The following is a 144,179-nucleotide window of genomic DNA, read 5'->3' on the forward strand; positions in this document are numbered from 1 at the left end:
TCGTCTCCCACCATTCTAAACTTGGTAATTTCACATTTACCATTCTCCTGTAGATCTCATCAGCTTCGGTACACTTTGAAAAATTGGGCTTGGTGAGGAACAAATGTTTTACCTCATGCTCAAGGAAAACAAAGTTCTCAAATGTGTTGTATAATACTTTGCTCGTTGGCAAGGATTTAATGGATGAGGAACTAGCTTGATCCTTAGCCAATTTTCTAAGTCTATCCCCATAGTCTGATTGTGTCATGAGTTTGTCATTAATGACCATAAGATTGGGCAAACCTTTCTCCCTCAAAATCTGAAATTTAGCCATGAACCTATCAATGGCTACCTGCATATTGTGGCACTTTTCTTCCAAATTAAGCATAAGGTTCCTTTTTGAAAGGACCTTTCTTATTTCTAAAATGGTGGCAGTTTTGTCTTCAATGTTCAGCTCCTGTAGCTCATATCTGTTTTTGCTATTGAGGAAATGGATGAGTCTATTTGCATCCTCAGGCTTATTTCCCAATTCCTCCTTCATTTTCTGGATAGCTTTAGTAGCTATATTTACTAGCTCTGTTTACTCAAAAATAACTTGGATTGATAGCCAAATATCATTAACAGAGTCAATGATATTGGCCCACAGCATTTCTTTTGTTTGTCCAAGTGGCTTCTCAAGTGTTAAATCCTTTTCTAGGATTTTGATCCTCTCACCCTTTCTTTGGGCCCTTTGTGTTTCTTCTTTTTGCTTTAGTTGGGCAAGTTTGCAGTTAGTTTCCAAACTTGCCACCTTTTCCTTCAATCTTTTCATCTTTGTAGCCTGGATAGACATATCTTCCATGGCTTTCACAAGTTCTGCTGCTTTGTCCCCTAGTGCTCCTACTGCTATAGTAGATTCTGTTGTTACTAGCAAGGTTGTTGCAAGTGCAACTGTAGGTGCTAGTGATGCTACCAGGATAGAAGAAACTATTGTGGATACTGTGGGGATGACAGTTCTGGAAGTTGTGGCCAAGTCACTTTGCTTTAATTGAATTAAAGTGTCCAACTCCTTCTTTGTCTTCTTGAGTTGATCATTTAGCTTCAGGACTAAGTCCATGAGTTCTTCATGTCTTTGTTGGGCTTCTAGAACCTCTATTGTTTATGGATGAAGTAGATGGGGTATCTTTAGCTATTTTTTCAATGCATCTATGTCATCATTCTTCTTTTTAATAAGCTGCTCTGCAGTTTTTATATCCTTGGGATCGTGTCCCAATTCAATTACTAAGTCCTCCAAGGACTTGATCTTGTTGTCCTTGGCCTGTGAGGAGGCATTCTCTAACTGGAATTGAGCTGAGATATTGTTCAAAGAGTTCTGTAGCTGGTGGGTGGCTATGGCCTTTCCATTCAAAGTGGAGTATATCATCTCCCCTATTTGCTTGTGTAGCTCAATCTGTGGGATGGATATCCCTTGCCAACACTTTGAAATCTACTTTCTTGAAATTTGAGGTTGTTCTTGCTTGTTGAGTTGTAGTCTTGATGAAAGTCATCTGCATTTTCCCCTCTTTGATATCAAAGGTTGACATTAGCCTTGTTTGATTTGTAGGGGTCATCTTCAGGTACTGGGCATAAGTTTGGACCTTAAGCTTTTCATTCCTTGCTTTTATTTCTCTGTATCTTTCCTTGATATCTTGGTCTTTGTCTACAGGCATTCTAAAGGAAGATACTTCCACACTAAATTTCCTTTCCAACATCTGTGTTTGTGAAGTGGAAGGCTCTTGTATGCCTCCATATGGAGTGGCAGACCTGCTTCTTTCAGTTTCTGTATTGGTGATCTCAGCTGAGCCTTCAGTGTATTCCTGCTCAGAGGGTGGATTTAGCCTTTGCCTCTTGTTTTATTCTTGCTGTAAATTAGAGGTGGCCATCCCTGAGGTGGAAGCTCCTTCTCTGTTTCTTTTTGGGGCCTTCTCCTCATTTTGAGGAGTCTGCATGACTAAAGGAGTGCTCATGGTAGTTTCTGGTCTTTCTAGTACCTACAGAAAAGAGTTGTCATCAAGCTGCTTTTCAAAATCAATAAGAGCATTCTCAATATCTACTCTGGTGATGTCCTGGTCTGCTAGGGTACCTTCCACCCATTCTGTTTGATTTGCATAAGCTTCTATCTCAAGTATGGGATGGTGAATGAAAGGTCCTAGGTTTACCTTTTGTCTTTTCTTCGTGATGAATTCCAAAGGATCGTATCTCCAAACAAAACTTCTTTGGAACTTCATCCTTTGTCATATTAAGTCTGCCTCTTGGCCAACCTCTCTGGAGTTGCATATGAAGGGGCCTAGTTGCTCTTTTATTTTGAAATTGGCCTTCTTCTTGGCATTGACAAAGTTTATTTCATCTGCATTTATAATTTGACTATAATATTCTAATGCAAACAACCTCATTGGGAGGTACCTTGGTAGCTTGTATGGTGCCAACATGCAACCATAAATCCTAATTTCTGTATCATTCTAGTAAATGTACCAATCACCAACTTTGGTCTGTTTAGATAATTGGAGGACTCTTTTTATTTCTGGACTAATCCTTGGAGGAGGGCTTCCAGTCAACATTGTCATGACTGGGTGTACAAATAAATCAATAAAATCGAAGTATGAGTATGGAGACTGGTACTGGTGGATCAATGGGGTCCAAAAAATGATTGACCTGGGCTGACCCTTGGTGTCCAACTTTTGAAGGGTGAATGGGAATTTCTTTGATTGATAATATAAAAACATGTGGTATAGAACTGAGGAGTACATGAAAACCCTTTCATTTCCCATTCTTGTGAACTTCTCATGCATTCTATCAGCTATGAATGTGGCAAAGTCATAAATAGTTGCAGGAGGTTTTCCTGGGGTATAGATGGACATGAAAGCCAGGATGATTTCATCAATGTAATCACTTGTGGAGTAACCCAAAACACAAGATATCATGGATACAACATTTCGTCCCCAAGGAGAAAATATAGTTGCTACATATGGAAGGGGGCCTTTGGGGTGTACTTCTCTTCTATGATGAAGGTTAGGATCAATTGGGCCAATCTTGTAGAGTTGAGTTTGGGATATAAGTCTAACAGGTCTCCAATTGAGAGGGGAGTTAGGTTTGGCCCTAGTTGGAGCTACAACATCTCATTGATGGACTCAGGAGAGATGGTGAAAAGGACTTCCTGGTCATGAGACATGATGGTTCTGTGACTGGGGATGTAGCAAGCATAGCACATATGTACAATTTCAAGAAAAATGTGGACTTAGGGTAACTGGTACTTGGGAAAATTTGACTCCCAAAGGCCAATTTCATCAGCATGGTTCGGGAACTTATCCCTACTATGGCAATGTATTTTGAGCATGAGATCTATAACAGTGGTATCTTTTATCTGGAAATCTTTATCAGCTAAGGGAAGGTGGTCCAAATCCAAATGGGGCATGGAGATGGGTCTCACATCCATAGCAATAGGGGCAGCCATTCTCAGTTCTTGTGGATTTGAGTAATGCGGGAGGGTAATTTGTAGTATTTAAGGAAACGGTGTTTCAGCAAGGTGTGCAGTTTTTAATTAATTTTTATCTTAACTAAAACACTCAGCAGCTGGTTACTTTCAAAATTAATAAGGTATTTGGTGAATTTTGGTTTAAATACCTGGAACTGGGGTGAATTGGTTCTAATCAGGGTGGTTGGTGACTGCAAGTGGTTGAATGGGCTTTGTATAGGTTGCAAGGCCGGCTGGGTTTTCTGCGACATCTTTGGAGCGAAATTTTATGTGGGTTGATGGCTTCGACATTTTCAAGTGTCATGCATGCGTACAGAGTCTTGGAGATGAAATGTCAGTGAAAACAAACAATTTGGGGCTTTTTGGCTTTTATACATAAAAATTTAGTTTTGGCGGGTATGGGGTGAACAATGGTTGATTTGTCGCATAGCGAGAGGGTGGTAACTGGTTTATATTGCAACACTTTTTGGCGCTCGATGGTATTCGAGAGGGGCCGCCCGATTCCATTCATCGGATGACACGTAGCACCAGGGGTGGGGGAATAAGCCAATTTATCGGGTGAGTAAAGGGCAGATGTTGGGTTGGCCCAATATGGATAAGGGTCATCGGATGAAGAGGGGGATGATCGCATGGTGATCGGGCGGGGAAACTGCACGGAGGCTAGTGGGGGGCCCAACGGGCACTTAATTATGGCGGTATGAGATTAATTTAGAGTTTAATCTCATCAGGGTGCTTTAATGCGGGATTAAGGGCTAAGGCGGGGTTATTTATTTTTGCGAGATATGGGTAGTAATATAGTTTATAATTAAACTAAGGGGTAGGGATAATTTATACACGGGGATTAAATTTACAGAAATTGGGTTTTTCGGGGATTTTGTATATATTAATAAAAGTTAGTAATTAATATGAAAAATGGGTGGAAAAGGGAAAAACACTAAGTACAATGCTTTTTTGTGAATTACATGTTTTTCACATATTTACATTAATACTTAGGGTAAAGAATTTTTGTGGGTTTATGGTATGAAAGTGCTTTATATGGGGAAAAGTGCTTTTCCTAGGCAAAAAGTGTTTTACCCTTAGGAAAAGGAGTTTTATTAGGAAAATGAATGAATTGATGGGGGGGATGAATTTTATGAGGGAAATCTAGTATTTGATATCCATAAGTCATTGAGCCGAGGGTCCGGTCCCTCCAAAAGTCAGAGAAATGCTCTGAGCCTCTTTGACTTAAAGGTTTTAAATACTTAGAACTTCATTATGGGAAATTAGTTAAGTACAGGGGTGAAATGAATGGGGGAAGTTAATTAATTGACTTTGAAATCCATTTACATGCTTGATTGTCCATTCATATTTGGAGCATATGATGAAAAATGATAAATATGCTTTTTGTTTAATCAATCACCATACTTCTGCAACCTTTCTTCTACTTACCCATCTACTCATTCTACCATTTTTTCTTCACTTTATTAGGGTGCATTTAAGCTAGAAAACCCTTATCAACATTTTCTTTTCTTTACATAGAAAACTATCTAAATCAAACCTTATTTCATCCAAGGGCTCAATTTACACATCTGAGCTCCTTTTATTTACTCTACCTATCTAATTATCTGCCAAGATTACACTGTTTGGTTAGATTTTATTCTCTATCTATAGACATGAAATTGAAAACATGAAATAGCCAAGTTTAAACATTTTGCCTATTCATGGATTATGGCATAAGTAACAAGCTGCACACAATCATTCATTAAGCATAAAAATTAAATGGTAGTGGCATTTTGACTTGCACACTTTCATGGTCTTTTTTTTTCTTGGGGTTCATATTTTTCATTTTTTTGTGACCTATTTTCATTCTTTTTGTCCTTCGATTATTTTTTTAGGACATACCCTCTTTATATTTTTTTATTTTTTAATATGGAAAACATTTGCAGAAATCAAAGTTATGTACAATATTACAAGGCTTAACCTTAGTCAATCCAAATTATGACTCCTATTGGTATAGGAACCTAACAGAAACCAAATATTCTCATATATCCAACCTCAGGCTTTCATTTAGTGAATGCTTCTTCAAGAGTCATATCTTCTAGAATTTGATGAGGACTTCTATTATGAGTGTATACAGTTGTAAATGATGCTTCGCCCCATAAGAACGTCAAAAAATCCTAGTCATGCATCGTAGCCTTTAAATATTCTTCAATGGACCTGTTCTTTCTTTCTTCCATGACATTCTATTGAGGATTATAGGGAACAATCAACTCACTCTTAATTCCAACTTTCCTACATAAATCAACAAGTTGTTTTGAGGTGTACTCTCTTCCATTATTAGATCTCAAAATCTTGATCTTCTTACTTGTGAAGTTTTCCACTTCAGCTTTGAATTCTTGAAACTTGGTGAAGACTTCATACTTGGTCTTCATGAGATAGATCCACATATTATGAGAGAAGTCATGAATAAATTTCAAATAGTATAATGAGCCTCCAAGTGATCTCATATGAATAGGACCACATACACCAAAATGAATCAAATCCAAAACTTCTTTATATCTTTTGTCATGGCTTGGAAATGGTTTCTTGATATTCTTTCTAAGCACACAACCTTTACAAACAACCTTAGGATATATTTGGAATTTAGGAACACCTAAAACCATTTGATTCAATTCAGGTAATGCTCTATAATGAAGGTGACCATATATCCTATGCCATAGTTCACTTGGATTGATTTCATCATGTACTAGGGCTAGAGTTGGTTGACCCACGAGTCTATACAATCTTCTTACCCAAATTCCAATAACTCTAACATCCTCTATATTAGATCCCTTGGGCCATAAAAGTACTTTTCCATCCATAAAATTTACTCTATGAAATAGAGACAAGTTTCTTTTTCAAACCTGGTACATATAGAACATTGTTGAGATAAACATTGTTATCGAATTCCAGTTCAATGGATGCCTTTCTAACTCTTTTGATTGCATATCTATAGTTATCTCCAAGCTCTACCCTTTGAGATAGTCTTGTTTTCATCATGCTAATGAGATTTCCATGATATCCTATCATACGTCTTGAAGTAACACTATCTACCAACCACATATCATCATCATCTACAACAGAACATGTTAGAGCATAAAAGTAACAAAAAATTTGTCACCTTTAGGCTTTTTTCGATGTTCATCTTCAATTTCAGCTAAGGAAGCATGTTGTTTTCCCTTCCCCTTTTTTTATTTGTCGTCTTATGATAGTCCCTTTTATAATGTAAAAATTTATAACAACCATAGCATTAAACTTTTGACATATCCTTCTTCCTCTAGGGAGGAGGTGATATTCTTCCTAACTTGTTATTTTGAAAGCCAGACTTTTTATTTCATCTATTCTTATTAAATCGAGTTGCAAATTCTTGAGAATATTCTTCCTTTATATCTCTTGATATAAGTCTTGATTCTTCATGAGCATAAGAGGTCCATAATTCTTCAAACAGAGGAGCTTCGTTCCTATTACTTATACCTGCTGCAAATGCATCCCATGATCTAGGTAGATCATTAAGTGTTGTAGTCACAAGTTCCTTTTCAAAGTTGGTTTCTTCAATTGCTTGAATTTGAACTCTTAATTGTGATATCCTTACAAAATACGAATCCATGGTGTCAACATTCATTATCCTTACATCACAAAGCTCATTCTTCAAACTCATAGTTTGACCAATGTTCTTGACAATAAATAGACTAGTTAGGGAATCATACATCTTCTTGGAAGTATCAAGCTTTGTAATATAGGGGATTAGATGATTTTTAATAAAATCCATAGTAAGACTCATGGCATTGATGTCATCCTGCTTGAACTTCTATTTTCTTGTAGTATCTAATGGTTCTACAACCTTCCCTGTTACAATATCCAAAAATTTGTTCTTTGCAAGAATAAGATCAATTCTAGTCTTCCAAGCTCTAAAGTTTGATGCCCCTTCTAACTTGTTATTTTATTTCATAGAAGAAGCCATGGATACAAATCACAAGAATTACTTCAACAATAGTGATATCAATGTAAGGTTTCTTTAAAGGTGATCTCAGTGTTCTTTTCTTTACCAAATCTCTAATACCATGTTGATTTTCAAATGCAATACTATTAGCACAATATTTCTGAAAATGGACAATTCCTTCTAATGATGTTGATCTTATTTTAACTATTCCAATATATCATTAAGCAATTGTACTTTAGAAATTCAATGATACAAGAACAATAGAATAGTAGAGATCACAATGCACAAACAGAGCACAATATTTACCCTAGGAAAACCCACCAAGGGGAAAACCGAACAACCTTTTCAATAGAGAAATTCTTTTGTTCAACAAGTTAAACACTAGACCTTCTAACCATCAACTACATAAAATTTGGTCAAACCCTTCAAATTCAAGCCTCGCAACTTATCCCACACTTCTCTCTACTGATCTACCCAGAATTTTGGCCCTCCTACAACTGCGAGAATCCTAGAATTTCTGCCCCTTGAAATGGCCTAGAAATTTTGTCCCCTACAACAGAAACTGCCCAGAAAAATAAGAACTACAAAGAGAGAAAGAGAGGTAATTTGTCCTTATTTTTTGTCCTCTTTGTCCTTCTTTTACTTCGATGTGATGCCCAAAAATATTCTTGCTTCAGAGAGTACAAACCAGTTCCTTGAGGAGGAGGTCAAGTTGCCTTTATATAGTGACCTGGTTGGGTCAAATGGGTGTGACTCTTGTTGGGCTGACTTGATTTCAAAGGAGACCAACTTGACAAAATTGGAGCGAAAAAATTCCCTTTTATAAATTAAAATGTTCTCCTTTAAAAATTCCAAATGAGACTTAACTCAAAATACAATTTTCTTTTGACTCTATCATTTAAAACATGATTTACAACAATCGATATAAATACACCAAGGGCCAAATACACACTATGAATACCGACCATAGTTAAAAAATTCAACACATGCATGACACATCTTTTCAAGAGCATGAAGGTGAAAAAAAATTGGGTTTTGAAAAGATAAGTAAGGGATTATGGCCATTGGGCCATTTGAATAGTGTATTAGGTATTGACTTTGTCATCGTAGTACTGATAGAAATATAAATTTGATAATTTTATGCTCTTACATTCCCTTTCTCTATGAACTTAAGAGAATTACTTAAAATGTTGATAAAAACATGAAGAATCCATATCTCATCTCCTATAATAGTCCTATGCACATTTTATTGCGCAGAAAGGGTAGTTTAAGGCTCTTATAAGTTCTAGTGGCCTCAAGCAAATTTTAGCTACATGAATGAGCTCTTGGAAGATAAGTATTATAGAATTCACGAAAAATCTATCAAGTTTCAGCCTTGAAAAGTCAAGTATCTCATCAATAATATTGGATATATTTTTTTTTCTTCTCTACATAATACCCATTGTGTATTTATAAAATTCATTGAGATTGGGGTCCACAAGTAAAGAACTAAAAATCCCAATTACCTACAATTGCATTCTCATCTTGTGTTTTATCATTGTAATTATATCCCTTTAGGAATTCATTGTGGATTCCACTTGGTCCTTGGAAACTTTTAGGGTAATAATTTGTTGTTTAAAGTCTTTTATGGTTTTTAGAAACTCCTCCATAATAATTGCATAAGAAATTTCAATAGTCACCTTGCCACTGCATCTTCAACTTTGTCGATTTCATGTTTGGCCTACTTAAGTTATTACTTCTTGGGGTGGGTGATCTAGAGAAGAGGTTGCTTATCTTTGTTCCTTTATTCAAATCCTAGCAGTTCTTCTTCTACCCCTACCATGTCATAATGATTCATATTCAAATTTTCAATTGTGAAGTAGTTGTCACAAAGAAAACCATAAATGGATGCATCACATTAACCTCTGATTTGGCCCACGAATTGCTTGAAAATATAACACACTAACCAAAATCCTAGATAATCACTTACATAATGGAGTCTACTAAAGCTATCGATATACCTATTGCAAAGATATTCCATGCATTCTCAAAATATAATTGGTTCATGTACATAGGAATGGATTAATCCCAAGTTTCCTTAACTTCCATTGCTTTGTGTATTTATATTGTTGATGGTTTGTCTTTGTAGAGCTTCATTGTCAAAGTGGATTGTCGATTCCATGTTATTGAATATTAGTTTCTTAAACTAGAAAATATTACGATATAGAAAACATTTTATGTTAACATCGAAGATGAGAATGTGTTTGTATGTGATAGGAGTGTATGATATGCATGTCGAAACCTCAACCTCCTCATTGAAGAAATGGAACCCTTGTTGGATGAAAAATATTTCTCATTTGATCCCCTATTATACTTGATGCTATACTTTTAATATGGTCTTAAAATAATCATCGATAAGAATTGTGGGCTACATTTTTCATCTCATTGTCCATTTTCCACTAAAATGTTTTTTTGTGCATTGATGATGTTACAAAACATGCAATTTACTCTTTTATTGGAGGCAATAACCAGTATTATGTCAAACCACCCATTCTTCCCAAATCACCAAAACAATTATTTGTGATAATCTATTGGAAACTTTTCCTTTTTTTTCTATATTGATGTTCCCTGTAATGTGAGAAATCTCATCCATAGGAAGAACACATACTCGATCCCTCTCTCGAGGTGAAATCCTAACATGAGCCCTGCCTTCATTTTTGATTCCTTGGTTGATGTTTTCACACACACATATTATTGTTTCCTTTTTTACAAAAATAGAAATTGAGTTTATGGAAAGTGTTTTTCCTCTGTTACTTAGTTATTCTTCCTCATTTTCTACTCTATTACTCCTAGTGGTCAATTATTAACCCACATCGTTAATTAGACTATATTTAAGGATCATAAAACCAATACGCAGTTGTGGATCCACATGGATGGGGATATTTACCTTTTTACCAATTGCATGTTTACCCCTACCAAATGATAAATTAGTATGATTGTAGAGATTACTCTACCTTTTTTACAAAATTACTACAATTTGTTTCTTCAAGCCTAATACAATCATGATTGAAGTGAAAGGGTCAATAAATAGAGTAGTGGAAAACCATAGTTTTACTAGGATTTAGGGATGGAATTAGATTTCCCTTATTATGAGAATTCACCTCTAACTCCACTTCACGTAACTCATCCTTAACATTTTGGTTAGTAGTTTCTATGTTTACTTCTAAGGACATATTGGGTTTGAAAACAAAATTACTAGCTTTATAAGGTCTAGTAAAAAAAATTATAAAGTCAATAAGTTTTTTTTACAAGGTTCGACCAAATGGTTTAAAAATTATATTTCCTAGTTGTTAAAAAAAGTTACATAGTTGGTAATACCATGGGCTAGGAGTGCCTTTGATACCACTTATAGGAAAAAAATTATACACACACACACACCCCACATGGATTTGTATTGATGGTGGATGGGTGTACTATTCAGGCAATCTGAGCAATAGGTGTGTGTGTGTGTGTGTGTATAATGGACACATCCACAGGGTTTTGGATTGATGGTGAATGGGTGTATTGTTAATGCACTCCTTGCAATAGGTCACAAATTCAAATCCCCCGAGTGTTAACCAACTAAAACTTCTATAGGCAGGGGGAGTTGCGTGTGCATGATATTTACAATTGCTACTAGAAATATTATATACTTTACTTAACATTGTATCTATATGCTAGTATATAAACCTAAGAGATTACAATAATTACTATATAATTATATCTGGTTTATTACATATAGACTCAAATATTATAAAGTTTAATGAAATAAATTAATTAATTAAATTACAAACAAAAGGGAGTGAGTAAAATATATTTAGAAAATAAACATTTTTAGGACAAAATTGGGAGCAAGGTTAGTCATAACTCGCAAAAATCCCCACCCCCAAATTTCCTTTTTTCCCCTAAGTTTACAATTTTAGGTCTTCAAAATTTATTTGAAAAATGGAGATGCCAACTCAACCCTCTTTTTTGTTAGTTGGGTTTAATTGAAGTGGTGGTGTGATGGAATGTTATTGATGTAGGAGCATCTGGACTTAGCTAGCAATGTGAAATTTTGTTCACAAGTTGTGGCTAAACAAGTTGAATTTCACTGAACTAAGTGGTCAAAAGTTAGTTTTTACCGAGAGAGTTGGATCTCTCAAGAAATGATCTGCATTTGATTATTGTAATAGTTAGAAATTGTCTTATTTTATATTCAAAGATAAGTTGTTAGCATATGTGTGTGATAGAGCTTGAAAATAGAGATTGACTGTTAGAATGTTTAAAAATAGAGATTGAGTTGTTAGGCAGGATTGGATTGATAAAAAGAAGAAAAATGTAATGTAGAAGGATTGGCAGGGATGAGAGAGGATTGAGTGAAGCAAGAGTCACGTAATAGAGTGAGGATTTCATATTGAAATAGGGGTCTTTTAAAGAAATGTAATTGAGCCAAAGGGTTGAGACTCTGTAACTGTTATTTTAATTATTAATTGATGTCGCGTGTGATTATATATCAAATCTATGGAAACTCTCATTTTTCCTTTGTTTCTTTGTATTCGGGACAGAGTCGAATATTTCTTTGTTTTATGATTTATGATATAAAACTCAGAGTTCAATGGAATCACAGACTTTAGTATTATTAATCGTGTTGAAGCTAGCTTAAAATCTCCATCGTTGATCCAAGTTTGAACCAACGGTGCGAAACCCCACCAACCATTCGATCACCCATATCGCATTGCAAAGATTTGTTACAAGGGGTGGACCTTAGGGCTTGAATAATAGCGATGTGTGATATTGCATCGCAAATAAACATTGGTACATGGTCGAACTGTAGGCCTTAATAAATTTTGAAGTGGGATCGCAAAATATTGCATACCAAGAAATCATGTGTATGTTATCGGACCCCTGCCGCAGAACAACATGATATGCGATGGAAGTGGGACCATTGACTATATCGCATCACAACACTCTGTATGTAAGTTCCGAGACATGAATGCTTACCTATAGCAATTTGAGATTGTGATATAATCTGGACCATTGGATCTAATGTGTTACGATCTACAGAGAATCGCGATCAATTCTATTTAAAAGGGTGGAAATCAGAGAGTCGCAGTAAAGGGGGACTGTAAAGGAGATAGAAAACACGGGGGCCAATAGTTGAGATTCCTTGAAACAATTGATTCTTGCATCATATGTGGTATTGGAGCAGAGATTAAGGTTGATTACAGTAAACATGCCGCTGAGGAGAGAAGCTGGCATTGTTCGAGGAAGAATGAAATCAAATGCAGTTCTGCTGGAGGAGATCTAAAGTCTGCATGCAAGGATGGAAACAATTGAGACTTCTCAGAGAAGAACACCTGATGAATGGGATGATAGTGCTAAAGAAGAATATTCTAAGGAAGAAGAAGAGGAGGAAAATCAAACTACCAGAGTTATTAAGATGTTGGTGAAATTAGGAGGAAAACCAAAGGTGGAAATTCCTACGTATGAAGGGAGTCTCAATGCAGAAGAGCTAATGGATTGGATCAGGTCATTAAACAAATATTTTTACTATGAAGAGGAAGATGACGACAAGAAGAAGGTGAAATTTTCAATTACCAAATTGAAGGGTCAAGCGGCTATTTAGTGGGATGAGCTACAAACATCCATAACAAGGAAAGGAAAGTCAAAGATCAAGCAATGGGACAAAATGGTGAGTAAGATGAAAGCCAAATTTATGCCTAAATATTATCAGTTAAATATTTTTAAACAGTTGCAAAATTTAAGGCAAAAAGGAATGTATTTTAAAGAATACACATAAGAGTTTTATAGATTGAGTATTAGAGTAGGAAATGCAGAAGATGACATGGAGAAGGTAGCTAGATATATCAATGGCTTACGATATGACATACAAGACGAGATCAGCTTGTTAAGTCTAAAGACTATTGAGGATGCCTATCAAGCAAGTTTGAAGGCAGAGGAGAAGATGTTGAGAAAACAGAATCAGAGAAATAGAGGAAGAAGCTTAGTAAGAGGTTGAGGAACTACCAAAACAAGGGGACAGCAACATCAGTGTGAAGCAGGCAGTTCAAGTAGCAGACCACCACAGAGAGGGGATTTTAATAGAGGAAGATTTGCGCCCAGAGGAAGGGGCAAAGGAAGAGATATCCGGTGCTACACATGTGGAGAATGGGGACATGTATCATGGGATTGTCCTCATAATAAACCAGTAAGTCAAAGGAATACGAATGTGGTTGAGGCAAAGCCAGAAACGCCTCTACTTATGGAAAAGGAAGAACCCCCTGAAGTAGGAGAATCCCTATTTTTGAGAAGGACATTGCTTAAGACAAAGAAAGAGATTGAAGAACCAGCACAGAGGAAGAATTTATTCAGAACTACCTGTAAATCAAAAGGTAAGTGTTGTAAAGTAATAATTGATAGTGGAAGCACTGATAACCTTGTTTCTATAGAGATGGTGGACAAACTCGGATTAGCAAAGATAATGCACCCTACTCCTTACAAAGTGTCATGGTTGCAGAAAGGAAATCAGATTATTGTGACAGGACAATGCAAGGTTGAAATACAGATTGGTACGTATAAGGATGTAATATTATGCGATGTAATGCCAATGGATGTATGCCATGTATTGTTGGGGAGACTGTGGCAGTTTTATCGGAAAGTTATTCATGATGGGAGAAAATACACTTATACTCTGGAGAAGGATGGAAATAAACATACATTGATGCCATTGAAGGATGACGCTGACAAAGGAGCACCTAGAAATAGTGTTATGCTGATAAGCGGAAAGGAGTTGTTGCAAGAGATTGGAAAACATGAAGAAATGCATTTTGTTGTCATAGGGAGACTGAAGGTAATTTTAACTTCCAAAAACTTAGATGATTTACCTGAAGAAATCAAAACTTTGTTAAATGATTTCGCTGATATTATTGTGGATGAGTTGCCAAATGCATTTCCACCGATCAGGAGTATTAGTCATCATATTGATCTAATACCAGGAGTGAGTTTTCCAAATAAAGCAGCGTACAGATTAACTCCTCAAGAGAATGTAGAAGTTGGAAGACAAGTGCAAGAATTGATGGATAAGGGACTAATCAGAGAGAGTCTTAGTCCATGTGTTGTACCAATAGTACTCAGTCCAAAGAAAGGAGGTGAATGGCGTATGTGCACAGATTCCAGAGCCATAAACAAGATCACAATCAGGTATAGATTTCCTTTGCCACGCATGGGTGATTTGATGGATTGTCTAAGTGGATCAAAGTATTTTACTAAAATAGATCTGAAGAGTGCATATCATCAAATACGAATTTGAGAAGGAGATGAATGGAAGACTGCATTTAAAACAAACAGTGGGTTGTATGAGTGGTTAGTGATGCCTTTTAGACTCACTAATGCACCTATCACGTTCATGAGATTGATGAACGAAGTCTTGAAAGAATATGCAGGCAAGTTTGTTATTGTTTATCTTGATGATATTCTAGTTTTCAGTAAAATTAAGGAAGAACATCTAGAGCATCTTAAATTGGTTTTAAGAACTCTGCAGAAAGAGAAACTACTGATAAATCTGAACAAATGTAGTTTCATGAAAGAAGAGTTAATTTACTTAGGATTTGTAGTTTCTAAAGAAGGATTGAAAATGGATCCAAAGAAATTCCAAGCAATTTGGAACTGGCCTATTCCCAGAAATATATTTGAGGCAAGAAGCTTCCATGGTCTTGCATGTTTTTACAGAAAGTTTATCAGAGGTTTTAGTCAGATTTGTGCACCAATTCTTGAAACAATTAATGAGACTAATCAGTCATTCAAGTGGACATAAGCAGCAGACGGGAATTTTAAATTACTGAAGAGGAAAATCACAGAGGAACCGATTTTAGCTTTGCCTAATTTTGAAAAAGTATTTCAAGTTGAAACAGATGCTAGCGGAGTTGCAGTTGGCACAGTTCTCTGAGTTAGGAATAAAGACCGATAGCATACTTCAGTGAGAAATTGAATGAAGCAAAGAAGAAGTGATCTTCTTACGATAAAGAGTTTTACACTATTGTACATGCCTTGAAAAAATGGAGACATTATTTCCTGCCAAAGGAAGTCATATTGTATTCGGACAATCATGCATTATAGTTCATAAATAACCAGCCAAAATTGAACCAAAAGCATGCCAAGTGGGTAGAATTTTTTCATAGCTTTACTTTTGTGATAAAGCACACAAGTGGTGAGTTGAATAAAGTCATTGATGTGTTAAGCAGGATAAGTTTTATTGTGCAAGAATTCAAAGTTGGTGTTGTAGGATTTGAAGAAATGATTGAAATGTACAAAGATGATGCAAATTTCAAAGATACCTATACAACAATTCAAAATCCAATAGTTCATAACAGAAGTTAGTGGTTAGATTATCTCATCCAAGGAGGCTTATTGTTTAAAGGCAACAAGTTGTGTATTCCAAAATGTTCTATGAGGGAAAACATAATAAAGGAGAAACATATTGGAGGATTATCTGGTCCCTTTGGACAAGATAAAACCTTTGGTCAGGTGAATGCTTTTTATTATTGGCCAAAAATGCAAACTAATTTAAGATATTTGTTGAGAAGTGCAGGATATGTCAGCATGATAAGGCGAGAAGTCAGAACACAAGATTGTATCAGCCATTGCCAATACCAGACCGACCATGGGATGCAGTTAGCATGGATTTTGTTTTAGGATTACCAAAAACTCAAAGAGGGAATGATTCCATTTATGTTGTGGTAGATAGATTTTCCAAGATGGCACATTTCATTGCTTGTAAGAAGACTAGTGATGCAACACATATAGCTAATCTATTTTTTTCAGAAATTGTAAGATTACATGGATTGCCTATAAGTATTGTGTCTGATAGAGATACAAAGTTTGTAGGACATTTCTGGAGAACTCTTTGGAAGAAACTAGGAGCTAACCTCAGTTTCAGTTCAGCATACCACCCTCAAATAGATGGACAGACCAAAGTAGTAAATAGGAGCTTGGGAAACATATTGAGAAGTTTAGTGTATCAAAATCCTAAGCAGTGGGATTTAGCACTAGCTCAGGCTGAATTTGCTTATAATGACACTCCAAACCAAAGTACTAGAATGAGTCCATTTCATATTGTTTTTGGAATGAATCCAAGAGGTGTGTATGAGCTCAGAAATTTGGGTAAAAAGGAGACAAGAAGTAAAAAATCTGAAGAGTTTGTGGAACAGATGCAAAGATTACAAGAAGATGTCAAAGGTAGATTGCAGGAAAGCAGTGGAAAATACAAACAGAGAGTAGATATGAAAAGAAGAGAGAAAGAATTCCAAGTGGGAGATTTAGTGATGGTATATTTGAGAAAAGAAAGATTCCCTACTAAGACTTACAATAAACTAAAGATGAAAAATATAGGACCATGTAGAATTGTAAGAAAGTTTTCAGCTAATTCATATGAAATTGAGTTGCCAGAAGGGATTGGAATATCACCTATCTTCAATATTGAAAATTTGTATCCATACAAAGGGAAAGAGGCAAAGCTACAGGAGGAAACTATAGAAGATGAAGTTCAAACTTTGAACTGGGAAGAAAAGTGCCAAAGACAGTTAAGAAAGAAGTGGAAGCTGTTTTAGAGAAAAGAGTATCCAAAAGAACCAGAGGACAGACTTATTTTCAGTATCTAGTCAAATGGAAAGGACAACCAGTGGGGGATGCTAGCTGGTTGACTACAGCAGAGTTGTAGAAGTATGGAGTAAGCCCTGAAATTCCGAAGGATGATTCTTTTCTTCCCCGGGAGTCTGATGCAAGAGCATCTGGACTTAGCCAGCAATGTGAAAGTCTGTTCATGTGTTGTGGCTAAACAAGTTGAATTTCACTGACTTGAGTGGTCAAAAGTCAGATTTACCGAGAGAGTTGGATCTCTCAAGTAATGATCTCCATTTCATTATTCTAATAGTTAGAAATTGTCTTATTTTAGATTCAAAGATAAGTTGTTAGCATAGGTGTGTGATAGAGCTTGAAAATAGATATTGACTATTAGAATGTTTAAAAATAGAGATTGAGTTGTTAGGCAGGATTGGATTGATAAAAAGAAGAAAAATTTAATGTAGAAGGATTTGGCAGTGATGAGGGAGGATTGAGTGAAGCAATAGTCACGTAATAGAGCGAGGATTTCATATTGAAACAAGGGTCTTTTAAAGAAATGTAATTGAGCTAAAGGGCTAAGACTTTGTAACTGTTATTGTAATGATTAATTGATGACACGTGTGATTATATATCAAATCTGTGGAAACTCTCGTTTTTCCTTTGTTTCTTTGTATTCGGGACAGAGTCGAATATTTCTCTGTTTTTATGATTTATGATATAAAACTCAGAGTTCAATGGAATCGCAGCCTTTAGTATTATTAATCATGTTGAAGCTCGCTTAAAATCTCCGTCGTTGATCCAAGTTCGAACCAACGGTGCGAAACCCCGCCAACCATTGGATCACCCATATCGCATCGCAGAGATTTGTTTACAAGGGGCAGACCTCAGGCCTTGAAGAATAGTGATGTGCGATATCGCATTGCAAATAAACATTGGTACATGGTTGGACCACAGGCCTTAAGAAATTGCGAAGTGTGATCGCGAAATATCACATCGCAAGAAATCCTGTGTATGTTACCGGACCTCGGCCGCGGAACAACGCGATATGCGATGGAAGTGGGACCATTGACTATATCACATCGCAACACTCTATATGTAAGGGCCGAGACCTGAATGCTTACCCATAGCGATTTGAGATTGCGATATAATCTGGACCGTTGGATCTAATGTGTTACGATCTATGGAGAATCGCGAGCAGTTCTATTTAAAAGGGTGGAAATCAGAGAGTCGCAGTAAAGGGGGACTATAAAGGAGATAGCAAACGCGGAGGCCGATTGTTGAGATTCCTTGAAACAATTGATTCCTGTGTTAGTTATCCTCCTCACCTAGGTTCTATTTTTATAAGTGACATGGCAAAGCTTCAAACTTTTATAAAATCTAATTGACCCTAGGCACCATCATCGAAATGAGAGGAAGTGCTCACCAATTTTCCAAAAACAATACATTACATGACTTGTTTTAATAATTTTTAATGATCAATTCTTAAACCAAAAAAAAAACTACATACCTCAAACCATAAAATAGATTTTAAAAATAGAATCCCAACTCATCTAAGTTCCATTAATATAAATAATGTTTAATACAATCCAAAAATTATATTAAATACAAGAGGAAACAAGATCAATAGTTTCGATGATGCATAGTCCTAGCCTCCACTACTAATTAATTGATTAAGGTAGTGTGGAGTACGTATTTCATCATTAATGTGGGGTCTGCATTTTCATTGTTATTCGAGAATTCTTTTTTCACTTGCAATATGTCATTATTCCCACCTTTGTACATGCACAGTGAAAGTTACTTCCACACATATTCATGTACCTACGCACAACTTCCTCCACACAGCTAGTCGTTTTGACATTCATTCACTACTAAACGCTAACTGTTTTACCTCTTGTTCATAATTATTACCTATTTTAATTAATATGGTAATATTTTTTTAAAAATAGGAAAAGGCCAAGATAAAATGTCATTAAAAACAAATAAAATTAAAGTTATGCATTACTAAATTAATAATAATTCATGATATAATGCAAAAGAAACTCATTGTGCAGAAGTGTGGAGAAGTACATAACATCTTTCCTTGCTAGTGTCGGGTCTACATTTCATCATTATTCAAGAATGCTTTCTACATTCGCAATATGTCGTCATTCCCACCTTCGTACACCACAACGAAAGCCACTTCCACACATTTCCTTTTCCTTCGCACAACTATTCATTTTGTCTTTCATTCTCTCATTTATAATTATTATCTGTTTTAATTAAGATGGTTAATATTTTGTTAAAATAGGAAAAGACCAAGATAAAACCTCATTAAAAACAAATAAAATTAAAATTGTGTATTGCTAAATTAATAATAATTCATGATACAATGTGGAAGAAGCTCATTGTGCGGTAGTGTGGATCCTTTGCACTTCTTTGCACCTTTTCACAATGAGCCATCCTCTGTATTGTTCACAGCTAGTTTTTTTTGTTTTGGAAAAAGTGTGGGAGTGTGGAGTTTCATTTGAGCTCTCACTCCACACAAAACACCACCAAAACACACAGCCAAAATTAATGAATAAAGTAACATAAATCTAAAGGTGATCATGATGAAGAAGAACACAGATTCTCCAGGCCACAAGTTGTGGCTCTCCTGCTACCGCTAATCGTTTTGATCATTATTATCTATTTAAATTAAGACAGTTAATATTTTCTTAAAATAGGAAAAGGCCAAGATAACACCTCATTAAAAAAAAATTAAATTAAATTTTTGCATTACTAAATTAATAATAATTCATGATACAATGAAAAATGATCTAATTGTGTAGAAATGCACAAAAGTGTGGAGCATGTGCACTTCTCCACAACTCCACACAATGAGCCATCCTCTGCACTGTTTTCATTTTTTAATACTAAAGACTTCACACTCTAGGTTTTTTTCAAAACAAATGTGGGAGTGCAAAGCTTCATTTGAGCTCTCATTCCACATAAAACATTGCCTAAACACACAGCCAAAATTAATGAACAAAGTAACATAAATTTAAAGGTGATCATGACAAAGAAGAATAGTTTTCCCTGTGGTCTTACACAGATTCTCTGGCCACAAGCTCTAGTTTTCCAGCTCCATTGAAATTTGACATGCAGAGGAGTAATTCCCATGGTCACAACTTCTCATGCATTTGCTTCAAGCAGGAGTTTGCAGCCTTCAATGGTGTTTCTTTGCATATCCTAGCCCCTATGGCAACATTTTCCTTGGGGCCATCACCTAATTCCAATCATTTGAGATGCCCATTGTAATGTTGGTTATAGTTCCACACACATATCTTCCACTAATTCTTATTCTTGGATCAATACAATGTTATGTTGGTCATGGGAGACAGTGGTTTCCAGAGAAGCATATTACTAGATGCACTTTCGATTATGCTCATTTAGATGGACAAAATACAATCGGGTTAAATTCTAACAAGGACAAAAGTTGGTTGTTCTATACATTTTTTTTCCTCAAAATTCAATCCAATAAAGGTTGCACGTAGTGCAGACAAAATTATTCGCAAAATTTCATTTCATTGAGCTAAATCTTTGTTTATGGTTATGTTTCTGAAATTAGGCAGATGTGTCAAAATGCGAAGAAAGTCCATTGTGTGGAGGAAGCTTTCAAGCTTGCATTGTGTGGTTGTCTACACCCTAAACTAAAGGTTTTTATTGTTAATATTTTAGTATTAAAACATAATCCATATTTGTTGCTCAAAATAACATTGTTTATGCTTATATTATTGATAATATTTTAAATGTAAATAATTCCAGCCATTGTTATTAATTGATTCTATTTTCATGAAGTTTTCTGCACAATGAAAGCTCTGGCCACTTCCACATCGACATTGGACATTGTTATTAATTGATAAATACATTCGGTTGACATATGCAATATTATTGGTAATATTTTAATTGTAACTAATTATTATCTTCATATTTCTGAAGATATGTTTGTTTAGATTCTTGTGTGAAAGTGCGCGGGAATACCATTGTGCGGAGAAAGTTTTTTTGTGCGAATCTCTGCACTTCGCACTGAAATATTTTATTGCTAATATTATTGGTAATATTTAAGTTATAAATAATGCATATCTCTATATTTTCTTTTGCTCGAAGACCCTTCAAAGATCTCAACATGCTTTTTTAATATATATTCAATTTTTATCAATGTGGGCCTTCTCAAAAGTATGCGTACATCCAACGAGTCAATTGACTAAAGTTTGTGAGTAGTGTAGAAAAAATTATGTACAAAACCACATTTCATTTAAAAAAAGCTTTGTTTATGATTATGTTTCTGAAATTGGGGAGATGTGCGGAAGTGTGGAAAAAGTTCACCATGTTACCTAATATAAGAAAATTTAGCTTTGTTGATTCCACACTAAAGGTTTCTATTTCTAATATTTTAGTATTAAATAATCCATGTTTGTTGTTGGCATGTCCAATTCTCGCATCATTGAACAGAAGATTTGTTTTTGCTTATGTTTATGAAGTTGGGGAAAGGAAGCTTCCAAGCTTTCATTTTGTGGATATTCGCACTTCACACCAAACACTTTGTTTGAGTGCAAAGCTTTGTTTGAGTGTAGATACCAAGTGCAGAAAAGTTCAAATTTAATATACAATACCGCACAAACACTTTATAGCCAATATACAATATCAATTTTCATTCATCAAATTTAATATCGCATTTTGAACTCGTTATTTGTGTTATTTAACATTACTGTTATATGCAAAAAACAGGTGTGAAAGGACAAGTGTGTTATATGCAAAAACTTTTTTGAGATGGTAATGTTTATGGAAATGCGAAAACTTTGAAATTTCATTTAGCATTAAATAGTTAATTAATGCAAACATTGAACTTATGTGATATTATTGGTAGTATTTTAGTCATAAATAATGCATATGTTCATATTGGCTTTTCTTGGAAGAGCACTCTTTATTAGTATGTCATAGTAATAATATAGAGGCATCGGTTGCTTATCAGATGCACCTTTTTTTGCATCATTGAGCATAAGCTTTGTTTATGCTTATGACCCTGAAATTAGGCACATGTGAAAAAGTGTGGAGAAATTACACATTATCAAATAATCGTTTTTACAATTGGGTAGAAAATCAGTTCTCTTATTTGGAAATGATAACATAACAGTTTCAAATATGTGCAGAATGATGGTGTGTGGAACAGAGAACATAAACATATGCAAGCACATACTTCCACAATTCAACATAGATCAATTGTTAAGATATCTATGTATCGGAATGAACATCAATTTGTTTAAGTAGGTTATTCCTTATGCAAATATTTCACTATGTAGAAGAAGCTTTCTCTGCACAATGAAACTTTTCATTCTAACCTCCACACAATGACAACTCTATAGAAGGAACTAAGCAGTGAATTCTTTGCTTACTAGTTGACTAAAAGTTTTAAATAACACAGAATTACCAAATGAAGGTCAACAATATAAAAAATATAATACCAAGAGTTATTTCGTTGTATGCACAAAGGGTATGTCAAAACATAATTAATTAATATGAATAGGTATAATTAAAGCAAGCTTTCATTGCGTACAATGTTGTAGTGTGGATCAACTACAATGAAAAGTTTCTCCATATTTTTGTAATTCGCGAAGTGATTGTACTAGTATTTTATTATTAATATATATGTCTAAAGATGAAAAACTATTGTCAAATGTTCAATTTCATTTAAAGCAAAAACATAACATTGAATATAATAGAAAAGATGAAATCATATCTTTGGATATTTATAGAAAACATTATGATAACATTGATACAGAGTCAAATTAAGTGAGAATTGTATTCAGAATAAAATGTCAATGATCATAGCCATAATTCAGATATGTACGAGATCATATTCAAAACATAGTCATAAAAGACAAAATTGTTGAACAAAGTCGGAATTTATTTATTTTTTCAGAAGAAAAAACACTGGAAATTTATATTAAAGTTTAAAAAATTAATACATATAACATCTCATCAAAAGTATAAACATGTTCAGAATAAGAAAATTAGAGCAGATATAAGGACTACAAAATGAATTAAAAAAGTGAAAATATGCCCTAGTCAGTATGCTCAAAACTAAATAAGATGTCATCTTTCTACTATGCATACCCGAAGCAAAACTCATAAATGAATAAATTTGTCAATGTATCCCAAATACATGCTCAATTGGAAAAGAAATAAAATACTAAATGGTGACCCCATATTGAATCTGTTGTGAATTAAGAGTCAAACGAGAGGGATATTTCCCTCCTCCAAAACCATTGAACCTGATATGAGATGAAATTGAAAAAAAATTGGAGTCGCCTGCAAGTCTTCCTTTGACAATGCTTCATCTACACAATTTTTTTCCCTGTAAACATGCTTAAAAGAGATACCAATAAAAGATTGAGATAACATATGTATCTGTGACAATCAATTTACCAAAGAGGTAGGTGAGAAATTGTACATACCATAAACCCCATCAATAATGGCCTTGGAATCACCATAAACTGAAATACAATCCAAATGATTCATCCTGGCCAAATATAACATCCCCCAAAGGGATAAATTTTATGCACCAGAATTTATGCCATCCCCTCCAAACCACAAGTAACGAAATTGCAACTGAGGAAAAATCAATCAAATTTCCCCGCAACCACACTTACCATAATGTAAGGAAAATTTTCAAGTAAATGCATTTTTTTTAGCAGAAATTGGGATTGTGCTTCCTTGAAAGGCACCTGCAACCATAAAACAACAGTTTGTATATAGTAATTAGCAAAGATTGGCATAAAATAATCAGCAAAGCTAAATTCTCTTATATTAGGTACCATAAAATTGAATGTTGAACAATTTGATAATACTCACACTATACACAATTGTGTTTCATGACAATGCTTCTATTAGATTTGTTATAAATTGATGACTCATTGAATAAATAAATTCACTGTATTTTTGATGTAATCCCTGTCGGGCACAACTGTAATATCCATTTTCACATTTTTAGTGAAAGTTTGTTTTTCAATTTTCCTAGCTTCATTTTACACCTTGGCAATTGACTCATAGTTTTGCTTATTGACTTTAGCAAAAGTAATTAGCCATGTGTCAATGTGTTATGCACTAAAATCAGTGATGTTATCAAAATTTGTTGCCGTCTCTTTTTTATCTACTCCAATTCAACTTGTAGCTTGTCATTTGAAATTAATTCATAACCTTACATGATGCGCAGACTGTCTAAGAATTTTATAATATATATTTCCCTAATATAGGCATCACCTCTCATATTGCATAGGTCACTACATTCAAAATTGATATTTTCAAGTGTATTGATTCTCTCTTCCCTTCCAACTTCTAATTGCTTCATTCGAACAACGTCTGGAAGTTGTTGGTTTTTATTTTCAATATCAAAGAGAAGTTATAACCTCTGGCTAAAAGTAGCTAACTCATTGTTAATGAAATTCATGTCTTCCTTGAGATTATTGTTCACCAAATTCATAAATGTCACCATTTTCTCTTGCAAATGTGTTAAATCAAAAATTTCTTTCCATGCATCATCAATAATTTCTAATCTAGATATATGACTTCACTGCATTATATAGATTTGTAGCCTTGTTAGATTTTTGTGGTGTTGCGGCAATAGAACTTGACAATGAAGGTGACCGTATTGCAAGTGGAGTCATTAACAGAGGAACTAGATTCGCAATGTCTTGTAGTTATTTTAATTTCCTTTTCAGTGTGAGATTTATGCAAGCACTTTGGTAATAGATTCAATAACTACATCATTGGTAGATTGATTCAATACCATGAGCCCCATTGTGTCAATGCTAGACAGGTCAATATCCACTTATTATTGATGAATAATATTTTTATTTTCAACTTTTACCTTTTCAATTCTCAATTTTTTATTGTCTTTGTGATATTTTGCAATGTCACGAGATGTTCATAAAAAATATTTTCCTCTTCTACGATTTGCTCCATTATCTTCTGATGTTTTGCTAAACGAGTAGTAACCCAGTTAGGTAGTAAATTGTTGTCACCTTCCACGTCTATAGCATGTTGAATGCTTGCTTTATTTAAGGCACTTTTAGACTTCATTGTTTGAACTATGTGTGTTTGGTCTAGAAATATTTTTTGAAGATTATCTTGCTCATCTCAATGACTTGTTGGCTCACCAATAAGAAATTTTCTAGAACCAGAATTTTTTCTCTTTCCTAGACTCATGGATGACGTTGCACCAGTAGGTGGTGTGGAAGCTGAAGATTGTTGTGTAACATTTAGGGGTTTATGTTTCTGTCTTGCTTCCCTATTAATGTTGGTTTCTTGAGCTACTCTTTGGGCATCCATTGTCGATATTTGGTATTTGATTGTCTACAAATTTTGTAAAATATGTGGTGTGTAAACATATTTTGAACTACGAAAAGAGTTAGAGACACTATTTTCTTGCACATTATGAGATGCAAAAATTGCATTGGTTCTTTGTTCGGATGCAATTTAGGTTATTAGGGAAAAGCAAATGCAAATAGTAGAAGCAAAAGAGAAAGCAATAATAAATTGATAAAATGGAATGTGTGTTTCATGTGATAGATTTGATAAGATGTAATGACTATTGCAGGTGTTGAAACTTTTGTTAGGGTTCCTATGTTCATATACTCCAAAAAGAGAAAATACAAATCCCTAAAAAATTGTGTAGAAAAAGAAATATGTTGTAGATAAAATCTTGAAAGAACTTGAGCAATTTACAAAACAAATTGTTGAATAACACTGAGTCTACCCAGTTGTGAGCCCAAGAAAGTATTCTTTATTGCAGACATCCGTGTTTCTCTTCTCTTCCATTGGCAGATTCAAATACTGTTTGGTTGATTATATAAGTGAAAATAGCATGTTTCATTTATCTATTACTTACATTCACTTCCATTGCATTGTAAGTTCACAATTCTCCACTCTAGTCCCAATTACCAGTTGTTCTTCTTCTTCGTTTGCAAACAACCACATATGACACTCTTAATAAATAGCAGTTGAAAATATCAAAGCCAATGTTTACAAAAAGTAATGGAAATAAATATCGATATTGTAAAACGATCTTGTTCACTTACTACTCATTTTTCTATTGATTTATTATCATTGGAATACATGTAATTACAAATAGAAATATGTGATACAACATAAGGTTTTTATCAATCTGTGCTAGGTTTTCAAACATTTTTTGGTGCATTTTTTAGTTTAAATTGTTCAAAATCAGGCGAGAATTTATTGGAATCCCAATTTTGGGTAGAAATTTTTGCACAAACTGACTGTCGAACAGGTTTTCGAAATGGCTAAGTTCATATATGAAATAATAAATATTATTTTAAATAACATAAATAAGATTTTGTGATTTTGACAATTATCTTTGAAACTATCAACAACAATTGTAAGCAATCATAAATAAATATTTTGCACATACATGATTTTCTACTTCTATCATGAATTGATTTAGTTACTAAATTGGTCCCCACCATTTAATCATTGACGATTCATTTTATTTTGATACAAAATTATGAAAAACTTTGAAAGAAACTTGATCTATGAACACTCCGATACATGATTTCAAAATCACGGTACAAAGCTAATTTCCATAACGCATTCTAGTTGGTTGCTTACACATTTTCTCATGATTTCAGACAATGGTTTTCATTTTCTAAATATATTAATCATGGCTTAATAGTTAAATTCCATTAGTTCTTACCACCATTTTTTCTTATTCGTTACCAGGTTTAGATCTGATTTATAGATTTATCGACACTTTTAACATTTCTAATAAATAGAAATTGAAAATACCAAAGCAAATGTTAATGGTAGGTGCTAAAATAAATCTCAAAAACTAAAAATGATTTCCTTTCTTACTTTTCTTGTAGGAATTTACAGGGTAAGTTCCTCAGATAGAACACCAAAGGACACCGGTCACAAACGGATCACAGATCAATACACCAATATTCTTGACGTGGTTAAAACCCTCAAAGAGGGAAACAGTCCATGATCTGAGCCAACATGGCCACTTCAGGAAATTTATTAATAAAAGAAATAAAATTTACATAAGCTTCTCTCATGAACGGTCACCTTACAAATGACCCTCCATGCTCTTTAAGTAGAGATCATGGACCAATTAGGTGTTAAGCCACAGGTAAAGTGTCCGTAATACCGAGGAGAGAATGAACCATCGGATCACTTCATGTGTAGAACATATCATGACTGTCAGATTGTAAGTTACAAAAGTACATAGTAAAGAAACACACTTTACCTAACTCTACACTAGACCAAGTTATACTTAACTATTTCCTATGTGTGGGAATATCCTAACATCACCCCTTAAGAACAACTTGGGATAGGATTGAAGGATGTAAAAATATGACACAATAGGAGAAGGAAGTATGAATTAAAGCCTATTCCCTATTAGTGACAACTTCCTGAATTCCAACCATAAATCGAAGTTTAGTAAACTTTGCCTCTATGAGAGCCTTTGTAAAGATGTCTGCAACTTGATCATCTGTTGAATAATGTTGCACTTCAAGAACATGGTCATGAATGAGCTTTCCAATTAAGTGCATGTGTAGTTCAATGTGTTTGATATGCTGATGTTGGACTAGATCTTTGCATAGTTGAATGGCACTTTGATTATCACAACAACATGTAGTCGGATTTTTTTTTGAAAGACAAACTCTGACAGGATCTGATGAAGCCACAGGGCTTCCTTACTAGCTTCTATAGTGGCACGATACTCTGCTTCTGCTGAATAAAGAGAAATGGCACTTTGTTTCTTGCAAGCCCATGTAATAGGTCCAGAACCAAGAGTGAAGACATAACCTGCAGTAGACTTCCAATCATCAGGGTCACCAGCCCAATCAGAATCAGTGAAACCAACCAATAGAGGAGATGCTTATGCACTGTAATGAATCCCAAACTAAATTGTACCTTGAACATAATGAAGTATTCTTTTAGCTATTTTCTAATGACTTTCATGTGGGTTTTTCATAAACCGAGCAATAAGGCCAAAAAAAAAGGAAAGGCCAGGATGAGTATGGGTCAAATACAAAAGTTTTCCTACAAGCTTACGGTATAAGGTAGCATCAACTTCAGGGGAAGTACAAGTGACTAAAATTTTGGCTCCATACTGAAAGGGAGAAGGAGTTGGGTTATAGTCTTCCATGTGAAAGTGGCATAGAATATCACAAGCATACCTGGACTGGGAAAGGGAAATACCTTCCTTGGATTGCAAGACTTGAAGACCAAGAAAATAATGCAAGTGTCCTAAGTCTGTCATTTCAAACTGCTTTTTAAGGCTGGACTTCACATGTTTTATAAGGTTGGGATCACTACCAGTAAGGATAATATGATTAGCATAAAGAACAAGAATGATAAGAGACTTACCCACTTTCTTTGTGTAGAAAGTATTGTCATAATGACACCTAGAAACACCAATATCTAAAGGAAAACTATCCATTTTGGCATACCAAGCCCAAGGGGCTTGCTTGAGACCATAAAGGGATTTCTTAAGCTGACATACAAGGTTGGAGTCTCTTTTTATAAAGTTAGGAGATTGTTCCATATAGATTTATTCATGCAAGTCCCCATGCAAGAAGGCAGATTTAACATCCATCTGATGGACTTCCCATCTGAAAGAGGCAGCAAGGGAAAGAACAAGGTAGATAGAGTTCATTTTTGCAACAGGGGAGAAGGTTTCAGTATAGTCAATGCCTTCAACTTGTGGATATCCCTTAGCAACAAGACAAGCTTTATGTTTATCAAATTTTCCATCTGGTCCAAACTTGGTTCTATAAATCCATTTACATCTAACAAGTTTTCTTCCCTTTAGAAGAGGAACAAGATCCCATGTATCATTTGCCAATAATGAACGATATTCTTCATTCATAGCTATGTCCCAATCTGGATGGCCTAAAGCTTCTGCAAAGGTGTCAGAATCATAATTCATTGAAGCTTGAGCCAGTAAATAAGAGGCTCTATTGAAATCAGAACGTGTACGTTGTTGATCTATAGGATCACCTGCAAGAGAACCTACTGCATCCCGAGTAACACGGACCCATTTTGGAAGCTGAGGAGTTGAAGGAGCATCCTGAGAAGGTGGGGGAGGATTTTCATCCTCATTTTCATCATTTGAAGAAGAAATTTTTTCAGAAGTAGAAGGGATAGAGAGAGGTGGCACATCCGTCGAACTAGGCTCGTAGGCCGATATATTTTCAGCAAAATTTACATCTCTTCTAATGATAACATTTTTGGATTTAGGTGAAAGAAGTCTATATCCTTTGACATCTTCAGGATATCTAACAAAAATACATTTTTCACTCTTAGGTTCTAAGGCTTTATGTTTCTCATTGGGAATATGGGCCCATGCTTCACTTCCAAAAAAACGAAAGTGACTTACATCTAGTTTAATTGAGCTCCATGCTTCTTCTGGAGTAATATTCTTTAAAACCTTAGTAGGAGTGTGATTTACTATGTAATTTGCACAATTAATTGCTTCTACCCAAAAATGAAGACTAAGTCCTTTAGATTGAAGCATACAATTAACCATTTCCTTTAAGGTGTGATTCTTCCTTTCAGCTACACCATTTTGTTGTGGAGTATATGGAAAAGTATGTTGCATTTGAATTCCATGCTCAGTGCAAAAGTTGATGAATTTTTTGTTAACATATTCTTTGCCATTATCAGATCTTAGCTTAAGAATTTGATGTGTAGATTGTTTCTCAACAAAGTCCTTAAAGGCCAAGAACATGTTAAATACTTCACTTTTGAGTTTTAAGAAGTATACCCAAGTGCATCTGGAGAAATCATCAATGAAAGTTAAGAAATACTTGTAGCTAGAGAATGAAACAATTGGAAGTGGACCACATAAATCACTATGCACAAGCTGTAAAGGGGCTGAGGCGTGCCAAGAGGCACATATTTCAAAACTATCCTGATGTTGTTTTTTGAGTACACATCTGGAACAAACACCATCTCTGCAAGATACCATAGGAAGACCTGACATCATATTTTCTTTAAATAGATTTTGAAGGGAGTGATAGTTTAAGTGACCAAATCGCTCATGCAAAAGTTTTTTCACTTCATCATTATGAGCAGCAAATACTGAGGGAAGAGTTGATGACCCAATGTTGTTAAACTTATACAACCTTGTAGAATCATCAGCAATGCCAGTAGCTAAAATCTATCTAGGATCTCTTAGGTCCTTAATTACAACATCATGAGGTGAAAATTCAATGATTTTACCTTCACCTGAATGAGTTATCTGATATACAAATAGAAGGTTGCAGGATAAGGTAGGAACACATAATACATCATTAAATTGACCATTTTGTAGATGAACAGTTCTAGTCCCTACAACATTAAGAGATCTATCATCACCAACATATATATTTTTGGTGTTACAATCATTTAAAGAAGAAAACATGGCTTTGCTTTTGGCCATGTGATAAGAAGTTCCAGAATCAATGAGCCACTCATGAGAATGAGAAGAAGAAGTTACATTTAGTGCATAACCAGACCGAGATGCTTGACAACCACATGCAGAAAGTGTTATTCCTAAAGATGAAGTTGAAGTTGAAGAGTGCTCCAAATGGATGTTATGCTTCTTAATTGTTGCTTCCAAAGCATCCATCTTCTTAAAGCATTTGGATTCTAAGTGGTCATCTCGATTACAAAAGTTGAAATGTCTATCAGTCTTCTTCCCTTTGTTTTTATTTGCCTTATCATTTTGTTGAATTGATTTTTCATTTTGAGGCTGAAATTTCTTAGGACCCTTGGTTTTCTTAGGACCATTCTTTTTAGGATGTTGCTTCTTAGGATTCTTTGAACATGGTTGTACTGGGCGGCTAAGGCTTTTTTAGAAGAGTTTCCAAGATTAAGAAGACCAAGATGTAAGAGTTTTTCTTGTTCTCTTATTAAATAATCACAAAAGGCATCAAAAGAGGGGGACTTGTAGGCTTGTCCTTGAGAAATAAAGGATTCTCTAGTAGAATGGAAGGTGGAAACAAACACATAGTAGGTTGGTCCTAACTTTGTAAGAATGGAATAGATAAGGCTACCATCTTCTTTCTTAACCTTAAAAACTTCCAAGAGAAGTCTAAGGGTCTTGTACTTGGACAAAAAATCTTCAGTGGAAGAAATTATTGGGGTCCAATGTAAGCAACTCAGTTTCGAGTTGATGGGATCTAATTTCATTTTTAATTCCAAAAACTTTATTGAGTTGTTTCATTGCTTCATCAGGGGTATCAAGTTCTGCAATATGGAATCTAAGGTGTGGAGAAATAGACATCCCTATCAACCCACTTGCTTGATCATGCCTATTTTCCCATTTGGCTACCTTATCTTCATCTTTAGGTTTAGATTCTTGGCTTGAGGCTATTCTATAAAATACCTTTACATCTAAGTAAATCCACAATGTAGGATAATCATTAGAAGTAGTTGGTGATGTCAAGAATAACTTGGCATGGACTTTCAATTTTAATAGAAACTAAAGCTATACGTACTGAAACTAAGTGTTCCAATGGAAATATCTCGAAAAATTAGGCCGATTCAAAAAAAATGGCTCTGAAAATGGCTTCCGAATGAAGAAGTTACGACTTTTTGAAGAAAAGTTGTTGAAGATGCCAACGAAGTACGTGAATGCACAGAAGTGAATGATAATGTTATATTTAAAAAAAAAATCCCTCCTCTTTCCAAACTTAATCTAATTATCTCACTTTAAAAAAAAATATATGTGACCCACTTTTATAAATAAGTGAAAGTCACTTTTACAATGGTACTTTATGAGCTACTCACTAAATTGTAACTTAAATAAAAGACAAAGAGACTTTAGAATTACAAGTGACTCACTTTTTATAATGGGTGAGAACACTTTTATATAAAGTAACTTTAAAACATAAGATACATGTTCTTTTTGAAAAAGTAACTCAATAAAAAGAAATACTGGAACCCAAGGCCTCTATTCTCATAAAATAACTTTGGACCAAGTGAGCTAGCTTAAAAGGTAAAAAAATTGGAAAAGAGGAAGGGCTCTTTTTTTAGTCACTAAAGCTTTGGAGTGCGTGCTTACTTGAAAAAACTCTTTTTTCCTACAAAAAAAACACACACACACATAACCCAACACAGACATGCAAAAAAAACCAAACCTTATGGCTTGAAGTTAGCTTTCACCGGAAACTAAATATTTTACTCAATGTTTCTGATTTTCTGAGATCACACTAAGGCGTGGAGGAAAAGAGCATACGCATGAGAAAAATCTTTCCTTTTTGTTTTTTATTTGCCCAGATTGCACAAAGTCGCAGGGCAAAGAGCATACCCAGAAATGAAAGGTATAGATCCGGTAATAAAAAAATAAAGCTAAATAAACCGTAATAAACAGAGAGATGAAAACTGAAACTGCAAAAAAATATTGTATACCTCTAGATCTTAAAAATGACGTAGCTAGGGCTACTAGAAACCTTTCCGCATGAAACGAAAGGGGTTCCTCACTGGAACATATGCTCCAAACACAATAAATCATTCCTCTCGGCCTGAAAGAAGTCAGAAATAGTAGATCTAGGAAGCGACAGTCAGATGTAGTTGTACCACTTCGGATTTGGGTTACCAATGGATGTAGACCTCAAATAGCTCTGATATCATGTAGGAATTTATAGGGTAAGTTCCTCAGATATAAAAACAAAGGACATCATCACAAACATATCATAGATCAATACACCAATATTCTTGACGTGGTTAAAACCCTCAAAGAGGGAAACAGTCCATAGCCTGAGCCAATGTGACCACTTCGTACAATTTATTAATAAAATAAATGAATTTACATAAGCTTCTCTCATGAATGGTCACCTTACAAATGACCCTCCATGCTCTTTAAATAGAGATCATGGACCAATCGGGTGTTAAGCCACAAATCAAGTGTCGGTAATACCGAGGAGAGAATGAATCGTCGAATCACTTCATGTCTAGAACATATCATGACCATTGGATTCTAAGTTACAAAAGTACATATTAAATAAACACACTTTACCTAACTCTACACTAGACCAAGTTATACTTAACTATTTCCTATGTGTCGGAATATCCTAACATTGCTAATAGTTATTGCTTTAATGTTGTCGATATACGTTTACTAAATAGCAGGGATGTACACAATAAAATAAATACGAGTTTATTGTGATCATGACCATTATTGTACAGTATTTAATAAAATGGTACAGAAATATCGTGTACAGAAGTGATCACTTAACATTCATTAGAGAACTTTTGAGGTCCAAAATGGGCCTTCTAAGAAAAATGTATAACCAGAAGAAACTTTATAAGAACCAATAGGATTTAAGATGATGATGTCAACTGTGGATACTTACTAAAGAAGGTATGTTTTTGGTAATTATTTCAACATCTTTTCATTAGAACTTACAAACCTTTTGCATCACGAACTAGGTAAATGATAAGGAATTGTAATAAAACCTGTAAGATTAATATGCAGTTCAAAAACACTGACAATTGTCATTTTCTTATGTAGGAAAAAGGAAAAACGAGGGACTGTCGTTCCAAAGGAAAGGACAAGGTCGGGTTAACTGTTGTCCCTTTGATGGGGAACCATATGCAAACAAGGCAAACCAAATCAAAGCATATCAGCCCTGGAAAGGAAGTGGAGATATCGGCTCGGCGCAAGAAAGAAAAGAACTAACGGTTCGGCGAATCCCTCAGGATCCTTTGATCCTGAGGGATCGTTGCTTTAACTATTTTTGCACCTAGACATCTCCGCCTTCACCATTATAAAAGGGGCAGCACTGTTAGCCCGAGGAGTCTGTTATGTTTTATGTAATTTCTCTTAAGATTGAAACTTTGATCATCAAGTCTCGTTGAGAACTGATCTACTGTAATTCCATCTTATGCATTAATACAAACTTGGTTGTTGTTTCATCTTTGAGTCTGGAATAACTTCAAGCAGTGTACCCCTGGAGGCTAAGGGCCCGGCCCTGGAGGAACACTTGCTCCTGTATTATTAATTTTGGTTTATGCGTGGTTTTCTTATCAGCGTTATTTGGTAATCTGATATGTTCTATTAGTTTACATCACACGCTCTGTTATGTTTGATTTATTGAAGTTTCTGAAGACAGAACCATTGTATTAACTTTTCAACGTATTACTGTTCTTTTAAGTGCTGATATAATATCACCGGTCTTTACAGAATACTGTCGCTGTTCAATTACAGAGTATCTGTGTGTACACTTATTTCATTGGTATTACTGAACTCATCTTAGGGATTATGTTCTTTGCGATTGTTGAATCTATAGACATTGTTGTTCTATTCTGAAATACAGTTGTATTCTTTATAACTGAGATTGATAACTGGATTACCAAGATCAGGTTACTATTAAGGTGTGTCGTGTGCATGTGTGAATGGTTTTCAAGCACTATTCTATAATCCATCATTAATCAGTGTTGTTCCATTTTTTCGTTTTGTTCAATTCGTTCTTAAAAAGTGAAGGATTTCCATTTGATTCCTGTAGGTCACGATTATTGCATTTGATCTTGTAGACTAAGGTGTTACTGCTTGTTAGACTTAATTGTTGTTACAGCTTCCTGTTTGTTGTTCCATTTCAGGTTTGTTGTTCTATTTCTTATTTGTTGTTCCATTTCTTATCTGCCGTTCCATTTCCTGTCATTTGTTATTTTGGTGTGAAGAATGATCTAAGGCTGTAGTGAGCATTGACATTTACTGTCTGGCTCCCAGATCCACGATCTGTTCTCTGATTTCCTTTAGTTCCATCAGTTTACAAAGGGATGAGTTACTGCTACTGAACCCTTGACTGATAAATTGCTTAGTTTTCTGAATGTGTGGTTTAGTCTTTCAAAGTAGTTTGTTGTAAACAAGCATCCATTTACTCCTGTATTTTTGAGCACTGTACTACTAGCATTACTCTGGAAAATGATAGGCTCAGACTGAGACACTCTTTGAAATAACAAAATGTTCCTGGGTTGACAAACTAATGTGAGGTAATTAGAGGTGAAAGAGACCCTTTTTATAGCTCGACATTTTGGCGTCGTTTCCGGGGAAAGAGTGTAGCCATTTGTTTCTTTTCAGAGTAGTGTAAGAACCTGCTAGGGAAGAATCGGGTTTTAAAACGGAAGGTAAGAACCTATGTGTAGAGCATGTAACAGCCCTACTCCCCTGCCCTCTTTCCTACAGATTTTCTGCTATTTTGTTTGGATAGAACCTAGCAGTTGATTTGTGTGCATGACTAAGCAGAAAAAGCCAGAAAAGAATCCCAAACCTCTACCCAAGCCAGAAAAAGCTAAGGGGCCGGTGACCCTTGGCCGATCAACCTTCATAGGAAAAATCTTCAAGAAAGCAGAATCTCTGCCTTCAATAGGACCCAGAAAAGTTATTTCTAGATAGCCTACTAGTTCCCTTCAGGCCACAGGATCACCATCTATAGCCTTGCTGAGGTGCATAGTCAAACTGAAGAGCAGGACTTTCAAGAAATTGAAAATTCTACTCCAGAACTATTGCAAGAAGGGAATTTCAGCAACATTTGTGAAGGAGGAGGATAGACAGGGGAAACTAAGGAACCGAGGTCTCCTCTTGGGTCAACTCAACCATTGAACAGCCCAGACAAGGGAAGTGCTGCAAAAATCATTTTTTAAGAAACTCAGTCTCCTCAGACATTAGGCACTCTCATTATCCCAGATAAAGGAAGTGCTATCAAAACCATTCTTGTTAAAGCCATTCCCTCTCAACCTAGGAATACCCTCCTAGATATCCCAGAAGGTTATTGGCATATATTCGACCAAATGGCTCAAAACCAGCCAAACACCCAAACCTCTACATTACAATACCCCATAGTGGATACTGCAGCAAATGCGCCTATGAAAGCAATCCCTCTTCAACATATCCCTACATTCCACGGTCTTACATCAGAAGATCCAGATGCATTTCTATTTGAGTTCGATGTGCTGTGTAGTGGATATGATTATACCACCGACCCCCAGAAACTAAAATTATTTCCCTCTACATTAAAAGGGGCTTCCTTAAGATGGTTTATGGGATTAGGTGGCGGGGTTATAAATAACTGGGATCAAATGAAAGAATCTTTTCTAAAAAAATATCAGGACTATTGCAGGTCTAGAGAACTGAAGGACGAAATATTCCAGATGGTAGCTAGACCAAATGAAACATTAGAGGAGTATGTGGAACGTTTTCAGTATAATCTTCAAAGATCTCCTTATGCATCACTACCTTTACCTGATAATGTGTTGAAAACAGCATTAATTAGGGCATGAAGGAACAATGGATTGAAACATTAAACATTATGGGAAAATGAGATATTTATCAGGAAAATTTTGCTGACATTATTGATTTATGTATCAAGAGCTCAAGAGGCAGCACAAGACTAAAACCGACAGAACATGATCGGTTTGTAAGAGATAATAAAATTTCAACAGAAGGAGTAACGCGTGCAGAAATTGGAAATTTATTGGAAAATTTTAAAACTGATATACTAGGGACACTAACTACACAACTTGATATTATGCATGCCAAACATAAGCAAATGGAGGCAGAACAGAATCTGATGATCTCTGTCCCCGATGCAGGAAGAAACATAGCCATAAGGAATGTCCACTAGATGCAGCCCAAACATGCGCCATCTGCACAAAAGATCACCTTACAGAAAGTTGTCCCTCACTTCCCGGATTAAAAGCAGTATATAAGGAAGCAGAAGAAGAGCCAAAATTAGTGTATCTGCTCAACCAGCACCGTCAGTGGCAGCCGTGAGAGTCTGGTATGTTTTTAGACCCAACTTCTTCTTTTCAGTCTCCACAATATAATGCTCAACAATATAATATGTGGCAAAATCAACCTCAACCTCCATTTCCAAATTGGTCACCACAGTGGTTTCCTTCATCAACCCCGTGGCCGAATCAGGCAAGCCAATCTAGTTGGCCGAATGTTTCCTATGCCCCACCATATTGGCAAAGTAACGCATACCCAGCACAATGGACTCCCGCTACTTCACAAGGTCCAACCTGGCAGACAAACTGGCAAAGACCGATGAATCAGCCAATAGGAACCATTTTGCTCCCTCAACCTACACTGTCAGCCTTACAACAAAATCCCTAGTCTAATCTGAGACCGCAACTCCCAGCCCAACCCAACTCCAATCCAAATAACAAACCAGTCCAATCTATCCAAATAATAGAAAAATCAAAAATAGGAGTCGATCTGAGGGAGTGTAATGATCTTCAGCTAAAATCTGGGCGTATTATTGAAACTAAGGGAGATAAGACAACCCATGTTGAAAATCAGTTACCCAGAGAACAACTGTCACAAGAAGAGGATGTGAACAAACAAAAAACTCATAACCAAGCAACCACATCCTCTCCCTCGTTCCCAGAACGATTAATCATACCTCGGCCTACACAATATCCTGATTTTGACATTCTGGGAGAATTACAAAATTTGTACATAAAAATTCCATTCCTCCAAGCAATTCAAGACATTCCGATATATGCAAAGACTATCAAAGAATTGTGTGTAAAGAAACCAAGGAGGAATATAGCAAACAATCCAAGAGTCCAAGTAGTTGGCACTCTATCTGACTTATTATTAGGAAAAGAAACACCCATTAAATACGAAGACCCAGGAAATCCAACAGTCACCGTACAAATTTATGGTCAAACCTTCCCCAATGCCTTAGTTGATCTAGGAGCAGCAATTAACATCTTAACAACTACTACTTGCCAAAAGCTAGGCATTACATCTGTAGAACCCACCTCTACCTTAGTAGAACTGGCTGACCGATCTGTGTTTAGGCCAGAGGGCACACTACATGATGTCATGGTATCTGTTGACTCCTGGGAATATCCGATCGATTTTCTTATAATAAATCCCAAAAGCCGACTTGATGGACACCCATTGATTTTAGGTAGACCTTAGCTTGCAACTGTCGATGCCTATATTGGCTGCTGACAAGGCAATATGACCATAACGAGAGGAGTGAATATCAAGAACTTAGCTTTATATCTTCCAGCATAGCCAAGTGTCACAATAATCAAAACTAATAAGCACCTTGTATCATACCTTACTGATAACATTATATATCCATTAACTATACAAGAGGCACTTGATTTTAAAGATTGGACAGAAGACGATGCCATTAATAATTTTATTAGTAAAACTAAACTCAGATCCCACACACAATGTCACATGATAGAGACAGCATTCGATAACGAATTATAAGAAGATCCTCTTAAAGATATGCATGATCAAACAATACCTGTTACCTCTGTTGCAAATAGTAAAATTGTGGAAATCGAACTGGGAAAAACCTTAAACATTAATGCCAACCTCACCTCCGAACAAGAAACAAAGCTCATCCATTTGTTGAGGAAATATAAAGAAGCATTTGCATGGGACTACCCTAATATGAAAGGAATTGACCCCCAATTATGTACACACCACATTTACATAGAAAAAGATGCGAGCCCTGTTTGCCAACCTCAAAGGAGACTTAACCCTCATCTAAAAGATGTTGTAAAAGTTGAACTTCAAAAACTTTTAGATGTCAATTTCATCTATCCTATCTCCGATAGTAAATGGGTCTCTCCGCTTGTGGTGGTACCAAAAAAGAATGGGAAATGGAGAATTTGTATGGACTACAGAGAACTAAATAAAGCAACACAAAAAGACCACTTCCCTCTCCCATTCATCGATCAAGTATTAGACACTTTGGTGGGAAAGAATTCTTTTCTTTCCTAGATGGCTTCAATGGATACAATCAGATTCAAATTGCCCTTGAAGACCAAGACAAAACCACTTTTACTTGTCCTTGGGGAACATTTACCTACAGAGTTCTACCTTTTGGCTTATGCAATGCTCTTGCCACATTCCAAAGGGCTATCCTCAGCATTTTTGTAGACTTAATAAATGAAGGACTTGAAGTATACATGGATGACTTTACACCATATGGAGACGATTTCAATCCAGCATTGGATACACTGGAAAAAGTCCTACAACGCTGCATTGCTACCAGACTCTTTTAAGCCATGAAAAATGTTATATGATGATGACTGAAGGACTTATTCTAGGACACTATATTTCAGTAGCTGGCATTCAGGTAAACCCAGCCAAAATCCAAATAATTTTGCTTATTCCTACCCCTACCACTCAAACGGAGGTACGCAGTTTTCTTGGATTTTCTGATTATTATAGGAGGTTTATAGAACATTTTTCGCATATTGCTGCACCTTTGTATGCACTAACAGGTAATGTTGATTTTCTTTGGATAGAAAAATGTGAACGTGCTTTTCAGGATCTGAAGAATCTGGTATCCACAGCCACAGTCCTTCGAGGGCCAAATTGGGATTTACCATTTCAGATATCATCTGATGCCTCAGATACAGCCATTGGAGCAGTCCTTGGGCATGAAGAGGATAAAAAACCATATGCAATTTATTATATTAGCAAAAAATTTAGCCCCTGCTGAACTAAATTACACTGTCACTGAAAAAGAATTTCTAGTTGTAATACATGTTGTTAATAAGTTCAAACATTACATTACTGGATATCCTGTTATCTTGTATACAGATCATTCTGCCATAAAATATTTAGCAAACAAGCCTATCACGAATGGTAGAATAACTAGATGGTTGATTTTATTGCAGGAATTTGATATTACGATCAAGGATCGACCTGGAAGAGAAAATCTTGTAGCCAATTTTCTCTCAAGAATGCCAAAGCCAATTAATGCAACAACAGTTGAAGATCAATTTCCAGATGAGCATTTGTTTGTTGTTGCCGTTAAAACGCCCTGGTATGCTGATGTTGCCAATTACCTACCAGTAGGTAAACTACCGAAACATCTAACCCCTAATGAGTGGAAACATATTGTTCAGCGGAGTGCTCGATTCTCTTGGGTTGGAGGCTACCTATTCCACACAGGGTCAGATATGCATATCAGAAGATGTGTTCGCAAAGATGAAATCTTTGACATTTTAAAAGCCTGCCATGACAGACCATGTGGAAGACATTTTTCCGATCGCAGAACTGGACACAAGGTGCTGCAAACAAGGTATTATTGGCCTACAATTTTCAAAGATGCAAAGAAATTCGTCCAAGCTTGTGACAGTTGCTAGAGAGCAGGATGCCCTGGTCAGTCTGATGAGATGCCCCTGAACCCACAGCTATTCATTGAACCATTCGAACGATGGGCCCTTGATTTCGTTGGACCAATTGACCCACCCTTGAACCAGAAAACATATATTTTGGTGGCAACAGAATATGTCACCAAATGGGTTGAAGCAGAGGCATTACCGAGAGCTACAGAAGATTCGGTCATACAGTTCTTGTTCCACATATTTGTGCGTTATGGCATTCCAAGAGATATAATTATAGACGGTGGACCACAGTTTGCTGGGAACAAAATAGCTGCAACACTCAAAAACTATCATGTCCAGCATAAAATCACTACTCCATACCACCCATAGGCAAATGGTCAGGTAAAAAGCAGCAATAAAATAATAGAAGCAATCCTAACAAAAACCATTGCGTCACATAGACGTGATTGGGCTGCCAGACTACCAGAAGCACTATGGGCTTACAGAAAAACATGTAGAAGTACCACTGGTTACTCACCTTATCAATTAGTGTTTGGAAAGCAACCCATTTTTCCCATAGAATTCGAAATCCAAACATTGCCAACAACACAGGAAGTTGGCTTAGATTTAACTGAGGCACAGATTAATCGATTACAGCAGATCAATGAGCTTGATGAAATTAGGCTCTCTTCACTCCAAAACACTGCACTGATCCAACAGTAGCGAGCTAAATGGCATGATTCTCTCATTAAAAATAAAGTCTTCCACGAAGGAGACTGGGCACTTTTGTACGATTCTAGCTTTCAGGACTTTCTCGAGAAACTCCAGACTCATTGGTTGGGACCATACGAAATCCAGAAGGTACACGAAAATGGTACTCTTACTCTAATCACTATTGACGGTTCTGGATATGCCTTCAAGGCAAATGGCCACCGAGTTCGTCTTTATCGCAAACCACTCACTCGGGAGTCCTTCTACCAATAGCTACGCCAAGACTCTGATATGGACATTTTGGGGGAGGGAGAGAAGTCTTCCTCACCTGTGATTCATTAAGTCATTTGTTTCTTTCTACACTTTGTACATAATTTCTTTGTTTTGTTGAATTATTTCTGTATTAACACCTTGCTGTTAGTTTTCCGAGCAGCAACAATTTTATTTTTTTTTGTTGTTCCCTTCTCAAAGGGACAGCATTTCTATCTTGTTGTTCCTTTGAAAAAGGAACAGCACCTTTTAGATCAGCCGTTCATTTTGCTTTAATTTTGTTCTTTTTCTTTACTTTGTGCTTTCTGTTGTTCCTTTGGAAAAGGAACAACACTTTTTCTTTTTGCTGTTCCTTTTCTAAAGGAACAACGCTTTTTATTTTTGTTGTTCCTTTTCCAAAGGAACGACATTCGTGTGTCCTGCTATTCCTTTTCCAAAGGAACAGCATTTTCAATTTTTGTTGTTCCTTTTCCAAAGGAACGACATTTGTGTGTTCTGCTATTCATTTTCCAAAGGAACAGCATTTTCGATTTTTGTTGTTCCTTTTCAAAAGGAACGGCATTTGTGTGTTTTGTTGTTCATTTTCCAAAGGAACGACATATTTTCGATTTTCGTTGTCCCTTTTCCAAAGGAATGGCATTTGGGTTTCTGTTGTTCCTTTTCCAAAGGAACAGCATTTTCGATTTTTTTGCTATTCCTTTTCCAAAGGAACGGCATTTGTGCTTTCTACTCTTCCTTTTTCCAAAAGGAACACCGCTTGTATTCTTTTGCTCTTCCTTTTTGAAACAGCAACATCCTCGTATTCCTTTTACTTATGCTTGCTCCCCTTGCTGTTGTAAATTAAGGATTCTTACTGTTCCTGTTCTTTCAAGTCTTTTGGAATACAGCTATGCACTTATGCAATGGATACAAAATCACAACATGCTGAAATCAGCGAATTATAAAATCGCTATTTTTATAAGAAATTGCTTTGAATTGGTAAGAGGAAAGAGGGAAGGACACACTTATCCATTATCTTTTGCCGTCATTGTTTCACTAACTCTGCTCTGATTGGTTATATTTATCATGTTGGTTCTTTTTAATCCTCTTTGATTATTATTCAGGAATAAAGAGCAAAGGGTTTATATCTTCCTATTGAGATGTTAAGACTTCTTCCACCATTCCTACTCTTAAGGAGTGTTGAACCACCCTTTGTGTATAAATCGGAAAGTACTTTATGAAAAATAAAAAATAAAAAAGAGAAAATTGATTGTTTATATAAGTTGTCAAAGCAGGATAGGGGGTCTCATCAAGAGCCAGCCTACCATGATCATGAGGAAGAAAGTGAAGTGGCATTCCCACTATGGCCACCACACCAGGGATATGGTCCAAAAGGTATATCAAATAAAAGAACCCTTGGAATAGGAGGTCTCATCACGAGCCAGCCTGCCCACTTTTCGCTCCTTCCTCGTGAATGGAGTTATGGCTAACTGGTCACCAAGCCAGCATAATGGCCTACATTTTGATATCACACAACATTTCCTAAGCATACACAAAGAATCATGGTTCCATGGGTGAAATAAACAACTCTGCCAAGGTTATGGACACCTGTCGGCAGCAGAGCACTGTTAATGGTATTGAAGTCACATTATTTGTTGAAAAGTGTGCAACAATAAATGCTTGTTGAGAATGCAACAAGATGATGGAGGTTAGTGGAAAGGAGCCGCCTTCACTAAGTGGGCCCGCGGGAAAATTATGGCGCAAGTTCTATTTTTGATCCCAGCAGGGATGTTCACAGTATGGGTGACCACAGTATGATTTATCACAATATGAGTGATCAAAGTCTATTTTTAGACTGGCTGTCAAAAATAGAAAAGTCAAATATTATTGTCTCATAATAATATTTGGACTATAAACTTGATCTTATTCTCTTGGAGCACTTCAGGATGAGCTACGGATGTGGTACATGCAGATCCCATAATGAAATACGTGGTTACCTATGGGATGACTAATATTTGCATGCAGGACTTCAGTTAGAACTCAAGTGAGTTGAGTTTAGTGGACTGGAGGTGCAGTTGATGGAGTTGTGTTCAGTTTAGCTTTGTTAAACTAGTTGTATTTAGTCTAACTGATCAATAGACTAGAGATGAGTTGGGTGAATTAGTCATTAATTAATTCACAAGTTATTAACTCATAATGCAACTATAGAATGCATCAGTTAACTCAGTTGCATGTCAGTGCATGTTCAGTTCAGCAGGGACAGGTTTTAGAGAATCATATTGCTATCAGTTGTGACTATAGTTGTGCATGATGATTTGCACAATCAGAGGGATTGAGTATGCCAATGAATTGGCCAATACCAAGAATTGTAGCCTGTGCTCACTTCCAACACAGTGTGAGTGATTATTTGCAGGTCAAATACGAGTTTGGTAAACCATTCTCATCAATTCTTGAGCAGGTATTGAGCTGTGGAGGCAGGCAAGCAGCGGGGGAGATTTGGAGATCAGATCTGAGTTGTATTGTGTGTAGCATGTGGAGATAGTATTGAGTACTTGTGAGGAGTATTGTACTATGTATTGTTACATGATTCAATCACTATAATATACAGATAGTTGGGGTTTTTAGCGAGATGCTTTCCTCGGGAAAATACTGTGTTGATATGTGTGATTGATGCTTCTATGTGCGCCTGTGAATGTTTCTGCTTCTGTAAATTGATGATCAACATAGAGGAGGTTATGTATTATGCATGTTCCGCTTATAAGTGTATAATCAGGATAATCTTTGTGAATATGTGTCATATATTCAAAATTTCTACATGGTATCAGAACTGCTTGATTTTGTTATAGCTCCAAATCTCACTCTTATGGTTTGTGATGCTGCTTTCATGGCCTAGGGCAACCCCTCCTTCCAGACCTGGTCCAAAAATTTAAAAAACAGTGTTTTATTCCCTATACGCGACATTGCCCTGAGTTAAACGCGTGTACACGCGGGTCTGTCATACCCAACCCGCGTGTATCTATTAAAACACTTAAAAAAATAATAATTTCCTCTTTTTCGGGCGGTGATCGCGGGTTTACCTGCTGGATCACCTGTTAGTGCCCATGGCCCAACTGTTCCCAACCAACTCCTAACTAAAAAACTACTTTGGAGAGGGTATAAAAAGACATCAAAGGGAAGGCCAAGGGGAGAGAGAGAAGAGAGCAAGATTATTATGCTGAGATTTTTCCCTTAGACCAGGTCTGAAGTCCTTGGTGCTTTCTGCACTTCCCCCATTTTGCATAGGAAACCCTTGTTTCCATGTGTCTTGGTGATCATTCATCCTTGATATCATCATTTGAGTAGGACTTGGAAGGAGCTCTTGTTGGAGGCTTGAGGCTGGAACGAATCCGGGAGGAAGCTTGCTTGGAGCCTGCTGAAGGTGTTCAGGTGATATCTTTCCGATATATGTACTTTATTTGCCTTTATATATAAAGAAACACGTCTTTGTTCCCGAATAATCTTTCTTTATGCTTATGAGTTTCTTGTGTTGAATTCTTATGAAAGTGGTTACTTAAAGATTTTTTATAACTAACTTTATAGTATGAAGATGATTTATATATAAGTATTTGTACATGTACTGTTGTGTTCTTTGATTTGTTTGTCTTGCAGGTCGAAGAAAGAAGAAGGGAACTCCAAGAAGGGTTTGCACCCTAACGGTCTTCTCGAACGTAGGACCTTAGGTATGTACCCTAAACATTAGAATTTGCTTAAAAGTAAAGATAATGGCTGTGTGTGTGTTTCTTTGAATAAGCAATTTTCAGTCTGGTAGAGTCTTAGCCCAAAGGACCCTAGGGGTACTTTCCCTTCAACCAGAATTGGCGACTCCGCTGGGGACAACACTCTTGTTGTTCCTAGTTTGGGTAGTCCTCAAGCCAATCAAGGCTCAGTCCCTCTGTTTGTTGGCTCTGACTGTCTGATCTTTTCCTGAAATCCAAGCTTTTCCAGTTTTTCAGTCTGTGTTTTTTTATTTTTCTTGAAAGACTTCAGATACGCTCTTTTTCTGGATTACAGAGGCGTATATACGCAAGTTGCACTAAGTAAACCCGCGTATACGCAGGTTTCCTTAGTTACAGTCGCGTATACACGCATTCTGCAAATTATTGCAGGCGCGTATATCACATAATTTTCAAGATTTATAATTTTTCTTTTTGCTGAATGTCTGTCTGGTGGTTTGGGTCAGTTTAAAACAGTCAATTCCCAGTGACAGTTCTCTGTTTAACAGGGGGCATCTTGTTTCGAACTCTCTCTAGTTATAAGGAGTGCTAGTCTTGTTTTTCGTTGATTGCAAGCGTCATTGATTTTTGACACACAAGATTTATGTTTAAGAATCTTGATTGCTCTGTTTCGGCAGAGTGGGAAGATTGTCTTCGATCTTTGTGTCCATTTTGTTTTCATGACACTTTTGTTTGCTTAACGAAATCATTTTTATGACCATTTGCTCCTTTGTTTCGGGAAATTTGTTTGTTACCATTTTCTTGAAACTTGTCTTTTGATATTTTGGACTTTCATTGCTGCTTTTGATTGTCAAAAGCGATTTCGAACACATTTTATTTTTGTTGAGTTTTCATCATTTGAAAGGTGTCAATTCACAAAAGTGTTTGGTAGCTTGTTTATCAATCATTAGTGTCAGTATTTTTGAGAGCTTTCCTTTGAAAAAGGCTTTTTGGTTTGATTGAAAGAAAATCTTTTGAAAGTTTTTGAGTTTCGCTTTCTTAAACTTGCTTCTCATTTTATTTCCTTTTTTGCGAAGTGAAAGTGCTTTGTTTTTTTATCTTAAAACTTGTTTTTATTGTTTGGACGAAATGATTAGTAACAAATCATCTTCTATCTAAGCATTTTAGTGGCAAGACAAAATTTGGTAAAGCAGCAACTTTCCTTCTTTGTTTTTAGAGTAGTCTTTGAATCTTGCATCCACATTTAGTTCTTGCATTAGGGTAAGATTTGCATCTCTTTTTAGGCATATTTAGTTTTGTTAGTTTTTGTGAGTGTGGAGTCTGAAAAGAAAAAGAAAATTTGTTTATATTACAAGTGCCTCTGAACCTCATAGAAATTGCTCTTCATCGAAAACAAAAGTGCATGTGCATGTAGCTAAGTTTTATTAATTTCTTTTGCATCCATAAAACACCACAAGTTTCACCTCCATTACCTTTGACTTAAAGAACAGCCTAATAAAATCAAGCGCTTAATTAAAATCCACTAGAACTTTTTGTTTTAGTTATTACACCAACAAGTTTAGGATTTTAGGGCCTTGGATTAGGCGAGTGGAGAGTTAACTCTCCAAGGCCACATAAAACGTCAAACATAAGAGTCTGATTAAAGAGAGTAAATCCAATAGCGTTAGGAAGACCAAGAAAGCTCCGGATCTGGGAGTTAAGCACGAGGGTCTGTGAAGACAGGGAAGAGAGATACCCCCTCTCCTACTTGTCCGAACTTACCTTACGACTGTTCCGCCTGGCTTCTGCGACGAGTTGGTACCCATACTTGCCTCTCCTAGGGATCTGCATAGGTGGCTGCGGAGGGGAATCCCGTGGCACCTGAGGTCGACGTTGTATCACTCTCGACAGTACTTCTGGAGGGCACCCTTGCGAAGCTTGGGGGCTTGCACCGGCGCAGGCTATTGTTAGGAGGTCAGCGTAACTTCCTCTAATACCTTCGCTGATAGGACTGGGCCCTCATCATCCCAGACTATCTTCGGAAGGCCCTTTGATTCACTTTCTCGTATTTTGGTGTCCGGTCCCAATCACCCGGAGCGGAAATACTTGAAAGTTGTTTGACTGGCTGTATCTTTAGGAACTTTATAGTGTGTGCTCTATGCTCCTAGTCGGCTTAGCTTTTAATTTTTTGAGTCTTTAGTTAGATCATAACAAAAAATTCAAAGTGGCTGACCGGTCTCCAAGACGGTCTCGAAGACTTCGTGGTCTCTCGCCACCTAGTTTAGAGCCTTCTCCTAGAAGGCGCAGAGGAGATACTACCGGTGGGGTCCGTCCCACGCCGATTGACGCATCGGGGATTGATCCTCCTCTCGGGGATATTAGCGGCCAAGCAAGGCCTGGCACTTCTGAACAAGAGAGAGACACTCCAGTCCTTTCTCGAGTTCGCTTTCAAGCGGAGAATAACGTAGAGGTAGAAGAACTTTCAGAATCATTAGTGATTCCAAATTCTCCACTACCATCTAGTTATCCAGACGTATTGCAATACGTTGGGACTCCGTCTCATAGACCAGCAAGTCCAGGTTACGCTACGCGCTTACCTTTTATGATCACTACTGGAAGCATGGCTTCTACGAGTGCTGCGGCTATGCAAACCCCAACATCGGTGCAAGGGGGAGGAACCATTTCCATCCCCTCCACTTCCTTGTTCGGATCGTTTGCTAGCACATCTTTGGTAGGGTCTACCTCCATTCCGTCCACGAGTGGAAATGCCCAAACCAATGCTTTTAGTACTGGTTCCTTCCTTTTTGGCACCCAATCACAGGGTATTCCATCAGTTCCGTTCAGTGCTGCTACGTCCATGATGGGCGGATCGGCTTCATTCCAGGGTTTTCCTTTTGGAAGTGGTCATATTCCACATTCCAACCCAACGGTAGGATCCATGCCTTTTTCTTCAATAGGACAAAGCAGCAATCCTTTCCAAGGTTGGAATAACCCTGGGATTAGTAGCGCAGGAACTGCGAATCCATTTATCGGCCAACAAGGAAGTAGGCCGTATTCCACGGTTAGCATGTTTCAAAGTATTCCTCCCCTCGCTTCGGCTTGGAACCCATATCAGGGGTTATCAACCCCTTACCATTCTTTAGGAGGAAACTTTGCAGGCTATGGAGGTTATACAGCAGGAGTTGGTCAAACTCCGAATTTTGCTGGACCACAAGGCTTGCCTTTTGGTTCAGCAGGTTCTACTGGTCACTTGGGGCAGCCTGGTGCCTCTCAAATCCCAGGACAGTCTTTTCAGAACTTTGGGAGTTCTGCCCAGTCTGGGTGGAATCCCCTAGGTCCTCCTAGGCTTCCGTTTCTGGCAACGTTAAACTTGCCAGATCTCACTAAGCTAACGAACGACCCTATCAGATACAATCCGGACTGGCCTCCGGTCCCAACCAAACTCCCTTCGGACATCCCAAAATTCGAAGGGAAGAGTGGTGAAGATCCGGGCGATCATGTAACCACATTCCATTTGTGGTGCTCATCCAACTCCCTCATCGAAGATTCGGTTAGGTTGAGACTCTTTCAGCGCACCTTGACTGGTAATGCGGCTAAATGGTATATAGAGTTGCCGGGGGGCAGCTTTACATCGTTCGCAGACTTAGCCAATATCTTCTTGAATCACTTCCAGTTGCCTGTCCGCTATGATGCTGGAACTGAACTTCTAGCTACCTTTCGTCAGGATAAGGCAACCCACATTTCTGATCACATTCAGGAATGGAGACGGAGAAAAAGGCTCATTAAAGCCGAAATCCCTCCGGAGTACCGTCTAGAGTGGTTTTTGAAGTCTTTGCAACCCGAGATCTCCAAGGATGTCTCCATGTCTGGGGTCTATTCTGAGGAGCAAGCCATTTTCAGGGCCCAGCAGTTAGAACTGATCTACTCTCAGTCTGGGATCCTCCAAAAGTACTTGCCAGATGCTCCTGGATCTAAGGTTGATTTAGCTAAGCCAAAGCCAGGTCCGCACGCGGATGGTATCGTGGGGTCAGTAGACTCGACTACAGTGAACTTGTTGAATCAATTGCAGCAGTTGTCATTACAAACTGCTCCTAACAACCAAGTCACAATGTCTAATCCTCAAGCCTCCCAAAATTCTTCCATTAACGCCGTCCAATCCGATAACCCCAAAGGAAATCAAAATTCCAATGGGAAAAAGAAAGGACGTGGTAAGAAGAAGAACTCGGATGGGAAGCCCGATGCAAATAAATCTGGCAACAACGCTGGTGGTGGTAAAGGTGAGTCGAGAAAGAAAGTTAAGTTCCCTTGCAAGTTATGCAGTGGGGACCATCTAACTCATCTTTGCCCTAGAATTGAAGACGCTCAACGCTTGTTAGGACAGCAAGGGACTTCTAGTTCGCAAGCTGTGTTAACTAACCCGTTTCCCCAAGGGTAGAAACTTCTTGCTGGCGCGAATTCGAATCCTGGGACCTCCTCAGGGGGCAACCAGGAAGGGGAAAAAGCATCAAATGTTTTTATGATGGGTTCAAATGTGAATGTGACTACTTGGTCACGTGATTATGGTGAAGCCGAAACATCTAAGGATAAATCGGTTCCCGGAAGTAATGACCTTCATATTGAGCGACCTCCTGTTGAGACTATACCTAGGATACCGAAAGGTTCCGCCAAACGCGCGACGATCAACCCTAATGCTAGAGCCGCCCAAAATTACTCCATTGTGGAGGATTTGGCTCAAAGCCCATGTGCTATGTCCGCTTTGGAAGTTCTCCAGTCATGTCCGTCTCAGAGAAGTGCTTTACTCTCCGCCATTGGAGCAGTCGATCCAGCTAACTCTCTAGTGCTCTCTTTCGACATGTCAAATGTCAAAAAGAGACTCCCTCATCACATGGCTTTTCAGATAAAGTCAACATACCGAAAAATCAATATTTTTCGCACCGTTATAGATGAAGGAGCTTCCACGTGTGTCATGTCCATGTCATGTTGGAAGGCTATTGGTTCACCTTCGGCTGTTCCTTCGCCAACCGTCTTAACTGCATTTGATGGCCATTCTCACAAGCCGCATGGGATTATCCCGGCCTTTCCTATATGTGTTGGAGGGAAGGTCGTTAATATCGAAGTTGAAGTCGTAGATGCTAACCTAGATTATATTCTCCTATTAGGAAGGAACTGGGTGTACGAGATGGAAGCCGTTATATCGAATCGGTTTCGTGTCATTTGCTTTCCTCATGAGGGGAAAATCGTTAAGGTTGATCAATTGGACTATTCTCCAATCGATCCTCAAGCAACTTCCGACTCTACTGTTCCTTTGGTGGATAACCCTCGCCTGCCGACTGAGAATTTAGGAGTAGGGATGTATTCCTCATTGATGGGTACGTTTGATCTTCCCTCTCCTTTTGCAAGAATCAATGCTATTTCATCATCCAAGGAGTCTTCTCAAGAAGAGTTCTTTCGAACTCATTATTTTTCCGACCCTTGGACCTTGCCTTCACCTACGACCACATTAGTTGAAGGACAAGTTAATGGAATGGCATTTCCTATATCTGCAGCTGAGCTTAGATATCAGTATATCGTAGACTCTGCAGATCACCATTCTACTCCTTTTTCCGAAGAGGAGTTAGATGGTCATGTGGCCCCCGCTTGGAGTTTTGATTCTAACTCTGCCTTGGACTGCTTAGATTCGGTTCTACCTTTTGAAGAAGCAATCCTCGAAGTAATGATGGGTATAGATCGACCTTGGGAAGACTTACACCACCGTTCATATTTTCTTCCTCCATTGCAGAAAGTGGAATCTAGATTCTCCGAGCTCGTTGGTAGTGATGTTTGTACAGTATCGAACCCTTTGGCTCCAACACACACACGTGCTGAAGGTAATATGTCGGTAATTTCAAAGACGATACCTATAAACATCTCTAAGGATCCTAACATCATTGAGAATATCTTCATCGGAATTGAGTGTTCCCCTGAAGAAATTCAAATTTACACCGACCTATTCAAGGAATATCGCGATGTATTTGCTTGGTCTTATGAGGAAATGCCCGGCATTGATCCTTCTATAGTCCAACATGAGATCAAGATGTACGAAAACATAAAACTGATTCGTCAAAGGCTTCGACCGGTTAACCCTAGGAAAGCAGCGGCTATTAAAGCTGAGGTTGAAAAGCTGCTAAGGGCGGGTTTCATATACCCTGTTCCTCTTACGGATTGGGTTTCGAATCCAGTCCCTGTGGACAAAAAGCAAGGAACAATCCGCGTATGCATCGATTTTAGGGACTTAAACAAGGCTTGTCCAAAAGACAATTACCCCACGCCATTTATTGATCAAATTATTGACGAGTGTGCGGGTAATGAGATTTTCTCCTTTATGGATGGTTTCTCAGGTTATAATCAAATCTCTATTCGTCCTGAGGATCAGCATAAGACTGCCTTCATATGTCCCTGGGGTACCTTTGCATATCGAAAGATGCCCTTTGGTCTTAAAAACGCTGGAGCCACGTTTCAGCGGGCCATGTCCTACGCTTTCCACGACATCAAACATGTCATCGAAGCATACCTAGATGATCTCGCTGCTCGCTCTCGAAAGAGAACAGATCACCCTAGTCATCTTCGATTAGTCTTTGAGCGATGTCGTTTCTATAAAATCCAGTTGAATCCCAATAAGTGCGTTTTCGCGGTTACATCCGGTCGGTTGTTAGGGTTTATAGTGTCCAATGAAGGGATCTGGGTTGATCCCTTCAAGGTAGAGGCAATAGTTCAGTTGCCTCCCCCGTCCTCAATCCGTCAACTTCAAAGTCTTCAAGGGAAGGCCAATTTCTTGAGACGGTTTATAGCAAATTACGCCGAGATCACTAAAGGGTTCATGTGTTTGCTACGGAAAGGAGTTCCATTTGTGTGGGACGACTTTGCGCAGCGGTCGTTTGATGCTTTGAAAAAGGCATTAGTCTCTGCCCCGCTTTTGAGTCCACCGGATTATGGTAGAGACTTCCTTTTATATCTCGCTGCAGCAGAATCTACCATTGGTATGGTTCTAGTTCAGGAAGACGATGCTCTCGTCGAGCACGTGATTTATTATTTGAGCCGAGGCTTAATAGGCCCTGAACTCCGCTATTCCCCGGTTGAGAAGTTGGCCTTGGCAGCTGTCCATGCTGTCCAGAGGCTCCGTCATTATATTTTTCTACGCAAAACTTTTGTCTTAGCAGCGGTTAATCCATTTCAATTTGTCCTTAGTAGGCGAGTGATTGGGGGCAAATATAATAGATGGATAGTCATTTTACAAGAATTCGACCTCGAGTTCTTGTCCGCCAAGTCTAAGAAATCTATGGTCTTCGCGGAGCTAATTTCTGAGCTTCCTTGTGGAGAGGATACTGTTTATGAGGAAAGTTTACCCGACGAACATATATTCCTCATCTCTTCACAAGACCCTTGGTACGGAGATATCATTGTTTATCTCCAGACTTCGAAGTTTCCCTCTACTTTCTCCAAGGATGAACGTCGCAAGTTACGTCACCTGGCTAAAAACTATGTTATCATTGGTGACACCTTATACCGTCGAGGGGTTGATTCAATTCTTTGACCTTGTTTAACCTTAGAGGAAGCAGAGTCTGTTCTCAATGACTGCCACAGTGGAGCTTGTGGTGGTCATCTATCCGGGCTTGCTACAGCCCAGCGCATCTTACGTGCCGGCTACTTTTGGCCTTCACTCTTTAAGGACTGTGTGGAAGCGGTCAAATGCTGTCACCCGTGTCAAATTTTTACTCGCAAGATGCGCACGCATCCAGCTCCCCTTTTTCCCATTGTCACTATCGGTCCCTTCACTAAGTGGGGTATTGATTTTACTACTTGTAATCCGCCTTTAGCGGCGAATCACAAGTACATTATCGTGGCTGTAGACTACTTCACGAAGTGGGCTGAGGCCATGCCTACTTATAAGAACGACAGTGACATGGCAGCTTTGTTTCTTTTCAATCAAGTTATCTCAAGATTCGGTATCCCAAGAGAGATTGTCACTGACCATGGCAGTCATTTCCAAAATCAGCTAATGTCCGAATTGGCTCTTAAATTAGGTTTCCGTCAAGAGCATTCGTCTCCTTACTATCCTCAGGCCAATGGACAGGTCGAGGTAGTCAATAAAACTCTTAAGACGATACTCCAACGGACAATCGATAAAAATCGGTCCAATTGGCACATTATGTTGTATCCGACTCTTTGGGCATACCGAACCTCCGTTAAAACGGCTACTGGTTTTACTCCTTTTCAGTTGGTTTACGGGATGGAATCTATCTTTCCGGTCGAATGTGAAATTCCATCTCTGAAACTGGCTGTCGAGCTTCTTCCCGAGACTTCGAGTCTCGAGGAGCGCCTAGTTCACCTGGAACATCTCGATGAGCAGCGTCGAGATGCCGCCACGATGAATGAGGCCCATAAGAAAAAGGTCAAAACTCAGTATGATAAGTCTGTCCGTCCTCGTGTCTTTTCTGAAGGTGACCTTGTCTTGGTCTATGACCAAGATAAGGACGCCTTGGGGGCAGGCAAATTTAAGCCTATGTGGTACGGTCCTTTCATTATCAAACGAGTCTTAGAAAAAGGATCGTATGAGTTAATAGATTTCGAAGGAAACAAGCTGGCGGAGCCCCGAAATGGGCTCTATTTAAAGAAGTATTTTGCTTAGTTTTACCAGGCAATGGCTTCTTTGTATTTTATGTATATTTGTACATATCTTATCGAGCGTTTTCTGATATCAGCACTTTTTGGTCTGCTTTGGCAGGTGTTGATGGATGATTTGGTTTATTTTGGATTCGCCGATGGTGCTAGTCGGCACACTCGGAATCTTGCTTCCGCAGCTTGGGTACTTTATTACCCAACTGGTCAGTTGATGACATCGAGAGGCGTGTGTATCGGTCCTGCTTCAAACAATATGGCCGAGTATACAGCTGTTATCAATTTATTATCCGAGGCAATCTCTTATGGGATTGACTCGTTGGTAGTATATCTTGATTCTCAATTGATAGTGTCTCAGTTAAATAACATTTATCGGGTTAGAGATCCATCATTATATCGCCAATATTTAAGGGTGAGGTTGTTGCAAAGATCATTTACTTACATTAATTATTTGCACATTCCGAGATCTCAAAATTGGTTAGCTGATTCTATCGCTAATCAAGCATTAGACTGGCATATCAATCATTCATCATCATAAAATCATATATCAAAAAGTCAAACTGTATATATATAGATATATCGCAAAGCGTCTCGAGTGTACATATGTGTGTCCAAAAATATACAAAATTGGGACTCAAATGCCCATAATCATGTCAGGCATATCTAATGCCTCGGCTCCGGATGAGCAGCTAAATAACTAACTATAGCATTGGCCACGCGCCGAAAGACGCGAACCCAATCACGTGGCATCCCAACCACATGACGCTACATATCTGGAGGAAGGTCCTCTATCTCGGCCATCGGTACTTAGTAGCTCAATCTCGCCAAGTATCGCTGGACGTTGTTGAGGGTCCTTTCCGCATCCGCAGCCGCCTCTTCGGCTCCTCGGCCACGCCGTCCATGCCATGGGAATCCATCTGGTCGCACGGGCCCAATGTCTGGAACATGATCATCATATTAGTCATTTGAATCTCATCAAAAAATATTTTTCAAAGTTCATCATTATACTTGAAAAATCCTAAAAATCATAAAATCATAAAAATCAAAAATCTTACCGATCTCGCCCCATGCTGCATCTGGTGGTAACACTAGATCAGGATCTCCTCGGAAATCCAGTCCAGCATAGGGGTAGTCGTCTATTGCGATGATCTGTTGCTCCCACCAAGCAAAAAAGTCGTCGTCGAATGCATTCCTAGGCACTTCCCCACCCCCCAGACGTTTCATCAAGTCAGCCCACCGGCCCATACGTGGATCACGTGGACTACTGATGGGAACTGCTACCCTGGGGCGGAGTACGGGAACCTTCTCGAAAAAGAAAGTGCATAAAATGGTTCCGTACCCAAAGTTCTTGGTCTGTCCCCTCCTGATAGAAGCAAGCTGTTCCTTCATGTTGGCAAGTAGAGGAGTACACCAGTCAAACACCGTGGTGAGACAGTCCACTGCTACGCTCATGTTGACCAGTGATGCCTGATGTAGTGAGGATGATCCGTTCACTCGAACTATGGTGAACAAGATTATCCGCAGTGACAAACTCTCCACGTGTGGGATAGAGATCTGGCTCCCGACCTTCCGATGACCTGGGCAGTAAATGTGAACATAGTCATCTACACTGAGACTATTCCGGGTCCTGCCCCGGGAGTTTACTACCTCTCCCCTTCGGGAAAGGCCCATGATAAAATATATATCTTCCACTTCTATCCTGAGTGGCATCTGATCAATCACAAAAGCTTCTTCCTCGACATCCCAGTAATCAATGAGTCTCTTGAGCAGACGCACGTTTGCTTTCATATTTGGCAACTTGAAGAATTTTAACAATCCGCATCCCCGTAGGGCATCTAATGCCTCATCATTGTTCATGACTTCATTATCTACAGCTGAGTGCTCTCTTTCACGCCATGTGAGAGTCATCCTGGAAGAAAAAACCATTTTCATCCATTAGTTTTATGTATAAAAAAATTTCGCTGCGCACACGCGGGTTACCCTATACACAGTCGCGTGTAGGGCCGTCGTATACGCGATTTATATACATCCAACCCGCGTGTACGCCGCAGAGCGATTTTTTGCAAAAATCTAACGGTGAAACATCAATTAAACTTCCTAAAAACTATCACAATTGATTGCAAGACAAGTTTAGTGCTTACCTGGAAGTTTTCGGCAAGTTTGAACGGTTGAATAAGTCACGGGGAAGTTTGCTCCTTTTGCTCCACAATTTGCTCTCCAAGTCAAATGGTGAAAATGGTAAGTCCAAAATTTCTTTTTATAAGTTTTGAAAATGCAAAATTTTTTCAAAATTTTATTTTGTTTGGTTTCATGTCACTTTTAACTTGGGAGCTTGGAATGTCGAGATTGAGTTGTTTTTCAGGACATTTTGGACATTTTTCGACGGTTTGAGATGGTTCCATGACTGCCGACCCGTCATGGCAGGTATCGTGTTCTCACTGGCATATAGGTTAGGGACACCATTTTTCTGTTGCATTATGCATACTAGCCTCCATTTGACCGATACATCTGCCGTAGGGTCGACCCCATCATGTTATGGTTCGTAAGCCATTTTCACTCGCCGATTCTTTAAATCATGACATGATGGTAGAGCCGTCCTTTTACATGGGCATCCTAGTTAGCACCTCACTGACATTTGTTGCCCATGCTGCTTCGTTTTGAGTAGGCTCGGGAGTCCTCTGTAATCCCGCCATGACTTATGCGTTGAAGACTCATTCCTCTTTGCTTCCTCGCTTCGTTCTGGCCTTATACCCTAGAGGCTCCTATCTGTGTTAAGTTGTACTTTTGCATTGCATGTTGACTCTTTGCACCTTTTGGCCTATAGCCGGCTTCACTTGGACTCGTCTTTAAGCCAACTTTTGACCATGACGTCTGCAAAATCAACCTTGCATACCCTTGACTTCTGCAGCTTGACATACCTTGATCCATGGAAGGAACATACCTTTGAGTGTCACCGACCAGTTTTCACCTCCCTGCATTGAGCATAGGAACGTTCCTTTCCCAGGAACTAGATCATCTGTTTCACCGACACTCGTTCTTTCCACTGTACCATAGTATTCTTTTATTCTTTTTCCGGCTTATCAGAAAAAGACAAAAAAAAATTAAATATTCCAAAAAAGAGCGGGAACAGGGACATCATTTCCATTTATTGTTGGCAGCTAGAGTCAGTCGTGTCGCCCTTGAACAAAGCACTCAAAGCAAAGTCTCCTCCGCATGGGTGGGATTTAGTTTGACTTAGGTACGCCATAACTTTGTTATCGAGTCAGTTCTCCCCCGATTGGTTATCTCTTCCAATCATATGGAGGGTTCGTTCGTGCCTCCTGCATGACGGACTTATATAGATTCATTATATGCTGCCACATAGTCACATTGAGTCGTGCTTTTGTTCAAGGGACGTTAGCCTGAGTCGGCCTTTCTGGGGTGTCTCTTGACTCATTTTTCAGTCGGCCATCCCTGGTCATCAGTGTCATGTCTATCATCACATCAGTTATATTGGTCCTTTACTCGTGCCGGTTTGAGAAGGTCCCCATTGACTTCTTGCTGGCGAGTCTTGTCCTTATCGACGACGACACCTTGCTCTGAGGACAGGCCTAGAGCCGCACCCTGGCCCTATTTTCATTATTGATAGGTCACCTTGTGCTCAGCATCGATCAGTATCATGGGTCTTTGACTGAGTGGTTTCCCTTCTGTTCGACGTCAGCATACATTATCACACATTGGGATTCGTGCAGTACCTTGGTTTCCATTTGACCCTATTGGTGGATACCTCGCCTCTGTGTCAGCTTTCATTATTGGTTGGTTCAGAGGGTTTCTATCGTGCGCTAGCCACATCTTGTGTACGCCGGAAACGTACTTCGGTTGGGTTACTACATCTTTTTCGTCCGATTCCTTCCACATTATTGGCCTACGGGTTACACTCGCGCTAGATTGATGGAGGATGCCTTAATGCCTTCCTTCTAGCAGATCTTTCCCTATCGACTCCGACTCATTGGTCTGGGGCAAAGATCTAGAGTCCATTTGGCAGTACCTTGGGGTTTGCAGTCATTAGTGGCAGATTCCTCGCTATCGACAGTGGGAAACCATCATTGTCTCCTGATTGATAGATTCTTACAGGTGTTCGACTTCAGCTCATCTATTCACACTTGTTAGATTGTACTGGGTACCTTGACGTTCATTATCATTATCGGTGAGTAGTCTCGCGTTTGTTAACGGTATACATCAATGACCGGTAATCAAACGATTTCTCACATGGTCGACTTCAGATCATTTATTCCCATGGTGTAGAAATGTACCACGGCGGTCGGTGAAGACCTCAGGTTGTATCAGCATTCATTGGTTCACTTGACAGTTGCTTCTGTTACTGCTAGTTGATACCACTCCACCTTATATGTTGCAGTCAGTCACGGCGACATTCTATATGCTGGCACCTGAGTTTGCAGTGTAGTACCATCCTATTCCATCATGTTCAGTTGGTACCGTTTTTGGGATCTGTCTTTGATATCAGTGATCCGTTGCATCTTTCAGCATCATTAACAGTCTTATATGTGATATTCAGACATGTACTTACTCATTATGATCAGATGATCCATTATGTATCTTACAGTCCTTTATACTTGTATACTTAGTGGATCCGCTTGTACTTGATATGCGGACATGCTTTACTTTTCCTGAGCATGGGTGTGCCCGCCTCAGACAGTGTTTCTTTCTGATCTCCTTTCGGTGGCTTGGCAGGCTGAATTCTGGTGAAGTCCTCCTCGGTTTTTCGGCAGAGTTCCTTTCCTTGTACTTAATATATTTCGGCCATCATGTTCCCCTTCTGACCTCATACATTAGGGGGCATCTGTTATAGCTCCAAATCTCACTCTTATGGTTTGTGATGCTGCTTTCATGGCTTAGGGCAACCCCTCCTTCCAGACCTGGTCCAAAAATTTAAAAAACAGTGTTTTATTCCCTATACGCGACATTGCCCTGAGTTAAACGCGTGTACACGCAGGTCTGTCATACCCAACCCGCGTGTATCTATTAAAACACTTAAAAAAATAATAATTTCCTCTTTTTCGGGCGGTGATCGCGGGTTTACCTGCTGGATCACCTGTTAGTGCCCGTGGCCCAACTGTTCCCAACCAACTCCTAACTAAAAAACTACTTTGGAGAGGGTATAAAAAGACATCAAAGGGAAGGCCAAGGGGAGAGAGAGAAGAGAGCAAGATTATTATGCTGAGATTTTTCCCTTAGACCAGGTCTGAAGTCCTTGGTGCTTTCTGCACTTCCCCCATTTTGCATAGGAAACCCTTGTTTCCATGTGTCTTGGTGATCATTCATCCTTGATATCATCATTTGAGTAGGACTTGGAAGGAGCTCTTGTTGGAGGCTTGAGGCTGGAATGAATCCGGGAGGAAGCTTGCTTGGAGCCTGCTGAAGGTGTTCAGGTGATATCTTTCCTATATATGTACTTTATTTGCCTTTATATATAAAGAAACACGTCTTTGTTCCCGAATAATCTTTCTTTATGCTTATGAGTTTCTTGTGTTGAATTCTTATGAAAGTGGTTACTTAAAGATTTTTTATAACTAACTTTATAGTATGAAGATGATTTATATATAAGTATTTGTACATGTACTGTTGTGTTCTTTGATTTGTTTGTCTTGCAGGTCGAAGAAAGAAGAAGGGAACTCCAAGAAGGGTTTGCACCCTAACGGTCTTCTCGAACGTAGGACCTTAGGTATGTACCCTAAACATTAGAATTTCCTTAAAAGTAAAGATAATGGCTGTGTGTGTGTGTTTCTTTGAATAAGCAATTTTCAGTCTGGTAGAGTCTTAGCCCAAAGGACCCTAGGGGTACTTTCCCTTCAACCAGATTTGTAGAAGAGATTTTTACAGGATATCAAGCGAGGATTGATCATCAGATCTATTATTCAGGAAGTGTTTACATTTTATTTCTTCAGTCCGAGTCTGTAATCGGGCCAGGTAGCCTCTGGATCCATCCTTATTTTGGAAGGTGAGATATCCGGTAAAAGCCCATACAGTCAATCTCTGTACGAGAAATACTTTGTTCTCACGAATTCTGGATCGAAGCGGTTGAGTTTTTGTGCTGGTGGAATTCGAATTTAATTCCAAAGCAAGAGATAAAACTCAGAAACATTAAGTTTGAGAATGGAGACAGTATGCCCCAGTATCTCACGAAGTTCACCCAATGCCGGGATGAACTGGGAAGTGTGGGGGTTACTATCGGATGAGGATGGTGAGTCTAGGACTCCTTGGTCTTCCGAAGAGTTGGCATTCCTATCACGACTCTGTCAATGGTCGGGAGAAATTGCCAGGATGGGAGAGACTTTGGTTGGATCTTGTGCAAGAGGAGATCAGACGGAGCACCAGAGACGGTTCTTCATCCTTGCAGGATGAGGAGAACTGTGCCTTAGCGAGTAAGGCGAAGAAGGGGAAGGGGAAGGTTTCTCTTTCTGAATCCAGTTCTTCCAATGATGGGAAGAAGGTTGACAAGGCGAAGGTGAGATGCTTTCGTTGTCATGAGTTGGGTCATTATGCTACTAATTGCCCAAAGAAGAAGTCCAAGAAGGGATCCGGGGAAGGATCTGAAGGTGAGGCACTTGCTTCACAGTTTGAGTTGGATTTCACACTCTTCGCATGCATGGTTTCATCCATGATAGGAAGTGGTTGGTTTCTTGATAGTGGAGCTTCTTTCCACATGACCGGTGACAAAATTTTGTTCAGTACTTTGGAGGAGAAAGATCTCCAGATACTCATAGGGATGGGTAATGATGAGAAGTATAGTGTCTCAGGTGTAGGCACGGTTATTTTTCAGAGGGAGCATGGAGCTCGCCTTACCTTGACCGATGTCAAGTATGTACAAGGACTGAAGTGAAACTTGGTGTCGATCGCGATGCTGGAAGACAGAGGCTATGATGTAGTCTTCAGTAAGGGAAAGGTTTTCCTTAGACACATCATCACTAGACAGGTGAAGCAGATTGGTTCACGAGTCAAGAACCTGTATGCTCTTGAGGTTCAAGATGCATGCAAATCCTTGAGCAGTGAGGCAACTGATGGAGACTTGGTGGTTGAGAGGGAGGGTATATTACCTCTCAACATGCAGAGCCAGAAGAAGACTCAGACGATTGTGGAGGAGCCACGATTGGTGCAGCAGCTTTAGGAGGTTGTGGAGCAGCCACAACAAGGGAATCTAAGAGGAGATCGAGTAGAGACATCTACTCATCCAAAGACCTCCAGTAGGGGGAAACTTCGAGCCAGGTGGGCTGAGGGATCGCATGCAGCCATACCTCCAGGTAGGAGGTGGGGTGATGTGGATTGATCGTCCCAAGGAGGAGGGGCGGGATCCTTGAGGTACCCAACCTCTTGGATGAGACCTTGCTACGGGAGCCCCGATGTGTAGTAGCAGGAACTGACTGATTGGGTAGAGACAGATGCGGATGGAGCGGCAGAGAGAGCGACAGTGTAGGGAATCCCAGGACAGCGCATAGCTAGCAGGCTGCAGCAATGCGAGAGGCACAAGTGTTTTGCACAGTGCTAGGTGGCACAGAGAGGTGTGCAATGGTGTGATATGCATGGAGATGTTGCAGTAGCGCAGATGTCAGAGAGGGAGCACTTGTCAGCAGCAGGTAGAGCTTCAGCATCAGAGGGTGTTTCTAGCCCAACAGGGAGGTCAGTTGGGAGGTGCAGTGCGGATGCAATGCTGGGAGATAGAACCAGCAGCAGCACAGATGCAGTCAGAGATCAATGTGATAGAGGCTAGAGCAGTCAGATACTGAAGAGCACAGAGATGCAGAGTCTTCAGTCGACAGAGGCAATAGTAGTCAGAGACTTTGATGACAAAGCAAGTGGACCAGCCAGATGTGTTGCATGGAGAACATTCCAGAGTTACAGGATCGGATTTGAGAGGAAGCCTTTCTTGTTGAGAGGGAGTGTTGAAAAGTGTGCAACAAGAAATGCTTGTTGAGAATGCAACAAGATGATGGATCTTAGTGGAAAGGAGTCGCCTTCACTAAGTGGGCCCGCAGGCAAATTATGGCGCAAGTTCTATTTTTGATCCCAACAGGGATGATCACAGTATGGGTGATCACAGTATGGGTGATCACAGTATGAGTGATCACAGTATGGGTGACCACAGTATGGGTGACCACAGTATGAGTGATCACAGTATGAGTGATCAAAGTCTATTTTTAGACTGGCTGTCAAAAATAGAAAAGTCAAATATTATTGTCTCATAATAATATTTGGACTATAAACTTGATCTTATTCTCTTTGAGCACTTCAGGATGAGCTATGGATGTGGTACATGCAGATCCCAGAAGGAAATACGTGGTTACCTATGGGATGACTAATATTTTCATGCAGGACTTCAGTTAGAACTCAAGTGAGTTGAGTTTAGTGGACTGGAGGTGCAGTTGATGGAGTTGTGTTCAGTTTAGCTTTGTTAAACTAGTTGTATTTAGTCTAACTGATCAATAGACTAGAGATGAGTTGGGTGAATTAGTTATTAATTAATTCACAATTTATTAACTCATAATGCAACTATAGAATACATCAGTTAACTCAGTTGCATGTCAGTGCATGTTCAATTCAGCAGGGACAGGTGTTAGAGAATCAGATTGCTATCAGTTGTGACTATAGCTGTGCATGATGATTTGCACAATCAGAGGGATTGAGTATGCCAATGAATTGGCCAATACCAAGAATTGTAGCCTGTGCTCACTTCCAACACAGTGTGAGTGATTATTTGCAGGTCAAATACGAGTTTGGTAAACCATTCTCATCAATTCTTGAGCAGGTATTGAGTTGTGGAGGTAGGCAAGCAGCGGGGGAGATTTGGAGTTCAGATCTGAGCTGTATTGTGTGTAGCATGTGGAGATAGTACTAACTACTTGTGAGGAGTATTGTACTATGTATTGCTACATGATTCAATCACTATAATATACAAATAGTTGGGGGTTTTAGCGAGATGCTTTCCCCAGGAAAATACTGTGTTGATATGTGTGATTGATGCTTCTATGTGCGCCTGTGAATGTTTCTGCTTCTGTAAATTGATGATCAACGTAGAGGAGGTTATGTATTATGCATGTTCTGCTTATAAGTGTATAATCAGGATAATCTCTATGAATATGTGTCATATTATTCAAAATTTCTACATTATTTACACCAATAGGTAGGTATCATCACCCTTCTGTTTCTTATACCTTAGTAATAAATCACATAAATGTATATTATTTCCTGAACCATACAACGCATGAAAATCTATTATCACCAATCATGACAGAACAATTGACAATGATCGCATGAGACTCGGTATGCACGGCAAATGTCCTATCCTCCCAGTCTCGCATCATATCACAGTAGTCTCTTACGTATTAAGCGATCCAACTTTACACCTCGATTTCGGTAATCTGCTACTTTTGTAAACATGGCATATTGCCATACGCTGTTCCTTTATGACTCTGCTTCACAACAGAATGGCACGCCACTCCTTTATTTGATAGTCGGGACGGCCTATCACATTGCGGGGGGGAGGTTAACCTCATCATTCCTGGATTACGTGTCAGACCGCTATTCGGGAAATTGCATACTTGGGAATAGCACGGCTCAACGTTATACTATTTTTTTTTTTTTTTGCATGGCTTGTTGTTCCTAAGCCATTTCCATGGTATGCTCTGTGACAGTAGTAAAGCCCTTTAGACTGTGTGCGAGTCCTACGTCTGTCAGCCTCTCTGTGTTTTAACAGCTGCTGTTCCATTGTCAAATTCTGAGATTTTACAGAGAAACCATAAACATGGGGGGAAGATCGATTCGGAGAGAGCCACAGGTGTTAACAGTCTCTGATGCTACACGGGAAATCCTGGCAAGAGCAGGGTGGCTAACTTATCTCAATCACTTACAGGAATCCAACGAGACTGTATCAATTGAATTCTTGCAGAACTTGCAAGAGGATCACTCCATAGTGAGGGGGAGACACATAGCAATCACCGATGACATAATCGCAGAGGTCTCGGGACTGCCAGCCGCTGGACCTGTATGAATGTTAAAGAAGGAGAGATTGCAGAAGATCATAGAAACCTTCCAGGAGAAAGGCCAGAGCCTGACAATTAGAGGAAAGGGGGTTCTACCAGCAGCATTAGGAGAACCGTGGGCGGAATTGGCAAAGACCATTCAAAGCGACATCACTTGCGAAGGAAGAAAAGATGTGGTAAGACCACGACACCTTAAACTTTTAGCTGTATTAAAGCAAAAATTATCTGTAAATTTACCTACATTTTTTAATTCATTACTTCATGACGTTGCACGGAGCATGAAAAAGGCACAGCATGTAGAATCAATTGTTAGCCATCATGGGTTGATACGGTTAATAGTTAGCCATAGCCTTACCCAGCAGCAGAGCAGCTGGGAAGAGCTAATTTCCATGATAGATGGAGGATTGACCACACCATCCCCAAAACGTAAACATGCCACCAGTACACCTAAGCGTCCAGAAAAATGAAGGAAATCGGTCCGACTAGCACGGCTAAAGGGAAGGAAGGAAAAATCCCAAGGAGATACCAGCCAACCAGTAGAGATAGATGATACAGGGGATGAACAACCCCCACAATTAGAAGGAGAGGAAAATGAGAAAGAAATGCAGGGAAATGAGGAAGAAGAAGTGCAGGAAAATGAGGAAGAAGAAGTGCAGGAAAATGAGGAAGGAGAAATGCATGAAAACGAGGAAGGAGAAACGGAGGAAGAAACTGAACAACCTGAGAAGGAGGAGGAAACGGAACAGCAGGAAGGCAGCACATTGCAAAATCCATTGAGAGAAGATGAATTGGCCAAAATCTTGGCCAATATGGGCGAATATGGCCAACCCTCCAACCCACCAGATCTCCATGATGTAGAAGAGCCAAAAGAACACTCTGCTCAGGATAGAAATGCACCTGAAGAATTACATGCCGAGGAGGTAGAAGAGGAGAGTCAGCCTACTCATGATGAAAATATGACAAGAGAGAGAAGTGATGCAAAACAGGAACAATCCATTTCTAGCCAGACGACACCAGAAGAAATTCCAGAAGAAGGGGGGGTAGAAAAGGAAGTCACCCAAGAAATAACAGAACCAGCTAGGGTTCTTGCCCCGGAGCAACAAAGAAGCACCCCAAAGAGAAAATCAAGGAATTGATCCAGGTCATAGTCCAGGCCGCAGTGAACAGTCTACTATTCCTTCTAAGGAAATTGAGGAAATTAAGAAATTATGGAAAGAACAACAAAGACTATTGAATGTAATAGTTCAGCTTCGATAGCAGATCAGGATTTTGAAAACAAGGAAAAGGGTAAAAAGGACTTTGGGAGGGAAACATGCAACCACTCCAGAAAAACCCCTCAAAACAAAGGATCGGAGGACCAGAGTCCATCCTGTTATTCAAAACCCGGTCGAAAAGTAGTCTGCTGTTCAAAACCAAAAGGAACAGCAGTTGACTGTTACCCATGTTGAAATACAAACGGATGATATATTGACCTACGATAAAGAAATTCAGATAGAGGCACAACCCTCGGGAGTGATACGGGCCATGAACGCAAGACAACGCAATAGGAAAATTCAGATAAATCTCCCGGTCTCCACCACCGTATGGGAAAGTGATCCTAGAACAGTAACCCTACGAGAGGGTTTGACGAAAGCTCAGCAAGCAGCAGAAAAGGTCATAGAGCAAACGGTCCCTCGAGAAAGGTATGAAGAGCTACAACAACAGCTAAGGAACGTCAATCTATCCGAAATCTAGGCCTTTGAAGGGTGGTGAAGGGAAGAAGAAAAAGTCGCGAAGGTAACTCGTAGGTTAGATATAGTTATCAAGCAGATGGATACCTTATGTTCTTTGTACAATGATGTCCTAGCATGTAGAGTCCCTACTAAGAATTATGCCTTGTTTTTAATGGAACGATATTTGCAATTGAAAATAAAGGTTGTTAAAGCAGGTGCTCCTATACAAATTAATACCATCGATGATTTTATAAACTGCTGTAAGCACTACGGGGTAAAAGTTCAAAGATTACTGTGTGAGTTTTATTTGCATAACCTTGTATTAGACCAGGAGACCGAGTTGAACCCTGGCCCTTTTGTTGGGGATATCCAATTACAGGCATTTATTTCATTTGGGGTTAATCAAATTAAATGGCTTAAAGCCTATAATGCTTTCCAAAGGCAAGAAAACGGATTAGATTTGTGGGTAAGAGCTGAGCCTAGGGATCCAGTACAGTTGTGGAGAGAACATAGGAACCTCATGAAGACTCCAGGTGTAATTGAAGCATTAGGACCCATTCATACAGCAATCAATCGGCAGGGAATAGAATACGTTTTCACTATCAAATACCTTGCCATTGATGCAGCTAAATTTCGATATCAGATCTCTAATCCGAATATCCAACTTAGGGAACCATTTAAGTCTGAAAATTTTAAGTTAGCCGCCAACCGCTTGCACCTCTATGGCGAAGTCATTTTGAGGGCAGGGCCATCCTGGTTAGGATATAGGTTCCGGAGTCCAATTATTTAGCACCCTGCATGAAAAATGGTAAGCAGGGGGGTGTGTGGAGTACTAAAGAAGGTATGTTTTTGGTAATTATTTCAGCATCTTTTCATTAGAACTTACAAACCTTTTGCATCATGAACTAGGTAAATGATAAGGAATTGTAATAAAACCTGTAAGATTAATATGCAGATCAAAAACACTGACAATTTTCATTTTCTTATGCAAGAAAAAGGAAAAACGAAGGACTGCCGTTCCAAAGGAAAGGACAAGGCCGGGTTAACCGTTGTCCCTTTGACGGGGAACTGTATGCAAACAAGGCAAACCAAATCAAAGCATATCAGCCCTGGAAAGGAAGTGGAGATATCGGCTCGGCGCAAGAAAGAAAAGAACTAACGGTTCGGCGAATCCCTCGGGATCAAAAGCGAATCCCTCAGGATCCTTTGATCCTGAGGGATCGTTGCTTTAACTATTTTTGCACCTAGACATCTTCGCCTTCACCATTATAAAAGGGGCAGCACTGTTAGCCCGAGGAGTCTGTTATGTTTTATGTAATTTCTCTTGAGATTGAAACTTTAATCATCGAGTCTCGTTGAGAACTGATCTACTGTAATTCCATCTTATGCATTAATACAAACTTGGTTGTTGTTTTATCTCTGAGTCTAGAATAACTTCAAGCAGTGTACCCCTGGAGGCTAAGGGCCCAGCCCTGGAGGAACACTTGCTCCTGTATTATTACTTTTGGTTTATGCATGGTTTTCTTATCAGCGTTATTTGGTAATCTGATATGTTATGTTAGTTTACATCACACACTCTGTTATGTTTGATTTATTGAAGTTTCTGAAGACATAACCATTGTATTAACTTTGCTACGTATTACTGTTCTTTTAAGTGTTGATATAATATCGCCGGTCTTTACAGAATACTGTCATTATTCAATTACAGAGTATCTGTGTGTACACTTATTTCATTGGTATTACTGAACTCATCTTAGGGATTATGTTCTTTGCGATTGTTGAATCTATAGACATTGTTGTTCCATTCTGAAATACAGTCGTATTCTTTATAACTGAGATTGATAACCGGATTACCAAGATCAGGTTACTATTAAGGTGTGCCGTGTGCATGTGTGAATGGTTTTCAAGCACTGTTCTATAATCCAGCATTAATCAATGTTGTTCCATTTTTGCGTGTTGTTCAATTCGTCCTTAAAAAGTGAAGGATTGCCATTTGATTCCTATAGGTCACGATTATTGCATTTGATCTTGTAAACTAAGGTGTTACTGCTTGTTAGACTTAATTGCTGTTACAGTTTCCTATTTGTTGTTCCATTTCAGGTTTTTTGTTCTATTTCTTATTTGTTGTTCCATTTCTTATATGTCGTTCCATTTCCTGTCATTTGTTATTTTGGTGTGAAGAACAATCTAAGGCTGTAGTGAGCATTGACATTTACTGTCTGGCTCCCAGATCCACGATATGTTCTCTGATTTCCTTTAGTTCCATCAGTTTACAAAGGGATGAGTTACTGCTATTGAACCCTTGACTGGTAAATTGCTTAGTTTTCTGAATGTGTGGTTTAGTCTTTCAAAGTAGTTTGCTGTAAACAAGCATCCATTTACTCCTGTATTTTTTAGCACTATGCTACTAGCATTACTCTGGCAAATGATAGCCTCAGACTGAGACACTCTTTGAAATAACAAAACATTCCTGGGTTGACAAAATAATGTGAGGTAATTAGAGGTGAAAGAGACCCTTTTTATAGCTCGACATCAACCATGGGGGATGATTCACCATTTTTGGGGTAAAAAAATAAAAAGATTAAAAAATAATAATAAAACTACTTTTTCAACTTGTATTTTAAATTTATTTTCCTAAGGTTTTACTCAAATTTCGAGTCGGAGTACTCGTTAGATGAAAATTTTAATTCATCATCCAAGGAGTACCCATGTTGCATACTTTCGATGGACCCTGCTACATGAAAAATGAGAAATGCATGAAAAAACGTGATTGCAATCACGTTTTTTCATGTATTTCTCATTTTTCGTGTAGCAGGGTCCATCGAAAGTGTGCAACATGGGTAATACTTGGATAAGGAATCAAATTTTGCATCCATGAGTGTTCCCACTCGAAATTTGAGTAAACCCATAGGGAGATAAGTTGAAAATACGAGTTGAAAAAACAGTTTTTTCTTTTTTCCCTCTAAAATTTGATGATGTAATCTAATATTATTTTATTATTTCCGCTATTATTTTCTAATTTTCTTAGGAGGCCCATTTTAGACCTCAAAATTCCCCTAATGAACACAAAATGATTTTATGGCTCTGGTAATGTTCTTTATATAATGTCAATTAACTCTAACTAATAATCAGATAAATAGCAGTGGCTAATACTATAGCTAGCTCATAAGCAAAGCCATGAAAAATGTAAAAATAATCAGCGAAAAAAATACCAAAAAATGGTTTGCACTTAATATTGTAATGAAAGCCCTTAATTAATTAGTTTATTGACACTAAAGCATATCGCTAAACATTGGCATACATCTCTCTTTGCACAACAGTTAGTCATTGACATTTGAAGTTGTTATTAATTGATGCCGGTCTAAATGTTGTGAGGAGGAAGAAATGCTTGCGAAATACACTACTAAATAATAATTAAAATAGAGATTTGTATATTCATTATTTTGATAAATATTGGACAAATCTTTAGACACATTCAAAGCTCTGTCACACATGCATTTTTTGTCAGATACACACAACCATCTCCAAACAGCTACTTTTGTATTCAATAACATCCTTCGATGGACACATTCAAAGAAATGTGTGTTGGATAGTTGGCATTGTTTGGATGGCTTGTGGCATTTGGTATCTTGGCATTTTTATCAACTGGACTAGCTTTGAGGCGGAGATTTTGCAGCCATTTCTCAGGTAGTAGATGGGCTCAAAGCCTACATCGGACCTTCTCCACTAGAAATTGCTCTAAAAGATATTTCCAACAATGTATTGAAGTATGCAAATGGCTTCCTGGATCAAAATTTATGGACTTTTGAAATCATTGCCTTGAAGTCCTAAACAGGCTGAAATATTGGAGGTAGCCAAAATATCGGAGCCCAAAATTTTTGAGGTCAACAGAGCGAAAGGATGAAGGTTTAATTGAAGCTCGGAGGCCTGGGACCTCAATGTTTTATTTAAAAGGGACTCGAAATGGCATGAAGGCCCAAAACCTCGGAGGGATGGTCATATCGGAAGCAGGTTGGAACTTAGGAAAGATAGGACACATGGCAGCATATCGGGACCTCAGAGCATAGTGCCATCGAAACCTTTGAATATCATAAGTCCCTAAAAATTATTTTTCTTGGAAGCGTCGAGGTTTTTGAAGGAGAGGAATTACAAAGTAATTCGGCAAAAAACCAAGGACCAAGAACACACTTTACCTCTCCTCTTATAGACACATGGTAGTAGTTGATTTGCCCCTCAAGTGTTGGTGAGGCAAATGACATCAGCATGATGTGACTGTACGGTGGACAAGTGGCAGCTGGATTTAGAATTTTCAGTAGCCTAATGGGGTAAATTTGGGTGACACATGTCACCACTAAGGAGGATCCACATGGAGTGATGACAACATCATGACATCATCTTGGAGGTCGGCATATCGAAGGTTGGAGTTTCCATAACTCCTGACTAATTGCCTCATAGAAAAGTTTTGATCCGACAAAGGGGCTCCGATGTGGACTGGCACATGGTCATGGGAGATCCAAAGGACCAAGGATGAAAAGAATTCCTAAGCACCTAAGTGTTATGTGATGCCATGTAGAAGTTATTTTGGAGGATGGAATTTTGAAACTCCTCCATAATTGTAATTCGGAGAGAAGTTACTAAAAATGGAGCTCTGGCGGTGTTTAGTGCTTGGTCATGGAAAATCAAAAGAACCAAGGGCGAAAGAGAAATACACATGGAGATAGGCCCTCGATAGGATATGAAGGCCTTAGCACCTAAAAGCTAATTCGTCGGTCATAGCACATAGTCCCATGGAGGAAACATAGTAAAAGGGCTAAGTAGAGGGAGCTAAAAGCAATCAGGACTTTGCAAATTCGTAAGTTCGTTCAATAAAAGTTATGATATGCAGGGGTTCTGAAATAACAATATTGTGGTATGAGAAGCCACCAGTCACAACTCTCGATCCCATGATGAAATAACAAGTGATAAGGGCTAAGTGCTAAGGGGCTAAAGGCATCAACATTATGAGATTTCATAATTTTCTTTTAATAGAAATTTCGATGATTTTTGGCTACGATACACCCATACAAAGTGTTAAAGGATGGATGGGTTGGAATTTTTTGAGTAAATGTGTACAGAGAAGTTGGTTTATGGAGTTAATGGGAACTACGGAAATAGCTTAGTCAAGGAAATAAGTACCACGATTCTCAGGGAATAATTGTTGGGCTGGTCTTGATGTTGGAAGAAAGCCATCTCCTATTACTTGTGCACATCTTGTAGACTTAAATGAGGAACAAGGAATCCATTCCAAAGTACATCCAAGTTATGTGATCCATTAACAAGCATTGGGAACCTATTTAGAGTGCGAAGGTGGACTGAGATTAAATTCTCAGCATGGATATCTCACAGATTGTTGGTGAAATTCTCTCCTCATGTTTAATGCAGAGGTAGAACTTAGGAAACATACTCAATACAAGTATGGAGGTGCCATGCAGAGGTCCATGTGGGCAGTGTGGAAATAGGCAGCAGAGGAAACATTGTGTATAGTGCAACAGAGGATCAAAACCAATGATTGTCATCAAGAAAAGTGGGAAAGAGGGTATTGTTGCATGAGCTAAAGAGGGAGAGTAGAGGGTGTGTGACATGAGAAACTAGCCCAAGTGTTGAACTGGAGTAGAGTGTAACATAGAGCCTACAGAATAGAAGGCACAGTGCAGAGGATAGGGTGATATTGTGTGAGGTTGAAAGAGCCTATGGAATAGTAGAGGGTCGAGAGCAACAGTTGATTTTTCAATAAACTAGATTAGTATTTTTCTGTATTTGTATGTCCTCTATTTTCAATTTGAAAATTGTATGAAAAGTAGAAGAGTGACTAGAGAAGGTGGTGGCATGAATTCATAAGATGTTGGTGCCTCTTGGCAAGTAGGTTCTTTCTATCCTAATGAGGTCGGTGCCTCCTGTGAGTGGATGCTCACAAAAAAATGATGTAATTAAGTAGGTGCTTAATTTAAATCATAACAACAAACATATTGGTGGATTTTTCCCTTTGGGTTTCCACGTGAAAATATTGGTGTCATACGTGTATGCTGCTCAAGTGATTGATTTTATGTACATATGAATGTCTCATCTTACTACTCATTTGTATTATGTATGAATGATCTCATAAGTAACAGAGAATAGAGGAAACAACTAAAGGCATATTCATAAAAAAAATAAGAACCTCAATATTTCTAATTCACCCCCACTCTTAGTAGTTTCTTATTCCAAAAATTGGTATCAAAGCCACGTTCCTTTAGGAATAGTCTAACCATTGGAAGGTAGATCCATAAGGAATTATGTCTAGGCAAGAGAGTCAAGATGCATACTCAAGCAAGATACCATTCTTTGATGGGATAAACTATGCATTCTGGAGAGTTAGGATGGAAACCTATATTATGTCCCTAGGAGTAGATGTTTGGAGCTTTGTACGAGTAGATTATGATGTCCCCGATGTCCCTCCCATTGATGTAAATGGTAAAACGTTGTATGGAAATAATGCTAGAGAAAATAATGCCATTCTCTTTGGCCTTAGTCAATATGAACTCATAAAGGTTATAGACTATAATTTTGCCAAGGAAGTGTGGGTGAATCTTAATCAGAGTCATGAAGGATATGACAAAGACAAGCATGCCAAACTTCAAACTTTCAGAATGAGGTTTGAAAGTTTAAAAATGAGTGAAGAATAAATCATACCAGAATACTTCCTTAGAGTTGATGAAGTAACCAATATGATTAGAGGACTTAGTGAAGAAGCCAAGGAAGATATGATTGTTTAAAAATTCTTAAGATCTCTTCCCATGAGATTTAATGCCAAAGTCTCCGTTATTGAAGAAATGGTTAATTTAAAGGATCTCGATATGGACCTGTTGCTTGGTACTCTCACAACCTATGAGATGAGAGTAGGAAGAGAGAAGTTTGAACCCAAGGAGGAAATGTTCAAAGTTTCCAAGAAGGCCAAGGAGCACAAATATCATCAAGACTACTCCAGTTGTGAATATGTTCAGGAGCTAGCTCAATTTGATAGAAAACTAAAGCGTGGCTCAGGAAAATATAAAGGGAAGTTTCCATTTAAATGATTTGATTATGGGAGAGTCAGACATTTCTTGTCCAAGGTCCCTTACAAAGAAAGGACTAAAAAGGAATATGATCAGAAGTTTAGAAATACATATCAGAAACATCAAAAGAAGAAATTCTATAAGAAAAAGGGGCTCTACCTCAAAGAGGATAGTTCAGCACCAAAGTCAAACAATGAAAACTCTTCAGCAGATGATTCAAAAAAGTACTTGCTTATGGAATTTGGAGCAGACTCCAAGAACAAAATATTACTGATTCTGAAGAGGAAGAAGAGGAAGAAGGAATAGTGGACCTTGAAGGGGAACTCATGAATTCTCTTGATGAGTTAAAGAAGGCCAAGAAAAAAAAAATCTAAAAGAACAAATACATCATGCTAAAGAAGGTATGCGCAACTCAAACAATGAAGAGTTTGTCTATAAAAAATAAAACCTTGAAGAATCCATTAAAAGAAAAGATATGTTATCCCTTCTACTAGAAGAAAAACAAGGAACGTGTGAGAGAATAGAAGAAGAGAACAAGCATTTAAAACAAGAGATGTTCAAGGTGCACAAGGAAATAATCACAAAAACATGAAAATATGAAATTATGTCTGTGAAAGTCAAATTAGAAGAAGCTAAGTGAAAGGAAGAAGTTCTTCATGATTTGATCCATGAATGGGAAGAAAATTTTCAGTCTCGAGGCAGAGTTCGCCTCCTTGAGAATGGATCTTGAGAGAATGGAGAACGAGAAAGGTTTAAATGAAAAATTTGCAGAGGGCACAAGAAAGCTAGATAATGTTATAAATAGTCAAAGGTCTTCAGGAAACAAAGCAGGTTTTGGATACACAAGAACTTAGGAATATTCTATGGGAAAGTTAAACTTCATGTCCATGGGATTTGAGGAACCTCAGAGATATGCAAAGAAGCTTCAAGAAAGAATCAATGAAGACAAAATGGAAGAAATGTAAATAGGATTTCATCACTGTAATGATAACTCCATCTGCCCCAAGGAACCACATCAATGGAGAATGAATCAATCAACCAGACAATAGAGGTACCTACATGCACAAACTCATAAACCTTCCAAAAATAGGTACACTTATTTATTCTATGGTTATTGTTATAAGTGTCACATCTTTAGACATAAATTTTTCGATTGTAGAAGGATCAAAGTTGAAAGAGATGAAAATTCTAGATATAATAAGTATCAAAATTGTAGATCTCAAAACTCTCCTCTCAGAGATCAAAATTATTTCTCTCCCCTATTAAGTAATTTTGAGTGTTTTAAATGTAATAATTTTGGGCACAAGTAAAATGAATGCAGAAGCATATTTGAGTACCTATCAAAGCCCAAAAATATTCAGTGGCCATCTTCTCAAAAGGATAAGGAGAATTGGAAAAAAAATGAAAAGAGCATACAATGTGGACTTGCTCTATCCACACATACTCAAGAGAACAGATGGTATGTGGATATTTTTTGTTCCAAGCATATGACTAGGGATAAGAGAAAATTTATGTCGCTAAAAGAAAAATATAGAGGGAACAATGTCACTTTCGGCAACAATGCCCAAGCAAGAATTAAGGGTAAAGGCATAGTTAGCCTAGATCAAAAGACAAAATCTCAAAATGTGTTGTACGTGGAAGGTCTCAAGCACAACTTGCTTAGTGTAAGCCATATGTGTGATAATGGCTTTAATGTGAATTTCTCATCTAAGGACTGTGAGATCTGAAATGAAGAAAATGGAAAGCTGGTGGGAAAAGCAGTCAGAACGCACATTAATTTATATGTCTTTGATGACTCCAGAGTAAAATTTTATTTAAGAAAAATGAATGAAGCACAGTTGTGGAACAGGAGACTTGGTCATATTAATTTTGACAGTTCGATAAGAGTCTGCAAGCTGGGAGCAGTGAGAGGTTTTCCAAGACTATCAAGGCCTGATAATTCAATCTGCAAGTCATGTCAATTTTGTAAGCAGGCTAGAACTCACTTCAAGACAAAAGAGTTACCTTCATCTAAACCACTAGAGTTGATTCACATAGATATATGTGCCCAAATTGAGCGAAAACCCCAAGAGGAGAAAGGTAGCTTATGATGCTCATTGATGATTTTACCAAGGCCACTTAGATTGTGCTCCTAAAAGAAAAATCAGAAGCATTATAGCATTTTAAAAAATGTAAATCTCAATTAGAAAATGAGAAAGACTTAATATCAAATGCTTAAGATCAGACAGAGGAGGAGAATACACTTCAAGGGAGTTTGAATAATTTTTTAAGGAAATGTCAGTAGGAGACAGTGTTCATTTGTTGGAGCTCCAAACATAGTAGTTGACATAAAGAGTAGAAAAATTTAGGAAATGGCCATATCTATGATGGATGAATCAGATGTATCCCACATATTCTAGGGAGATGCAGCACAAGAAGCAGTGTACCTATCAAACAAAACTCAACTCAAGCCTAATAGTGATAAAAATCCCTATGAGTTGTTGAATGGAATACCTGCATCAGTTAAACACTTCAAGGTGTTTGGGAGAAAATGCCTTATCAAAAGGAATGATAAAAATCCAGGAAAGTTTGACTCATGAACTTTTAGGGTATATTACTCAGGTACTCTGCTCGAAGTAAAGGATATAAGTGTTACAAAAAATAGACAAAGAGGGTTGAGGATTAAATTGATGTAATAGTAGATGAAATAGATTCACAACATGAGTCCTCCAAAGGAAATATGGACTCATATGGAGAAGAAAAATAGACATGAGGTCCTAAAATCAAGAAGAAACAGATTCAGATAATGAAAGTGAGAAAACGAGCACAACTCCAAGGCCCAAAACACCTTCCAGGTATGTACAGAAGGAACATCCTGAGAGTCATATTCTTGGAGATCAAAGACATGGTGTTCAGACCAAGACGAAACTTTTTGGAAGTTCAATTTGTGCAAATATTTATCTTTTGTCTCAGATTTAGCCTAAAAATATTAGCTAGGAAAGTGAGGAAAAGTTCTAGGTGAGAGTTATGAATGAATAACTTCACCAAATTGAAATGAATAACACTTTGTAGCTTGTTCCAAGACCCAAAGAGAAAAAATTAATTAGAACCAAATGGGTTTTTAAAAATAAGATAAATGAGAAGTTTCAAGTAATTAATAACAAGCCTCAATTGGTCTGCAAAGGTTATGCCCAAATAGAACAGGTAGATTTCGAGGAAACATTTGCACCAGTAGTGATACTGGAAGCTATAAATATGTTTCTTTCCTTTTCCAGTCATAAAAATATCAAGGTATATCAAATGGATGTGAAGTATGCCTTTCTCAATGGAGATCTAGAAGAAGAGGTTTATACTAAGCAACCACAAGGATTCATGCTCATTGAAGATAAGGAGTTTGTGTGCAAACTGAAAAAGACCTTATATGGACTCAAACAGGCTCCGAGAGCCTGGTACGTAAGACTAGATCGATACCTTCAACAACAAGTCTTTAAGAAAGATATTATATAAAGTAATTTATACATAAAGTCTGAGGATGATCGTCTACTAATTGTAGTAGTATATGTGGATGACATAATATTTGGCAACGACATGGAACAATTGGGACTTCAAATGGAAAATTATATGCAGAAAGAGTTCAATATTTCCATGATCAAAGAGATGTATTTCTTCTTGGGATTGCAAATTTATCAATCTCAAAATAGATTCTTTATCTCCCAATCCAAGTACCTACAAGAAACTTTGAAGAATTTTTGTTTGGAAGATTGCAAGTGAGTTAGCACACCTATGGTTACAGACTGCAAATTGTGGAAGAAATATGAGACACCGTTAGTAAATCATAATGAATACAGATCCATGATAGGAATCTTGTTGTATCACAGCTTTGCTACCAAAAATCATGCAAGTGGTGGGTCTTGTGGTCATATTTCAAGCTTTCCATCATTAAAGTCACATCACTATTGTCAAAAGGATTTTCAAATATATTCAAGTGATAGCGGATTATGGACTATGGTATGCTAAAAGCATAGAATTTAAGTTGAAGGCCTACACTGATGTTAATTGGGAAGGTGGCATTGATGAAAGGAAGAGCACCTCGGGTGTAGCATTATTTTTGGGAAATTTCTTAGTGTCATGGAACAACAAGAAACAAGCCTCCATTTCTTTATCAACTTATTAACTAGAGTATATTGCAGATGTCACTTGTTGCTCGCAATTTTTTTGGATGAAGCAGACCTTGAAGGATATTAAGGTAGCATTGACTAATCCTATTCCAATCATGTGTGATAATACAAGTGCCATCAGTATCTCTAAGAATCATGTCATGCATTCAAAGACCAAGCATATCCCTATCAAGCTCCATTCCTTAAGGGAACAGGTTGCAGCCAATGTTGTTAGTCTTGAATATGTGGCCACTAAATACCAACTAGCAGATATCTTTACTAAGCCCCTAGAAACATAACCCTTTGAATATCTCAGGTAGAAAATAGGAGTTGTGACTCCTCCTCCCAAATGACTCAATTTTGGTGTGCGTTGGAAATTACTCAGCATGTGGGATCAATGGATGAGTAGGTTTCAATGGCTTAGGGGGAGTATTCAAGGGCATCCTTTGCCATTGATACCAAAGGGGAAGAATATTATTGGAGAAACTGAGAAGAACAACATTAAATAATACCATGCCTAGTTTCATGGGGAGCTTATGTTGTCGCAATCATTGCCAAAAGGGGATATTGTTGGACAATTGACATTGTCTGTATGGCTTGTGGCATTTGCTATGTTGGCATTGATGTCAACCATACTAGATTTGATGCAGAGATTTTGTAGCCATTTCTCAGGTAGTATATGGGTTCAAAGCCTACATCGGACCCTCTCCACCCAAAAGTGCTCTAAAATATCTTTCCAATAGTGTCTTTAAGTCTGCAAATGGCCTCCTAGATCAAAAGTTATATACTATCGAAATCATAGTCTTGAAGTCCTAAGCAGGCCAAAATATTGAAGGCAACAGAAATATCGAGCCCCAAAATTTTAGAGGTCAGCATAACAGAAGGATGAAGGGTTAATCGAAGGTCAAAGGCTTGCGACCTCAGTGGTTTATTTAAAGGGACCTTAAATGGCATGAAGGCCCAAAACCTCAGAGGGGTGGTCATATCGGAAGCAAGTTGGAACCTTGGCAAGACAAGACACATGGCAACATATCGGGACCTCGGAGCATAGGGCCATCAGAACCTTGGAATATTGTATGTCCTTAAAAAAATATTTTCTTGGAAGCATCGAAGTTTGCAAAGGAGAGGAATTACAAAGGAATTTAATGAAAAACCAAGGACCAATAAGACCCTTTCTCTCTCCTCTAATAAACACATCACAATAGTTGATTGGCCCCTTGGGTGCGGACGACGCAAATGACGTCAACGTGATATGACTATGTGGTGGACACGTGGCAGTTAGATTCAGCATTTTTTATGACCTAATGGGGAAATGTTGGGTGACAAATGTCACCACTAAGGAGGCGCCACATGGAGTGATGATGATAGCATGACATCATCTTGGAGGTTGGCATATCGAAGGTTGGAGTTTTCATAACTCCTGACTAATTGCCTCATATAAAAGTTATGATCCGACAAAGGGGCTTCGATGTGGACTCGAACATGGTTGTGGGAGATCCAAAGGAACATGGGCACAGAGAAGGCCTAAGCACCTAAGTACTATGTGATTTCACGTAGAAAGTATTTTGGAGGATAGAATTTTGGAACTCCTTCACAATTGTAATTCAAAGAGAAGTTACGAAACAGGGAGCTCCGATGGTGTTTAGTGCTTGGTCAAGGAAACTCAAAAGAACTAAGCGCGGAAGAGCTATACATAGGGAGATATGCCACTAGCAAGATTTGAAGGCCTTAGCACCTAAAATCTAAGTTTTCGATCATAGCGCCCAATCCCATGGAGGAAACACAGGGAGCTAAAAGCAATTGGGACTTTGAAAATTTCTAAGGTTTGTTCAATAAACGTTACGATATGGAAGGGTTCTAATATAACACTATTGTGGTATGAGAAGTCGTCGGTCATAACTCCCGGTCCCATGATGAAATAACAAGTGATAAGGGCTAAGTGCCAAGAGGCTAAAGGCATCAGCAATGTGAGATTTTGTAATTTTCTTTTAATAGAATTTACGATTATTTTTGGCTCTGATACACCTGTACAAAGGGTTAAAGGATGGATGGGTTGGCAGCTGCTGAGTAAATTTGTGCAAATAAGTTGGTTGATGGAGTTAATGGGAACTGCAGAAATAGCTTGGTCAAGGCAACGAGTACTATGATTCTCAGGGAGGAATTGTTGGGTTGGTCTTGATGTTGGAAGAAATACAGCTCCTATTTCTCGTGCACGTATTATAGACTTAAATGAGGAATAGGGAATCCATTCCAAAGTACATTCAATCTTTGTGATCCATTAACAAGCACGAGGAACCTATTTGGACTGCGCGGGTGGACTGAGATTAAAATCTTGACATGGAGATCACATAGAGTTTGGGTGAAACACTCAGGAGCCCATCCTCATATTTAATGTAGTGGCAGAACTCATGCATCAGACACAATAACAGTATGGACATGCCATACGAAGTTACGCTCAAGCATTGTGTAAACAGGAAGTAGAGGCAGCATTGTGCAAAGTGCAGCAGAGGATCAAAATCAATGATTGTCATCGAGCAAAATGGGGAAGAGAGTATTTTTGCATGAGCTGAAGAGGGAGAGTAGAGGGTGTGTGAGTTGAGAAACTAGCTCAAGTGCTAAACTATAGCAAAGTGTAGTAGAGATCCTATAAAATAGAAGGTTGAGTGCAGAGGATAAGGTGTTTTTGTGTGAGGATGAGAGAGCCTGTGGAAGAGTAGATGACCAAGAGCATAACTTGATTCTGTAGTAAACCATATTCATATTTATTTGTATTTGTATGTGCTCTGTTTTCAGTTTGAAAATTGTATGAAAAGTATAACAGTGGCTAGATCAGGTGGTGGCTTGAATTCATAAGAGTTTGGTGCCTCTTGGAAAGTATGTGCCTTCTATCCTAAGGGGTTTAGTGCCTCCTATGAGTGGGTTCTCACAAATAAATGGATGTAATTAAGTAGGTGCTTAATTTACATCATAACAACAAACAGATTGGTGGTTTTTCCCCTTTGGGTTTCCACGTGAAGATACCGGTGTCAATATGTGTATTTCTCCCATGTAATGGATTGTATGTACATATGAATGTCTCATCTTGTTTCTGATTTGTATTATGTATGAATGCTCCCATAATTAATAGACAGTAGAGGAAAGAACTAAAGACATATTCATAAAAAGTTTTAAGAACCTCACTATTACTGATACACCCACACTCACCTCCTCAGTAATTCCTTATTCCATTAATGTGCACATGCATTTGTTCTTGGCATATTCTTCCTCTGAACAAAAACTAGGTCATCTGGTAATCTCGGGGGAATAAAGAAACCTTTGCATAGCTTCCTCTGCACACGATAGTCATTAGATTCAACATTATTAAATAATTGTTTTTACGATTGGATCAGAAGTCAGTTATCTTTCTTCTAAATGACAACATAATGGCTTCAAATATGTGTAGAAGGATGGTGTGTTGAACAAGGAACATAAACCTTCACACTCATATACATCCGCACTTTGATGTGGCATTTCACTACGTCTATGATATTATTGGTAACATTCATTGACAACATAATTACATTATTTCTATATGTGTAGAAAACTCTCTACATAAGCACATTTGTTAGTGAACACTTCTTGTAATGTAGTAGAATAAAGTTCTTTTGGGCTCGAGACTTTAGCAATCAAGTGATCAGAGAATTAAGCATATGTGCAGGGTTGTATTATTGGAAATATTTTAATAAATGAATAGAAATTGATTGTACGGCATTGTATGTTAGCTTTGAACTTTTCCGCACTCACTCTTCGCACTCAAACAAAGATCTACACTCATGCATGTTAACGCTAAATCTGTAAAAGTTCAATAACTGAAAAGATAGTTCATTTGAAATAATATCAATCCAGTCGAATATTCATCTGAACAACCCCCTTTTCACATGCACAACCATGTTCACACAGCTTCTTCATACACGCACAACCACTTCCACATTACTCTATCTACACAACCATCTTTGTACATGCACGACCACCTATGTATAGCTTCTTCCACGCAGCTAGTTGAAGAAGCCCTCAACCTTTCATGGTTTAGAGTAATTATTATAAAAATAGTTATTATTGTATTGTAAAATGTTCTTTAGATAAACGTGCATAAAGTTATAAAGGTTCATTAGATACTTTTACTTTAGTTAATTTTAATGTTTTGTTTCATTTGGTTCATATGAAGTAGTGCGCTCTTGTGCAAAATTCCATTTCAAATTTCATGCAAGTAGGTAGTGTGGAAGGAAGTTCAATGTGCAGAAGTTCAACTCATTGTGCAAACCTCTACATGTTGAACTTCCTTTAACGCTTGCAAAGAAAAAGATAAGTCCACGATTTTTATAATAGAAAATAACTTTTACTTGTTGCAACTTTTATTAATCCTACATGTAAAACAAAGTGTACAAATAAACTTGTTGATATTAGTGCTATCATGGTTTAGAGTAATTATTGTAAAAGTAATTATTATTGTATTGTAAAATGTTCTTTAGATAAACATGCATAAAGTTATAAAGGTTCATTAGATACTTTTACTTTAGTTGGTATGCATAACCAGGGAAACATGCACTAAGCAACCCAAGAGAACAAACTTTACATTACCCTTTATTATTTGGTTGAATAATTTGACTATTAATCAATGTAAACTTTGAAACGGAAACTATAAACTCAAAATGGAAACTCTGGCCAAAAAACCCCAAAAAAACATCAAAAACAGTGCTAAAAACGAAAAGTGTTGATGCTGGAATAACACCTTTTTTTTTCTTGGGTAAATTTTCAACATGTTTTAAAAATGACAGTGAAAACCAATTTTTTGCGCAAAAATTATCCAAAAAACACCCTCAAAACGAAAAGTGTTAATGCTGGGAGAACACTTTTTTTTTCAAAAGTAAAATTTCAACATTTCGAAAAAATAGCGTAAAATATTTTATCATAACCCCGAAAAAACATTAAATTTAAAAAAATAATGAAAAAATAAATTAAATTAAATTAAATTAAAACAATGAAAAAACACAAAACAAAAAAGAAGTTAAAAAAAATAATAATAAATAACAAAACATAAATTAAAAACAAAAAACAAAACAAAAAATAAATAAAATAAATCAATCATAAAAATGTTAAAAAAAAACAAAATTAATGATAAGAAAAATAAAAATAAATAAACATAAAAATTTATAAACAAATAAATAGAAAAAAAAAAAAATATATATATATATATATATATATATATATAAATATAAAAAAAAAAAAAAAAAAAAACAAAAAAACAAAAAAAAAAAAAAAAACAAAAATTAAAATTAAAAACAAACTAGGTCTTAAAAAAAAAAAAAAAAAAAAATCCTAGTAAAATTAAGATTAAAACGTTGATTACTTCAAAAAAAAATTAAAATTAAAAATTAAAAAAAAAATGTTAAAAAAAAAAAATTATCTCACAAACCATAAAAGAATTTGGAAAAAAACAATATATATATATATATATATATAGAGAGAGAGAGAGAGAGAGAGAGAAATTAAAAAAAAAAAAAAACAAACAAACAAACAAAACAAAAACAAAAAAACACCAACATTCGCAAAAACTGGGAAAAAAAATTAAAAAGAAACTAGTTAAAAAAATAAATAAATAAAAATAATAATAATAATAATAATAATAATAAATAAAAATAAACATAAAAAAATAGAAAATTAATGAAAAAGAATTAAAAAAATAAAATAATAATAATAAATTCAAATTCAAATTCAAATTAAATAATAATAATAATAATAATAATAATATGCGTATTTTTATTAAAAAAAAAATTTATTTTTTATTAAACATATACATTTTATTTAAAAAACAATAATTTTTTTTTTAAACAATGTTTTTTCTTTTAATTATAATTTTTTATTTTAAACAATTTTTTTTAATTTAAAAATACAAATTAGTAAACCTACATTTTATATTTAAAAATAAATAAACCTACATTTTATATTTTAAAAATAAATAAACATAAAATTAAAATTTACATTTTTTTTAAATTCTTTTTTTATTAAAAAAAAATTATAATTTTTTTTTAACAATTTTATTTATTTATTATTTAAAAATAGAAATCATAAAAATATTTTAATTTTTTTTAAACAAATAAAAATTTTAATTAAAAAAAAAAAAAGGAAAGAGAGAAAGAAGAAGAAGGTGGTAATATTGTTTTTTTATTAATTATAAAAAAAAAAAAAAAATGGTGGCCCTCCCCCCCCCGGCCGCCCCACCATGGGCGACCGGCGGGCGGAGGGCCACAGATTTTTTTTTTTAGCAATTTTATAAATTTTAAATTAAAAAATTAAATTTGCTTAAAAAAAATTAAAATATTTTTTATGATTTCTATTTTTAAATAAAAAATAAAAAAATGTAAATTTTATTTTTTTTAATATAAAATGTAGGTTTAATTTATTTATTTTTTTTTTAAATATAAAATGTAGGTTTAATAATTTATATTTTTAGATTAAAAAATAAATAAATAAATAAAAATTGTTTTAAAAAAATAATAATTTCTTGATCAAAATATTCCGAAACTTGGATGATTTAAGTACAAAAATGGCTGGGAGCAAACCCTAGGATGGCGATGGAGGCGATCGGAGGCAGCAGAAATCGATCTGGGATCACCTAGGATACCAGCCTAGGCAGCTACAGTACTGGGTTTAGGTAGTCTATGGCAGAAGGTGGCAGCCACGGTACGGGGGAGACAGTTGGCGGACGATTCGAGGCGGGCTGGTCACAAAAAAGTCACGGTTTGGAAGGCGTTTTTGTTTATTCGGGCGGTCTTCAGTGAAAACGGCAGCTTTAAACCATAACCGGAGAGACAGCGGAGGGCTTATCTGTTAGTAGCTTTGTTAGGTGCTAATCTGAAGACTAAACGGGAACGGCGAGGTTAAGAAATTCTACGGAGAACAGCAGCTGGTTTTGGGGAACCGGCTTTTACCCGTTCCGAAGCGGCTTCGAAAACTACAGCTAAGCGCAGTGTGGAGTGTCAGGTACTGGGGTTTTTTTTTTACTGTTTTCCTTCACCATGGTTAAATCTTCCGAATCGGTTGACCTGGAGCCGGCGCCGGAGGATTTGCTTTCAGTTTGGGGGCAAGAGGTAACCGCCCAAAACTTGGTCAAGTTTTTTGGCAGCCATGCTGATGCGGAGCCGTTTTCGGAGGGCGCGTGGAAACCTAAGAGGAATCCCGAACAGTTAGAGGTCAAGGCAGGTGTGGACGGGTCATGCACCAAAGGAAGGAAGGTTTCCTTCTCACCTTTTCCTCCGGAGAAGAGCCCACTCCAGGTTTCAGTAGGGTTCCATGGCAGCAAGTTAAAACCCCTCTCAGTTCCAGCCAGGATATCAGGAGGGCTTGAAGACATTATAAATTTCCCGACCAAGCATGGCATCTGGAGATCAGTTGGTGGGGGTTCGAAGACAGGAAATGTGGATACAGAAAGGGGAAACCGGCATACTGTGAGGCGTTCTCCTTTAAAACTTCCTCAAATCCACAGCCAAAATCTAGAAGGGTTTCTGTCTGAAGGAAACGAGACGGTAAGGCTCGAGAAGGTGGGGAAAACTCTATTAATTGGAAGTGAATCGGGGAATCCAGGACAAGGGGCAGCCGAGAAGGTGGTATTGGAGGCCGATAGACAGTCTGCGCGGGGAGATTCAACGCCCCAAATCCCTGTAGTGAGCAGTGGGAACCCTCAGGACAATCAAGATTGTGCAAACCCTAACCCTCTGGGAGGGGCCTTAGATCGGGGTCAGGACAAGTCTGAGGCAAACCGAAAGAAGGAGTTCTCCCTGAAGAAGAAGACCTTCGAAGGCAATCTGGTCCTCGGCATGGATGTCCAAGTTCAAGATGCTTTGACCGTGGCGGAATGCACTCTTGTAGGACGAATCAGAGGGAGGACTCTATCTGGTAAGTCCTTAAATCAGTGGGCGGAGACCCAATGGAAAAATTCTCTGTCGAATTCCTTCAGAGTGGCTTTGTTAGTAAAGGGATGGTTCATGGTTAGTTTTGTCAAAAAAGAAGATGCTGATTGGGTCGCTGAGAGGAACTGGATTATTGGAAATCGCCCGGTCCTGTTTCAGAGATGGACGCCAAATTTTGATGCAAATAGGGAGAAGGCGGATGAGTTCCCAGTATGGGTCAGAGCACCTGGACTTCCTCCGTTCTTATGGGTTGAATCAGTTTTTAAATCCATAGGGGACCTGCTGGGCACTTATCTTGAAGCTGATATGTCTTTTCTCCATACTTTCGAAAGAACAATGGCAAGGATTCTGGTTCGATTGAATCCTAAGGAGGGATTAGCGGAGTCTATAAGACTTGAGTATGGAGAATATGTGTTTGAGCAGCCACTGGATTATGAGCACCTTCCTTTTCGGTGCTTTAGGTGCCACGAATATGGGCACTTGGCAAAGGACTGCCCTCTGGGTAATCGTAGAAGAAGACCGCAGAAATCAGATGAGCAGAGGGAGAAAAAGGTGAGAAGGGAACATTTTTCTGAGACTAAGAAAGCACAGAAGGACGAGACTATGGCGGAGAGGAACAGTAATATAGAGGAGCCGGTCAGAGAAGGTGCAAAGCCTATGACGGAAGAACCAAAGGCCAAAGAATCCCCGGTGAAGGACGCTAAGGAGCCGACTGCTGAAGGCCCCGACATTGTAATGGAGGATCATTCCGGTATGCCTCATGAACATTGCACTGTTTCTTCTTCCCCTGATCATATTGTTAATCCTAAAAACAATGCTTCTACCTCTTGTAGGAATGTTGATTGTTTAACTGTTGAAAAGCTTATTGATGCCATTCCCAACATAGATTTGAATTGCGAAGATGTGTCTCATTGTAACCTAAATCCGGTTCCCTCCTCACTGAGTTGTCATTATAATCTGAGATCTCTGGACAAAAGGCAGGATAAGTCTTTAGAATCTCCTGACCCGATAGGTGGTTTAGGTCCTTCTTCTTCCCAAACCTCCAAAAGAAAGGGTAGGGGTAGGAAATCGAATTTTTCAAAAGCTCAGGTCAAAGCAAAGTTTGATGTAGCTGATGGGAAGCAAATGTCCATTCCTGGGGCGCTTAGAGCAGCGAATACCCCTGACCAAGTTGTTAAATGATCCTTCTGTCCTGGAATTGTAGGGGGTTAGCCAGTAAACCCAAAAAACTGGCTTTAAAAGAGTTAATTACTCGTTACAATCCGGACATTTTTTTCTTACAAGAAACCCTTGGAAGGAGCCTAGAGGTGGAAACTATGCTCAGATCCTCTTTCCCTGGATGGACATTTCATGCCTTAGATGCTGTAGGCCACTCGGGGGGTTTGGCCATTGGTGTTAAAGATGGAAGGATGATGATCAACAGTATTTGGGGCATGGACCATGCTCTTGGAATGGAGGTCTCATCCCCTGACATGGGGCTTTCTTTTTTATTACTAAATATTTACGGGCCATGTCAAGGGCGAGAGCTTTTCTGGAACAACATTTTTTCAAAAGATCTTGTAAAAGATAGGAGTGTTATCTTGGGAGGAGACCTAAACTTCTCTATAGGGAACGCGGAAGCCTGGGGTCCCTCAGCCAGGGAAGACCCGCTCTCAGATTTCTTTACAAACACTCTCCTATCTCATAATCTGATTGATGTCAATCTAATTAAAGTCAAGCCTACATGGAGGAACAGAAGAATTGGGGAGGGGAGGGTGGCAAAGCGGTTGGACCGTTTCCTTATAAGTGAAGATTTGATAAACAACATTCCTATGTTCCGACAGTGGGTCGGAGAAGGGGGGAACTCTGATCATTTTCCCATTCTATTGGAGTTTCAAAAGCCACCTCCTAAACCTGCTTCTCCTTTCAAATTTAATGCGGCTTGGTTGCAGGAGGAGTCTTTCAACATCCTCTTCAGGGATACTTGGAGACACCCGGGCAGTTCTCCATCAGAAAGCAAGGGAGCTCATTTCTGGGATAATTTAAAAAGACTCAAAAAAGCAACTATAGAGTGGGCCAAAGCTCGGAAGGTGTCACAGAATGAAGAGCTCTCCTTCATAGATGCTGAACTTCGAGAACTTGAGGCGCCTGAGGCTGATGGGTATTTAAATCAGGTCTCAAAGGACAAGATCCTGATGTTAGAAAAACAAAGAAGTAAGATCCTCCTCGAGAGGGAAGAGGAGTGGAGGCAAAAAAGCAGGGCTATATGGCTGAAAGCTGGTGATGAGAACACAAAGTTCTTTCACAATTATGCAAAGGGCAGGAAAAATGCTAACACCATCTGGAAGCTAAGGGATCAAAACGGAAGAGAAGCCTCCTCTTTTGAGGATCTATCAAGAATGGGTAAAGCCCATTTCCAAAACCTCTTTACAGCTCAAGGAGGGATTACCTTAGCAGAAATTATCAGAACTGCCCAATGTTTCCCCAGATTTGTTGAAGAGGAGGAAGCTGAAAGTTTAATGGATGTCGTGACAAAGGAAGAAGTTGAGCATATTATCAAATCCATGGCAAAAGATAAAAGCCCAGGCCCAGACGGGTGGACCATTGAGCTTTTCAATCATTTCTTTGATTCAATTGGTGATGAGCTCACTGAAGTTGTGGAAGAATCTAGAAGGAAGGGTGAGATGTTTGCCCCTTTCAATGCTACCTTTATCGCCCTAATTCCAAAAAAGGAGGACCCCGACTCCTTTGAAGATTTTAGACCAATCTCCCTCTGCAACTGTGTCTACAAAATCATAGCAAAAATAATAGTTGTGCGCCTGAAACCAATTCTGTCAAACAACATCTCAAGTGAACAATTTGGTTTCTTGGATGGAAGGCAGATTCATGAAGCCATAGGGGTAGCACAGGAGACGATCCATAGCATCAGGCAGACAATCAAGAAAGGGGCTGTGATCAAAATTGATCTATCGAAAGCATATGATAGAATCTGTTGGACTTATCTCCGGATGCTGCTAACCCACCTTGGTTTCAAGCTGGAATTCATAAACTGGATAATGGGATGTGTCACCAGTGTAAGTTTTGCAGTTCTAATCAATGGGGCAGCGTCTCCTTTCTTCAAAGGTCAAAGGGGACTGAGACAGGGATGCCCCCTTTCTCCTTTGCTTTTCCTCCTCGTGGCAGAGGGTCTTAGCAGGCTGATTATGGAAGCAAAAAGGACAGGTTTGATTAAAGGTTTGGAAGTAGCTGTAAATCTATTCATTTCACATCTCCTTTTTGTAGACGATATTTTGCTTTTTACTAATGGAAGTCTGAGTGAAGTGAAGGAACTAAAGAACATCCTGGACCTGTTCATGAAAGCCACAGGAATGCAAATCAATCTCAGAAAATCCCATTTTATTATGGAAGGTTTCAACAGGAATGAATGCTCTCAGATCACTGCTATTCTACCTTTTGAAATTTACAACATGGATTCGCCCTTCAAATATTTGGGATTTTGGCTTAAACCAAATTCTTATAAAAAGCAAGACTGGAACTGGCTGGTGGCTAAAATTGAAGCTAAGATAGCCCATTGGAGCTTCAAGTGGCTGTCTAGAGCTGGAAGGTTGACATTGGTAAATTCAGTGTTGCAAGCCATGCCAGTTTTCTGGGCAGCCTTGACCTGGATACCAAAAGGCACGCTTCATAAGATAAAGAGAATCTGTTGCAGGTTTCTTTGGTCAGGGGCAAAGGAAGACTCGGTTCTCCCTTGGGTTGCATGGGACAAGATTGCCAGGCCAAAAGAATGGGGTGGCTGGGGCATAAAGAATCTTAATGACTTTAGCACCTCATTGGCAGCCAAATCTGGGTGGAGGATCATATCATCGGAGAATCTTTGGACAAGAGTAGTAAAACGCAAGTATATAGATCCAATGTCTCTGGAAAATTGGATCCGTGACCCAAATAAAAAAGGGAGGAATATCTCAGTAATTTGGAAAGCTACCACTGAAGCTTTTAAAGTCATAGAGCAAGGGTTGTCCTGGCAGGTGGGCAGTGGGGAAAATGTTAAAATAGGCAGGGACCCTTGGGTGGGATGTAATGAGCATTATGCATTATCTCCGGGCCTCATTAGACATCTGGATTCAAAAGGTATTCTTCATCTGCACCAGATAGAGAAAATTGGTCATTCCTCCATATGGGGGCAAGCGTGGAAATCTGGTGAAGACCTCGATCTAGATCCTATATGGTGGGATGAGTGGCAAACCTTTACTCAGGAACTGTCAAGATCCAATGTAAGGATATCTGATAGACCTGATCAGCTGGTATGGGCCCATGCTGACTCAGGCTCTTATGTCCCAAAAGCAGGGTATAGTTTTTTAATGACAAAGAAAGGCTGGGAAGAACCTGTTTGGTGGGCAAAATCCCTATGGAAGCTAAAATGCCCAAAAAAATCTAGGTTGTTTTTCTGGTGTGTTCTGAAGAAGAAGGCCCCAACTTGGGATATTTTACAAGCTAGATTCATGCAAGGCCCTGGCAGATGCCCGCTATGCAAAAACGATTCTGAGTCCATCCTTCACCTGTTCCTAAACTGCCCCTTCACTAAAAAGGTGTGGGAAGAGGTGCAGGGCCTTTTAAAGAAGCATCTTAGATGGGAAGGGGCTTCCATTATGACAGCTTGGGAGCTATGGTGGAATCAGAACCCGGGGGGGAATTTGAGGAACCTCCCTCCCATCATCTCATGGGGAGTATGGATAGCCAGGAACAAATCCATTTTCCAAGATTCATCTCTTTCAGCTGAATCCATAGCCATTCAAAGTTCAGCCATTTTTTTAAGTATTCCTGTGCCGGAGGAATCAAGCAAAAAGGGTCAAAACAGGGAAGAACAAATAAGACCAAACATTCCGTGGGCCTACTTCGATGGGGCCTCACAAAACAACTCAGCAGGGGCAGGCATAGTCATTCATCTAAATGATTCTCATTCTCTCTCGGCTTCGGTGGGCATTGGTACTGGTTCAAACAACTTCGCTGAATTGTCAGCCCTCAAGTTACTCCTCTGCTGGCTTATTCACAGACACATCTTCGCAATTCAGATCTTTGGGGACTCTTTAAATGTGATTAAATGGGTTAACGGAAACAGTAGATGTCAAAACTATATGCTGAGACCTCTTCTTGAAGAAATTATGCTATTAAAACAGTCTTTTAATGTATTTTCCATTGAACACATATACAGGAGCCGGAATGAAGACGCGGATAAACTATCTAAAGATGCTCTGCAGCAGGCTCTGGGCGTTTGGAAAGTGATTGAAAAGCAACATGATCAGCTACAGGAGTCGTTCCAGCCTCCCTATGTCTAATTTTGTGATTGTTGTTCCTGTATTTATCAGTCCTGGTTTGTGGTCACGGATGTCTGTTTTTTCCATGTGCATATAAACTCTGATGTGGTTTTTGATGAGACAGTTTGTTACTTCACAGCCCAAGTGTTTCGGGCGTTATTACTTGTAACAGTGGGCTGTTTTTCCTTCATGGAGGCCCACGTTTTGTTTACAGACGGGTTAGTGTATGGTGTGTTTGTTGCAGGCAGAGAATCTGCTGTGGATTTTTGGTTTTTTGTAAAAAGAACAGAACTGCTCCCTCCTTCAGGGGATATGGTTTCTTGGTTTGTCTTTGGACAGTTTCAGAGAAGAGACAACTTTCTCTGGGTCAGTTGAGGGGTATCTCCTCGCTGCAACTGAATGCGTTAGCATCTGCTTGTAACTTTTTATCTATTTTATATATAAAAAGTTCGTTTTTTTCTCCGGAAAAAAAAAAATAATAATTTCTTTAAAAAATTAATAATAAAAAATAAATAAATAAAAAAATGTTTAAAAAAAATTATATTTTAATTTTTTTTTTTAAATAAAATATGTATGTTTAATAAAAAATAATTATTTTTTTTTAATAAAAAATACTCATTTTTTTTTAATAAGAAATTCATTTTTGTTTTTTTTAATATTAATTTTACTAGTTTTTTTAATTTTTTCGTTAATTTTCTTCTTCTTTTTTCAACTAGTTTGTTTTTAATTTATTTTTTTCCCGGTTTTTGCTAATGTTTTTTTTTTTAACTTCTCTATTTTTACGTACTTATATATATATATATATATATATATATATATATATATATATATATATATATATATATATATATATATATATATTTTTTTTTTTTTTTTTTTTTTTTTTTTTCTTTTCCAAATTCTTTTATGGTTTGTGAGATAATTTTTTTTTAACATTTTTTGTTTTTTTAATATTAATTTTACTAGTTTTTTAAAGTTTTTCGTTAATTTTCTTTCTTTTTTTTAAACTAGTTTGTTTTTAAAAAAACTTTTCCTAGTTTTTGCTAATTTTTTTTTTAATTTCTCAATTTTTTCTTACTATATATATATATATATATATATATATATATATATATATAGATATTCCAAATCCTTTTATGGTTTATGAGATAAAAAAAATTTAACATTTTTTATTTTTTATTTTTGCCTTTTTTATATATATTTTTATATTTGTTTTTTAGAGATAATTATTTCATGTAGATTTTGAAAATTTAATTAACGATGTATAAATATGTAGAATATCAAAAATGCAAAATATTGACCTTCTTCTTTAAATATGCAAATCAATAAAAACCTCACTACAAAAAAAATAAAAATAAAAATAAAAGCAAGAAAATATGAAGAAGAAGACCACTTCCAAAATTATTAAATTTACAAAATAATTATTTACATTTCATACATTAGAAAATATAAAGTCAAAAATAAGGTCTTTTAAAAAAAGGGTATGATGCAAAATAACCACTTTTTTAAATCAGCATGAAAATCACTACGATTCTAAAACGCAATATACATAAAAAATAAATAAATAAATAAAATTAAAGTGCCAAAAACTATGCTCTAAAAAAGACATGTGTGTTCTACATCACCCCTTTTCAAAATCGGGTCACTTTTTTGCTATCTCTATAAAACGGGTAACAGTATCAATTCCTGTTTCAAAGTTTACTTTGATATTATCAAATAGATGTTTCATTTTATTGAATCATTAAAATCTAGTTTAATGTTATAATTGGCAATGTCTAAATTTATGGAACTATGCAATAGTGGTTTCTCTACATTCTTTCAAAATCATTTTTTCCCATGCCAAGTACTCTTCATTGTGTACCTTTTATCCGAACGCATACAGAAGTGTAAAGTTTTGTTTGGATGCAAATGGTAAGTGCAGACAGATCAAAGCCATATACAATATCAGATCTCATTTATCAATTTTAATGTTGCGTATTATATTGGTTTTTAGTGCAATTTAATATTTATTTTATAACATATTATATCTTGGAATCATTACAATAATAGTAGACAATTTACAAACTATTGAAAAAAATCTCTACATTCCCAATGTAGAAACTTGGTGTTCACACTTAGCATGCAAGAATTAATCAATGCTAAGTACTATTATTAATATTCATTCAGTAAATCCACAATAAATCATGTTATCACAACTATTACTTCCAGTTGTAAAGATATCGATAAGGTAGTATCAATCAATATTATAAAATAATTCTTTTGGTATCTATTCAGTGAATTCAAGTATATATACTTTTAAAAGACCATTATTTATCGTTTGATTGAGTCTTCCTGGATTAGAGAAAAAGCTATGAGTTTTGGTTGGAAGTGCTACTAGTGTTAGTGTTGGTGTGCCTCTTGTTGGTGTAGTTGGTGTTGGTGTTATTGGTGCTACTAATGAGTAGCGTGTATCTATACGTGACTAGTGAATGAAGTTAGTCATAGACAGAGGACATGTGGAGAAAGTATAGTTAGCGAGTTAGAGGTTAGGCTGGAGACCAAATGGTGCTTATGTGAATGGACCTGGTTTCATTCTTTGCATCACATATTGGGCTTATTTTCCAGAATATTTTTCTATTAAATAGTTTGAGACTCATTTATATTACGTTGTTATAATATGAGGATGCAATATGGAGATGGATGATCAGTTTAATTGAGTTTTCGGTTACGGAGTACTATTTGGTGTTAGATTCTTGAAAACTATTGTGTGGAGGTGGTTGTGTGTGTACAAGATGAGTGGTCGTTTTATTATTAATAGATTTTGCGAAGTGCAGAGGTTCATACAATGAAAAATCAAGAGCTTTTTGTACATTGTGGATTTTCTATAAAGTTCCACACATATGTATTTGTGTTATGTTCAATATTTTTTTCAATTATTATTTATGAATGTATTTCACAACTACAAAAATAGTTATGGTGAAGGAAATTGTGCGAGATTGTTTGTGCGGAGCTGATTCTCCGTAGGAAGCGTGCGTGAAGAACAAATGCATGTGCATAAACATAAAGAGATTTGCATACGCCAAATTTTCAAACCTTGATAAACATGCCTCAATTACAATGGTAATTGTAGCTACAATGTTAAGTTTTAGAATTGCTAGTGTCTAAATCATTCGGAATAGTAACCTTTTGCAATTTGATTATGATACGCATGCTTTTTGATACTAGAGCTTCATTATGAAAAGCTCTCATTGTAACCTTTATAGAATGAAATTGGTATTATTTATCTGAAGAACTAACTTCGTTTAATATTGAATGATATAAGTACAATTGACGAATGTGCAATTATCTAATCCAGAATTAGCAAATAGCAAAACAATTCTACATAGTGAATGTCCTTAATATGCGTTGGTTCAATGAATAAATGGGGGGTGGGGGTTCAAAGCAGAAATTTCATTATGCGGAGACGGAATGATTTTAGACATTAGATGACAATTCCTATTGTCTATGAAAGAAATTTGTTAATGTTCATTTTTTATAGTCTACATATAAGAGAACAAAGAAATTTGCAACAATTGGCGAAAGATACATGGAAATATTCAAACTAAAATTGGACTTTGTTATATGCATTTGTCATTGAATATTTTTTTTCCAATTCGTGTGACAAAGAAGCTTATTGTAGTAAAAAGAATATGAAAAACATACTACAAATGATTCAATTAAGTTCCAATTAGTATCACATAATTACACATAAATGAACAATAGTTCGAGGATTAAAAAATTAATCACCATTTGTGCATGAAAATTCTTTAATAATAACGAAAATAGTTATAGTAACAAGAAATGTATCCATATTCAAATGGTAATTACCATATCTATGATTAAAATAAGCATCAAAGACAAAACATATTTCTGAGAATCAAAAATAGCCATTGAATATTCATTTTCATTATGATCAACAAAAGAGAAATCATCTTCGAATTGTTCACAAAATTGGTAAATAATGTTAAAATTTGCACAAAGAAATCAATTTTTAACAATAAGGTATACAATTGGAGTAACAATAATACTATATAGGTACTCATAATAGTTATTCTATCCATATTAATGCTTTTTCTGATATCCCAATTCACTAGCATATTTATAGGTGTCGTTTCAGATTTTTTATCTCTTTAACTATGCGCACCTGCGGTTGAGAAAAATAGCAACAATTGTTCCACAATCAATTAAATACATGTAATAAATGATAATGTAACTCTGAAACAAATCTATGTGGGAAAAAATCCATGTGCAAATGTAAACCACCTCGGAAATTTTGGGTACAGAAAATAACACTCGATTTCTAAAGAGTTTATCAAAATCTTTATACCTAGCCGCAAAAGTAAATGAATTGGACTCCCATGAACCATTCTATGAAAAATCCATTTGCAATGAAAAGAAAAAAACTACATCCAGAGATAGACTCAGTTCATAATAACATATATAAAAACTTGAACATTTAATCACCAGTAAACAGGAAAATGAATATTCCAAGATTTAAGAAAACTTACAGTATGTAAAAGCATATGTCCTAATTATTTGAATGTTAACTTTTTTTTGAGTTTGCAGCTTTTTGAATCAACTTCTTTAACTTTTCCTATATGTGCTATTTCATAGAAGCAGTTGTAATTTGCAGTTTGACACCTTGACTGAATATCTCCTTTTCAATTTCCCTGGATTCTCTTTGTAATTTTGCAGCTAAACTAGATTTATGTTCATTAGCAGTAACAAATATAATTAATCATTCCTTATTTTCAAGTGTACTAAAATCATCTATATCATCAAATTGTGTTTCCCTTGACTATTTTAGCTTATCCAATTCAACTGTTAATGTTTCTCTTGAAATTAATCTAGAGCGACATGTGATACTTGGATTGTTTAGATTCTACACAATCTGTATGGCTTTGACATATGTGTTTTCTCTTTGATTCCCTTTTTTTTCATATTAATGAATAATGTTCTCAATTCTTCTGATTCTCTGAGACCATGCAACTTTGATTTTCTTCCTTCGATTAGCTTTGGCAGTTTTGGTCATTTTTTATCTACATCAAAAAGTAAATCAAGTCTCTAGATGAAAGAAAATAAGTCATTGTTCACGAAATACATGTCTCCCTTGAAATCACGTTGAATGAACTTGACAAATTACTTAATTCTTTGTGTCAAATTCTCCAGATCAAAATCTAATTTCCAGGCATATTCAATGATTTGCAATCATTGGCTTAGAACAGAGTATCGATTTGACAACTATGAGAAAAACCATTCATAACGATCCCTCCCTCCCCTAGAACTATGAAATATACCAATATTCATTGGCAAAATGCATGCCAAAAAAATAATGCATGATCAACACTTATCCAATGCAACTACCGACATGCTACTTGTTAAAATTACGTCACAAGAGCTTTATAAAACTTAGAAAAATTTATTTTTTATTCTTAGGCTAATGAGAAAAACGCAGTGACACGTTACTTGTCAAAATTATGTCACAAAAGCTTCATAAAAACTTAGAACCTTTGAAAATAACAAACACAATATTTCTATGGCAATGTTCCATACCTTTGAATTCAATTCCTCCCACATAGTTCTCTGACACACTTTCCTTCTGTATAATAATTATTTTCAAACAATGGAAGCCACTTAATATTAATCACTTCATCCCCGGATGCGGGTGGCACTTTGGCTTTAAAAGCTCATCATGCAGAACAATAAATCCTGGTACTGCCAGCTGCAGAGTAGCGTGGCTTCCCAGGACTTCACCTTGCGCAAGCAGGAGGGAGTTATTAAGGCTGGATTTGGTAGGATATTTGCATTAATGGATTGCGCTGTTCAACGCAACATAATCTCTGTTATAATCATGTCGACCCTGTATGTTTTCCTCACACCTTGCGCTCAGTCTTACGGCGACGGAACCTAGTTAGCTGTGATCGATGGTGACGGGCTGATTCTTGCACATAGAAGCAAGCTTCAGGCTGACTCTTTCAGGGGTAAGCTCTCCTCAGTTCTTGACTTCAGCATTAGTCGTATTGTGCCTCCGTCTTGGGTGTTCTCTATGCATTCAATTCGGTATCTATGTCTGGTCTATCTAGTCTCTGGTCTCTCTTGTCTCTCTACGCCCTACCCTTCGTCATTCATAATGGTTCGATAGGGTAAAAGACGTCGCTTCGAGGGGCGTCATGATAGTGGCTTACACTCAACTACCGGTCACTCTATGGAACCTCAGCAAGTGCCCATCAATCTTCCCCCCTCTCATGAGGTTGTGCCACCTTTGAGCTCTGGGCGCAAGCCAATTCCTAACAGTGCTTTCCAAACCACACATTTTAAATTTCAAAGAAATTTAAACAGGCCTCTGATTACTGCTCACATCACTATCATCCTGTCGGAAGAAGAAAATCAAGTCTCCCCTCTAGCATGCATCGCTCCTGATCCTTCCCAAAGTAGTGAGCATTCCATGGACAAAGATAGCCCGGAGAATTGGAAAAGTGATAAGTCTTGTTAGGAGGAAATTCCTAAAAGTATTCCGCCCCTTGAAGACGTAAGCCCAGTTGTTGAGGAAGGGACTCTTGGCGCCACAAGTCACTCCATGGCGATCCCTATCAGCGAAACGGATGGCAATGAGAGTCTGAGGACCGGCAGTGCGTGTCTGGTTGAGGAGAAGACTCCTGGTAAGATTAAGGAAGTCTAGCACCACCTAGGACCACTTTTTTCCTTTTTGTTTTTTCTACTGCTCAGATGACCACCTACAGGCATCTTCGCTCACAGTCAAGGTTCAGCACTTATGGCATGTTGTTTTGGCATCCCGTTGGGGAAATGGCGATTCACTTACTGGCTGGTTTGCAATGATTTTAAGCTTCTATTGCCAATGTATCTTTCTCAGCTAAACATGTCATCCTCTGGGTTTTATATCTGGTTTTTTGCTATATGTAACTAGTCTCCCCAGCTTCTTTTTGTAAGGGGGCAGTTCTGCTGTGTTGAGTGCCCTCGAGCTCTGATCTCTGAGGCCTCAATTCTATGTAAAAATATTCTCCTTTTCAGTTAATATAATTTAGTATTTGCAGAGAAAAAAAAAATATTAATCACTTCATACAATGTATCACATGCTTTCATATTTATTTAATTTCGCATGTTTTTGTGATTCACCATGGATATGTGTACATGATTTTTCTTTTCCAACATGATTCACACGCAAAATAGTTACATGTGGTCATTATACATAGAAACGAGAAATATAGAGTTAAACGACATTATAACGTCGTTGATTAAGAAAATAATTTCAAGTACAAAACATAAATGACTAGCAAATTCATTTTTTCACAATGCATTTAGAAAATGAAAGTATTGTTCGAGTTTTTGTTTCTTTACATGAGTTTTATTCTCCAAAGGGAAATATTAAACAAAAAGAAATACAGTATAATGTTTCCTGACTTTTGACATGATGTTCAAGCCCAATTGGAGATCGAATGTATTTTTTGCAACACATCATAGATATGGAAAACAGCCAACACTTCAATGATTATGGTTTCCTCTTTCCATCAAGCTCCCACATGATACAACCAAAATGAGTCTTCCCCCCTTTGAATCACTATGGTGTTTCCTGGTTGAGACATGCTTTCTCTATTTAGCAATAGAGCAGCGTTACAACACCTATCAAGAAGAGAAATTGCATAGAGCTCTAAATCTATGAAAAATGGAGGATCTGCATAGGACGTCGATGCATAGAAGAATACACCTTCAGATTTCAATTGGGTTTGAATGGCATCCCTAAATGTAGTATGAAGGGCACCAAATTTTGATCATAAAGAAATGAAAGCTAATACAAATTGGAGATGTTATCCTGGCTTTATTGAAAATAAAAGATGTATTTTGCAATAGATCATGAATATAGAAAGAAACCAACACTCGAATGACCACGTTTTTTTCTCTTTGCAAAGTGAAAGTTGTTCGCACAAGCATTTGATAATAGTTTTATAAAGACACATCTCCTTTACACACTAGGGAGAGCATTTCTTTGGTTAATTTTTAAACTCTTTCGCATTTAGAACTTTTGCAGATATAGATATACGGAGGAACAATTGCACATAACTAATTAATTGATCAAAGGTTACACCCTTAGTTAATATGGAGTTGAGAAAATAGTTTTAATTGATCTCAATGGAACATGTACCGAAGACAAAGTATGTCTGGGAGAACAGAGTTGCTTGAGTGACATGTATTTCTAATACATTTATTTTTTCATTTTCATAGTCTAGCACAAGAAAAAGGGATATATAGAGCTAATACATTAGTAGGCAAGTCAACACAATGAAAAATTTATGGCATATCCCTAGATAGATCATTATCTAGATAGATTGTTATCTAGATTGTGTAGAGTGCGGAGGTTCACACGATGAAAGCTTGAAAGCTTCCTCTACACAATGTACTTCCTCCGCAGTTCTACACATATGCCTATTTACACAAAGATAACCATAAAAAAGAGCACAACCTTTAAGCAAATGATTAGCAAAGGATTTAGTGTAGAAGAAGTTGATTCTACTAGAGTGTGGAAACCGCACTCGGTCTACAAGAGTTAAAACTTCTCGCGGATAGATTTCAGTGTGTAGATAGGTTTTATTGGGAATACATAAATTCTAATAAACATTAAGTAAGAAGCATTACTATTTTATTTTAAATAAGAAACATTAATTTATTGTAATAAGGCCTTTAATAAACATCAAATAATAAACATCACTGTTTTGTTTTAAATAACATAGAAACTATTAATCATTAATAAGGTTCAATTTTGTAAAACGTACTTCCACTCAATCAATACAATGGATCATTTACCAAATTGTTCATTTTTTCGATTGTAATGTTATGTGCTAAGAATTTTGGTATATGGTATCACCATTAATAATAACAAGTTGATCAAAGTGTTCATTTTGTCATCCAACAAGATTTCTAGTGCATTCACATTGCATCATTTGCCCATATTTCCAACACATAACATTATTATTGAATAAGGCCTCCCCATAATCGTAGGGATTCTCTTTAGAGCCTCCTAGTGTAATTGGATCATAAACACATTGATAAACAATATAGGCTCTTCTTTGTATAGTCGTTCCTTTAAATTTTATATGAATTAATAGTGTAGCATTATCTATTCCTGGTATGATTGTTGCGCTAATTTCCTTGTTACAATTGTGGATTGTTCTATTCTAATGATCTATTGGTTCTTTTGTTGGTTTCATTTTGTTGGATGATGTTTTATAGCTCTAGAAGATTCAAAATATTTTTCATTTTCGATAGATGGTCATTATATTGGCTTTATCATTAGTCTTTGCAAATCCAGATCGATACATTTATGTGTGCAAAGTGCGTGAAATATTTTTAATTCAGTTCGAAAAGGATAGCATACACATGTCACCTCTGAAATTGATACCAATTCTTATCAGTGCAATGCTTTTAACTCATATCATTGTAATAAATGGATAAACAGATAAGTAAAAAGGATAAATGGAATCGATACATTAGTAGGCAAGGCAACACAATGAGAGATTTATGGCATGTCCATCAATATATCGTTATCTAGATATACTCTTATCTATATATTTTAATCATCTCGATTGTTATCTAGATGGAGTTTTATATATATTTTTAATCGTCCCAGTACCTTTGGCGCAATATTGATGGCATACATCCATGGGGAGTGATAGTGAGCAATCTGATGCAACATGTAGCTGAAAACAAAAGAAATACAATAATTGTTATAGTAATTACAATTGAATTGAAATAAAAGAGACGACGTTATTCCCGAATCACATGCCGACAACAACAAAAATAGCATGCAAATGTCCATTTTGACTTATTTGGTATTGCAATGATATGACCAAAAAGTGTTGCACTAGCAAGAATTGGTATCAATCTCAGAGGTGGCACATGTATGCTATCCATTTCAAAATGAATTAAAAAATATTTCACATACTTTCCACACATAAGTTTATTGATATGGATCTACAAAGACTAATTAATAAGCCAATGTAATGATCGTCTATTTAAAATGGAAAATACTATGAATCTTCCTTAGTTATAAAACATCAGCCAACAAAATGAACCCAGTAAAAGAATCAATAGATCGGTAGAATAGAACATTCCACAATTGCAACAAGGAAAGTAGTGCAACAATTACACCAAGAACAAATAAAGCCACATTATTAATTTAGAAAAAAAAAAAAAAAAAATTAATGGAATGGATACAACGAAGAAGTTCCTATATTGTTTACCGATGTGCTATGATCCAATTGGACTAGAAGGCTCTAAAGAGAATCCCTGAGATTACAAAGAGGCCTTATTCAATCATTATGTTCTGTGTCGGCAATATGGGAAAATGAAGCACTGTGAACGTACCAGAAATATTGTTGGATGATAAAATGAACACTTTGATCAACTTGTTATTATTAATGGTGATACCATATGCCCATATTCTTAGCACATAACTTTATAATCGAAAAAATGAATAATTTGGTAAATGATCCTTCGTATTGATTGAATGGAAGTAAGTTTTACAAAATTGAACCTTATAAATGATTAATAGTTTCTATGTTATTTAAAATGAAATAGTGATGTTTCTTATTTAATGATTATTAAAGTCTTTATTGCAATAAATTAATGTTTCTCATTTAAAATAAAATAGTAATGTTTATTGGACTTTCTATCCGCACACTAAAATCTATCCGCAGGAAACTTTACCTCTTGTAGACAAAGTGCAGTTTTCGCACTCCAGCAGAATCAACTTCTTCTGCACCAAAAGCTTTGCTAATCAATTGAACAAAGGTTTTTCTCTTGTTTATGGTTATCTTTATGTAAATAGGCATATGTGTGGAACTGTGGAGGGAGTCCATTATGCAGAGGAAGCTTTCAAGCTTTTTCATCATGTGGACCTCTGCACTCCACACAATCACAAACCTTCCGCACAATTCATGCATGTTTTCACTCATAAACAAGCTTTTCAATCACAAGATTTACAAAAAATAATTTTTTCATGTCGAAACCTATAAACAATGTTGCTCCCCACTACAATGTTATTAGCTCGCTTTAGAAGAACTGTCGAAGTGCGGACAATAGCGATTTTTCCTCACTTCCAAAAAATCAACTTATTTTGTGCTAAATACTTTTCTAATTAACTGATTAAAGGTTGTGTTATCATAATTAAATCTCTCCAAGCATGAAAACCAAATCGAAACTTTTATTGTAGACAACGCAAATTGGAAAAGTGTTACCTTAATCAATTTGTATATTAAGGAAATTTGCATATATGTAATAAGCAAATGTGAAATATCATTACATTACGAATTAAAGTTATAAATTTCCCTCTACACCTTTGTTCTCTCGCACATATCTCGTTCTATGCACATCCTTCATCCCGCACAGCTAAATCTGTAAAAGTTTTAAATGGAAAATAGTTTAAAATTAATTTTTTGTGTGTGCCCCGTTCTCCCGCACATTACCCATCCTCTAAATTATTAAAATATTTTCACAAGGAAAGCTTCACAAAAGGAAACATAATAATACTAATTATTTATTGTGTGTCCACAGCATACAATTCCTTTTTTCACCTTTGTTTTCTTACACATACATCATCCTCTGCATGTCCTTCGGACAATGATTGTTTACATTTTGTCGATTCAAAGCCCACATTAAAAAAAAATACAAAGGCTTAAAATCAAGGCAAGTTAGATCGATGTTCTATTTACATTTTTGCAGTGACTTTGTGAACATAGAGTCAGGGATTAGAACCATAATTCGCCAATTTTATTAGCAAGTGTGACATTGTTTGAAGTTTATGGAATGCCATTCTGGAATTACAGAGCAAGATCCCAGTGCTTCTTTAGTTAAAATGGTCGGTGCTCTGGAATTTCTTGTTGATTTTCTCCAAAAGCATGTTGAAATGATTCTATCTAAAGCATGGGTCCATTTCGACCTTTTATATCATAAAATAGCAATACTGGAATTGAAGTTGGAGTGGTTACAATTGGAAAACAAAATATTGAGTTTTTGTGTGGATAATTTGGCTCAGACAGAGGACATCAATGTTAAGGGGGACACTAATGAAACATATAATGATATCATGGCTATTGACCAAGATTCCCCCCTTCTCAACTTGAGCCAAAAGTTAATGAAGCCCATGTTGCTTCTGTTATTGAGAATATGTAGTAATTTAAATAGATATTAGTTTTTTTTTCGTTAATAGAGGAAATCAGTTTAGAATAACTTCTATAGCCGAAGTGTGAATTGTGTCAATCCTTCTTCAATTTTTTGGACATTAGAGCAAGGAATTTTGGCTGAATTTGAATATATATGGAATATATTTGTAATGCTTTATTTACTTTGTTTCCTATACCCTATGTCAAAGTAAATTGTTGTTGATTTAGTTGTTGTTTTTCTCTCGGTAACTTAATTTCAAAATATTTTCGCAACTTAATTTGCAGAGTTGTCTATTTTCCTTTTCTGCTAACTCCAAAACATGTATCTGGGAAATTGACATGTGTGCCCCATCTTATGCACAATCAAAGCTTTTCACAATGAAACATAATAATATTCATCCGCACATCCTTCAGACTGCAAAGATTCATAGCTCTATAAAATCACATTTCTACATAACTGCCCTCGTTAGTGGTAGAGGCAAACCCTATATCTTTAATGTGAAATATAGTTCTATCTCCGTACAATGAAACATAATAATAATAACATATTAACATTGAAATTTTAACATTAATTTCCCTATACATCCCCCATTATCCCGAAAATACCTCGTCCTAATTTCATCCCTGCCAAATAAAGTTCCGAATATAAAAGCTCAACATAGTAAAAGCTTCATACAATGAAACATAGCAATATTAATTATTATGCTCTCTCACACATACCCCATTGTTCCACACATGCCCCGTTTTCCGTAATTTTTATTGCCCCGATGTTTGTCCTTTGATAAATAGAAAACTCATATACTTTCAATATAACACAAATGCACATGTGTGGAATAGTAGAGAAAATCCATTGTGCGTAAAAATATTAGCTCCACACAATGAAACATAATATTATTCATCCGCACAACCTTCATTCCGTAAATATTCATAGCTCTATAAAATCACAACTCCATGCGATTTTTCTCATTAGCAGTATAGGCAACAACTATATCATTAATGCGTAATACAGTTCCCTCTTCACACATTGAAACATAATAATAATAACATATTAACATTAATAGTTTAACATTAATTTCCCTATGCATCCCCCATTCTCTTGAAAATACCCTATCCTAATTTTGTCCATGCTGAATAAAGTTCCCAATATAAAAGCTCAGCACAGTAAAAGCTCCACACAATGAAACATAGTAATATTAATTATTATGTTCTCTCGCACATACCCCACTTTCCATATTTTTTATCATCCCGATGTTTGTCCTTTAATAAATAGAAAACTCGTATACTTCCAATATAACACAAATGCATATGTGCATAACTGTAGACAAAATCCATTATGCGCAAAAACCTCACATATTAACATGAATAGTTTAACATTAATTTCCCTATGCACTACTCTCATTGTCCTGAAAAAACCTTGTCCTCTGGATAGTAAAATATTTGCACAACGAAGCATAACAATATTAATTATTATGTCCTCACACATGTACCTCGCCCTCAACAAATATTCATAGCTCTAAAATCAGAGCTCTACACAACTTCTCTCGTGCACATACTTCATCCTTCAAACAATAAAAGCTCCACACAAGGAAAGCTTTTAACATTAATTTTGTCGTTGTTGAATAAATTTCCCTATGCACTCTTGTTCTCCTGCACATTCCCCGTCCTGTGCATAGTAAAAGCTTCACACAATGAAACATAATTATTAATTCAAAATTTTTTCATAGTTAAACTAATTAAAATTTCCTCTGCATCATGTCTCTAAAGTTTCGAACACCATTAGACAGAGAAATAACACATTGTCTCAACACTCATGAAAATCACAACTCATTCTCCATGCTGCTGGATTTTCCTCTACAACGATTCATAGCTCTATAAAATTAGCGTTCTACGCATTTTCTCTCCTGCACATACCTCATCCTTGTGCATTGGAAATTTGTTCAAAGCACAATATATGATACACAATGTGGAAATTTGTTTAAGTAATATTCATCTACACACAACAAAATATTAACGTGTTAGTTTTGTCATCATTGGGAAGAGCGGTACCATAATAGTGTCAATGTCAATTTTAGTACCAGAGCACTCACCGATGGAATGGCCACTCAAAAAATTAGCTTTTATAAAAATTTAAATCAATTGTCAGGAACTGAAAAATTACCAAAAATAAAACTCTCTCCACTAGGGAAATTATGTCCCATCAGAATTTTCTAGGCCAATCGAAAATTAGAAATAAGATTTCCAGAAAACTAGAAAATTATTTTTGAATTTATGGAAAATAAAAATATTTAGCATTTTCCAGAAACTTTGGCTAAATTGCAAAAACCAACAAAATAATGCACGGTCAATTCACTTTGACCATGAGGAAAATGTTATAATCCTTAGGGAGGCAGGTACATTGTCTATTTTCCTTTTCAGCTAATGTAAACATTTATCTGGGAAATCGACATACATACCCCATCTTCCGCACAATGAAACAAAATAATATTCATTCGCACATCCTTCAGTCCAAAAATATGCATAGCTCTATCAAATCATAGATCTATGCAACTACTCATGTTAGCAATACAAGAAGCGACTACATCATTAATGCGCAATACAATTCCCTCTACGCACATTCTAACATAATAATATTAACATATTAACATTGATTGTTTAACATTAATTTCCCTGTGCATCCCTTGTTCTCCTGAAAATACCCCGTTCTAATTTAGTCTCTACTGAACAAAGTTCCCAATATAAAAGTTCAGTATAGTAAAAGTTCCATGCAATGAAACATAGTAATATTAATTATTTTGTTCTCTCACACATACCCTGTTCTCCTTCACATACCTTGTTTTCCATATTTTTTTATCATCCTGATGTCTATCTTCTAATAAATAGAAAACACATATACTTTCAATATAACAAAAATTCATATGTGAGGAACTATAGAGAAAATCCATTGTGCGCAAAAATCTCACATATTAACATTAATTTCCCTATGCACCACTCGTTCTCCACCACCAACCCTGTCCTCCGCACAATGAAACATAACAATATTAATTATTATGTTCTCCCGCACATATCCCACCCTTTGCAAAGATTCATACCTCTAAAAGCATATCTCTATGCAATTTCTCTCCCACAAATACTTCGTCCTCCACACAATAAAATCTTTGTACAAGGAAAGCTTTCAACAATAATTTCATCCCTGTTGAATAAAGTTCCCTATGCACCCTCGTTATCCCACACATACTTGTTTTGTGCACAGTAAAAGCTCTACACAATGAAACATAATAATATTAATTTTAAATTTGTTCATAGTTAAACTAATTAAAGTTTCCTCTGCATCAGGTCTCTAAAGTTTCTAACACCATTAGATAGAGAAATAACACATAGTCTTAGCACTCACGAAAATCGCAACTCGTTCTCCATGTTGTTGGATTTTCCTCCACAAAGAGTCATAGCTCTATAAAATCATAGCTCTACGCATATTCTCTCCCACACATACCCCTTCCTTGCGCATTGGAAATTTGTTCAAAGTATGATATATGATATATGATATGGAAATTTGTAAAAGTAATAGTCATCTTTACACACTGAATTATTGAGTAGAGATTTGTTTAACTCTCCTTCCCACCCCCCCGCTCCCTGCCCCAACCTACACAAAGGACCTGCAACCATGTCAATTCTTTCATGATTGAGAAGAGCAATACCATAACAGTGTCAAAGCACTCACCGACAGAATGGCTACTAAAAAAAATAGTTTTTTTAAATTTTTAAATCAATTGTCAAGCACTAACAAATACCAAAAATAAAACGCTCTCCACCAGGGGAATTATGTCCCATCAGAAGTTGCTAGGCCAATCAAAAATTAGAAATAAGATTTCCAGAAAACTAGAAAATTATTTTTTATATTTTGGAAAAATAGAAATATTCAGCATTTTCTAGAAACTTTGGTTAAAATTGCAAAAAAAAGAAAAATAATGCACGGTCAATGCACTTTGATCGTGAGGCGAATGTTATAGTTCCTGACGAGGCGGGGACATAAGATTATATTAAAAATAATTGTAGCCTAATCCATATCAATAGGTTGTTATGATTTTGATTGAATTAGCGATGGTATCGTAAATTATATTAATTATTTCCTAACATGATTTAGTGTAGTAACATTCCAACTACCAAAAGTACAAAGGACAATATTAACCATTACCTTTCCTTCACTTAAGGGTGTGTTGTGCTATACAACAACCCTCCCCATTTAGAAATTTTTATCCAAAACTTTAACATGAAATGGGGCCCATTTTTAGTTAAAATCAATAATTCAATGATAATCGCAAGCTTGGATTCAATCACATAACGCATGCAAGTTCTTATTAAAAGGTCCGATTCGATATAAATATTATCCAAGGCCTTTTTTGTAAAACAAATGTAAAATAATATGTCACATCCTTTATTTAAAGGATAGGCTTAAAAGGCTCTCATTGGCAAATCGTCGATGCAATAACGCTATCAGAAATCGCAAATCGCAAGTTGAACAAAGAAGCATTCCAAAGGTCTATGCCAAACCCCCGATGTGATAATACAATCACAATCGGCCACCACAGATACCATGAAACACAAAACAAAATCCCCTTTGGAATTCGCGGATGCGATCTCATAAAGGAAAATTGTGCTTTTCAATAAAAGGTTGTTAAAAGTATATTAGCGGGTTTAAGCCTTAAATCAATAATAAACGAAAAACAGATGATTTGTTAATTATCCTGCCTCCTCACACCTTATTGAAATTGGAGCTACCTATGGTAACAACTTAAGCTATACCTTTGAACCTCCCGATCTGCAATATGCGATTTTCGCTAATCGCTGATTGGGAAAGCCAAGAGATCCGCTTTAACAAATTGTTAATAATATGTGAGATGCAACATATCATTATTACATTTAATTACCATGATTGGTAGTTACAGAAGTCATTAATAAAACAGTTAAGGTTGAATCCTTCGAGGATTTCATCCGTGGTAATATCTCATTTCGTATTACTTATCACGCTTGAATTAGCATTAAGCTTTGTATTATGCGTTGGCTTTGAACGGGTTTTTTGTTTGTTACGTTCTTTTGTTTCCTCTATAGAACAAGTCTGAGTTGATGAATCCAACTAAAATGACAAAGAAATCAAAGAAACCAAAGGCCACTATCGTAGCTAAAGAAGAATCAGTGAAGAAAGTCATGATATTGGATACTACCTGCCTCGGTATAGGCCAAGCTTCATGGGAGAGTATCTACAATTTGTTGGAAGCTGAGGATCTGGAAGAAATCGAAGAAGAAGCAACAACAGATGCCACAAACAAGTCAGAGAATACTCTTAAAGATTTGGCCTGCTCCTATCTTCATAGAATAGCAGCCCACGCCAAAGTTTTACCCTATAATGATGTGGTCAGATGGGTTATTGAGAGCATCAATATCATAGACAGAACTTTCTTTACGACTGATGGAAGAATGTTCGGGTCGTTCAGACCAAAATATATCAAATAAATGTACCATTTGCTCGAACCAGAGAAGCGATATAACAAAGCATTCTTGGAGGCTTTCACCAAAGAAAACACCATCAAATCAGACCCTATCAAACAATGGAGGCATTTTTCGACCAAACACAAGCATGAATCATCGGGTATGTACTCTGTAGATTCGTTGGCATATCCTTATTATTATGTTGGTGCAATGATGTGCAGACTCTTCGGAGTCCATGATTCTGCTAAATTTTCTATAGAGATGGTACCATTAATGGAGGCTGCAATTAATTCCTATATCATGGATTGGGTGACCATTTTGTCTGATAAAATGGCCAACCAAATACTTGACTATAGAAAAAACAGGTTTGTGACTACCCGGGTGATACCCCCATTTTACATGAGTGCTTATATTATGGACACTATCTATTTCAATTCTAAATATCCCATTCTAGGATGGAAATGGACTCCACAGGACCCGAACCCCATTCATATCTATCATAAGGAACTGTGGAAAGCCCATTAAAAAAATCATTTGTATAGAATCTGTCAAGGTTTCATTCTACCCGTGTATTATGCCATATTTAATAAACTCACTCCTAGGTTGTCAGAGGAAGCCTCTGTCGACCTAACTGCAATTAGTAGTTGGTTTGGTGAAGAAAAGTTCACCTACATTAGACTTTTCCGTAGCACTGCTAACCCTCATGTCCTCCCATTATATATCCCGGATAAGTTACTTTCTAGAGAGTTGGCATATTAGATAACAGTAGAAGGGACATCAAGGAACCTAAAGGAGTCTAAAAAGCATATGTGGCCTTCATTCCCCCTCCGATGTGGTGCTTTCACGCTGCATGATTTCAAACATGCAAAGAAAGACGCTGAGAAAATAAAAATGTTAAAGTTAGCAATCATCTCAAAAAGGAAATATGATCCCAAATCAGTTGCCTACAATGTCACTTCTCAAGCCAAAATTTCCAAGTTTAATTATGAGAAGGATATTTTTGATGATTTGTTTGCTTCAGCCGAGGTATTTTCTCAGGTGAAACAACTGGAAAAAATCAAATTGGGAGTAGAGGGACTAAAGGAATTTTACAAGTTCAGGACACAGAGATTGGAAACGCTACCTCTGGACTTGTTAAATACTACCTTTGTGGTTCAACCACAAGGCCATTTTGAAGAGAAAATTAGTGAAAAGGCTCCTGAGAAGGAAGGGACCCCAGAAAGGGAGCAGACACAAGAAGAAACTAGTGAGCCCCTTGATACAAATATTCATATTGATCCTAAGTTAGTCAAGGAATGGGAGCAATTCGACTCAATCATCAATAACTCGAATAAATCCTAAGGGCTTACTACACCAGAAATGCCTACATTGCAGAAGCCAGAAGTTATCACAGTTCTGATTGGAGGAACAAGTGGCCTACCTAGAATTCAGTAGGACATAGATATTATTCCCGAGAATCCCATTGAGGAGATTGTACTGCAAACTGAAGAAATACCACCACTTGATGTCTTCTATAGTCCGAAGCACAAGGTTTAGTTAAAAGATAGAGGAAGAAGAGGAAAATTGATCAAAGTCCTCTTTTAACTCCTCAAGCAGAGATGATGAACGTGGTATGGAAAGAAAAAGTTGATCCCTCCAAGGATTTAACAAAGTTATCTCAGTTCGTAGGAGCCTACACAGTGGTGACAATGGATAAAGCCACAGAGGTTAGCCATCTGATGAGGGAAAAGGATCAGACGATTACCCAACTTGAGGTGCAATCGGCAGAGAAAAAACAAAAGATAAATCAGCATGAACAGTATTTAATAGAACAGAGGCAACTAAATAAACAATTAAAAGAACAATTGAAGCTAGAAAAGCAGTGGATTGATGAGCAGACTCTCCATAAACAAAAGGAGTTGTCTCAAGAGTTGAGAAAGCTTCAGATATTAAGAGAGCAAGAAAAGAAGGCAAAGGAGGAACAAATCGCACAAATGAAAGAACAAATAGAAAGGTATAAAGGTTATCCACAGGTAAGAGAATTCAGAACAGAAGCTTTGGAAATAACCAAAGCCTTGTCCTGACAGTTGGATATTCTTTGCCACAATATATCATTATCCAACCCCTTATGTGATATCTCTACATCAATGATTGAAAAGGCAGTAGACGCCAGACTTGAATTAGATAAGGCAGATGAAAGGTTAACCAATTTTCTATCCTGGCAAGATTCCAAAGAAGGAATGGCTGCCAATCTGCCAAGAATACAAGAATCGCATAAGGAAATCATGTTTTCCGAATGGGAGTCTCATTTAATAAAAGTTGAAAGAGCAACATCTAGATGCAGAGATGCAACGAATAGTTTGATCGAATTGATAAATAACAGTTTGCATATGTCCAATTTGATCGTTGATTGCTCTCCAGGAAGACTCCCAAAAGCAAAATCGTTGGAACAACAATGGAGACTAGAGCTGGCACAAAGGGAAAAGAATATTGGAGGAATCCAAAGCTTGACATGGGAAACAATCTGGTTTTTCCTTGTCAAGCCACATAGCCAGCAGATTGCCATGAAGTGTCTTTCAGATGCAATCAACTGCATGATCTTTGAACTCTCTGATGCCACCTATACAGCTCAGCTACACTCCAGGATAAGTCAGTCTCCAAAAATCCAGCCTATGCTCGCAATCTGTCAGCTTCAATCACAGGAAAAGAATCTGATACAATGAATTCATTTCAACCGCCACAGCACTGCTATTTTTAGGATAAATCCCATATTTGTATGTCTATAGTTAAACCAGTGCATAGCGATTTTTATTAATAGTTTGTTGTTATTTTTAGTATTTAAATACCCTTTCATGTATTTAGAAGGGGTCCGCAATTTGTATTAAGACTTGACTTGGGAGTTGCACTACTGTACTTCCAATATTTTTTGATCGAAAACTAGATCAAAGTTCTGCATTTTTATCAAAGAGGCTTTTATAAGATTTTCACTATTGCATCTTTTGAAGGTGTTCCCAAATAAGAAAGCAGAACCTGAATGTTGTTTATATCAGGAGAATTCAAATTCATAAGATACTTTTTCTTTGTTCTTTTCTTATTTCCCTATGTGAATGAACATTTTTTCAACATTGTTATTATATATGTGTGTGTGTGTGTGTGTGTGTGTGTGTGTGTGTGTGTGTGTGTGTGTGTGTGTGTGTGTGTGTGTGTTTCAAGCAATTCTTTAGCTTTCATTTCTGAATGTTTTAGAATTATTATCATTTGAATATATATATGTCAGTGATATATATTATGATCAATGCGATAATCTTTTTATTATTACTTTGTTTAACTACTTAAACAAAGTAATTATCATATGAATGCATATTTCTATTTTATGAATAATTCATCTTTATGGTTATTTGTTTAATAGAAACAATCAAAAATCGTGTTGTTAAAAGAATACCTGGAATAGATTAGTTATATTTGTATATTTTTGCATTATAGAATAAAACGTTTATCACTTTCGTTATACATTACAAACCAATCACCCATCAACTCATATGTCACTGGGAAACTGGTCCCATTACATCCAGTCGAAGCCACCACACCAAACGGAAAAGGAGTTGCACTAAATTCTGGACTGGGTGGTTTTCCCCGATGTTGATACAGCGATTTTAGAGGCATCAACATTTTTGGCACTAGAAGGAGGGCATGAACTGTGAATGGTGAGAAAATCTAATCCATAGCCCATTCTGAGAGTAAATCTCCCTCACTATATTCTCCAACTTCTCCCTCCATTCTAAATCTCCAATTCCCAAGCGCGAAGTTGAAAAAACAACAACCATTGCTGAAGACTTGAACATATTGGACAAATCCACTTTTGAACCCCCTGAAGTTCAGTCTTTAATTCATAAACTTCAAGGGTTTTCAATATCTCAAGAAAAGTCTAAATTATCCCACAGCAGTGTGACTTCGCAATACATTCCTTCTCATCCTCTTACAAGATTACAGAGTGAAAAGCTTGGTATTGAACCAATAGAATTTCCTTTGCCTAAAAGGAAAAGAGATAGGAAGACACCTGAAGAGTCTGACAGTGATACTCTTTCATCATCATCATCCATTTCATCTAATCCATTGCAAAGTCAACCATCCACTCCCCAACTTCATATCATTGTCCAACAGGGTACAGGTACTCTGACATCCTCTTCCCAACCACTTGTAACTACATCCTCACTTTCTTCTGCTATTAGCACAACAATGGCACACAATCAACCACAACCAAGGCCATGGACAAATCCAGGGGTAGTCGCAATGCCTACACCCTTGAGTCAATTACCAGCCTATCCTTGAAAATGGTTGCCAAAGTTTAATCCAGATATCGGCATACTAGTAGAAGAACACATAAACAATTTTATGTTGTCAATAAACTTAAATGGAGTGACAGAAGAAGATGTTGTTGTGAGGCTTTTCCCATACACCTTACAAGGAGCAGCTGGATCATGGTATTTTTCATTACCAGCAGGATCCATTACTAGTTGGAATGCTTTCCAAGAGCAGTTTTTGACTAAGTTCGAAGATGATAGATTCACAACGACATTAATCAATGATCTCTCCAATCTTAAAACTAAATTGAGAGAACCTATTAAAGATTTCAACTCCCAATTTAATAAACTCTTAAATAAATTTCCTACTACGTCTAAGCCCAGTGAAGAGGTTTGAAGTGAATGGTATATTTCTACCTTACCTTTGAATATAGCAATCTTCGTTGATAGAGCTACAAAGCCTACCTTAGCAAAGAATATGAAAGAAGCAATCGTCATTGAGAAACGTATAGTTGCTTTAGAAAATAAAACCACTCTTGAGGAGAGAAAGTCCAAAAAAGTTACTTTTAAAGATGATTCGAAGAAGAAAGTGGCTAAAGATCCATATGATATGGAGGGTTTGCAAAAAGTTTTAAAGACTATGCCTAATGAAATGGTAGAAATAAAGGAATAGGTAGCTGAAACCTCCACTAAAAATCCATTTAGGAACTTCAAAAGAGCTGAATAAAAACCACCTAATGCCATATCTAATGCAGAATCAAATCCAGATAATGATGAGGATGAAGACACAGTCTTGTCATCTAAAGAAATAGAAGAAGATGAGGTTGTTGAATGTCACGGTATGTGAGACTTCATTTTGCCCAATTCTGGTACTGAAAGCGAACAGGAAGCTCTCCTAGTAAGTACCAGGAGTAAAGTCATTGCAGACCCTGTTCAACCAACTCAAAAGAAGAAAAATGCAAGCCCTACTACCAAATATAAGGCTCCCATAAAGAAATCTACTGTGTTACCTACTCAAAATCAGCCATCGTCTTCCAATCCTCCCTCATCATCCAAGACATTGGTAGTCTTTAACTCTGTGGATTACAACATTATAGAAGACATGAAGAAGACTAGAGAGAATATCTCTTTGTTTGAGCTTAGCAAGCTTAAACATCAACAGAAATTGCTACTCAAAGAGTTAAATGCAGTACCTTCTTCTCCTCTTCCAAATGTTGTACTATCCAAGGCGGCTAAGGGAACAGGTAAGCCACCATCAGATAGATTAGATGCTACTGATGTTGTGTTGATCGCAGATAGATCTAACTCTCATACTCCTCCTTTTCTCTTGATCTATGAAATCTACAATAGAAATATACACAACTACTTAATAGATTCAGGGGCTTCATCAAACATAATTCTAGCCTCAGTTTGCTCAAAATTAAATATTGAGCCCCAAAAATCTGCAGTAAATATTGTTCAGTTGGATCGAACCAAGGTTCAAGTATTAGGAGAGGTTAATTCAATCACCATTAAGTTATCAGCTAATCCTAAAGTAGTTCAGAGAATTTATATATTGATTGTTGACATCCCTGAGTTTTATGGGTTAATTTTAAGTAGGAATTGGTCTGAGAAACTCCATGGTTACATTTCTATTGATTGGTCTCATATGTGGCTTCCCTATAAAGGGAAACCAAATCAAATTAAGATCGATCGGGAGAAGCACATGACCCATACTGTAATGGAGTTTGAGTAGGAAAATCAACCCATATCTTTCAATAATAACATTCTCGGAAATTACTCAGCCGAATCATTCTTTGGTAATTTTAACACTCAATCATCACCTTTCTCTGTTAATAGTTTCACATCGCAGATAGAAAAATTTTCTCATACAGATACATCAAGGTGTGTTACTATTGCTAAAGAAATTGTAGATAAAACTGTAGATAAGCCTATATTTTGGTCTTTATATTTCGATGGGTCAAAATCCAATGATAGTGCAGGAGCAGGATGTATTTTAGTTAGTCCTGAGGGGGAAAAAACTATGTTATCATGCAGACTAGAATTTGAGTGTACAAATAATATTGTTGAATATGAGGCATTGATTCAAGGACTTTACAAAGCAATAGGCCTGAAGGTTCAATATCTAAAAGTATTTGGTGATTCTGAGATTGTCATCAAACAGGTAAGGAATACTATCCATTGCCTTTCAAGACACCTCAAGCATTATCAATCCTTGGTTCAAGACCTCATATCTCATTTTCTAGCATTTAATATTTCTCCCATTCCTAGATCTCAGAATGCAGCAGCTGATTTATTAGCCAATGTTGCTTCTAAGCTCCTTCCATCGGAGGATTATAGCCCTGATAGGTTTTCAGTCGAATTTATTTTTAGACCATCCATTCTAGACAATGTCACCAATTGGAGGGTATTTAATCATGACGAAGACATTTTGAATTTCTTAACTTCTGAGAAATCCTATGATGACCAGATTATTGATGAGAATGACCATGATCTTCAAATAAAACAAAAACCAGAGGAAACATTCATACCTAAATCTGTGGTCAAACTTGAAGATATCAAAGATAGGTTTAAACAAGTCACTAATTCAAAACTTCAAAGTTCTACTTTGAGGTTTGAATTAATAAATCTTGGCACTGAGGCCAAACCACAAAATATCAATATGGGACTAGGGATCACTCCAGAAGAAAGATTTTCCTTTATCAGATTGTTGAATAAATATAGGAATGTTTTCGCTTGGAATTATGATGATCTAAAAACGTATGATACTTCTATCATACAGCACACAATTCCAATGATTTTTGAGGATAAACCTGTGCAGCAAAAATTAAGGAAAATACATCTGAATCTAGAGAGTCAGATTAAAGCAGAGTTGAATAAACTCTTGAAAGCTAAGATAATTTTCCCAGTTAGACATTCGAAATGGGTTTCTAACTTAGTACTTGTTAGAAAGAAAAACAGTGACATTAGGATCTGCATTGATTTCAGAAATCTTAATAAGGCAAGCCAAAATGATAATTTCCCACTACCAACTATGGAACAGACTCTTCATTCAGTTGTCGGTTCCAAATTAATGTCCTTTTTGGATGGTTTTTCTAGATATAACCAAATATTGGTGCACCCGATGACAGACTAAAGACTACCTTCAGAACCAAATGGGGAACATATGCCTACTAGAAAATACCTTTCGGTTTAATTAATGCTGGAGATATCTTCCAGAGAGCAATGGATATAGCATTCAAGGGTTTGATTAATAAGTCAGTTGTTGTCTATTTAGATGACATAACTGTCTTCTCCAAGAAAAAAAAAGAATGAATCATTTACATGATTTGAAGCAAATCTTTGAATGTTGTAAGAGGTATGGGATTTCATTAAATCCCAAGAAATCATTCTTCACTCTTAATCAAGGGAAACTTTTAGGGTTTGTCGTATCTAAATATGGCATTTATATTGATCCAGAAAGAATCAAGGAGATTTTTGATATTCCTCTTCCACACAATAAAAAATCAATGCAATCATTTTTAGGTCAAATAAATTTTGTAAAAAGGTTTGTTCCTAATTTTTTCCAAATTGTTTTACCTTTACAGACCATGATTAAGAAAAACTCAGTGTTCAAATGGGGGCATAACGAAAAGGAAGCTTTTGATTCAATCAAACAAGCGATCATTAATGCTCCTGCATTGAACACTACAAATTTTTCTAATCATTTTATTTTGTATACTTTAGCGTCCGAAACTTCCTATGCAACTGTGTTAACACAAATCAATGATCAGCAAGTTGAAGCACCCATATCATTTTTCAGTTCTAATCTACAAGTTCCTGAACTTAATTATTCTGAAGTAGAAAAGCAAGCTTTCGCTGTGTTCAAATATATTAAAATCTTTAGGCCATTCCTCCTAAAGACTCATACAAAAGTAATAGTCCCATTCTCAGCAGTGAGACAATTACTAGTCCAAAGAGAAGTGGGAGAAAAGAGAGCCAACTGGGTTACAGTATTGCAAGAATATGATTTAGATATTAAACCAGTGAAAATTGTTAGAGGTCAAGGTTTTTGCAGATTTTCAGCAGGAGCTTCAAACATCCCAGAACATGAAGGTTCAGACAATGCTCTTCAAATAAACGAGATAAGTATTATAAACTCTGAATCTCAATATGCAGATATGGTCTTTTATTTAAAAAATGGATATGCTCCTCCTAATCTCTCTTACAAAAACAAACATGCCTTGAGATTGAAAGAAAAACACTTCGAAATCATTGATGATGTGTTATTTAGAAGGAATTATGATTCGATTTTGTTAAGATGCCTTGAAAAAACTGACACACAAAAGGTGTTGCAGAAATTACATGATAGTCCAACAGGTGGAAATTTTGGAGGTGATACAACAGCTCACAAGATAATACATGCTGGATATTATTGGCCCACTTTATTCAAAGATACCCATGACTATGTAAGGAAATGCAAAATTTTCCAAACGGCCAGTGGAAGACAAAGGAAACCAGTCTTTCCTTTGCAACCAGTCAACATTGAACAACCATTTGAACAATGGGGACTAGACATCATAGGAGAGATTGTTCCACATTCTTCCAAGCAGCACAGATATATCCTTACAGCCACGGATTACTTTACAAAGTGGGTGGAAGCAATTCCTTTGAAGGTAGCCAACTCTGATGCAATCATTGAATTCATCGATCAATTCATCATTACCAGGTTTGGCGTACCTAATGCTCTCATTTTTTATAATGCATCTTATTTTTCTGGAAATACCATACTTGAATTTTCTCTCAAGAGAGGATTTAAATTGAAATATTCTGCAAACTACTATCCTCAGGGTAATGGTTTAGCAGAATCAACCAACAAGAATCTTATCAAAATTATTAAGAGAATTGTTGACCAGAATCAAAAGAATTGGCACAAGTCTTTGATATTTGCATTATGGGCAGACTGCATAACACAGAAGGCCTCAATAGGCACTTCTCCATTCAACTTAGTATATGGGAAAGAAGTTGTGATACCAACAAACTTAGCACTCCCATCTCTAGCCCTAGTGCAATTTATTGAAGAAAATCCCTCATCTTCTATTCAATTGAGATATGATCAAATCCTTAAATTAGAAGAAGAAAGGGAAAAAGCCAAAATTACACATGCAAAACATCAACAGGTTATTAAATCTTCTTTTGATGCAAATTCTACTGGCCCAAAATTTTTACAAATTGGTGATCTTGTTTTGAAATGGGACAAAGCACACGAAGATAAAGGAAAACACACTAAATTTCAAAAGATGTGGCTTGGACCATTTCAAATCATTGAGAAGATAGGCTCATCAACGTTCATATTGCAAGATCTATCAGGAAAGAGAGATTCTCTTCCTGTCAATGGGCTTATCTTGAAAAAATTCTTTACTTAAGGAGGTAACCCCTTCTTACTTGTAAATATTCATTATGCAATTTTGTTTGTTTGAATTTTTATTGTTAGGAAATAAGGTTGTAAATAGTCTTCCATTGACCTTTTACTATTGAAAAGTTATTAAAGGAAGTATTCTAAATACTTACTTTCGATAGATGGAAACCTTTAAGGAATAGACCGCAGTTCTAGAAAGTTAGTCAAAATAAAACTCTAAGAACCTCTTTTAGATTTGTAAAAACCTTCACAAGCCTTGAAAATACTGTAAATCATTCAAAGTTTTAAAGAGCCAAGAGAGGTTATTCATCAAAAGTAAATACTTTTCCATACTTAGCATCTACAACTCTAAAATTGTCATCCATATACTCTTAAGGAGAAAATCATTCACCCCATCCACTAAGTTTATGATTTTTCAGAGTGTAATTCTAAAATATGTCAGATATAAAAGATAAGAGGTCTCATCATGAGCCTGCTTAGCATGATCATAGGAAACTAATTAAACTGACATTACCAATACTACATATCAAAATAGGGTAATGTCTTATAATCATAAGACAAGGGGTCTCATCACGAGCCAGCTTGTTCAGTTTAATTACAACTAGTGAATGGCATTGTCAATAGCTGGCCACCAAACCAGGACAATGGCCACCAAAAAAAAAATGTGAACATATCTTTTTGAATTTATCTTTCAAAAGTCATACTCTTAGATGGATGGAACAATGAATGATTAAATTATTAAAAATTAACCATGTCGAGACTATAAACATCTACTGGCAGCAGAGGCACTACCTGTGACAATAGAGTAAACTTAAAAGCCAAGTTGGAGAAGCCCCCTACTTTATCTATACCGATCAATCAAAGCTCGAATAAAATCAGAATGTTTTTATTTTTAGAATTAGAAAAGGAATTACAAAAGAACTTTTCATTATATTCAGAGTTAATTTTTATCTAACTATTCTTAAATTGTTTTCTTTATCTTCAATGGTTTCCAAATTTAGAAAGTTTTAGATATTGCATTACTTTCTCATAGATAACTGTTTCTCCCAGTGAATCGCCAATTGTTGTGCTATACAACAACCCTCCCCATTTAGAAATTTTTATCCAAAACTTTAACATGAAATGGGGCCCCTTTTTAGTTAAAATCAATAATTCAATGATACTCGCAAGCTTGGATTTAATCACATAACACATGCAAGTCCTTATGAAAAGGTCCAATCCAATATAAATATTATCTAGGACCTTTTTTGTAAAACAAATGTAAAATAATATGTCACATCCTTTATTTAAAGGATAAGCTTAAAAGGCTCTCATTGGCAAATCGTCGATGCAATATGCTATCAAAAATCACAAATCGCAAGTTGAACAAAGAAGCATTCCAAAGTTCTATGCCAAACCCCCGATGCGATAATACAATCACAATCAGCCATCACAAATACCATGAAACATATAACAAAAGCCCCTTTGGAATTCGTCGATGCGATCTCATAAAGGAAAAGTGCGCTTTTTGATAAAAGGTTGTTAAAAGTATATTAGCGGGCTTAAGCCTTAAATCAATAATAAACGAAAAACAGATGATTTTTTAATTATCCTGCCTCCTCACACCTTATCGCAATCGGAGCTACCTATGGTAACAACTTAAGCTATACCTTTGAACCTCCCGATCTGCAATATGCAATTTTTGCTCATCGCTAATTGGGAAAGTCAAGAGATCCACTTTAAGAGATTGTTAATAATATGTGAGATGCAACATATCATTATTACATTTAATTACCACGATTGGCAGTTACGGAAGTCATTAATACAACAGTTAAGGTTGAATCATTCGAGGATTTCATCTGTGGTAATATCTCATTTCGTATTACTTATCACGCTTGAATTAGCATTAAGCTTTGTATTATGCGTTGGCTTTGAACAGATTTTTTCTCTGTTACGTTCTTTTGTTTCCTCTGCAGAACAAGTCTGAGTTGATGAATCCGGATAAAATGACAAAGAAATCTGATGCGGGAGCATAGGGCTCGGAGGGGAAAAATCTTCCAAATTATCCAAAAAAATCTACAGGCAAGGGAGTGGGGTCCTTTAGCCTGCAATTTCTATGCTTTCTTAGTTAAAAATAGAATAAATCCTAGCAATAAATCATGCTATTTGTAATAGAGCTTTTCAAGCTTTAAATCATCCTGTAAAGCATGCTTTTTTTTGTATCGGATAAGGACCGAGAGGGCCTATCCTTAGAAAAAAATAAAAAGCCAGAAAAGCTCTCAAGGAGAGAGAGAGAGGAGCGATGCCAGAAGTATCATTATGGACGTACCTCTTGGCGTTCTGAAAAAAAAAAAAATAAATAAATAAATAAAATCGATGGTATACGATCGATGTCGATATATATATTGTAACTATTTTATATAATGGATAGAATCGTGTTCAGTGTTATCTATATATGTCTGTGTGTATTATGAACTTGTTTATTTGAATTATCGTATAACTGTTGTTGTTCTTTGAATACAATTATGGTTGGAGTTGTGTGTGATAACGGATTGGGTTAATGTTAACAATAGACGAACATGTTGCGCAAAATAATGCCAACGGCCCAAGAGATCTTGCCGATGTTTAATTGCAGTTTATTTCAGTACAAATGCAGAGTTTTATTCTGGGTATATTGGCCGCCAATATAGACACTTCTTCTACAACCTTAGAGTAGACAATGGCGGATCTACTGAAGAACCCACTAGTGATGAAGAAGTTTTAGGACGAACAGGAATGTGGCGTGGATTTGATTTCACGGTTTACTTATAAGCTGTGCCAAACACATAGACTCCACCCCAGGGCCGTTTGGGTTTCCGTATGCAGCCCCAAGTCATGGAAGCAGATTTTGAAATCGCAATTTGGATTCAGAGATTTTACGAGGTCGACAGTGTTTAATTGGATCAGAGCTGCCAACTTTAAAGATGTTTGGTGTTTAAACGATGCGGAACCGCCGATGTTATAGTGTCGGTTACCTGATATGTAAATTACTTTTAATTGCATGTTGTAATATTGTATGGGGAATCAAAACTCCGATAAAGCGATGCACGAATTTAAATGAAGATCCACGGCAAATAAATAAAAAGGTTTAAAGTTGTTTAAAATGCTTCCGTCAGGATTTGTGGGCCCAGAAACCACAATCCTAGGTTCGAAATTTTTGGGATTTGGGATTTTGGGCAAACCCCCAAATTCTCATCCCATCAGTTTGGTATCAGAGCCATCAACTGACATTGAACTGAATCTCAGGAGAGGGAGAAGGATGGCTTTCAGAGTTGGAAGAGGACGAGGACGTGGTGGAAGAGAACGACCAGCTGCAAATGCTGAACTAATGGCAACCGTAGAAGAGCTGCGAGCTAAAGTGGGTGCATTAACTTCAGATAGAAATATAGATGATGGAGATGTCAGTGAGCCCGAAATTGAAGTTGCTGAAGAGGAGGAAGCTGTACAGGTTACTCCTGAGATGAGGTTCTTTCAGTCAGTGTTAAAATCCACAGCCAGGCCATGGAACCAATTAGTACCGGTATATCAAGGAGGATTGAATCTAGAAGAATTGATCGACTGGATTAACAGCATGGAGAAATTCTTCGATTACGAAGAAACAGAAGATGAGAAGAAAGTAAAGTTTGTTGTCACCAAGTTAAAAGGCCATGCAGCACTCTGGTGGGATGGTGTGCAGGCGGAAAGGAAGAGACTCGGTAAGCAGCCAATCAAGAACTGGAGCCGAATGGTAGCAAAGTTAAGAGGTAAGTTCTTGCCAAGTAATTATCAGCAAACATTGTTTAGACAAATGCAAAATCTTAGACAGAGAGCTTTAACAGTAAAAGAATATACAGAAGAGTTTTATAAAGTGAGCATAAGAGCTGGAGAAGCCCAAGACACAGATGAGAAGGTGGTTAGATATATGAATGGCCTCAGGATGAGATAAGTCTACTGTCTCCTAAAACAGTAGAGGAAGCTTATCAGCAAGGATAATTTTAGGGGCGAATGTTCGCCCTTTGGCGAAATTAAGGGGTTTTAAATTTTTAGTGGGCGAATATTTTGTATCATAGTACATTTTTACAAATCACCTCAAATAGCCCACCTGATTTTAAGGGAGAGGGTAAAAAAGGTAAATTTAGCCCTTGAAATTAAGACTTACAACCTTCCATTCGCCCATTTTCAAGAATAGGTTTTATTTAAGTGAATCCATTCGCCCATTTTCAAGAATAGGTTTTATTTAAGTGAATCCTATGGGCCAAATACCATATTTATAAAAGAGGTAGGGTAAATTAATAAAAATATAAATAAATGAGAGGTATGGTAAATAAATAAAACATTTTTTATATTTACTCCATAAGTCACCTTATATACATGTAAGGGTGTAAACAAATAAAAATATAAGTAAAGTGGATGTATGGTAAATAAATAAAAATATAAATAAACTAGACGTATTGTAAATAAATAAAACCTCTTTTTATATTTAGTCTATAACCCTCGTTCTATTTATGAAGGCTCAAGAAAAAGGTTTTATTTAAGTGAATCCTATGGGCCAAATACCATATTTGTAAAAGAGGTATGGTAAAATTAATAAAAATATATGGTAAACAAATAAAACATTACAAATAAAACATTTTTTTATATTTACTCCATAAGTCACCTTATATTTACGAACACTAAAAAAATGGGTTATATTTAGGTGAAACCTATGGCCAAAATACTATGGGACAAATACCATGGACTAGATTGTTATTAATACCATGCAAAAAACCATTATTAACCCTAATATTAAAATTAATAAAAATAAAAATGGCACATGGTATTGACCCATGGTATTCACCAAAATGGCACATGGTATTGACCCATGGTATTCGCCTCGAATGTAGCCTATTTAAATGGGGGGATTAAACCAGCATGTAGCCTATGCTAAGATTCACTAGGACTTTACAAAGTTTTATTATTTAATGAAAGACTCGCCAAGATCTTACAAGATTTTATAATTGAGTAAAATATTCGCCATGCCTGGTGAGAGATTCGCCAAAAAATTATATATACATATTATATTATTGATAAAATCGCCTTCCATTTTTCCTATATACCATGGATATTCGCCCATTTATTATATTTATAAATTTAGGGAGGGTTCTTAAAATTTTCCCTACTTATCAGATAGCGCTGAAAGCTGAGGAAAAACTCATGAGGAAGCAGTCTGCAAGAGGGAGAGAGACTTTCAGAGGAAAAGGAAGTCAAGGTGGTAGAGGAGGATCTACAGCACCTAAAGAAGGAGCTAGCAGTAGCGCAACCCAGCATGCACCCACAGTAGGTGATGCAAGAGATAGAGGGAGTTTTTCCAGAGGAAGAGGAGGCAGAGAAATAAGATGTTACAGATGTAACAAGCTGGGACATAGAGCTTTTGAGTGTCCAGAGAATGCAGACATAAAGTAGAGGAATGAAATTGTTGCTCCAGCTAAGGGAGAGATGCCAGTGGCAGCGGTAGCAGAAGAAGAAAATTTACCAGAAAGAGGAGAATCTCTGGTGGTTAATAAAGTCTTACTTAAACCAGTGAAAGAGGTCGCTGAACCGCCACAAAGGAAAACTTTATTCAGGACAGTGTGCAAAGTCCAAGGGAAATGTTGCCAGATGATCATTAATAGTGGTAGCACAGATAATTTGGTCTCTACAGAGGTAGTGGAAAAATTGAAGCTGAAGACAATGAAGCATCCAACACCTTATAAGGTGTCATGGTTAAAAGGGGGACATCAACTGTTCGTAAGTGAACAGTGTGAAGTGGAATTTCAAGTGGGCAAGTACAAAGATAAAATTGTTTGTGATGTGATGCCTATGGATGTGTGTCACATATTGCTTGGAAGGCCTTGGAAATATGACAGGGGAGCCATACATGATGGAAAAAGAAACACCTACAAGTTTGGAAAGGATGGTATCAATCATACATTGTTGCCTCTGCAAGAAGAAGATGATCCGGGACAGAAGACTAATTCAAAAACCCTGTTACTTGGGAAAAAGGAATACCTGGAACAGATGATAAGTATACCGTTGAGTCGTGAAGAGGAGATCATTGATGATTTCTTGAGTTATTGGATAAATCCAGACCAGCTGGATAATGTAGCTGATACTTTTGATGTGGCTACAGGGGCTGAGGAGGATGTGCAATCTTGTGAAGCTACTACAGCACAAGAGGAAGTTCTTATGGATGCAGGAGAAGTAGATCAGTCTGTAGCACAGATAAGTGAAGCAACAGTTGAGACTGTTGAACTCTGTAATTTTCAAACTGGCAGTTTGTGTGTGAATGCAGGGACTATAAGTGATGATGAAATGTTGCAACAATGCCATAGAGAAATTGCATTGTTGGAATACTTGTTGAAGAATCCAAAGTATGACAGGGAGATTGCAAATGAAAGAGTTCAGTACAGTGAACAAGACCAAGAAGGCATCATTAGAACAGATGGTGTGGAAGAAAGAATAATGGACAATCTTATGAATTTTGCTAAGAATTCGAATTAGCATGCTGATATGCTAACAGAGGAGAAGGAGAAAACAGAGCAACCATTTGAATTATTGCCAAAAGGAGATAAGGCACAGCAGCCTTATGTTTTTAATTTTAACAAGTGTTTTGTGAGTGCAGGTGATGAAGAAGACAATCCATCACTTGGAATTGTCTCGAGGGAAGAAGAACTGTTGCAAAAAGAAGATAAGACAGTCATGTCTCATACGCAGAAACTTGTTTCTATGGGTGACAATAAAGAGTTGGCTTGCCTAAATAGCCAAGAGAAGACTGGTATGCAGAATTTTGGAGCTGCTACAATGTTAGAAGATGAGGTTACAATGTTTGAAGGACTTGATTTGATTGAGAAAATCAATCAAGATGATGGTGGACAATTACTGAAGATTTTCGAAGAGGAAGAAGAAGGTGGTGAGCCAAAGAATGTTGCAGAGGGTCAGGAAGTTTGGGAGGAAGCAACATCTATGGCGGCAGTGGCAGCCACATCTATGGTAGTAGCGGCAGCAACATCTATGGTGGCAATGATAGCAACATCAATGGCGGAAACATCCATAGTGACAGCTAGAGCAACATATGGGATGACATTTATAGGGCCAGTTGAGACAACATTGACAGCAGCAGAAGAAGCACTAAAGCCTTATGGTTTTTATTCTAAAAATTGTTCTGTGAATGCAGGTATTGTCGCCGGTGCTGAGGAACATTTGACTGAGTTGAGAAGTCAAATGAAGAAAAAAGAAGTTCTCTGTTCCAGAAGACAAGAGGGTGTGGATGATCGGGTGGCAGTCAGAACAGAGGCCAGCATAGAAGCAAGAAATCAGCAAGTGACAGTACAGATAGAGAAAGTAAAAATTGAGCAAGCTATCTTAATTCAGCAGACAGCAAGAAATCGACAGCTGGGAGATTTATTGGACCAAGAGATTGAAAGCATCAAAAAACTAACGATGACAGTATCCTGGAAGAGGTCAACAGCAGTAAAACAAAGGAGAAGCAATAAAAGAAAGATAGCAGAAGATTATGAAGGCTTAGTCAGTGCGGCGATGCAGCATAAAGTGTGGAGACCTGGAGAAGAACAACAAACAGAAGCAGTGACAAGTGGAAAATGGCAGCACAAGATATGGGATCTAGGGAAACATAGATCTGAACACATGATCAGGAGATCATGAAATTTTTCTACCTTGGGAGTCTGATGCGGGAGCATAGGGCTCGGAGGGGAAAAATCTTCCAAATTATTCAAAAAAAATCCAAAAAAATCTACAGGCAAGGGAGTGGGGTCCTTTAGCCTGCAATTTCTATGCTTTCTTAGTTAAAAATAGAATAAATCCTAGCAATAAATCATGCTATTTGTAATAGAGCTTTTCAAGCTTTAAATCATCCTGTAAAGCATGCTTTTCTTTGTATCGGATAAGGACCGAGAGGGCCTATCCTTAGAAAAAAATAAAAAGCCAGAAAAGCTCTCAAGGAGAGAGAGAGGAGCGATGCCAGAAGTATCATTATGGAAGTACCTCTTGGCGTTCTGAAAAAAAAAAAAAAAAAAATCGATGGTATTCGATCGATGTCGATATATATATTGTAACTATTTTATATAATGGATAGAATCGTGTTTAGTGTTATCTGTATACGTCTGCGTGTATTGTGAACTTGTTTATTTGAATTATCGTATAATTGTTGTTGTTCTTTGAATACAATTATGGTTGGAGTTGTGTGTGATAACGGATTGGGTTAATGTTAACAATAGACGAACATGTTGCGCAGAATAATGCCAACGGCCCAAGAGATCTTGCCGATGTTTAATTGCAGTTTCTTTCAGTACAAGTGCAGAGTTTTATTCTGGGTATATTGGCCACCAATATAGACACTTCTTCTACAACCTTAGAGTAGACAATGGCGGATCTACTGAAGAACCCACTAGTGATGAAGAAGTTTTAGGACGAACAGGAATGTGGCGTGGATTTGATCGCACGGTTTACTTATAAGCTGTGCCAAACACATAGACTCCACCCCATGGCCGTTTGGGTTTCCGTATGCAGCCCTAAGTCATGGAAGCAGATTTTTAAATCGCAATTTGGATTCAGAGATTTTACGAGGTTGACAGTGTTTAATTGGGTCAGAGCTGCCAACTTTAAAGACGTTTGGTGTTTAAACGATGCGGAACCGTCGATGTTATAGTGTCGGTTACCTTATATGTAAATTACTTTTAATTGCATGTTGTAATATTGTATGGGGAATCAAAACTCCGATAAAGCGATGCACGAATTTAAATGAAGATCCACGGCAAATAAATAAAAAGGTTTAAAGTTGTTTAAAACACTTCCGTCAGGACTTGTGGGCCCAGAAACCACAGTCCCAGGTTCGAAATTTTTGGGATTTGGGATTTTGGGCAAACCCCCAAATTCTCATCCCATCAAAATCAAAGAAACCAAAGGCCACTATCGTAGCTAAAGAAGAACCAGTGAAGAAAGTCCTGATATCGAATACTACCTGCCTTGGTCTAGGCCAAGCTTCATGGGAGAGTATCTACAATTTGTTGGAAGCCGAGGATCCAGAAGAAATCGAAGAAGAAGCAATAGCAGATGCCACAGACAAGTCAGAGAATACTCTTAAAGATTTGGCCTGCTCCTATCTTCATAGAATAGCAGCCACGCCAAAGTTTTACCCTATAATGACGTGGTCAGATGGGTTATTGGGAGAATCAATATCACAGACATAACTTTATTTATGACTGGTGGAAGAATGTTCGGGTCATTCAGAGCAGAAGATATCAAAGCAATGTACCATTTACTCGAACCAGAGAAGCGATATAACAAAGCATTCTTGGAGGCTTTCACCAAAGAAAACACCATCGAATTGGACCCTATCAGACAATGGAGGCATTTTCCGACCAAACACAAGCATGAATCATTGGGTATGTACTCCATAGATTCATTGGCATCTCCTTATTATTATGCTGGTGCAATGATGTGCAAACTCTTCGGAGTCCATGATTTTGCTAAATTTTCTATAGAGATGGTACCATTAATGGAGGCTACAATTAATTCCTATATCATGGATTGGGCGACCATTTTGTCTAATAAAATGGCCAACCAAATACTTGACTATAGAAAAAACAGGTTTGTGACTACCCGAGTGATACCCCCGTTTTACATGAGTGATTATATTATGGAAACTATCTGTTTCAATTTCGAATATCCCATTCTAGGATGGAAATGGACTCCACAGGACCCGAACCCTATTCATATCTATCATAAGGAATTGTGGAAAACCCATTACAAAAATCATCTGTATGGTATCTGCTAAGGTTTCATCCTCCCCGTGTATTATGCCATATTCAATAAAACCGCTCCTAGGTTGTCCGAGGAAGCCTCTGTCGACCTAACTACAATTGGTAGTTGGTTTGGTGAAGAAATGTTCACCTACATTAGACTTTTCAGCAGCACTGCTAACCCTCATGTCCTCCCCTTATATGTCCCGGATAAGTTACTTGCCAAATAGTTGGCATATCAAATAACAGTAGAAGGGACGTCAAGGAACCCAAAGGAGTCTAAAAAGCATATGTGGCCTTCATTCCCCCTCCGATGTGGTGCTTTCACACTGCATGATATCAAACATGCAGAGAAAGAAGCTGAGAAAATAAAAATGTTAAAGTTAGCAATCATCCAAAAAAGGCAGTATGATCCCAAATCAGTTGCCTACAATATCACTTCTCAAGCCAAAATCGCCAAGTTTGATCATGAGAAGGATATTTATGATGATTTGTTTGTTTCAGCCGAGGTATTTTCTCAAGTGAAACAACTGGCAAAAATAAATTGGGAGCAGAGGGACTAGAGAAATTTTACAAGTTCAGGACACAGAGATTGGAAACGGTACCTCTGGACTTGTTAAATGCTACCTATGTGGTTCAACCACAAGGCTATTTTGAAAAGAAAATTAGTGAAAAGACTCCTGAGAAGGAAGGGACCCCAGAAAGGGAGCAGACACAGGAAGGAACTAGTGAGCCGCTTGATACAAATATTCATATTGATCCTAAGTTAATCAAGGAATGGGAGTAATTCGACTCAATCATCAATAACCCGAATAAATCCCAAGGGCTCACTACACCAAAAATGCCTATAGTGCAAAAGCCAGAAGTTATCACAGTTCCAATTGGAGGAACAAGCGGCCTACCTAGAATTCAACAGGACATAGAGATTATTCCCAAGAATCCCACTGAGGAGATTGTACTGCAAACTGAAGAAATACCACCACTTGATGTCTTCTACAGTCTGAAGCATAGAGTTGTAGTTAAAAGACAAAGGAAGAAGAGGAAAATTGATCAAAGTCATCTTTTAACTCCTCAAGCAGAGATGATGAACGTGGTATGGAAAGCAAAAGTCGATCCCTCCGAGGATTTAACAAAGCTATCTCAGTTCGCAGGAGCCTACACAACGGTGACAATGGATAAAGCCACAAAGGTTAGCCATCTGATGAGGGAAAAGGATCAGATGATTACCCAACTTGAGGTGCAATCGGCAGAGCAACAACAAAAGATAAATCAGCTTGAACAGTAGTTAATAGAACAGAGGCAATTAAATGAACAATTAAAAGAGCAATTGAAGCTGGAAAAGTAGAGGATTGATGAGCAGACTCTCCATAAACAAAAGGAGTTGTCTCAAGAGTTGAGCAAGCTTCAGATATTAAGAGAGCAAGAAAAGAAGGAAAAGGAGGAACAAATCGCAAAAATGAAAGAACAGATAGAAAGGTATAAAGGTTATCCACATGTAAGAGAATTCAGAACAAAAGCTTTGGAAATAACCAAAGCCTTGTCCCGATAGTTGGATATTCTTTGTCACAATATATCATTAGCCAACCCCTTAAGCGATATATTTACATCAACGATTGAAAAGGCAGTAGACGCAAGACTTGAATTAGATAAGGAGATGAAAGGTTAACCAATTTTCTGTTCTGGAAAGATTCCACAGAAGGAATGGTTGCCAATCTACCAATAATACAAGAATAGCATAAGGAAATCCTATTTTCCGAATGGGAGTCTCAGTTAATGAAATTTGAAAGAGCAACGTCTAGATGCAGAGCTACAACGAATAGTCCGATCAAATTGATAAATAATAGTTTGCATATGTCCAATTTGATCACTGGTTTCTCTTCAAGAAGACTCCCAAAAGCAAAATCGTTAGAACAACAATGGAAACAGGAGTTGGCACATAGGAAAAAGAAAATTGGAGGAATACAAAGCTTGACATGGGAAACATTCTAGTTTTTCCTTGTCAAGCCACATAGCCAGCAGATGACCATGAAATGTCTTTCAGATGCAATCAACTGCATGATCTCCGAACTCTTCGATGCCACTTATACAGCTCAGCTACCCTCCAATATGAGTCAGCCTCTAGAAATCCAGCCTATACTCGCAATCTATTAGCTGCAACGACAGGAAAAGAAGTTGATACAATGAATTCATTTTAACCGCCACAGCATTGCTATTTTCAGGATAAATCCCATATTTATATGTCTATAGTTAAACAAGCGCATAGCAATTTTTATCAATAGTTTGTTGTTATTTTTAGTATTTAAATACCCTTTCATGTATTTAGAAGGAGTCCATAATTTGTGTTAAGACTTGACTTGGGAGTTGCACTACTGTACTTCCAATATTTTTTAATCCAAAACTGGACCAAGTTCTGCATTTTTATCAAAGAGGCTTTTATAAAATTTGCACTATTGCATCTTTTGAAGGTGTTCCCAAATAAGAAAGCAGAATCTAAATGTTGTTTACATCCGGAGAATTCAAATGCATACGATACTTTTATCTTTGTTCTTGTCTTATTTCCCTATGTGAATGAACATTTTTTCAACATTGCTATCTATATATATATATATAATGTTTTTCAAGCAATTCTTTAGCTTGTCATTTCTGAACGTTTTAGAATTGTTATCATTTGAATATATATATATATGTCAGTGATATATATTATGATCAATGAGATAATGTTTTTATTATTACTTTTTTAACTACTTAAACAAAGTAATTATCATATGAATGCATATTTCTATTTTATGAATAATTCATCTTTATGGTTATTTGTTTAATAGAAACAATCAAAAATCATGTTGTTAAAAGAATACCCGGAATAGATTAGTTATCTTTGTATATTTTTGCATTGTAGAATAAAACACTTATCACTTTTGTTATATATTACAAACCAATCACCCATCAACTCATATATCACTAGGAAACTGGTCCCATTACATCTAGTCGGAGCCACCACACCAAATAGAAAACAAGCTGCACTAAGGTCCGGACCGGGTGGTTTTCCCCGATGTTGATGCAGCAATTTTAGAGACATCAACAGGGTGATATAATCTACATTGGACTTATTCATTCCCTTTGATGTCATTTTCTTTGCTCCAATCCACTCAATTTATTATGTGTCTAATGTGACCTCCTTCTATATCCAAGTTGTCAAAATATGTTGTGATCCTTCAATATTTCTTCTAGTAATGTTCCACGTTGTTTTTTGTCTAGGAGGCATTATAACAGTTCTTATTATTTTAAAAATAAATACATCGTATATTTGTAGAAAAATATTTACAAAAAATAGAGTAAACATGAACAAGTATATACAATGTATATCACAACCTCTTCCATAATGCTATTTAAATTGAGAAAAAACTAGATTAATTTTTTAGATCTAAATCTTAAACATCTTCAACCAAAAAAGCACCCTTAGCTAGGGGTTAATTGTGTACCTCATCCTAGCACAATACAAAAATCATATAGTGGGCTAAACTCATCTTCAAAAATAGGCTTACACTTGATCTTTTATATAATGAATAAAATCAAAATTCACGAGTCCTATAATATCGCTAAAAGACAACAAGAACAAGAGAATGGAAATATTCAAAAAACTTTACATGATAATGAACCCTACCTTGATGCATAAATGAATATTTATCTTATAAATATCTCTAACAACTTTTGGAAAATTAACGCTCCCAAAATATGTGCTTCAGAATCCCTAAACCAAGACAAACATAACAAGGGCCATCAAAAAGTTTATTCTTGGTCAACCAAGCCTTGGATGGGATCCCCCAATACATCATTGACCAAAAAATAAACCCTCAACTTAGAAGTAAATTGAATGGACAAAACATTGTGAATTTTGCATGCCCATCTATCCTCCAAATAAGTGAATGCCCATGTCACATTAAAGGTCGGGATTGAAAAATGTCTTTGATGAAGCACCAATTGTAGACAACAAGAATCACTTTGAATATGTGGTCAACCAAATATCCACCCCTAATCCCTCCAAAACGGTTCAAGTATCCCGATATTCATTTTAAATAATTTGAAATCCATAATGAGACCATACTCTTAAGCAAGAGAACACCAATCCTTCCAAGTTAATCAGTAGGCAATATTGAGAGGTAGAACCCCATATGTCACCCTTTAATAAAAAATTTGTCGCTTGATCAACCTACAAGTTTGAAAGCAAGGTCTCCACATAATCAATGTAAGTCATCCAACTCCAAATGTAAAAGTAAGCTAGATCTCATCCTACCATGATATCATGTCAATGTCGATGGACCAAACGTTCAAAAATGTCATAAGTTGACCATATACTCTTCCAATTCTATGTTATCAAATTTATGAATCCATCTTCTTCATGCAAGAAATGATTGATTTTATAAGGCCTCAAAGGTTTTTTATCTTCTTTCTCTATTTAAAGAAAATTAAGTAAATGGTTTAAGGCTTCTCCTTCTCCAACCCAAGACATCAATTTTTACTTTTTTCATAATATTCTCCACTAAAAAGAACCTATCCAACCCCCTAGAAAACCCCTCCCTACCACTTCTATAGTTCCTCCATGTTGGAACTAATTCTGGAGATTCCACATCTCACAACTTGTTAACAGTGTTGGATCCCACCAACATACAGGGGGTCTCCCCAATATGAGGTCCCAATTAGATCTCACACCATTTGGTGTAGGAGCCCCATCCAGAAATAAGGCCCAACTACCATGTTCTTAAATATTTTCCTTGGCTTGAGAAATTAGCATAAGGGAGTAGTGTGCATGTAATTTTGAATAAGAAACTAAGTGTGCCTTGTGAAGTGTTCAGTGGTAGAATGTACCAAGGTTCTTTCACTACAAGGGAACAAAAGTGAGTCCTTAAAAGAAGATTAATATCACTAATATAGTAAAGACACACACACACACATATGAATGAATCATTAGTCATCAAGTGAAATAGTTCACATAGATGCAACAATTGTTAAAACAAGTACAACACACATTCAATAGGATGAGCACCAAAGTCTTAAAACATTCAATATATAGGCATGAAAAGGTGTTGGCCCAATGGGATTCAAATATTCAGCAAAATTTCCAAGTGACATTGATATAATGAACACCACTAATTCCAATGGTGAAGTGTTAGAGCCACTACTTCATCTCCAAAAGAACTATTTCTATATCTCTAATGCCTTGTCAAAGAATCCTAGGTGAAAAATTACCGTATTTGAGTAACAAGGCCTCTTTTATAACTAGAGGAATGGCCTTTAATATCCCCATGACTCTTGAAATTCCTTCATGACTCTTAGACTTATATTATGACCTTTGGACTTTTAAACAACTTTTAAACTTCTAAATGACTTTTGGACTTCTCCATGTGACTATTTTGTCCATATATGACTCTTGAACTTCCACATATTTACATTTACAATAATTACAAAATTACGTCATCATTTCCACATCATCATGTGATGACATCATGACAAGTATTGATGACTTAGACCCTTAGTAACTTGTGACATGGACTTTCTTGAGAGGTGACAATGTTTCCACCTATGTCTTCAATACTTGATGCAGATATTTGGTTGTTGTTTCCTTCCACCCTCCAAAGGGTCTTGAGATCATATGGAGTCTATGAACTACTTTTATCATCTGAATCTAATGTTCTTTCACTTTTCGCAACATTTGTTATTTATATCTGAATGCTTCCTTGGGATACTTTCTTCGACAGATATCCTCATGCATCCTTTCCATGTTGTTTTGAGAGCACCTATAGGTAAGATCACTCATGGCAAGCAACCATCAGCCCAAAATTCTCATATTCTATCATGTTTCATGCACACTTTCCGACTGTGATTCAAAAGTGTGCTCGTGATGGGAAGGGGAAGCTTATGGGCACAGGGCCCACTAACATGATACAAGGGGATTTGTGTTGATCACTAAGAATGTGTTGTGTGCTTTGCTAGGAAGAGAAGGCTTGATGGATAGCACAAGGAGCAGTCACAAGGCACAAGGTAGCTCACTGTTGATTTTTCATGTGTTTTACACTTAACTAGAAAGGCTTGGACCACAAGGAGGGTGTTGGGTGCACTAAAAAGGCTCAAGGAAGGCTTTGGTTTCCACTGAAGGTGTGTTGTGTCCTCAACTAGGAGACTGGACAAGTTTGGCGCAGTTCAGGAAAATAAGGAGGGTCTTATGCTTTAGAGTGTGTTGTGCGTTGGAGAAAGAGGGAGGGAAAATCTTGGGCACTGGGTGTAGTATCAATGGACAAAGGGAGGGGGTCTGACTAATCCTTGAGAGTGTGCAATGTGCTCTCCCTAGCCTTGTGGGTAGTCTTGTAAAATTGAAAAATTGTCTAAGTCTAGAGAATGAAACATGGGAAAACACAACTAATTAGAATTAAAATCAAGTGTGACACATACAAACTCATTACTAAAACTTCAACATGACCCAATATTGATAAGTATACATCAAAACTCTATTTTACAAACAATCTCCAAGTATGACATATAAGGTGTGTGCAATTGCAACCAAAAGTGTCATTTTTTAACTAGAAAGTGTGTTACGACTGTGAAATGCACTATAGATGTTCTTGATGACCTTACAACACTTAGGAAAGAACCAAGACACTTTAAGCATGTGTAATAACATAAACAACACTTTATGACCAAAAGAGACACTTGGTATGACAATAGGTAGGCTACAAAATTTTAATGTAGAAAAATTTTGGAGGCTGTTGTATCAGCGACAACACTTGGCAAAACGCTAGGAAAACTTCAGCTTCTTTGCCTAAGAATAGATTTCAGTAAAGGTTTATCCCTTCAAGAAGTTTTGATTCGTCAATTGGATTACCTTGGCTTTCCGACTCAACACCGTTATAGATGTAGTACCCACCAGTCCTTTCCTTGGTTCAACACACACAAGAGATTGTGCCATATCACAATTATTTCAATCTAGGAAAGGGTAATATATAATTGTGAGTTTAAGATATTTAAATTATGAGTTTTCATCTTTGGTATTTCTTCACTACCATCGGACCTGTTCAGTATCTCAGCGAAGTCACTATGGAACACAAGCATTGCTTCACTGCCATAAAGCCTGGACAGTTCCCCAGTGAAGTTGCTTTGTTCACCTCTCTATGCAAGAATCTTTTCTCTTATTTCACCCTTTATTTATTTTACTTATATAACTGTGCTTAGGCACTTATTATTTCAATGGGGAGGAAGAGGGATCCTAAATTATTGAGAGAAAAAGAGGTTGTTCCTTTAGAGATAGGTGTATTTACCTCTTATATTGGTCTGCTCGATATAGATTTTCCCCTTATCCTTTCTTTACTTGATTGGATAAGCATGTAAAACACCAAGTAGATTCAACACCAAGTTGAGGAGTGAATATTATAGAATAGATGCGGGTATCATAGATCCACCAAGGTTCTCTTCTTGAATGTATCCAATTTTTCGTCTAGACCTTACTTGACCTAAGGCATCTTCCCACACAAAGAAGGAGAACTAACAGTTAGCCAAGTGTTGTGGTTGTCACGTCCCTTGTCTATTTCACCACATAGTCCTTCAAAGTCATACACACTTTCACACAACGGTCTTATTTATGTACAATGACCAAGACAATAGGAAAACAAGATTGATAAACAAATTACAGATAATAGAAAACTTAAACTATACAAAGAAACATAGCTTAGAGTTGCTACTGAAAATAATGTTTGAGATCTCCGCCATTAATGGGAACAGGGTCTATCTTCCTATCTAAATATCTCAACTTGAAAGTGTTATGGTTGAGTTTTTCTCTGATGGTAAAGGGCCAATCCACAGATATTGAAAGTTCATGTGTTTTCCTTTCTATTCGTGGACTTTATCCCACTTCAATATTAAATCGCCCACATCAAAATTCTTTGTCCCTACGAATTTCTTATTGAAATATTGCTTGATACAATTTTCATGCACGAAAAAAATTTCTTTAGCTTTGAGCCTTTCTTCCTCAAGTTTGAGCAAGGTATTTATCCTACTTTGAACCAGGAGACAAGTTTTACCTTGAGACTCTTGGGAAAGTTGCAAGGCAAGGAGATATATATTCAGTGGCAGAATAACTTCTTTACCATATACAAGAAAGTATGGAGAGGTTATAAGATATGGTTTAGGAGTTTCATGGTTAGCCTATAGTGAATTTGCTAAAGAATTGTGCCAATTCCTTTGTTCACAGAATATGGTCTTCTTAATAATGTGGATGATGTTTTTATTAGTCAATTCTTCTAAGGCGTTTCCCTCTGGGTAATAATTTGATGCATGTTTTAAAACAATACCGTTTTATAATGTGAACCCATAAAGTTTAAATGAGGAAAAGTAAGTTGCATTATCAAAGACAAGCGACATTGGAATGCCAAAACCTGGTTATGATATTCTACTACAAAAATTAGATGACTTCTTGATCATTGACATTCCTTAGAGGAACCGCTTCAGCCCATCAAGTAAAGTAATATGTTGTTGTTAGGATGTGTCAGTGTTGCTTCGACGAATGTGGGAAGATATCACCAATAACATCTAGTCCCCACTATTGAAAAGGTTCTTCGACTGTTATTGGTAGAATTGGCGTAGTTGACTTTTGATCTCAACCAGCACATCTCTGGCATGATGATGTTGAAAAATACAGCAAGAAATTCTCAATTTTATTTTTCCTTGAATAAATTGAGAAAATTAGAATTTCCACATCAGCAAAGAACTTCGATGCAATTAACTTGTGTGAAATGGCGTTTGTCACCCAGTTTACTTAGTAAATTCAAGTTGGAGGAGTTAGAATTTAGTTAAGAATGTGTGATTACTAATTCGTAGCAATCAAGGTCAGTTATCTTAAGTTTTTTTCAGTTAAATTAGTTCCAACTTCTGGAGGAACTAGTGGAAGGTAAGTTGTGCAGTGGGACTTCAATCAAACTCAATGATCGTCTAGTTATTGATCAATCATCCCAAAATAACTAGTGCATGCAGAGAATTCAAGTTCCCTGGGCTTGGTGGAGATTCCAAACAAGTGTAACATCATTTGTAGACTAGTCTTGAGTGTACAAGTGGTGCATGCAGTCAGATGATCAACCTAAGGAATTGCACAATTCAATTAAAGGAATTCCCTAAATAATAGGGGGCAATTCCTCAAGTAACAAAGTAATGAAATAGGAGCTCTATCAAAGGAAAATTTTGACTAATTCTGGGTAAGATGCCTTCAGCGAGCAGAGAGATAGGTTATGCACTTGCAGGGTACGCTCAATACAGAAAAGCAATTGTAATACATCTTTATTCATTTGATTAATGCAAGTAGGCATTGGGGTTTTTAGCAGATTTCTTTCTCCGGATAAAAATATTTGTTGTATGTTTGTTATTTCTTCTTGCATTTCTGAGATTTTTGTTCTAAATTGCGAATTAATGTTCGCGGAGTAGTAGAGTAGGTTTGTTTCTTGTGATTTTGATTAAAACTTCATGAGAAGTTGCAAATTTATAGCATAATTTCTACATGGTATCAAGTTGGATTCACATTAGAGAGGGAAATTCGAAGTTGTTTCTCAGATGTTTGAATTTGAAGATTAGTGTAGAAGTAATTCTTCAGAGCTGAGAAGATGGCTTGCAATGGACTAAAGCTAGAGTATTCCTTGGAAGGCACCTCAAATTTGGTTGCATGGAAGGACCTCATGGAGGCAGTATTGGATGACAATGGATTGCTTGAATATGTCAAAACAATTATTCCAATAACACCAGTAGTTGATGTCCAGAACCTTTCTCGATGGAAGAAAGATGTAGCCAAGGTGAGGAGAATAATCTTGGAGGGAGTACGGGATCACATTGTCTCAAATCTCCACAAAAAAGAAACTTCATTCGTAATGTGGAAATCACTGACAGAGTTGTCTGAGAATAATAGTGACCATAGGAAGTTGATGCTCAAGGATAAACTCTAAAGTATCAAGATCCAAAGAATGACATTATTCCACAGTATCTAAGCAAGTTCACACAATGTCATGATGAACTTGGCGGGGTCGGTGTTAATGTCCCTGAAGAATAATTGGTAAACCTAGCCCTTTTGGGCCTTCCCAAGAGCTGGCATAGCCATCAAGATTCAGTGAATGGGAGGGAGAAACTACCAAATTGGGAATGCTTATGTTTTGGTTTTGTACAGGAGTTAATTAGGCGAAATACCATAGATGGGACTTCATCCAAGGGCGAGGATGAAGAAAAATTTGCATTGGCTAGAAAGGAAAAGAAGGGAAAAGAGAATAAATCCCAATCCAAACCAGAATCCAGTCAAGGGGGAAAGAAGAAAGATTTGTCAAAAATTAAATGCTTCCATTATCATGAATTCAAGAACTATGCCCCAAAGTGTCCACACAAGATGACAGGTAAGAATACTTCAGGAGAAGGAGTAGGTGAAGCTTTGGATTCACAATTCGAGCTTCACTTTACCTTCATTGGATGCATGGAAACCACAGTGATGGGGAGCATGTGGTACTTGGACTCGAGTGCATCATTCCACATGACAGGGTGTAGAGACTTTTTTAGTGACATAGAAGAAAAATATTTGCAAATGCACATCGAGATGGGGGACAACGGAAGGTATAGCGCAACCAGGACTGGTACAGTCACCTTTCAGAGGGATTCGGGCTCCCCCCTCAGGCTCAATGATGTCATGTTCATTCCGGGCCTAAATATTTTGGAAGATTGAGGTTATGATGTGATCTTCAACAAAGAAAATGAATTCCTGGGACACATAGCCATGGAATAGGTGAAGCAAATCAAGGTTCGTGTGAAGAACTTGTACAAGCTAGATGTGGAGGATTGTGCTTCATTGAGCACAAAATCGGAGAAGATGCAGAGTCGCGAAGTCGGTGAATTTGGCATATAAGACGGGGTCATTTACATCATGGCACTCTGAATATCATGCAGTAGATAACCACAGTCCTCCCCAAAGGATCACTTGAGCAGCATGATGTATGCAAAGGATTTACCTTGGGGAAGTACACAAAATCCACATTCCATGATCGGAATAGAAAATCACATGCAGACCTTGAATGGATCCACTCTGATCTCCGTGGACATTTCTCGACAGCCTCCATTACCAAGCACAAATATTTTTTCATTTTTATTGATGACTTCTCATGGAAGTGTTGGATTTTCTTCATGTGGAAGAAAGATGAGACATTCTCTAAGTTCACAGAATTCAAGGCATTAGTCGAGAAAGAAATGGGAAAGAAGGTGAAGGCTCTCAGAAGTGATAATGGAGGTGAGTACAAGTCGAATGAATTTAAAAATTTATGTGCAAAAGAAGGTGTTTGACGATAGTTGACAGCACCCCACAACCCACAACAGAATGGGGTGGCTAAGAGAAAGAACCATAGCATTGTGGGAGCAGCGAGGGCGATGTTGCATGACCAAGGCCTACATTTGCATTTATGGGCCGAGGCATGCAACGTAAAAGTCTATTTGCAAAACTGGAGTCCTCATTGGATTTTGGGCATGATTACACCAGAGGAGGCCTTCTCAAGGAGAAATTTGGATGTGTCACACTTTAGGATTTTTGGAGCCTCTGTTTACTGCCATGTCTCCAAATAATCAAGGAAGAAGCTAGAGCCGATAGTAGAATTGGGGGTATTTGTGGGTTACATAGAAACTCCCCACAAATATCGTGTGTACTTTCTATCCTTATAATGAAGTTTGTGCAAAGGAATGTAAAATTTGACGAAAATAAAGTGATGTGGTGCTCTCTTGAGAAGGAGCTTTAGATCCCACTAGAAGAGGAGCTTTTAGCTCCAAAGGAGGAACCTCAGGAAGTTGTGGAGCAACCAAAAATTGAGGAGCAGAGAGTGGAGATATCCACTCAAGCAAAACCATCCAGAGAAGGCAAAAAAGAACCAGGGAAGATGAGAGACTTGTGCAGCATGTGAGGGAGGATGTGGGTGCTCCTGCAAATCAGCACGGGTCACCAATCAGTACACTGGCTACATGGCTCTAATGACTGAGCATGTAGAGACTAAGCCATCCTTGTTTGAGGAAGTAGTAGAAAGACTTGTATGTGTTGATGAAGTGGTGGAGGAATATGAATCCATTGTAAAGAACAATTTTTGGGAAGTGGTCCCAAGACCAACAGTTAAATCATTTGTGGGTTCGAGATGGATCTTCAAGGTAAATCTTGCAATAGACGGAAGCATAGAAAAGTATAAGTCCAGATTTGTGGCCAAGGGGTACTCACAAGTTAAGGGGATTGAATATGAGGATACCTTTTCTCTTGTACCAAGGTACTCATCCATTAGATCAATTATTACTTTGGCTACACAGATGGGGTGGAAGATCCACTAGATGGATGTAAAAACATCATTCCTCAATGGAGTTATTGAGGAGGATGTGTATATCGCGCAACCAGAAGGATTCAATAATTTCAAGGGTAATCTCAAGTTGAGGGGATTGACTATGAGGATACCTTTGCTCCTATAGCAATGTACTCATCCATTAGATCAATTATTACTTTGGTTGCACAGATGGGGTGGAAGATCCACTATATGGATGTAAAAACAACATTCCTCAATGGATTTATTGAGGAGGATTTGTATGTCGAGCAACCGAAAGGCTTCAATACTTTTGATCAGGTGTCTCATGTGTGCATACTCAATCAAGCATTATATGGTCTCAAGCAAGCACCCTATGCTTGGTACCCCATGACCGATAGCTATCTCACCAGTTTGGGCTTCACCAAACCTCTATCATACTATGGTATAAGGTATATTGTTGATTATTGTCTTATATGTTGATGATTTGGTTTTAACTAGTGATGAGAAGCTAATCAAATATAAGGAAGGACATGGGTCTCATGAACTACTTCCTCGGATTGGAAGTATGGCAAGGCAATGGGGAATATTTTATCTCTTATGGAAATTATGTCGATGAGATACTTCAAAGGTTTTGCATGGACAGTTGCAAATCCATGGAGACACCTCTAGCGACCAACTAGAGGAAAGAGGATGCCACTTCAGGTGAGGAAATGGATGTTATTGTTTATTGGTAGTTGGTGGGTTCACTAATGTATATTATGAACACACGACTAGATGTGTGCTATGTAGTCAACCAACTAAGCCAATCTATGGTTAGTCCAACCAAATTATTTTGGAAGGAACCTAAGCATGTTTTACAGTACCTTAGAGGCACTACCCAATTTGGACTATGGTACAGATGGATAGAGGGGTGAAGTTGTCTTGCCTCACATATGCATATTGGGCGGGGATTCCATTAGGCCGAAAGAGTACATTAGGTGTAATTTTCACTTTTGGGTCCACATCGGTTCCCTAATACAATAGGAAGTAAAGATCTATGGTACTCAGCTTGGTAGAAGCAAAATACATGGTTGCAAGTCAAGAGGCATTTGAGGCGATCTGAATGAGAAAGATGCTTGTTGGATTGTTTGGTCAAATTATGGATCCAATTGTGATCTACTGCGATAATCACAGTTGCATCAAGCTCTCTAATAATGTTGTTTTTCACAATCGATCCAAGCAAATATATATTCGATATCACCATTTACAGGACTGTGTGTAGATGCAGATAATGTTGTTGCAGTACATTCTGATAGAGGAACAAGATGCTGACATTTTGACAAAGGAATTTTCAAGAGGGAAGTTTGAGTTCCACAGGTGCAGGATAGGGGTGGTTGATAATCCCTTTCTTGCTAAGAGGGAGCATTGAAAAATGCAGCAAGAAATTCTCAATTTGATTTTTCCTTGACTAAATTGAGAAAATTTGAATTTCTGCATCATCAGACAACTTGGATGTTGTTAACTTGTGTGAAATGCCTTGTGTCACCTAATTTACTTAGTAAATTTGAGTTGGAGGAGTTAGACTTCAGTTAAGCATGTGTGTTTTCTAATTTGTAGAAATCAAGGTCAGTTATCTCAGGTTGTTTTCAGTTAAACTAGTTCCAACTTCTGGAGGAACTAGTGAAAGGTTAGTTTTGCAGTGCAACTTTCATCAAACTCGATGATCATCCAATTAACTGATCAATCAACCCAAAATAGCTAGTGCATGTAGATAATTCGAGTTCCCAAGGCTTGGTGGAGATTCCAAGGCATTATAACATTACTTGTAGAATAGTCCTAAGTGTACGAGTGTTACATGCAGTCAAATGATTAGCCTAAGGAATTGCGCAATTTAATTGGAGGAATTTCCTAAATAATAGGGGTTAATTCCTCAAGGAACAGTGCAAGGAAATAGGAGCTCAAGCAGAGGTAAAGATTGACTATGTCTGGGTCAGAGGCCTTTAGTGAGTGGAGAGATAGGTTATTCACTTGCAGGTTGTGCTTATTTGAGAAAATCAATTGTAATACATCTTTATTCATTTGATTAATGCAAGCAGGCATTGGGGTTTTTAGCAGATTGCTTTCCCCAGATAAACATACTTGTTTCATGTGTGTTATTTCTTCTTGCATGTCTAATATTTTTGTTCTAAATTGTGAATTAATGTTCGCATAGAGTAGAGTAGGTTTGTGTCTTGTGATTTTGATTAAAACTTCAAGAGCAGTTGCAAATCTACATCCTAATTTCTATAAATGGGCACTTTTGGTTGTAAGCATGGGAATCCTTAAACAAAGTGGTCAATAACAACAAGACCTTATTACTTTATGTGCAGTTTTATCACCCGCAAAGTGTCCACCTATTGGTCCATTGTTAAAATCCTTTAATATCCTTTTTGTATCTTGAGGCTCTAGGAATCTTATCAAGGCACCATTTTGGTGCTTTTGGAAAAGAACTCCATGTATAGGTTAGTAAGATAGAGCTTTAAGGCGAATTCCCTTCTTCTAATTATTTGACAAATGTACGGGCAAGGTGCTATGCTCTCAAAAAAAAATATATCAGAATATCAAGGCGTTAATGAAATTGTTGGAGGAACTTTCTCAACATTGTACATTTTTATTTCTTGTTCCCATCCTGAAAGATCTTCTTCTGGAGAATCCCTTACCTTTTTTGTGAGTCGACAGAGGCCATGGCCCTTAACAGTATGAACTGGATTGAACTTGAGATTGTATTCCTGTAAGTAGGTTATCTATTTTTCCCTCTTCTTACCTAGTTCTTGTTGCGCAAAGAGCATTCTGATTATTGGAAGAGGCAGATATATAATCGTGTGAGCTTTGAGGATATAGGGCGCAAAATGCTTAACTGCCTTATATACTGCATATGCATTTTTATCAATGGTGGGGTAATTCAACTCTAACCCCTGTAAACCAGCACTCATAAAATATATTGGTCGTTCATTTTCTTTATTATACTTTTGTGTTAATACGATGACGTTATATGCTTCAAAAGCGAAAGTATATAATAGGAAATCCTTGTTAAAATTTGAACTGTATAATGTAGTAGCATCAATGATAGCTTGCTTAATACAGGAAAAAGCATCTTTCTCCCCTTTATCACATTTTTAAATGTAATATTTCTTTATCATCTCTCATGGTGGCTTGACAATCTATGCATAATCAAAGATGAACTTACGTGGGAAATTAATTTTTCCCAAGAAAGATTGCATAGATTTTTGTTCATAAGAAAAGGGATTTGAGTGATAGTTCTGACCCTTTTCGGATCAACCTTGATTTCTCTCTTAACAATATTGTGTCCTATGAGAGTACCTTCTGACACAATGAAGATGCTCTTTTTGGGATTCAAAGAAATACCATACTTGCGACATTGCTCGAATATCTACTTTAGATGACGCACATGGTATGATCTTTTCTTTCAAAATATAGTTACATCATCCAAGTACACTAATACACTTTTTCCAATTATTCGATGGAATGTGATGTTCATAGCCCTTTGAAATGTAGTGTCAGCATTGATAAGTCCAAATGGCATGTGCTAAAAGGAAAAAGTTCCCCACTTTGTCCTAAACGCAGTGTTTAGACGATCTAGTTCTACTACTAGCACCTAATTGTATCCAGAGAAACCATCTAGTAGTGAGAACATTTCTAACCCATATACTATCTAGAGTATCTTCTCCATAGATGTAACAGGGTAGTTAGCTTTATCGGATGCCCGATTGAGGTTGCAAAAAACGACACATAGGCGTATCTCTTCAGACTTTTTTCTAATAGGGACCAAGTTGGAAACCCAAGTAGAATGTCTCACTTTGAAGATGATTTGAGCATCCAACAACTACCTCAAGCATTGGATGAACTTTCCTCATCTTTTGTTGAAACGGTATCACCCCTTCTTTGATAGGAATGGCATTCTACATCATACGTGCATCGTATTTCTTTAAATCATTGTATGTCCATGCAAACACATCACAATATTGTTTGAAAAGATGAATGAAAGCTTTTCGTTCTTGTGGAGAACAACATGTACTGAGGTTCACATTCTTTGGATCGCCTTTGGTTCCCAAGTTAACTTGTTCGTGTAATAAAGTTGAGCTCTGATTCTTAGTGTTAACTAGTCCTCTGAAACAATTTTGCAGGTCATAGATTTTTTCCAGGAGATACCACACTTTTAGGCATAGTATTCCCTTTCATTGCTTTAGCTGCTTCCTGCAAAACTTTATTGTGCTCATCTTATTCAATGGTCACATATTTAAACACGTCTGCATTGGCCATAAAATGAGGTATTTGTTGGTCGTCATTAAAAACATGAAAGTTAGTTACATTATCAGGCACATATGGCTTATAAATAATCTCTATAGAAAAACCATCTCTTAAAGGTGACATCCTAGCAACTACATTAGCTAATATATTTGCAGCAGCATTACAAACTCTAGGAACATAAATATCTTAAATTCTTTCAAATAAGAAATAAGTCATCATACTTCTTGCTGGTAGTTTTTCATATTTGGTGAAACATAGTGGATAGTATTTTGTACCTAACGGGTGACAATCTCTGAATCACTAATTATCTTAAGCACTTTCACCTTGAGGTCTATGGTTTTCTTTAGTCCGAGAACGAGTGCTTCACATTCGGCAATGTTGTATGTGCACTCGAACTCCCAGTGACATGATAAAATATACTTTTTGTTATGTGAGTCTATGAGAACACAACCAGCTCCAGAGCCTTCCCGAGTCTTAGAACCATAGAAATACAGTCCAAAAATTAGTAGCTACTAATCTAGTTCCTATACTACTACTATGTACATCTATATTACAAGATTCATTTGCACCAGTTGAACTCTGAGGAAGGAGTTCCAATAGTGCATATGATGGGAAGGGTGATGGTTGCGCTTGATAACACTATGGTCAACCTCTAAGAAATAATTCTCAAAATTAATTTCTACAAAGGGAACATGTTCATTATGTCCTTGGAAAGGTCTAACAGTGTATTTCATGAAAGGCTTGCTTTCTACTCGAATATGAACTTTTTTTTCCT

The sequence above is a fragment of the Pinus tabuliformis genome, chromosome Q, assembly GCF_031772625.1.
Source record: "Pinus tabuliformis cultivar Carrire ecotype Pingquan chromosome Q, CPIR1, whole genome shotgun sequence".
NCBI lineage: Eukaryota > Viridiplantae > Streptophyta > Pinopsida > Pinales > Pinaceae > Pinus > Pinus tabuliformis.